Genomic DNA, 131,089 nt, shown 5'->3' with positions numbered 1-131,089 from the left:
GCGCGTTAATAGCTAACTTAGCTAGCTAACTAGTAAGGTGGCTAGCAATTAGCCAACGCCCCCCTACCTTACCAACCATGGCACTGTTTTACTCAAGGCGCTTGCAAGAGCTGCCAAAGATAACAGTGACGGATGTACATCGTCTGGCCAAGACAAGTAGCAAAGCACCGATCTCCAAGTTGGAAAAAGGATTCAAACTTTGTCTCCAGTTACCTTTTCAACTACGAAGGTAACTTAAGTATAGCCAAGTTGCTTATCAGACCAGACAAGGACGTTTACTGAAAGCTGTAACGTAGTTTAAGACATGCCTTTTACAGTAGCTAGCTAACATTATGATTGCTCATTATTTTTATTCCAAACATTTCGAACAGGGACAAAGTGACAGGAGAGGTCAGCGTAAGGGCTTCCTGCTACAGGTCCATGAGGAAAAATGGGAAACCACACAGTGAGTGTAGTGTGAAAAGTCAGCTGTTATATGCGGGTTACAGTCAGAGATGAAGCCTCGTCTTAGACTACGAAGTTTCTGTCAATGGAGATCTGCATTAAGAGGCATTGCTTAGTCTAGGACTAGGCATAACCCATGTTTATGAAGGCTAGTATGGCTACAAACAGGCGGACAGGACGAGATCGGATAGGAAGTTGAGCAGAAGTGGAGCGTTGCGACGTTGTTCAAAGAATGATTGCCATTTCTTCAAACAAACTCTCCCACTTGATTAGAATGTACCACCACAAGATTCACCTTCCAACAGGACAACAACCCTAAGGACACAGACAAGATAACGAAGGAGTGGATTCATGACAAGTTTCTGAATGTCCTGAGTGGCCCAGCCAGTCTGGACTTGAACCCATTTGAACATCTCTGGAGAGAACTGAAAATAGCTGTGCAGCAACGCTCCCCATCCAACCTGACAGAGCTTGAGAGGGTCTGCAGGGAAGAATGGGAAAAACTCCCCAAATACAGGTGTGCCAAGCTTGTAGCGTGATACCCAAGAAGACTCAAGGCTGTAATCGCTGCCAAAGTTGCTTCAACAAAGTACTGAGTAAAGGTTCTGAATACTTGTGTAAATGTTATTTAAGTTTTGTAATTTTACAACATTTGCAAAAAAAAATGTTAATCATGTTTTTGCTTTTCATTATGGGGTATTTGTGTGTAGATCGTTTTTTCCCTAAATTTAATTATTTTCAGAATAAGGCAATAATGTAACAAAATGTGGAAAGAGGGTTTGAATACTTTCCAAATGCACTGTACATGGGATCAGGCACAGCAGCCTTCCAGTGTCAATAATGGTTACTTTTTCCATGTAAGCTATAAGTCATGAAAATGTAATTAAGTCATAAAAAAATGTTTATGAAACCTTAACAATGAATTATCAAAGGTCTCTATAGCATAATGTAATTTGTGAATGTCGTGAATAACTGAGCCACATCATATTGTAATTACTTCGCTACTATGGCCTATATATTGCACATGGAGCTGTCGGCTGAGCAGCGGAGAGTACAAGATGGTTCCTCGCACTCGCCATGAGGAGCGTGTCTTCAGACTGCTGCCCCAGAAACCTCAAGATTATTTTTGGGGGGTCACATGGAGCTGGCGGCTGAGCAGAGGGAAGAGCCAGATACCACCAGGGAGGCGATGGAGAAGCTGGGAGAGAGAAATGTCATGTAGGTGTGTTCTGCACAGCATCTGACCTGAGAGCCTGTCAGCAGTCTGGTAAGTCCTGTGCCAGCTCTCTGCACCTTTCTGAAGTGCGTGTCAACAGTCCGGTGCCACCTGTACCGGCTCCACGCACCAGGCCTCGAGTGCGCCTCCCCAGTCCGGTACGTCCTGTGCTAGCTCCCCACACTCGCCCTGAAGTGCGTGTCACCAGTCCGGTGCCACCTGTGCCGGCTCCACTCACCAGGCCTCCAGTGCGCCTCCCAAGTCCGGTACATCCTGTGCCAGCTCCCCGCACTCGCCCTGAAGTGTCAACAGTCCAGTGCCACCTGTACCAGCTCCACTCACTAAGACTCCAGCGACGGTTCACAGTCCAGAGCTTCCAGTGACGGTCAACGGTCTGGAGCTTCCAGCGACGGTCAACGGCCCGGCCCGGAGCTTCCAGCGACGGTCAACGGCCCGGAGCTTGCTGCGCCGGTGCCAAGGCCAGAGCGTTTCTCTGCGGCAGTGCCCAGTCCAGGCACGGCGTCCAGCCACGCTCCATGGCAGGAGCCTTCCTCTGCGTTGGTGCCCAGTCCAGGCACAGCGTCCAGTCCCGCTCCATGGCAGGAGCCTTCCTCTGCGTCGGTGCCCAGTCCAGGCACGGCATCCAACCCAGCTCCATGGCCGCCATGGCCGGATCCGATGTCTGGACAGGGGCTACGACCTGCACCGGAGCCGCCACTGTTTTGCAGCCCGGAGTCCGCACCTTTGGAGGGAGTGTAATCATTGCCTCTAATTGGGGATCATATATATATAGGTAGCCATTTTTCCCACCTGTGATTGTGGGATATTGTTTTGTGTATGTGCATGTGGCACCACTACTTTCACGTTTTGTTGTTGGTTTATTGCTTTTGTTTATAGTTTCACCGTAATAAAGATGTGGAATTCAACACACGATGCGCCTTGATCCGTCTCTTATCACGAACGTGACAAATGTAATGTACATGAACATTAAAACTCGTTTTTCAACCACTCCACAAATTTCTTGTTAATAAACTATAGTTTTGGCAAGTTGGTTAGGACATCTACTTTGTGCATCACACAAGTAATTTTTTCAACAATTGTTTACAGGCAGATTATTTCACTTATAATTCATTGTATCACAAATCCAGTGGGTCAGAAGTTTACATACACTAAGTTGACTGTGCCTTTAAACAGCTTGGAAAATTTAAAAAATAATGGCATGGCTTTAGAAGCTTATGATAGGCTAATTGCCATCATTTGAGTCAATTGGAGGTGTACCTGTGGATGTATTTCAAGGCCTACATTCAAACTCAGTGCCTCTTCGCTTGACATCATGGGAAAATCAAAAGAAATCAGCCAAGACCTCAGAAAAAAAATTGTAGACCTCCACAAATCTGGTTCATCCTTGGGAGCAATTTACAAATGCCTGAAGGTACCACGTTCATCTGTAAAAACAATAGTATGCAAGTATAAACACCATAGGATAATGCAGTAGTACGCGTTCTGTCTCATACCACACAGGATCTGACTTTGGAGAAACTGGTCTGATGAAACAAAAATAGAACTGTTTCTCCTAGAGATGAAGCAGCATCACTTTGGTGCACTTCACAAAATCGAAAAGCACAATGGACATCAGGAAGTTAAAAGATCTGACAATTTTGGAGAAATGTCCTCTGGTCTGATGAAACAAAAATAGAACTGTTTGGCCATAATGACTATTGTTATGTTTAGACCGACAGTTTTTTTCTGAGAAGTACATTCAAAAGGGGAGGCTTGCACAGGAAAGCAGAGGAACACCATCCCAACCATGAAGCACGGGGATGGCAGCATCATGTTGTGGGGGTGCTTTGCTGCAGGAGGGATTGGTGCACTTCACAAAATCGATGGCATCATGAGGCAGGACAATTATGTGGATATAATGAAACATCTCAAGACATCAGGAAGTTAAAGCTTGGTCGCAAATGGGTCTTCCAAATGGACAATGACCCTTTGGAAGTATACTTCCAAAGTTGTGGCAAAATGGCTTAAGGACAACAAAGTCATTGGAGTGCCCATTACAAAGCCCTCCCTCCTAGGGACAGCATGGAAGAGGACCAGTCAGCCAGTGACTCAGCCCCTGTAATAGTGTTTGAGGCAGAGAATCTCCCCCCAGTGGCGCCGACCCGGACAGGAAGATCACGTCAGTGAACCGTACCCCTCCTAGGGACCAGGACCAGTCAGCCAGTGACAGCCCCTGTAAAGTGTTTGGGCAGGTTAGATGCTCCAGTGCCTTTCCATTCACCTTCACACTCCTGGGCCACACTACACTAAATCATAGGACCTACTGAAGAGATGAGTCTTCAATAAAGACTTGAAGGTCGAGACAGAGTCTGCATCTCTCACATGGATCGGCAGACCATTCCATAAAAATGGAGAGAAAGCCCTGCCGCCAGCTGTTTGCTTAGAAATTCTAAGGACAGTAAGGAGGCCTGCATCTTGTGTCCGTAGCGTACATGTAGGTATGTAAGGCAGGACCAAATTGTTAAGATAGGCAGGAGCAAGCATATGTAATGCTTTGTAGGTTAGCAGAAAAACCTGAAATCAGCCCTAGCCTTAACAGGAAACCAGTGTGGAGGGGCTGGCACTGGAGTAAAATGATCACAGTTTTTGGTTCAAGTCAAGATTCTAGCAGCTGTCTTTAGCACTAACTGAAGATTATTTAGTGCTTTATCCAGGTAGCAGGAAAGTAGAGCATTGCAGTAGTCTAATATAGAAGTGAAAAATGCATGGATACATTTTTCTGCATCATTTTTGGACAGAAAGTTTCAGAATTTTGCAATGCTACGAAGATGTAAATTGCTGTCCTTGAAACATTCTTGATATGTTCGTCAAAAGAGAGATCAGGGTCCAGAGTAACGCCGAGGTCTTTCACAGTTTTATTTGAGACGACTGTACAACCATCAAGATTAATTGTCAGATTTAAAAGATCTTTGTTTCTTCTGACCAAGAACTAGCATCTCTGTTTTGTCCGAGTTTTAAAGTAGAACATTTGCCACCACCCACTTACTTATGTCTGAAACACAGGCTCCTAGGCAGGACAATTTTGGGGCTTCGCTATGTTTCATCGGAATGTACAGCTGTGTATCGTCCGCAGAACAGTGAATGTTAACATTATGTTCCCGAATGACATCACCAAGAGGTAAATTATATAGTGAAAACAATAGTGGTCCTAAAATGGAACCTTGAGAAACACCAAAATGTACAGTTGACTTGTCAGAGGACAAACCATCACAGAGACAAACTGATATCTTGACAGATAAGATCTAAAGCAGGCCAGAACGGCAGACCATTTTGGGTTTCCGATCTCTCCAAAAGAATGTGGTGATCGATGGTATCAAAAGCAGCACTAAGGTTTTGGAGCACTAGGACAGATGCAGAGCCTCGGTCTGATGCCATTAAAAGGTAATTTACCATCTTCACAAGTGCAGTCTCAGTGCTATGATGGGGTCTAAAACCAGACTGAAGCGTTTCGTATACATTCTTTGCCTTCAAGGAGGCAGTGAGTTGCTGCACAAAATTTGAGAGGAGTGGGAGATTCGATATAGGCTGATAGTTTTTTATATTTTCTGGGTCAAGGTTTGGGCCAAGCACAGGAGCTCTTTCAGTAGTTTTGTTGGAATAGGGTCCAGTATGCAGCTTGAAAGTTTAGAGGCCAAGACTATTTTCAGCAATGTGTTAAGAGATAATAGTTTTTTTTTTTTTTACTTGAGTGTCTCCCTTGATCCGAGGTCCTGGCAGTGTTGTGCAGACTCAGGACAACGGAGCTTTGGAGGAATACGCAGATTTAAAGAGGAGTCTGTAATTTGCTTTCTAATGATCATGATCTTTTCGTCAAAGAAGTTAATGAATTTATCGCGGCTGAAGTGAAAGCCATCCTCTCTTGGGGAATGCTGCTTTTTAGTTTTGGATTGTTATTCTCCTCAATTAAGTTGTAAAGATAGGATAATTGAGCAGCCGGTGAGGTCTCTTCGATACTGCACTGTACTGTCTTTCCAAGCCAATCGGAAGACTTCCAGTTTGGTGTAGCGCTATTTACATTCCAATTTTCTGGAAAATTCTTGCTTCAGGGCTCGGGTATTTTCTGTATACCAGGGAGCTAGTTTCTCATGAAATGTTTTTTTTGTTTTTAGGGGTGTGACTGCATCTAGTGTATTACGCAATGTTAAATTGCATTCCTCTGTTAGGTGGTTAACTGATTTTTGTACTCTGACGTCCTTGGTTTGGTGGAGCTTTTGATTATCCTTGGTTGGGGTCTGAGCAGATTATTTGTTGCGATTGCAAACGTAATAAAATGGTGGTCCGATAGTCCAGGATTATGAGGAAAAACATTAAGATCCACAACATTTATTCCACGGGACAATAGTAGGTCCAGACTATGACTCTGGCAGTGAGTAGGTCCAAAACCCACTGAGTTGATGATGGCTCTGAAAGCCTTTTGGAGTGGGTCTGTGGACTTTTCCATGTGAATATTAAGGTCACCAAAAATGTGAATATTATCTGTGTTGATAATGGGATATGTAGATAGGGCGAGTCGGTCAAGGATCGATTCGGACAAGGTGGTAAATTGTATGACAAGCGACAGTTTATTCAGAGTAAAGATATCTGGTACAACGTATACGGGCTCATTCATTCGGCCCACAAGGAACCAGCAGAAAGAAGCCCCGATAACAGAGTGCAAGCATGTTATGTACAGTACAGAAAGTAGGTTGAGTCTGGAAGTCCCGGTCTTTTGGTTGGCCACAGTTGAGGTGTTGTCTTCTTGGATTGGTCCTGTTGAGCCGTCCGTCATTCCTCTCAGTCTCGTCGTGCCGTTCTCAGTCACACAATGTTCGGCTAGGAAAGAGATTATGTGTGTGTGCTTGTTTCTGTCTCACACTGTTCAGCTAAAAGGGAGGATTGGGTGTGTGTGCTTGTTCGTTCATGTTTCTCAAGGTCGGGAGTGTCAATGCAGCTGGTGTTTGTCACGAGATACTGTTATCAGTGCTCAGTAGTAAGCCAGAGTGTTATAACAGCTTCATTATTAATAAGGCTAATATATTGCCAGGCATGCATCAAGCTAGAATTTCATATTATCCTTACAAATCCCTCTCTTCACGTCTCCCCAGAGACGTGACACAACCTAACTAGATCCAGACACAAAAAGAAAACTTTTCCCAGAAGGAAAAGTTTTGTGATTCCCTCTCTTCATCTCCTAAGAGATGTGACAACTAATCAACAGCCAAATAGCTGCACTCAGCCAAATCTATAGGTTCCTCAATCCCGAGCAACGGATACATTTATTAGCTAAGTAATAAATGGCAAATGCAACTTTCGTATATACGGGCTCACTGTAATGCCACACAGGGCAGAACAGAGAACTGACAAGATGTATGTAAACAGTATTCTTTATACTGTGATAGACATAGTTCCAACCCGTCTGTTGGCCTATCACAGTAGAGGCTGGGCGTGGTTTAAACTTGCCCAGCCTATTGCAGGTGCTCAGGCGGGTCCCCGCCTCTTGGCGCTTCTTTGATAGATGTAACTTGCTTGTGAAGAACATCCAGGCTCTCATGCTCCATACCGTTATCCCACACCTGGCTCCTGTTATCTAACAAAAGACCGCTTGTTCTCGCAACACCCCGCTCTGAATGTGCCCCCCTCCCAACTCATTGAACAGTTCCTGTCTTCATGCTACTTTTCCATCATGAGAAAGGCCCATGGCCTTGAAACTTTTAACAATGTTTCAAGTCAGCTATGTTGCATAACACATACATACATCCACACAAGGCAACGGCAGATAATATTCAATCATATATATGGTAATGGCTATAATGTAAAATACAGGATCCAACATCTGCCATGACTACAAGATCCGATTGGAATTCAGGGAACTCCATTAGGAACGCTGTATACGGCCCAGGAGGCCTGTAAACAGTAGCTATAAAAAGTGATTGAGTAGGCTGCATAGATTTCATGACTAGAAATTCAAGACAGTCATTTTTTGGGGTAAATTGTAATTTGCTATCGTAAATGTTCACAACACCTCCGCCTATGCTGGATGTGCGGGGGATATGGCTAGGAGGAGAGGCCTCATTTAACACAGTAAATTCATCAGGCTTAAGCCATGTTTCAGTCAGGCCAATCACGTCAAGATTATGATCAGTGATTAGTTCATTGACAAAAACTGCCATGGAAGTGAGGGATCTAGCATTAAGTAGTCCTATTTTTTGTCTCTTTCAATAATGACAGGAATGGAGGAGGTCTTTATTCCAGTGAGATTGCTAAGGCGAACACTGCCATGTTTAGTTTTGCCCAGCCTAGATCGAGGCACAGACACAGTCTCAATGGGGATAGCTGAGCTGATTACACTGACTTTGCTAGTCGCAGACTCCACTAAGCTGGCAGTCTGGCTAACATCCTGCTGCCTGGCCTGCACCCTATCTCATTGTGGAGCTAGAGGAGTTAAAGCCCTGTCTATGTTCGTAGATAAAATGAGAGCACCCCTCCAGCTAGGATGGAGTCTGTCACTCCTCAGCAGGCCATGCTTGGTCCTGTTTGTGGGTGAGTCCCAGAAAGAGGGCCAATTATCTACAAATTCAATCTTTTCGGAGGGGCAGGAAACAGTTTTAAACCAGCGATTGAGTTGTGAGACTAATGTTTACATGATTAGTTTAATTACGTAATAATTAAACCTAGAGAATTTATTTGATAATATACAATCTTCACATTTAATGATAGGCCAGATACGACAACTGAGATAGGCCATGTCTCCCAATTGTGATTTCAAAAATTAATTTATTAATTTTAGTTTCCTGAAGGACAAAATCTGCGTCACTGCGTGTACAACATAAAAATAAGGCTTTCCTTTTTGTAAGATCTCTCAAATCCCTGAAATTCAGGCTAACAAGTTGCACAGCAGTCTAAGACACTGCATCTCAGTGCTAGAGGTGTCACTACAGACCCTGGTTCGATTCCAGGCTGTATCACAACCGGCCGTGATTGGAAGTCCCATTGGGCGGCGCACAATTGGCCCAGCGTCGTCCGGGTTAGGGTTTGGCCGGGGTAGGCCGTCATTGTAAATTAGATTTTTTTCTTAACTGACCTGCCAGTTAAATAAAGGTGAAATATTTTTCAATTTTTCTATTGTGAAGATTTCTGGTATTTACCATTTGTTATTTGAAGATTTTTTTCTTAACTGACTTGCCTAGTTAAATAAAGGTTAAATAAAAATAACGATATTTGTTGAGTTGAAAAGAAACTCTAAAAGAAACTCTTAAAAAAAGAAAGACTCAAACTAGACTAACAGTTTAACAAACCTTTTTTGGGGGTGGCAAGTGTACATAAGTTATAGTTTGAATGGTAAATGTAGTCTTTGCTGTACAGTGAATGTACTCTTGACAGTACTCACAGTTCAAGTACATTTACATTTACATTTAAGTCATTTAGCAGACGCTCTTATCCAGAGTGACTTACAAATTGGTGCATTCACCTTATGACATCCAGTGGAACAGTCACTTTACAATAGTGCATCTAAATCTTAAAGGGGGGGGGAATACTTATCCTATCCTAGGTATTCCTTAAAGAGGTGGGGTTTCAGGTGTCTCCGGAAGGTGGTGATTGACTCTGCTGTCCTGGCGTCGTGAGGGAGTTTGTTCCACCATTGGGGGGCCAGAGCAGCGAACAGTTTTGACTGGGCTGAGCGGGAGCTGTACTTCCTCAGTGGTAGGGAGGCGAGCAGGCCAGAGGTGGATGAACGCAGTGCCCTCGTTTGGGTGTAGGGCCTGATCAGAGCCTGGAGGTACTGAGGTGCCGTTCCCCTCACAGCTCCGTAGGCAAGCACCATGGTCTTGTAGCGGATGCGAGCTTCAACTGGAAGCCAGTGGAGAGAACGGAGGAGCGGGGTGACGTGAGAGAACTTGGGAAGGTTGAACACCAGACGGGCTGCGGCGTTCTGGATGAGTTGAAGGGGTTTAATGGCACAGGCAGGGAGCCCAGCCAACAGCGAGTTGCAGTAATCCAGACGGGAGATGACAAGTGCCTGGATTAGGACCTGCGCCGCTTCCTGTGTGAGGCAGGGTCTTACTCTGCGGATGTTGTAGAGCATGAACCTACAGGAACGGGCCACCGCCTTGATGTTGGTTGAGAACGACAGGGTGTTGTCCAGGATCACACCAAGGTTCTTAGCGCTCTGGGAGGAGGACACAATGGAGTTGTCAACCGTGATGGCGAGATCATGGAACGGGCAGTCCTTCCCGGGAGGAAGAGCAGCTCCGTCTTGCCGAGGTTCAGCTTGAGGTGGTGATCCGTCATCCACACTGATATGTCTGCCAGACATGCAGAGATGCGATTCGCCACCTGGTCATCAGAAGGGGGAAAGGAGAAGATTAGTTGTGTGTCGTCTGCATAGCAATGATAGGAGAGACCATGTGAGGTTATGACAGAGCCAAGTGACTTGGTGTATAGCGAGAATAGGAGAGGGCCTAGAACAGAGCCCTGGGGGACACCAGTGGTGAGAGCGCGTGGTGAGGAGACAGATTCTCGCCACGCCACCTGGTAGGAGCGACCTGTCAGGTAGGATGCAATCCAAGCGTCGGCCGCGCCGGAGATGCCCAACTCGGAGAGGGTGGAGAGGAGGATCTGATGGTTCACAGTATCGAAGGCAGCCGATAGATCTAGAAGGATGAGAGCAGAGGAGAGAGAGTTAGCTTTAGCAGTGCGGAGCGCCTCCGTGATACAGAGGAGAGCAGTCTCAGTTGAATGACTAGTCTTGAAACCTGACTGATTTGGATCAAGAAGGTCATTCAGAGAGAGATAGCGGGAGAGCTGGCCAAGGACGGCACGTTCAAGAGTTTTGGAGAGAAAAGAAAGAAGGGATACTGGTCTGTAATTGTTGACATCGGAGGGATCGAGTGTAGGTTTTTTCAGAAGGGGTGCAACTCTCGCTCTCTTGAAGACGGAAGGGACGTAGCCAGCGGTCAGTGATGAGTTGATGAGCGAGGTGAGGTAAGGGAGAAGGTCTCCGGAAATGGTCTGGAGAAGAGGGGAGGGGATAGGGTCAAGCGGGCAGGTTGTTGGGCGGCCGGCCGTCACAAGACGCGAGAGTGGTTCATGTTATGTTGTCATGTCACCAGAGATAACCAGTAATATTTCTTCCTTTGATGAACGCATATGGGCCCTGCTACTGTTAGTCTAGCTTTCTTTCCCTCTTGTCGAGCCTTCTGTTTAAATGGCCACAGTTTCTCGTTGGCAGTCTGATCCTGTGGTATCAGAGCCACTCTGATGCGGAGATTCTTCTCATTCAGAAACTTGTTCCTCTTGGCCATTTTCCAAATGATGTCTCTGTAAATGGTGCATAGTGATGCGCAGGATGACATTGCGAGGGGGTCCATCAGATATTCATTAATTTCCCAAGTCGAGGTACCACGTCGATCACATCTCTTAGCTTATCTTTGATATCTCTGGTCGGCTGGCCCTCACTACATATTCGTCGCCAGACCCACTGGCTCCAGGTCATCTATAAGTCTATGCTAGGTAAAGCTCCGCCTTATCTCAGCTCACTGGTCACGATAACAACACCCACCCCCGTAAGCTCCAGCAGGTATATCTCACTAGTCATCCCCAAAGCCAACACCTCCTTTGGCCGCCTTTCCTTCCAGTTCTCTGCTGCCAGTGACTGGAACGAATTGCAAAAAATCGCTGAAGCTGGAAACTTACATTTCCCTCACTAACTTTAAACATCAGCTATCTGAGCAGGTAACCGATCACAGCAATTACAGCTGCAAGTCTCTTGGGGTATGTCTCTATAAGCTTGGCTCATCAAGCCACTGGGATTCTTGCCCATTCTTCAAGGCAAAACTGCTCCAACTCCTTCAAGTTGGATGGGTTCTGCTGGTGTACAGCAATCTTTAAGTTCAGCTACATTATCACACAGCTCATTATTTTGGGATTGCAGTTTCTTCAGCTCGTTCTCTAGAAACGTTACACTTTCCTTGTTCCCCGCTCACAACTGTGTGAAGCTGACGGACAGACTGCCGTCTTCTGTGAGGATTGGATATTCCGTCTTCTGTTTTCTTTCTGTTGTGTTCTTCCCATTCAACTTGACAAAAAGTAACTCTAAACTTGCCGTATGTAGCTAAAACCAGTTATAGTTTGTTTCTAGCTACATTCATAGCCAAAATTAAACTTGTTAACCACCTAACCCTCAAAGTTGCTTGTACAAGTGAGAAATCACTCCCTCTCACAGCGACGCCATCTTGGCATAGAGACCCTGAGGGATGACTGCTCTGAGAGACGACGTCGCAGCTGGACCCTATTGCCTCCTCCTGGATATAGAAATCCTTCGACACTGCCTCTTCAATGGTAAGGTTCCTTGGACCATAGGGACACTTGACCTCCACCACTGCTCTGGTGCCCACCAGACCATCCGGTGAGGCACCCAGGATCCCAGACCCAAAGCCCTGACTCCTGCACACCATCCCTGTAGCCATTTTGAATGCCTTGATGCCCTGCTCTTCATTATCTGTGCCCCACTCAGACAACACCCCATCCAACGACTGAACACCTTGAAATGCATTTGTTGTAAGAAATGTTCAAAATAAATCAAGTTTGATATGATTGATGACATTACAGCTGTAGAATATTTAATGAACTGTAATTTTCAGAAGTGCAGTTTTTCCATAAACTTTTAATTGATAACTTGGGATTTATCACTCGACATATCAACAGCAAAACCAAAAAAGCACTTCCTAAAAGTGTGTATAGCCAGACACATGGAAGCAGAAATTGGTCCCTTATTCCCTTGTAATGTAGGCTGACCTTCACTCAGACCAGCTATACTGAAATAATGATACTGAGATGGTCATTCATATCATTTAAATCTGTCAATGGTTTAAACTAATAAAACATGGTCCCCCTCTTTTTACCACCCAAAACAGAAAAAAAAGTTTCATGAATCGAATTAAACACCAAACGCAGTTGTCTGTGACATACCACCATTTTTATGGCTGTTGATGGCCTGCACCGAGGGGAGACATAAGAAAAACGGTCTGCAGTTAAATCGCAGACTTAACGAACGGATTCTATAAATCAAGACTGTGTGAATGCCTGCACTACTCCGAATAAATAAATACTGTGCCTTTGAAGATTTGTCTCTGGTTATGAAACTACAATACAGGCTGGATATTTACACAGTCAATTTTGAATGTAAATACATTTTTTTGACTCATTCTCATCAATGACAACATTCTAGATCTGAGTAATCACTCATCGAAGTCTGGTATCCGTGGTAATGTGGTTAGTGATTATATAATTGATTAAGTGGCTCTTTCCTTGTAGATTGTTGACAGCGGTATAGACAACATTGTTTTGCCAAGATGCTTAAACTTAACTTAATAGCTACACTCACAGACACAGGATAAACTTTATCTGTCATGGTGGCACTGACCAAGCCGGTAAGTTTCCCCTCACTATAGCTGCACTTCTTATAGTGGTCTTCTCCCCTTTTAATGCTCTTATGCTCATCCTTAAAAAATGCCATAAAGTCTGAAATAGACACCAAAAGCAACATATTGTACAAACAATTATCTAAGCTAAGTAATAAAAAAAAGTTTTGGGGATCTACTGATCTGCTATGTTGCGTAGGCAGTGCCTAGCTAAGACAGAGAAAGGGGAGAAAATGCATGGATTGTGCACAAAGGTCTCTCTGATCGCGCTGGTGAATGGTAGTTGACCGTGACGGCAAGAGATAACTTGCAGGAGCTTCATGCAGGAATTTGTAGGCTTGCTGAGGTCTTCTCTGTTGCAAATTAGAGTTTTGATTTTTTTCTCAGAGAGAGAATTACATGGCTATCAAAACGTCAAGCCAGGGTAAGCCTACACTAAACCCATATGAAGTAGTTCTAAAATCCAGTACAAAAAAATGAATGGAGAAAAAAACTATTGGAACCATTACCGGGTTTTACCGCTAGCTTTTATGGGTATTATGATCCGTCCACTGTGCGGTCTAATGGCCATTCGCGCCACTTGTTCTCAGAAGCCACACAGCACAGGGATAACTTTCAAGAAGTTAAGAACAAGCAAGAGTGGGGACTGTAAGTACACATTTTTATCAGAATATTATTTTAAATATTTTATCTGTTCAGGTTGCAAATGCTTGTTTTCTCTAGACTTTTCTCTAGATTGCAGATGCTAGCTAGCAAGCTAGCTAACTAACTAGATAATTTTGCAACAGAAAGAAGTGGATAGCTAAATATCTTTGGCTAGCAACAAGGCGGGAAAGCATAGCTAACTGATTTGCTGTATGGATTAACTAGCTATCTAACTAGCTATCATGGTGAATGAGAGAGGGGCATTAATAAGCAAGTGACTAAGAAGGGGAGATGAGGACAATAAGTTGGCCAAATCTAGCTAGCCTAGTTAACTACTGCTGGTGACTAGCTTGTCATTGGTGTGTGCGCATGTAGCCTAGTGGTTAGAGCATTAGACTAGTAACCGGAAGGTTGCAAGTTCAAATCCCCGAGCTGACAAGGTACAAATCTGTCGTTCTGCCCCTGAACAGGCAGTTAACCCACTGTTCCTAGGCCGTCATTGAAAATAGGAATTTGTTCTTAACTGACTTGCCTAGTTAAATAAAGGTCAAATTAAAATTAAATAAGCACAAAAAGCTTATTTCTCTCAAATTGTGTGCACAAATTTGCTTATATCCCTGTTAGTGAGCGTTTCTCCTTTGCTAAAATAATACATCCACCTGACAGGTGTGGCATATCATGAAGCTGATTAAACAGCATGATCATTACACAGCTAGCTAGCACCTTGTGCTGAGGACAATAAAAGGCCACTAAAATGCGCAGTTTTGCCACACACTGATATCTCAAGAATTTATGCCCACCCCTCCTGAAGAAGCTGGTGTAACATAGTCAGGTTTGTTGGCCTCCTTGCTCGCACACGATCTTTCAGTCCAGCAACCAAGCTGTAACTTCCTGACTGATGTCTTGAGATGTTGCATCAATATATCCACATAATTTTCCACCCTCATGATGCCATCTATTTTGTGAAGTGCACCAGTCCCTCCTGCAGCAATGCACCCCCACAACACGATGCTGCCACCCCCCGTGCTTTACAGTTGGGATGGTGTTCTTCGGCTTGCAAGCCTCACACTTTTTCCTCCAAACATAACGATGGTTATTATGGCCAAACAGTTCTATTTTTGTTTCATCAGACCAGAGGACATTTCTCCATGTGTAGTCTGGATTTTTTATGGAGGGTTTGGAGCAGTGGCTTCTTCCTTGCTGAGTGGCCATTCAGGTTATGTCGATATAGGACTCGTTTTACTGTGGATACTTTTGTACCCGTTTCCTCCAGCATCTTCGCAAGGTCCTTTGTTTTTGTTCTGGGATTGATTTGCACTTTTTGCTCCAAAGTACATTCATCTCTAGGAGACGGAATGCATCTCCTTCCTGAGCAGTTTGACGGCTGCGTGGTCCTGTAGGGGGTGGGTCCCAAAGACCCTCCCCCATTATTGATTAAGGGCGCCTTAAGATTCATATGTTTTGCTGCAGGCCTTATAATAAGAAACTGTTGCTATGTGTCTAAAAACTCTGCACAATCTATCTCTATTAGTCTTTGTGGTTAAGCTCTGGCTGTTGCGAGAGTGTGCATGCAGGCTAGGTCTGAGTCCGATCGAAACTAGATAAAGAGAAGTAACTACTGTCTGGTGTTTATACAGTGGGAAGAACAAGTATTTGATAACCTGCAAAATCAGCGGTGTTTCCTATTTCCAAAGCATGTAGAGGTCTGTAATTTTTATCTAGGTACACTTCAACTGTGAGAGACGGAATCTAAAACAAAAATCCAGAAAATCAGATTGTATGATTTTTAAGTAATTCATTTGCATTTTATTGCATGACAAGTAGTTGATCACCTACCAACCAGTAAGAATTCCGGCTCTCACAGACCTGTTAGTTTTTCTTTAAGAAGCCCTCCTGTTTTCCACTCATTACCTGTATTAACTGCACCTGTTTGAACTCGTTACCTGTATAAAAGACACCTGTCCACACACTCAATCAAACAGACTCCAACCTCTCCACAATGGCGAAGACCAGGGGGCTGGGTAAGGACATCAGGGATAAAATTGTAGACCTGCACAAGGCTGGGATGGGCTACAGGACAATAGGCAAGCAGCTTGGTGAGAAGGCAACAACTGTTGGCGGAATTATTAGAAACTGGAAGAAGTTCAAGACGGTCAATCACCCTCGTTCTGGGGCTCCATGCAAGATCTCACCTGGTGGGGCATCAATGATCATGAGGAAGGTGAGCGATCAGCCCAGAACTACACGGTGGGACCTGGTCAATGACCTGAAGAGAGCTGGGACCACAGTCTCAAAGAAAACCATTAGTAACACACTACGCCGTCATGGATTAAAGTCCTGCAGCGCACGCAAGGTCCCCCTGCTCAAGCCAATTTATGTCCAGTCCCGTCTGAAGTTTCCCAATGACCATCTGGATGATCCAGAGGCGGAATGGGAGAAGGTCATGTGGTTTGATGAGACAAAAATAGAGCTTTTTGGTCTAAACTCCACTCGCCGTGTTTGGAGGAAGAAGAAGGATGAGTACAACCCCAAGAACACCATCCCACCCGTGAAGCATGGAGGTGGAAACCTCATTCTTTGGGGGATGCTTTTCTGTAAAGGGGACAGGACGACTGCACCGTATTGAAGGGAGGATGGATGGGGCCATGTATCGCGAGATCTTGGCCAACAACCTCATTCCCTCAGTAAGAGCATTGAAGATGGGTCGTGGCTGGGTCTCCCAGCATGACAACGACCTGAAACACACAGCCAGGGCAACTAAGGAGTGGCTCCGTAAGAAGCATCTCAAGGTCCTGGAGTGGCCTAGCTAGTCTTACAGTTAACTAGTCCAACGCAATAACGACCTGCCTCTCTCTCGTTGCACTCCACAAGGAGACTGCCTGTTATGCGAATGCAGTAAGCCAAGGTAAGTTGCTAGCTAGCATTAAACTTATTTTATGAAAAACAATCATTCATAACCACTAGTTAACTACACATGGTTGATGATATTACTAGATATTATCTAGCATGTCCTGCGTTTCATATAATCTGACTGAGCATACAAGTATCTAAGTATCTGACTGAGCGGTGGTAGGCAGAAGCAGGTGTGTAAACATTCATTCAAACAGCACTTTCGTGCGTTTTGCCATCAGCTCTTCGTTATGAGTCAAGCATTGTAACTTCCCTCTGGGCAGGTGCCTGGGAGCCTTGCACTGGGCGCACACCGAGCAGGAGGAAACATAAACCCTCACGTCCTTGGCCAAGGTGGACCACCAGTACTTCCCACTAAGGCAACGCACCGTCTGACCGATGACAGTATGACGGTGACGTGTGGGCCCAATAGATCAAACGGTCGAAACATACAGGCACCCAGCTGGACACTGAGGGGGAGTGTCCCCTGTGCGTAACACCTGCTCGATGTCCGCGTCCAGCTCCCACACCACCGGTGTCACCAAGCAAGAGGCCGGAATTATGGGAGAGTGATCCATGGACCGCTCCTCTGTGTCATACATTCAGGACAGTGCGTCTGCCTTAGCGTTCTGGGAACCTGGTCTGTAGGACAGAGTGAAAACAAAACAGGTAAAGAACATGGCCCACCTTGCCTGGCGAGAGATCAGTCTCCTCCCCGCCCGGATGTACTCCAGATTGCGGTGGTCAGTCCAGATGGGAAAAGGGTGTTTAGCCCCCTCAAGCCAATGTCTCCACGTCTTCAGAGCCTTGACAACAGCCAACAGCTCCCGGTCCCCCACATCATAGTTTCGCTCCGCCGGGCTGAGCTTCTTCAAAAAGAAAGCACAGGGGAGGAGCGTTGGTGGCGTGCCCAAGCACTGAGAGAGCTCGGCTCCTATCCCAGCCTCGGACGTGTCCACCTCCACTATGGACGCCAAAGAGGGATCCGCTGCACTTCCTTTACCGTGGTGGGAGTCGGCCAATTACGCACGGCTGAAATGCAGTCACTCTCCATCTCCTTTCCATCGTAGCCGCACCGATGGAAACCCCCACACACCTCCCTGAGCACTCTCGTGACCACCCCTTGAGAGCACTCTGTTGCCACGAAATAGTGGGGTCATGACAGGCCAACCAGGGTAAGCCCAGCACCACTGGAAACGCAGGAGAATCAATAAGGAAGAGTGGTGCTGGGGGATGGAACTGACATGTCCCGATCCGGACGTCCGCGGGCAGTCATCAGGTTGTCCAGCTGGATGGACATGTCCACCAGCTGGTCTAATGTGAGGGTGGTGTCCCGGCAGGCGAAATCCCGACGGACATCCTCTCACAGACTGCACCTGTAGTGATTGATCAGGGCCCTGTCGTTCAATCCCGCGCTGGCAGCCAGGGTCCGGAAGTCCAAGACGAAATCCTGCGCTCTCCTCTTCCCCTGCCTCATGTGGAACTGATGTCCACTCGCAAAATGTTAATGGCATCAGACCGAGGCTCTGCATCTGTCCTAGTGCTCCTAGACCATTGTGCTGCTTTTGATACCATCAATCACCACATTCTTTTGGAGAGATCGGGAACCCAAAATGGTCTGCAGTTCTGGCCTGGTTTAGATCTTATCTGTCGGAAAGATATCAGTTTGTCTCTGTGGATGGTTTGTCCTCTGACAAATCAACTGTAAATTTCGGTGTTCCTCAAGGTTCTGTTTTAGGACCACTATGTTCTCACTATATATTTGACCTCTTGTTGATGTCATTCGGAAACATCATTTTAACTTTCACTATTATGCAGACGATATACAGCTGTACATTTCGATGAAACATGGTGAAGCCTCAAAATTGCTCACCCTGGAAGCCTGTGTTTCAGACATAAGGAAGTGGATGGCGGCAAATGTTTTACTTTTAAACTCAGACAAAACAGAGATGCTAGTTCTAGGTCCCAAGAAACAAAGAGATCTTCTGTTGGATCTGTCTCAAATTAAATTGTGAAGGACCTCAGCGTTACTCTGGACCCTGATCTCTCTTTTGATGAACATATCAAGAATTTTTAAAAGGACTGCTTTTTTCCATCTATGTAACATTGCAAAAAATCTGAAACATTCTGTCCAAAAATGATGCAGAAAAGTTCATCCATTCTTTGGTCACTTTTAGATTGCTCTGCATTCCGGCTATCCAGATAAAGCACTAAATAAACTTCAGTTAGTGCTAAACACGGCTGCTAGAATCTTGACTAGAACCCCAACATTTGATCATATTACTCCAGTGCTAGCCTCTCTACACTGGCTTCCTGTTAAGGTTAGGACTGATTTCAAGGTTTTATTGCTAACCAACAAAGTATTAAATGGGCTTGCTCCTACCCATCTTTCCGATTTGGGCCTGCCGTACATACCTACACGTACGCTACGGTCACAAGACGCAGACCTCCTTACAGTCCCTAGAATCTCTAAGCAAACAGCTGGAGGCAGGGCTTTCTCCTATAGAGCTACTGTAACGACGTTCGTCTGTTGTAAGACGAGAGTCAGACCGAAATGCAGCGTGTAGGTTACTCATGACTTTAATGAATGACAACGGTACATGAAATAACTGAATTACGAAAACAACAAACGAAAACTAATTACAGCCTATCTGGTGACAAACACAGAGACAGGAACAAACACCCACAAAATACAACGCGAACTCAGGCTACCTAAATACGGTTCCCAATCAGAGACAACGAGAATCACCTGACTCCAATTGAGAATCGCCTCAGGCAGCCAAGCCTAACTAGACACACCCCTAATCATACACAATCCCAATTAATACAAACCCCAATGTGAAACACAACATATAAACCCATGTCACACCCTGGCCTACCCAAACATATACCAAAAACACAAAATACAATGACCAAGGCGTGACAGCTACAATTTTTATGGAACGGTCTGCCTTTCCATGTGAGAGACGCAGACTCTGTCTCAACCTATAAGTCTTTATTGAAGACTCATCTCTTCAGTAGGTCCGATGATTGAGTAGTCTGACCAGGGGTGTGAAGGTGAACGGAAAGGCACTGAAGGGACAAACCGCCCTTGCTGTCTCTGCCTGGTTGAACCAGTTTGAACCAGACCTGTGGAGGTCTTGGCTGATTTCTTTTGATTTTTCCATGATGTCAAGGAAAGAGGCACTGAGTTTGAAGGTAGGCCTTGAAATACATCCACAGGTACACCTCCAATTGACTCAAATGATGTCAATTAGCCTATCAGAAGCTTCTAAAGCCATGACACAATTTTCTGGAATTTTCCCATTTGTTTAAAAGTTACAGTCAACTTAGTGTATGTAAACTTCTGACCCACTGGAACTGTGATACAGTGAATTATAAGTGAAATAATCTGTAAACAATTGTTGGAAAAATTACTTGTGATGCACAATGTAGATGTCCTAACCGACTTGACAAAACTATAGTTTGTTAACAAGATATTTGTGGTGGTTGAAAAATGAGTGACTCCAACCTAAGTGTATGTAATCTGTTGACTTCAACTGTAGTTTACCAGTTTGCAAGCAAATCTGCTTCAGAAAGCTCACAAGTCTAGTAGATCTCCAGCATCAAAGACAACAAATTAAACAAATGTTCTATCATTCTCCTCCTCCCTTTTATAATTAAGTTGAGCTGTATTCTATGGAAAACCCCTACTGCAATAACTGCACAAGTTGCTTAATTTGGAAGCTTTCAAGTATGATTACTTCTCAACCACCCTCAAATCGCGTCTCCTTACCCTGAAGTGATTGGCTGTGGTTAAAGTAACACAAAAATGCAAGGTCAAAAGTTTGCAAAAGCGATAAGTTGTATTTTTTTATGAACTTACCAAAGCGATCAGCAGAAGCTCAAACATGCAACAGACAAAATATGCAATGATCTGATAACTACCGGTGACTGACAAGACACCTGTTAATGTAGTTCAAATTTCACTTTTGGTTCGGTCTCTTACCAAAGTTCAGCATCGAGAGAGTAAGACTCACGTAGCAGTGTAGCTCGCTTCAACAGGAAGCTGTACACTAGAGCCCTGCACAGGCATTCATTTCAAGTCCGAGCTCTAGCCATGACCGAGACGTTCACGCCCTTAACTACCTCCGGCCCAATTGCTTCTGCCAAATATAAGGCTCGACCCTGCTCTAAATAACTTCAGTTAGTAAATCCATTAAGTCGCTCTGGATAAGAGCGTCTGCTAAATGACTTAAATGTAAATGTAAATGCATTAGCTGCTCCTTTCGGTCTGTCACTCGCTCCTGCACGTTGCTCGCTCTCTCCATAAACAATTCTCATTCTCTGGGCAGCAGGCAACCATAGGCCCCACCCGACTAGGTTACTACTTTAGGTGGTGCTGTAGTTTTACAGGATCTTGACAGAGTGGAGAGATTAGGAGAAAAACTTGCGAAAAATAAATAAAACGGAGACTGGCATCACGCTAACATTTTTATTAAAAGGACTGACATAAAATAACTTTACAGAAATTATAGAAGAGTTACATGAATCTAATCTTAAATAATTGTTCACAATGGAGTTTAGAGTGCAGAAGTCAACATTCAACAACTTTTGTTTTTATTGCTTCAAAAGAGGTCACCAAATCCCTAGACACACATTTCAACTTTGCTTCTCGTGTTCACGCCCCCCACCCCCAATTAATTCCCGCCCTCAAACGCGGATAAAACTCAAAAAGTGATACACAACATGGAGGAAAACAAAAAATAAAGTGTTCTGAAAACAATCTCCAATAAACAAATGAAAAACAGTCACAAAAAATGGCTCCAGATCAGCTCCAGTCTGGTTCTTTATCATGACCAAAACATTAATCCGATTCTGATTCAAACCCAAATCTGCAAGTTCTGCATACGCTCCCCTCTCACTCGCCCATGGGTGTTCCCATCTTCCCACCACCATCTTTTGACCTGAGTGTTCAGTATTGCAGTAATCTCCTCCCCATTCCAAACGGCGTGTTCTGATTCAGAATGAGGAATTCCGGAACCTCATCAAGAGAACTGGATTTGCTGCACTCCAGGAATCTGGAGGAACGAGAGCAGAACTTACATGTAGAGATCTGTGTTTCTCACTTCTTTATGGTTAGCTGCAAGCCATGGGTTACCCAGATGTTTCTTCTATTACATATTCATTAATCCTGATTTAACATTTTCCAGGGTGCACAAATTGTGCATGGGTGTGTACTTTTGTGGTGGTGGTGAGTCAGATGGCCCCTGTGCACATGGGTGTGTCCCCAGAGAGGTGCGGGACGGGACGCCTGTGCCACTGCAACCAGCGCCCCGACTGATGGTGCAACTCATCACTCTCACGTGTTTGGTCTTTAATGAGTACTAGCAGCGTGCATGGAGACTCAGGAGCAACCGTACCTGTTGGTACGAGGTGGTGTAAACCATGACATTCTGTTGTTGTCCATCAGCAGTTATTATTCCAGCAGGCAACTGGTTCGCTGCAAGAGGAAACAGATCAATTGAAATATGGATAGCATATGCAAAAGTATGGAGAAGAGTTTGGAGATTAAGGGAAAACTATTAGACCAAAGATGAGGACGACAGTTAACCTGACAACGGAATCCAAAACATTACTGTTGATTTGATATGCATTTTACATTTACTGTACTTTGCCGCATTTATTGATAACAAAATCAGAAAATACTCTGGATAAATTCAGTAACATGATGAGAATATTCCTGGAAAATGTGGGGTAGGTGTAACATTTGACAAAAAAATGGCAAGGGTTTGAGTGAGAGGACTAACTGGTGTCTCCAAGTGGCTACACACCTCTCCAACATATGCACAGTTCGTTCCTAAGTCATTTCAACGTACTTGTATGACTCACTTGTAGTTTATTTGTTTGGAACATAACGCTAAATCCCCACCATCACACAATTACTGTTGTTTACACAATCCAAAAACATCCGATTATAAATCGCCAGCTGGGCATAATTTGAAAGCTTGTTATATTGTCAACATGGCTAGCTAAGTTATAAAATATGACCTTACAGTATTAGGCTTTCACAAGGGTATTCAGTGAAACAGATCGTAATTTTGGTGCGCATAGCAAGGAGTCATGAGTGCATAGAGGTGCGTGTTCTGCAGCGAATTGTCTTAAACAAACATAGGCTCATTCTATTCAGAACAACCCAGGGTATGACGCCATGTCATCTTGTAACTGTACATCAAGCATCGTGATCATAAACGTTGACACTGTATATGACATGAGATTTATGATATGGAAATGTGATGGGCAAATTTGGACTCACGGGTTTTTGGCTTGGTTCTATGACATCAAAGCGGTATTTATTAGAATCCTCAATGTGTTATCTTTCAACATACATCGAGCCCTCTTCATTTACAGCATTTGTCACTCAGAAAACAACAAAACATTTGCAAAAGTTGCCCAATTAGTGGGAGGGATGGGGGCAACTTCTTGTTACGTGCAGTGCTCAAGTTCAGAGCGGTTGTCAGTCAAAACCCATACAACGCAGTGCTTGAACTCTGATGTCATTTATAGCACAGATAGCGTGCTGGTCCATGTTCTTACTATCTGTATTTGGGCAGTAAAGAGAGAGTGTCGGTTTCAGAAGATTTTCAATTAATGAATTACTTTTAGCAACATTTAAGTGCTTTATATGGTGTGTACTGTTTTTGACAGTTTTCAGAAGATTTTCATACGATTTACAATTAAACATTAACACATGAACCAGGGTCACCCTTCCTGCCCTTGAGTGGGTTACCAGAGTCACCAGAATGTGCTTCATTATATGACGGGCCATTAAGGACATCAGGGACCATTCCTTAAGTGCTAAACCTCAGCTGAATCTGTTAATGAATTGTGTGGCGGTTGAACAAGTTGAGACTAAATTACTTGGCGTTACCTTAGATTGTAAACTGTCATGGTCAAAACATAGATTAAACGGTTGCAAAGATGGGGAGAGGTCTAGCCATAATAAAGAGATGCTCTGCTTTTTTGGCACCACACTCCAAAAAGCAAGGTCTGCAGGCTCTAGTTTTGCCTAATCTTAATTATTGTCCAGTCATGGGGTCCTATGCTGCAAAGAACGACCTAGTTAAGCTGCAGCTGGCCTAGAATGGAGCGGCACGTTTTGCTCTTAATTGTAATCAGAGGGCTGATATAAATACTTTGCATGCCAGTCTCTCTTAGCTAAGAGTTGAGGGGAGACTGTTTCTTATAAAAATAAGTGATACAGTCAATGTGTTGAAAATCCCAAATAGTTTGCATTGTCAACTTTCACACAGCTCTGACACACACTTATCCCACCAGACATGCCACCAAGGGTCTTTTCATAGTCCCCAAATCCAGAACAAATTCAAGAAAACATACAGTATTATATAGAGCCCTTATTGCATGGAACTTCCTTCCATCTCATATTTCTCAAATAAACAGTAAACCTGGTTTCAAAAATCAGATAAAGCAACACCTCTCCCCTATTGGACCGAGATAGTTTGTGTGTATGCATTGATATTTTCGGTAACGTGTGCCTTTTTAAAAATGTATGTAGTTCCTTTCTTGTCTAATGATGTTCTGTATTATGTTTCATGTATTGTGTGGACCCCAGGAAGAGGAGCTGCTGCTTTTACAACAGCTAACAGGGATCCTAATAAAATACCAAATCTCATCTGTTTCCCCCCATTTCTTTCCGACCCCGAGTGCCACCTGCAGTCAAAAATATATCTTTGTGAACAAAGAGCAAAAAAGGGTGCTAACGCCAGAACATTACCAATGTATTAAACAGAAAAACTCACGTTTTGGTATGAACCCAATTATACATTGATATTTTTCCTATGTTATTAAAAGTATAATATGCATTTTACTATAAACATATAATGTATGCAACTTATTCAAGTCATGTTTAGAATTATGAATAGCCTATTTCCTTTTAAGATAGAAATTGTCCTCTGAACAGAAAAAAAACCTGAACTCTTATGAGGAAATCTCAGCTTTATCTCATATGAACATTAAACAGGTTGAGTTCTCTGAATCAACAGGTCGTTCCTAATGTCACACTGTCCGGCCATTAGAGCCCGCCTTCTGTCAGTCTCCCTATAAATCAGAGGACTTACTAAACATATAATAGAATAAAGGAGAATCAAGTTTTGTGTAATTGGCCTACACACAATACTGCATAATGTCAAAGTGGAATTATTATTATTTATTTTTTATGTTTACAAAATTGAAAAGCTGAAATGTCTTGAGTCAATAAGTATTCTTCCCCTTTGTTATGGCAAGCCTAAAAAAGTTCAGGAGTAGACATTTCCTTAACAAGTCTCATAATAAGTTGCATGGACTACCTCATCTCTGTACCCCGCACATACAAGTATCCGTCCCTCAGTCGAGCAGTGAATTTCAAACACAGATTCAACCACATAGACCAGGGAGGTTTTCCAATGCCTCGCAAAGGGCACCTATTGGTAGATGGATACAAATAAAAAAGCAGACATCGCATATCACTGAGCATGGTGAAGTTATTCATTGAAATTTGGAAGTTGTATCAATACACCCAGTCACTACAAAGACACAGGCGTCCTTCCTAACTTAGTTGCTGAAGAGGAAGGAAACCTCTCAGGGATTTCACCATGAGGCCAATGATGACTTTAAAACAGTTAATTCTCTCTTATTACAGTCATTAAACTAAGGATGGATCAACAACATTGTAGTTACTCCACAATACTAACCTAAATGACCGATGGAAAAGAAGGAAGCCTGTACAGAACACAAATATTCCAAAACATATATCCTGCTTGCAATAAAGCACTAAAGTAAAACTGAAAATAATCTGTCATAGAAATTAACTTCATGTCTTGAATACAAAGCACTATGTTAGGGGCAAATCCAACAAAACATTACCGAGTACCACTCTTCATATTTTCAACATGATGCAGCCACCACCATGCTTATGTTTTATCATTCTTTCATAAAAAGAAACGTAGAGCTACACACAGGCAAAATCCAAGAGGAAAACCTGGTTTAATCTGCTTTCCAACAGACACTGGGAGACAAATTCACCTTTCAGCAGGACCATAACCTAAAACACAATAGGTTTCTGATTTAGGCCCCGGGCCACTAATCTCTAGGTTACTGCCTAATAATCTATTGTCCTAGGGAGACCAGGATGAAAAGCCTATCTCTTATCTGTTGATCTTCAGGGGAGGATTATGACTGGGTCCAGGGGGGGAAGAACTGCAGTAAATAAGGCCATGAAAGTCAACTGGACCATAAACTAGCTGATGACCCTGTCACATAAATAACAAAGGAGTATATTTATACATACAGCACTTCTCATCCTTTCATCTAGGCCTAATCATTGAGCTTTTAACAGAGTGCTGGAGGAAGATAACGACAGTTGATACTTTCTATGAGGATTGAGGCCCCACTTACCGAAGCTGTCGTCCGTGAGTTCTTCTCCGAGTCCCTCCGTTACAGATACGCCTCCGATTCCCTTCTCCCCTTTCATCGCCTATAGATACACATTAAGAACGTGTTAGTATTTAACATTGAGCTGTATTTCCACAGCATCAACCGTGTGATATGTTAAAGGGGAATGGAAACACTACGATTTACAACGCCAGCTGTAAACCGTCATATTGGCATTGTTTCGTCAATGGCAGGAGAGCATTTTGGAACTCCCCAAAATGGCTGAATTTACAGAGTAGCTCCAAGTCTGCGAATTAGTTTATTACAGAGAATTAAATAATTGTTAGTTAGGGAGCCAATAAACCTACTGAAGCCGTTCATGTTTGAGCCAATCATTGCCCAAGATCAAAGAGTCTATTCTCGTAGCAATAACAACACAGATATATGCCGCCTGAAACACCTCAGCTAAAGGGTTGGAATAGGCAAACAAACTGGTGTGAGTGGGGATGCTGCCAGGTAATGGCTAGAGTATGAGTGTGTGTGTTGTAGAGAGATGGTGGCGATACAGCACAAAATCCCAGCGGATGGTGGCTGGGTTCCTGTCAGTCTGTCTGGATGACGATGTAGTTGTTGAACGCGTCACTAATCCTTACGAAGGACTTCCTGGCTGAAGAGTTTACTCGGCCAGTCAGCAGTCGATATGCCAGTTAAATAATTTGTGAAATTTTGCTTGATTATCAATTGTTTAAGGTTATTATCATTAGTGGGTAGGTGTCCAATATATGTAGTATTCGTTATAGTATTCTATAACTCTGTTTATCATCAGTGCTGTTTGGCGCGTAGGTAACACATTTACCTTTCGATTAGACGACCAGAGTTCGAATCGTAGACATCATGATTCATGAAATCTCATTCTAACCAATAATGGGGCGTGCTCATTATAAATACATTGTGATTTAGTTTAGGTATCAGACTAACTTTTCTTATGATTTTGTTTGCAGAGCATACAGCCTGGCAGATTATCACCAGTTCACCCTATGGAGGGACACAAGGGAGAATAGCCAGAAGCAAAGGCATTGATTAAAATTAATTTAGTAAATCTAGCCTAAGACATATACCTAATGCCTGGGTCTTATGTAAAAAATAGTATGAGTTAGCTTGTCCACTATAACAGGTTCAAGTGTAACCAGATAAACTTGCTTTGAAGATAAAACTACTTTCAATGCGCACTAACCCGGTGTCCCTGTCGCTAGAGTAGTGACTTCAACTAGCTTTGGCTGCCTTCTATTGGAAAGGAATGGTACCTACACTGGAAACTAGTAGGCAGAGTCAAAGTAGACTTCAATAATATATGCCATTTAGCAGACACCTTTATCCAAAGCAAACTGGGTACATGGTAGTGGAAACAGATCATAGAAAGAGATTTACAATTTTGATATCATGGATGGTCAGTCCTTGCATCTATAACTCTGTCTATGAATTTGAGAGTGCTTACATTTCTCCGGCCCTATCCCTCAGCTTTTTACCAAAAGAAGAGCAGGGGGCCTCTTTGTTATGGTTTCTACTGCTGAATGCCACATTAAGAAGTTAAAATGCAGATTAAATACACACCAAAATATGCTACAGATACTATAAAAATGTCCCATCACTCAGACAGTGAATACACAGCATCCAGCACAGCAAACAATCAATTGTATTTTTACAAAAGCCCCTTTTACATCAAAATAATAACCAGAGTGGTAAGAGGGTGCAACAGTTCAACACTTCAGAAGCAAATGTCAGTTGGCTTTTCATAGCTGAGCATTCATAGGTTGAGAGAGTTGAAACAGCAGAACCGGGACAAGGTAGGTAGCACATCCATTGAAAAAGAGTAAAAAATAACATAAGCGGGAAAACTATTCCACTCGGATTCCCTTTATGGATGGGTGTATCTTTGAATTGGCTGTTGAATGGCCTGCTCCTTCTCCATTTTCGGAACACCATCCCGCTTCCCCAAAGTGATTGATAGTATATCTTGGCTCGCACTGAGATTGTGATTCTGAGCTCTCAGGTCCATACAGCGAGTTATGGTCTTCACTGATCTCACTCTCCGTCAACTCCATCTGTGGCGTATAGGGGCAGGACTCGATTGTATACTGATGGTCGTGGGCGCAATCTAGCTGGGCCCAGAGCTCTTTAGTGATGGTCCCGCTGGACCTCTTCTCCACCGCACAGGAACACTCTGGCACCAGGTGGTCAGTTTGGCATGCTGCAATAACCTTTCCTTCCTGTTGGAAGAAAACAATTAAGGCATCTATTAGGCTAGTTAAATAGAATTACTGCATATACTTGAAATAAACAATAGCCTTAGAAATAACACAGATTTGCAAGTACCACCTCTGCCTCCTGCACAGGCTCCTCCAGGATGAAAACATTTCAGGGATGAAGATGTCATCCTGAAAACAAACAAAATGTTTTGTTAAGACAACTGAACCCAAATATATCAGTTGGCATTAACAAGCTACCTGTCCTGTGTGCCTTGTCAACACACACACACAATAGAAGGACATTTATTTTTCAGCAAACATTAGCTATGTCAACTTCAGTCTCGCTAAATGAGGTGGAGCTAACAAAAGATCACAAAAATAAATCTGTCAACAAAATGTATTACAGTACTTGACTATCTGAGATGGAAGCTTGCTACAGTAACTAACGTTACCTAATATCAGGGGTACACAGATAAACTGTATTGCAATTTTAGTTGCAGTTGAGTTGCTTGCTAACGTTATTTGTTGGGGGGGGTGTTACACAAAACACTTCAGATGCAATTAGCTTGTTACCTTCATCTCGTGTCAAACGCTAGCCTGGCCCTTCATCGTGAAGTCTCCCTCCTAAGTGCTGTCTGCAGATCCTGCAAGCGCGAGCTGGCACGTCCTTTCTCTTCAGGACATGGAGCCACTTCTTCAAAAGTTGTAGATCCTTGGGCAGCCGATGGAAGTTTAGAGGGATTTTTTGGAGCCAATTCATACAGCCGGGGGCTGTTTGAATTGCCACTTGTTGTCGCCATCTTCATTGTCAACGCCTATCCTCACTCTCTTCGATTCACTCCGAGCGCAAATTCAATACCACAAACAATTTGCTGATTCCTGCCACACTGGCGTCAGTCGTTTCTATGGCAATTTAAAATGGTGCTGATCATTGCTCAAATAAACCTGGTCGACCATCAAAACACTAAATATAGAGATGTTTTTATGTTAAATGCACGTTTAGTATTAGTGGATTGAATATATATATATCAGGATATATATATTTGCTTAGATCTACTCCTGAAGTGTTTGCATTCCCCTTTAATGGCCAGGTAAGGGAAGGACACAGCAACATCAAGCCCTTTGTGTTTGAGTCAAGGCCATACATAGAGACTTCCTGAGAACTCGAGAACGCACCAGTCCACAGGCAAATGTCTTAGGTCGAGAAATTGCACGCACACACACCCAGGCTCTCTCTCCCTTCTCCCTCTCACCTCTCTGAACTTCTGAAGGTAGAGTTTCAGGGGCTCCACGTACATGTCGAAGCCCAGGGTGGACATGGCAAACAGGATGTCCTCGCCGTTGATGGTCTTCCTCTTCTCCTGGTGGCAGCGCTCACTGGCCTCCGACGTGATGAAGCTGATGAACTCGCTGACACACTCCTGCACACACTCCTTGGCATCTTTTGCTATCTGGACAGAATGAATAGGAAAAGGTGGATGTGTCAAAATGGTGCCTAAAAAGTTTGATTATGTGGAAATTACATTCAGGGCCAGTTTCCAGGACACAGATTAACAAGTAGTGATGGGGGGGGGTGATATGATATTTTGGGATGATATTTCAATATTTGAATATATATTTTTTATTTTCCAGCATTAGTTTGAGCTAGTCAGCACGAACATGATGATATTTGTCATCCTATAGCTTCTCTTTTTAAGTGATCCAACATGTTTTCAGCACTTGTATTATCAAAACTCATTTTCTCAACCTCTCTCGTCTCTCTGCAGCTGACATATAATGACCAATGTGTGGAACATCAAATTGCAATAAATATCAACTCAGCAAAAAAATAAACATCCTCACTGTCAAGTGAGTATATTAGGGGGGGGGGGGTCCAAATCAAAAGTACTGCATTGCATCTCCACCTCATGGACTGCACCAGATTTACCAGTTCTTGCTATGAGATGTTAACCCACTCTTCCACCAAAGCACCTGCAAGTTCCCAGACTTTTCTGGGGGGAATAGCCCTAGCCCTCTCCCTCTGATTAAACAGGTCCCAAACATGCTCAATGGGATTGATACGGGCTTTTCGCTGGCCATGGTAGAACACTAACATTCCTGTCTTGCAGGAAATCACGCACAGAACGAGCAGCGCGGCTGGTGGCATTGTCATGCTGGAGGGGCATGTCAGGATGAGCCTGCAGGAAGGGTGAGGGAGGAGGATCTCAATCCCATTGCGCACGTCTGGGGAGGATGTCTTCCCTGTAACACACAGCGTTGAGATTGCCTCCAATGACCACAAGCTCAGTCCGATGATGCTGTGACACACCGCCCAAGACCACGACGGACCCTCAATCACCAAATCAATCCCACTCCAGAGTACAGGCCTCGGTGTAACGCGAATCCGACCATCCCCCCTGGTGAGACAAACCATGACTCGTCAGTGAAGAGCACTTTTTGCTGATCCTGGCTGGTCCAGCGATGGTGGGTTGGTGCCCATAGGCAACATTGTTGCCGGTGATGTCTGGTGAGGACCTGCCGTACAACAGGCCTACAAGCCCTCAGTCCAGCCTCTCTCAGCCTATTGCAGACAGTCTGAGCACTGATGGAGGGATTGTGCATTCCTGGTGTAACTCGGGCAGTTGTTGTTGCCATCCTGTACCTGTCCCACAGGTGTGATGTTCGGATGTACAGATCCTGTTACCGTGGTATGCCACTGCGAGGACGATCAGCTGTCCATCCTGTCTCCCTGTAGCGCTGTCTTAGGCATCTCACAGGTCGGACATTGCAATTTATTGCCCTGGCCACATCTGCAGTCCTCATGCCTCCTTGCAGCATGCCTAAGGCATTGTTCACGCAGATGAGCAGGGAACCTAGCCATCTTTAATTTGGTGTCTTTCAGAGTCAGTAGAAAGGCCTCTTTAGTGTCCTAAGTTTTCAGAACTGTGACCTTAATTGCCTACCGCCTGTTGGTGTCTTAACGACCGTTCCACAGGTGCATGTTCATAAATTTTTTATGGTTCATTGAACAAGCATGGGAAACAGCGTTTAAACCCTTTACAGTGAAGATATTTTGATTTTTACAAATTATCTTGAAAAGGGGACGTTTCTTTTTTTTGCTGAGTTTAGAATCTAGAAAATCGCAAAATATATTGTATCGGCACCCAAGTATTGTGATATCGTATTGTGAGGTACGTGAGGCAATTCCCAGCCTTAATAAAATGCACGGTTATTGGAGAATCTTTGGAAAGTGTGTCCGGGAAACCACCCATCAGTGTTCAAATTTGATGTGTTGTTATCCTCTCTAGGCTCTCTAGACATGAGCGTCCCACCTGGCTAACATCCGGTGTAATTGCAGAGCGCAAAAATTCTAAATACACCATTCGTAACATTAAACATTCTTGTAAATACATGTATCTTACATCATTTAAAAGATACATTTCTTGATAATCCAACCGAAGTGTCAGATTTCAAAAAGGCTTTACGGCGAAAGCATACCATGCGATAATCTGAGGACAGCGCCCGGCACACACAAGTATTACTAGCATTTTTCAACCAAATATTAGCATCACGAAAGTCAGAAAAGGCAATCAAATAATCATTTACATTTGAAGATTTTATTTTGGCAATACAAAAGGTCCAATCTTCACAATAAATGGTTGTTTTGTTCGAAAAATCCATTTTTATAGCATCATTTTGTAAACGGCTTGTGTCATGGAATTCTGTCTCCTTCAACTTTCAACAAACCATTGCAAGTATTACGCACACTAAATTTATGTTTATCTAGTCATGTTTGGTTTCATTGCAATCCTCTTTTTGTTAGTAACACAACCATCCATGATGGTTCTTTTTGCGGGACGTATTGACCGAAAGGAACTGATTTGAACACACCAAACAATGACCTCATTGCGCGCCAATGATATGGCCAGTGCTTCGTTGATTGACTGTATTTCGGCCCAATGACCACTGATGGTCTTGAAATCTAGCTTGGTAGATAGCCAATGAGCTGAGGTAAATGGCAATATCTAATGGTTATGTCTGGGAAGACCAGCTCTTGAACCGAAAGTTGAGCTTAACACAGCCATTCGCCATTGAAATTTCTACCTGAAGGAGCCACGTTGTTTGCGCTTAGCAGTATTTGAGTCGAGATCATTTTCCGCTATTTTATCGAAAGAATTATGGCGAGTAAATCTGGAAAATCAAAAGGCAAAGTCCAGGTATACAGATCTACACGATATTATTGACAAATTGATAGAGAAAGTGACACAAAGTTACTTGATGAGTCAGATTGTGAGACAAGTTTGGACTCACAATTTGAGGAAATGTTTTTGCACGGAGAGGATACAATTTTAGACTGGTAAGTACCTCATGGCGTTGTTTGAAATGAATAATATCAAATATTATTCATTTGAGTTGTTGGAGATATTTTTATTTTATTTGACATATATACATATATAATCACTAATGAAATGTGTGAAATACACATGGCTCTACATTGTGGGTAGGGGGTATGTATGTCTGTGTCAGTATATATTAGATATTTTTTTACATGTATTTTTATCTAAACATGGAATGGAACAGCACCTCACCATAGTGATTGGGTTCCCTACTCTATAAAGAACCTGTGTGTCTGTGTCTTTATTTCACAGTCCCTCAGATTCTGATTGGGAGCCCCCACTGCCAAGTTGCCCATCCCACATAGGAGCTGGCTCATCTAACCAGACCCCTACTGTCTCCGGCTCCACACCTACCCCCGCCCGGCCAGGTGTGAAGTCAGTGATAAAGAAGTGGAGGTGGGAAAGAGATAAACCTGCAATCAGAGAGGAGAGTCGTTGGCACTCTGTGCTGGAGGAGGATGTGGCGCCACCACCTCCAATATTCAGACCGAAAAGGCCACCAGGACCTCAGCTGGACATGACCTCAAAAGTACAGCCCCATGCAACTTTTTCAGCTGTTTTTCACCTCGTCAGTTGTTGATTCCCTTGTGTTGAACACTAATAAGTATGGTGCTAAGAAGCAGGCAGGCAAGAAAGAGGGATGGAAGCCCATTTCCATGTCAGATCTTTTTTGTTACCTGTCAATGGTAATTTACATGGGTCTTGTGATGCTGAAAACCCTGAAAGACTACTGGAAAACTGCTCCCCTCTATCAACTGCCTTTCCCCTCCACTGTCATGTCATGCAAAAGGTTTCTGACAATCTCACGGGCGCTTCATATCAGTGACCCAGAAGTTGATGAGGACAATGAGTAGAGGCGAGGTTTGATAGGCTCTGCAAAATAAAACCTCTACCACTGTGTGGTTGAGGCCGGCAAGACCTATTTTCAGTCCGCCCAGAACCTTTCCATCGATGAGAGGATGGTAGCCTCAAAGGCCTGAATTGGCCTAAAACAATACATGCATAACAAACCAACTAAATGGGGTTACAAAAATGTGTTTTTGATGATTCTGCGTGTGCATATACATGCCATTTTTTTTTGCTGTTTTGAGCAGTTTTGCGACCGGTAAGGGCCACAGTTATGATTCCGTTAGTTATTCGATTTCCAACTGCTGGGGAAGGGCTACAAACTTTTTGTGGACAACTTCTACACAAGCCCTATCCTGTTCGCAGACCTGAGGAAGCTGGATGTGTGAGCTTGTGGCACCATTCGGACCAACAGAGCAGGCTTTCCGAAAACCAAGGTGAATGACACGCCTAAGCGGGCTGAGCGGGGTACCATGAGATGGATTCGCCAAGATGGCCTGCTCTTTGTGAAGTGGACGGATACCAGAGAGGTGGTCATGTGCTCCAGTATCCACAAGTCCTTCAGTGGAGATCACATTGTCAGGCGTGTGAAAGGCGCTACTGGGGCATGGACCACCAAAAATGTCCCCATTCCTGCAGCTATCAAGGACTACAACAAGAGCATGGGAGGTGTGGAGCTGTCAGATGCGCCGATAGGCTACTAAAATGTTCTCCACAAGACAATGAAATGGTACAAGACATTTTTCTATCATTTCATCGACATTGTTGTGGTGAATTCCTTCATCCTCCAGAAGCAAATGGCTAAGAGCTGTGGACAGCCCCCCCATCTCACAGCTAGCCTTCAGAGAGCTGCTCCTCCAGGAGCTTGCTACAACAAGTCCACTGCAGCAGCTTCTGTCCCTTCTGCTCCAACCAGTGGTGTTCACCTGCCCAGATTAATCTCTGCAGGCATGAGTGTGCCTCGGGGCAAAAAGGGCACAGTGGGGAGGCGTTGTGCACTTTGTCACAGGAAATGCCCCATCACCTGCACCACATGTTCAGCAACCCTCTGCTTTACAGAAGAAAGAGACTGCTATTGGGCATGGCATCAGTAGCACAATATTGTTTAGAGAACTAAGGGTCTTCACAATAGTGTACATTATACATTGAATGTGTGTCTATAGTTACCCTTGTTATTTTACATTTTTTTCAAATGTATTTTTTTTGTGGGGGTGTGCTAGAATATATTTTAGTACTTTGTATATAGCTATTTACTTCTAAATGTATCACTGTACCAATTCGGCCACTTGGGTACATTTGGGCAACTTGTGTGGGACACCTGGGTGTCTACATGCTCAATGTCATGTAGCTCACTCATTCCTGTAGATATCTTTCTGAAACTTTTTTCAAATACTGTTGCCCTCTTATGTTCTTCATCGAAATTATCCCCAGCATCATATCTGAATGTTTGGCTGTTCTTGTTCAGTTGAAAGATGCAACAACAATAAATAAAAACTGAACATTTATGTTTATTTCCTTGTATTTTCTTCTACCATATCTATGGTGTTATTCTCCTACATTCAATTCACATTTCCAGAAACTTCAGAGTGTTTCCTTTCAAATGATACCAAGAATATGCATATCCTTGCTTCTCGGCATGAGCTACAGTTAAATTAGGGCATGTCTACAGGCGGAAATTGAGAGAAGGGGGAGTATCCCAAAGAAGTTAATGGATCTGGTGAAAAATAAACACGGCCAGGTCAACCTGACATGTGCGACTTATTCACATCTATCACATCTGTTGTTAATCAGTCATGGAAGCCATGCTGGGTTGGAAAACAAGGAACAAAAGTCAGTCAGGCAGCAAACAAGCAACCTTTGAGAGCTTTACCACCTGTAGCTGGAACGAGGGAGTACCAGGAGGCTCAAGGACTATGGTGGAAATGACAAGATTATGTTATAATGCTGTTATTGCACCAGATGGTTGTTTTATGGAACATAATAAAAGGTTGTTAGAATTCTCATCTGTGTGTGTTCTACTGAGGATGGGCCTCTGAAAGATTTACGATGGCTTTGTGGATTCTGCATTCCAGGGCAAGAGTTAATGTATCTGTTCTATACGGTACCAAGGAGATATGGCTCTAGTATGGAGTTGGGGGGCCAGACACTGGTATCCACACAATGGGTTCTCATGTTTTTACAGCAGATACTGTGTGCTGTGAATTATAAGTATCTTTTATACAAATCTTAACCTTGTGACCCATTCCATACATCTATTGTGTGTCGTGTAGACTGAAGGAGGATGGACTTGGCTATAAAATGCTGTGGCTCAAACCAGCTGGTTGAGTTCTCAATGATTACTGTTGGATCCTGTGTTTTACATTATAGCCATTAGTATATATATATGATTAAATATTATCTGATGTTGGTTGTGTGAGGTGTCTGCATTTGTGCACTGGAGCATCATTATGAGATTAAACAACTGCTTGCTACTTGCCTGTTTGTGTGTGACAAGAACTGAGTAACATGGTGTAACCTGCATGTTGCAAAACTGTAGATAACAGCCCAGCAGAAGCTTTTGTCCTTGTGTTTGTATGTAACAATATTGAGCACATGGTGTGACTTGCTGTATCTTACAAAGTTGTGATAGGGAGGGGTGGCCATCACGAGGTTTAACTGAGATGGAAAATACAGAAGACGCAATGAGTTGGGGGGCACATTCAGAGCGTGGGGTTGCAGAACAAGCGGTCTTTTGTTAGATAACAGGAGCCAGGTGCGAGATAACGGTATGGAGCATGAGCGCATGGATGTTCTTCACAGCAACAGAAGCACCAAGAGGCGGGGACCCGCCTGAGCGCCTGCAATAGGCTGAGCAAGTTTAAACCACGCCCAGTCTCTACTGTAATAGGCCAACAGATGGGTTGGAACTGTCTATCACAGTATAAAGAATACTGTTCGCATACATCTTGTCAGTTCTCTGTTTTGCCCTGTGTGGTATTACAGTGAGCCCGTATATACGAAAGTTGCATTTGCCATATATTACTTAGCTAATAAAAAATACATAGTATAAAAATCAGTGACTCATTGTTATATTTATCCTGATACCAGATTCGAATTTACGCAACTCTGACATTACCACCAGTGGTGATTACCGACCAGCTCCATTACTGCAGTAATTCAATAAATAAAGTTAGATTGCATCATCAGTAGGTTAAAACTAACCTGTCTCACGACCTGTCTCAGCCTCCAGTATTTATGCTGCAGTAGTTTGTGTCGGGGGGCTAGGGTTAGTTTGTTATATCTGGAGTACTTCTCCTGTCCTATTCGGTGTCCTGTGTGAATCTAAGTGTGCGTTCTCTAATTCTCTCCTTTCTTTCTCTCTCTCTCTCTCTCAGAGGAACTGAGCCCTAGGACCATGCCCCAGGACTACCTGACATGATGACTCCTTGCTGTCCCCAGTCCACCTGGCCATGCTGCTGCTCCAGTTTCAACTGTTCTGCCTTACTATTATTTGACCATGCTGGTCATTTATGAACATTTGAACATCTTGGCCATGTTCTGTTATAATCTCCACCCGGCACAGCCAGACGAGGATTGGCCACCCCACATAGCCTGGTTCCTCTCTAGGTTTCTTCCTAGGTTTTGGCCTTTCTAGGGAGTTTTTCCTAGCCACTGTGCTTCTACACCTGCATTGCTTGCTGTTTGGGGTTTTAGGCTGGGATTCTGTACAGCACTTTGAGATATCAGCTGATGTACGAAGGGCTATATAAATAAATTTGATTTGATTGTTTTGAAGAAATCTTAAAAGTCCCTCCTTTTGATTACAATAATTTCCCCACAGGACATGTAGCCTGCTGTATGTTTGGGCCATGGCAGAGAAACACACCAACAATATGAATATTTAGTCTTGCCAAATTATATATGTATTCTTTTAAATGTAGTGTGTCCTTGGGTGACCTGAAAGGCGCTCCTGGGTACTCAGTCTCAGTGTTTCCTCTACCACTATGAGTCCAGCTTTCTTTAAAATACATGGCCTCAAATTGGTTATGACAATAATATAGGGGTTGTTGGAAGCCCTATATGATGATTATGTGGTCTATGTAGGGCTGGGCGGTATACCGTATTTTATGACATACCGGTATTGATGCAGGGACCGGTTTGGGTTTATACTTTACCTCCTATACCGGTATTTTAATGTTTTTGTGTTTTTCTTAAATGTATAGTTTATTCCCTACTTGAGTCATCTCTCCGCTCTTTCTCTCTGTGCCACGCCCCCTGTCACTCAAGGAGCGCATGTGATGTTCCTCAACCATGAGACACTTGCATTCAGTCTGCATAGTCAATGCAACACATGCTACAATGTTGATGACAACAATGCTGTTTTCACTTTGCTTCTTAATATAAATCCACTAGCGTTCAATAATGACACTATTAGTTTGTGTTTCGTACATCAGCTAACAGCTAGTTTGTCTTTTCTTAGCAAGTTGCCCTAAACATTGAGACACTAATTGTTAGCCGCTAATGCTAATAACGTACTGAGTAAGAGCAAACGTAGCTAGCTAATACAGCCTGAAAATGCCAGTGATGGTGTAGACCTAAATCAGCATGTTTGTGCAACAGTATCTAGCTTCAAAGAGGAATATGCAAAGCAAGAATATGTTAGCTACATGAAGTAGCTAAGAGAAATCAAGCAATGTAGCCAAAGCTTATAAGGTCCCCTAGGAAACACTTATCTACACTTTAGTTCCTAACCTGTCCCAATAACTCATCGCTGGAATTTTAATTCGTTGTCATCTCAAACAACACTGGATTCAAAGTGCCCACTATTATATTCTAACTATAGAATTAGAATAGTCATTCTATTTCCATGATTCCAACAGTTTTGCTCTAATTCGCAAGTCAAATCACAATTGCAACATTTGGTTAGAAATATCGTGCAGCCCTACGTGGAAGTGTGGAAATGATCTCAATTGAGCACTGCTGTAAAGTACTAAAGTAAAAATACTTTCAAGTACTACTTAAGTCATTTTTTTGGTATCTGTATTTTACTTCTTTTCCCCGACAACTTTTACTGCACTACATTACTAAAGAAAATACTGTACTTTTTACTCCAAACATTTTCCCTGACATATATAAGTACTCATTACATTTTCAATGCATAGCAGGACAGGAAAATGGTCCAATTCACACACTTGTCAAGAGAACATCCCTGGTCATCTATTGCCTCTGATCTGGAGGACTCACTAAATACAAATGTTTTGTTTGTAAATTTTGACTGTGTTCGTTAGAGTGTGCCCCTGGCTATCCGTAAATTTTAAAAACAAGAAAATGGTGCCATCTGGTTTGCTTAATAGGAAGGAATTTGAAATTATTTACACTTTTATTTTTGATAGTTAACTTCTTGGTGACAGGGGGGCAGTATTGAGTAGCTTGGATGAATAAGGTGCCCAGAGTAAACTGCCTGCTACTCTGTCCCGGATGCTAATATATGCATATGATTAGTAGAATTGGATAGAAAACACTGAAGATTCTAAAACTGTTTGAATGATGTCTAAGTATAACAGAACTCATGGCAGGAGAAAACCTGAGACAAATCCAGCCAGGAAGGGGGAAATCTGAGGTTTGTAGTTTCATTTAAGTGATTGCCTTACCAATATGCTATGTCTATGGGGCCAGAATGCACTTCCCAAGGCTTCCAGCAGATGTCAACAGTCTTTAGAAAGTTGTTTTAGGCTTCTATTGCGGAAATGGGTCAAACAAGAGCTTTTTCAAAAAGTGGACTAGGCTGTGGCCAATCAGTTGTTTACTACGCGGGCGTGCCGTTCCTTCTTTTTCCTCTGTAATGAATACGCTATTGTCCGGTTGGAATATTATTGAAGATTTATTATAAAAAAAGACCCTAAGGCTTGATTGTAAACATCGTTTGACATGTTTCTTCAAACTGTAATGGAACTCTTGACTTTTCGTCTGGATTGTGCCTTTGGAATAGTGAACTAATAGAGAACTAAAGGAGTGAACAAAACGAGGTATTTGGATATAAATATTGACGTAATCAAACATTTCTTGTGGAAGTGGGAGTCCTGGGAGTGCATTCCGACGAAGATCAGCAAAGGTAAATGAAGATTTGTGCTTCGCCCCACGGACCTCCCGGTCGCGGCCGGCTGCGACAGAGCCTGGGAGCGAACCCAGAGTCTCTGGTGGCACAGCTAGCACTACTATGCAGTGCCCTAGACCACTGCACAACCCGGGAGGCCCTCACTGTGGTTGGATTAACGAAAAGTGCAAAGTAAAATACTTGTATAGTTGAGGAATTTAAATGAGATTACTGTTGTTTGGAATTTGGCGCCGTGCACTTTCACTGGCTGTTGGCGTGGTGGGACGCTAGCGTCCTGAACGATCCCAGAGAGGTTAAGTACATTATCAATTACATCTATCATCTTTTGATACTTAAGTATATTTCAAATAAAAACCCTTTAGACTTTTACACAAGTAGTATTTTACTGGGTAACTTTCACTATGTAAATAATACTTTGATAACCATACATATGCTTGAAGGCCGTGACAGGCCTCTATACCTAATGCTTCAGACCTTAGTAACAAAGGGCATAAACAAACGGAGATTACTAATATGTTTGCTATAATGTTGCTGTAAACTGTTTTGGGTGCGCCTCTGCAAATGTTTCCACACATAGTCACGAAAACAGGAAGAGGGCCAAACCACAAGACTGGAGAAGCTGCATCTCGTGAGGACATAACTGCTGATGACAGGAACACACACACACACACACACTAACTGCCGAGGACACACAGATAAGACATACACCCACACATTGGGAGGAAGAGACACAGCCTTGACTTGCAGACACAAGCACACACACCCCACCCAGATACATTCACATTTAGAACCACACACCCAGCATTAAGCCTCAAGGGATCTTTTAGAACCACACACCCAGCATTAAGCCTCAAGGGATCTTGGGCGTATCTGCTTTTTGACACATGCAAACTATTGAGCAACACAAAACAGACATTAAGCAGGAACATTCTGAGACAATGGCAACAACAACCTTGGACCAATAAGGAGAGACAAGGCCCGGGTTTGGACCAATCCGAGGACCAGACCTTCCAGAATCAACCTACTTTCTGTACTGTATAAAACATGTATGCTGTCTAAATTAGGGGCTCTCTTTTTCTGACTCCCTCTGAGTTCAAGGAACAGAGCCCGTATACGCTGTACACAATACTTTTACTCTGAATAAACTGCAGATTGTTAAACTTTAGCTCCTCGTCTGAACTGATCCTTGACCGACTCGCTCACCTAAACATCTCACCTTTTATCAACAACTACCGATGCCAAAGCTACCGTGCATTCCTAAATAACGTAGGTACATGACGTAATAACGCCACGTAAACATTTTCACTACATTGTGCAACACAGCCTTCCTAACCTAGCCCAAACAATGTTTGCTGTATGCAGTGTTGGCAACGTCGTCGCTATATTTGGCGAGTATTCAGACCCCTCTAGCGACACATTTTCAAAAAAGTGACTAGCGACAAATATAGCGACTTTTTCTGGTGTTATTGGAGACTTTTGGAGCCTCTGACGTGAAAGCATGTATCGTTCTAACTGTCCTTAACGAGCAGCGGGTGCTGTCGTGGGCCCCACCCCCGTCCCAGTCCTCATGCAGCAGTCCCTCCCAGCTGCAGTCAGAGCAGGAGATGTTCACCCCTCTGCGTCAGACTGCAAATGAATCGCGCATGCGGGAAGCCGCCGCTGGCCGATCCCGCCCTGGCTTACATTTTAAAAATAATAAATGAATTATTATTCATTTATTAGGGCCAGACTAGTTACTATAATTTTCTCACATTGCCATTGAAAGTTTTTTCTATTTGGTTCATTTAGATTGTTATTGTAGATTTTTGTATACAAAATGTAAAAAAATGTTATGGTTAAAAATGTTAATGTTTTATTGTGACTTGTTGTAGGCTCCTAAGTGGACCATAAGGTTAAAAACCAAAACAAATTAAGAAAAATACAATTAAAAAATAAAACAAAAATAAAATTAAAAACGAAGTAACTCCGCCAGTGTCTATTTTGGGTCACTTTTGCAGGTCCCAAGCCCGGATAAAGGAGGGTTGGAATTGTGACGTAAAAAACATGAATCAAAATAAGAAAGTTAATTTGTAGATCTAAACATATTTAGTGTGTTTTTTACAAACTTTTGTCTCTCCCACGACGTTATTTCTCTCTCCTACAGTGTCCATCAATTACATGGCCAATTATGCAAATTAGGTGATGACGTCACTTAGCGACTTCTAACGACTTTTACGACAGCCAATAGCTACTTTCATTACTGAGGAGTTGGCAACACTGTCTGTGTGGATCGAGCAATCATTTGAAAGAGTAAGAACATTTCAGCGAGACAACTCAAAGTGAAATCCATTAAAGCCAAGATAATGGATTCATTGCCCTTGACAATCAACCGTTCTCTGTCGTGGGTGATGTTGGCTTTCACCTACTGGTTGAGCACCGGAACACACTACCAAGTGCGCCATTTTCTGATGTTGCCCTACCAGAGTTACACAGTAATAGAGTCACTGATATTAGCTTCACGACATACAAACTATGGAATGCTGTTTGGGTCTTTGCATGTCAAAAAAGATACAGCAGCACTGTCAAAGCTGTACAAAAGTCTGCAAACAAGCAAACACCGGCCACGAATGATGTATTTACAATACCGCTTTGGTAATATAGCGGGTTTTTTTACTTCTGGGGTAAACAATGACCAGTAGAAACTGCAGTCATTTTCATTATTCCCTAGCAATGATTTAGGAATACTTGTGAGTAAGTATTAGCTAGGTTGCAACTTGTTGTTCATCTTTTGAAATCAAACTTCAGTTCATGAAAATAAATAGCTAACTTAAAACTCACTCACTTTTGTTCATCGCCTTGGTCCGTACAATTGACCTTATTATAGCCCCCCAAAAATGTAATACTTCCAGATCAACTATAATGTCAATACCATTGTAAAGCACAATTTCTCCCCTTTCCAACAGAATCAATCAGTTTTTTCAACTTTTCTCCAATACTATAGAGCCATTACCATGTCGATCAACGCTTGAATAGAAACCTAGTTCACACCCTGATTTTGAAGTCAACACAGTCGCTACAATCTCATTAGTTTTCTTTGTAGCCTCGTTTGAGTGTTGCAGTTGCGCACATTTGTACGGAATGGGGTGAGTTTATGTTAACCAGCTACTTAACCCTGTTGCCCAAAGCTAACGTTATAAGAGGTAAGCTAGCTTCATCTGGCTAGTGAGGCTCGACCGGACTGGGTTATGTGTTGTGAAGCTAGCCACAATAAGGATTAGGCACAATAATGGAATTTGAGGGTTGCCTTCAAAATAAAAGTACGTCATTGACAGTGATGCAAATGAATACAAATAGTAGAATTATGCCATACTTTTATTTTGAAGGCTAACCACAAAGTCCTCTATTGTGGCTAATCCTTATTGTGGCTAGCTTCACATAGATGGATCTGACCACCATTATAAATTAGGGTTATTTTAGATGACACCTAGCTATATAGTTAATTAGCTAACTATAGCTACTGAAACAGATTGTGTTATTTGACATGTCAAATAGTGGTATTTGATGTGCATCTTTTTTGACAAGCAAACACCGTTCCACAGAAATCCTGGTTGAGAATGAAACGACTGAACAAATGAACAACGAAACAGCAAGTAAGTGAAAGAAATAGGTTTTGATTGTGTTTGACTGGTAATGGGGACATACGTAAATGCCAACAAAATAACTTTTTGGTCAGTATGGTGTGTAACCTATATTTAACTAGGCAAGTAAGTTAAGAACAAATTCTTATTTACAATGACGGCCCAGATGACCCTGGGCCAATTGTGTGCTGCCCTATTGGACTCCCAATCACGGCCGGATGTGATACAGTCTGGATTCGAACCAGTGACTGTAGTGACGCCTCTTGCACTGAGATGCAATGCCTTAGACCGCTGCGTCCATGTGTGTGTTAACTGTACTATAATGCTTAAATGGCAGCTAAAATGTAAAAAATAATACAAAATCGGTATTGGTAACGTTTTTTGGAAGCAAGAAAAATATTGGATATCGGTATCGGCCAAAAATGTAAAATCAGTGCATCACAAAAAATGTTTATTACTTTAAGCATACACCATCATCAAGTCTGCTGACAACACGACGGTGGTAGGCCTGATCATCGACGACGACGAGTCAGCCTACAGGAAAGGAAGTCAGAGACTTAGTAGTGTGGTGCCAAGACAACTACCTCAACTCAGTAAGCCCAAGGAGCTGATTGTGGACTATAGGAGAAAGAGGGGAGAGCACGCCCCATCCACATCAATGGGGCTGTATTGAAACGGGTTGAGAGTTTCCAGTTCCTTGGAGTCCTACATCACTAAGGACTTAACATGGTCCACACACACCCGCACAGTCGTGAAGAGGGCACGGTAGTGCCTCGTCCCCAAGAGAGAATCTTGACTGGCAGCATGACCGCAAGCGCCACAAAGAGTGATGTGGACAGCCCATTACGTCACTGGGGCTGAGCTCTCTGCCATCAGAATCTCTATATCAGGCGGTGTCAGAGGAAGGCCTGAAGAATTGCCAAAGACTCCAGTCACCCAAGCCATAGACTGTTCACTTTGCTACCGTCCGGCAAACGGTAACGGAGCATTGGCTCTCTGACCAACAAGCTCAGAGACACCTTCTACCCCCAAGCCATGCGACTGCTAAATAGCCAGACTGCAGTCAATTAAATGGTACCATAACTATCTTGCACTGACCCTATGCACTCACTAGACTTTATATACACACACACTATACACTACTGTCACTTCCACACAAATCCCTCACACATTCAAACACTACTTCCACACACACACATTCAAAACCTAAAACCTCATTAAATAGTTTCCCCCCCTCGTCAATCAACACACAATACCCCATAATGAAAAACAGCTTTTTAGAAATTGTACATATCTATTCAGACGCTTTACTCAGTACTTTGTTGAAGAACTTTGGCAGCTATTACAGCCTCGAGTCTTCTTGGGTATGATGCTACAAGCTTCACACACCTATATTTGAGGAGATTCTCCCATTCTTCTCTGCAGATCTTCTCAAGCTCTGTCAGGTCTGTGTTCTTAGGGACATCTGTGATAGAAAAAGTACATATGTACCTGGTTTACTTGATATTAATGGTTAACAATTAATATTTCACTAATAATAAGACATTTCTGTCCCATTAGTGTCTGTGTTTCCATGGGCTCCACTAGTTCCCTGCAGCTAATCTGGGGGTATGGTCACTGGAGATGGCTTGGGCTAACAAATGGGTTAAAGACTGCATTACATAGACAAAAATGTGTTTTACTAAGGGATAGCTTAGGAGTAGAACAATCACTCATCGTCTCAAAACCATCATTGCATCTGGGAAACTAAGCCAGGGTGGGGTTAAGACAACAACCCACTTGCAGATAACGACAAGACGAAGCCAGAGTGGTTTATGATGCTCCTTGGTCTGCATAAGGGGGGGTTGTGGTTAGGTTACTTACTTAACACTCAAAGGGGGTGTTAATCAACATTAAATAAATACATTTTTTGAAGAAAGGACCAAATCTCTCTCAGTACTGAATTTCCACAACACTTTCAATGCTGCAGAAATGTTTAGGTACCCTTCCCCAGATCTGTGCTTCAACACAATCCTGTCTCGGAGCTCTACAGACAATTTATTCGACCTCATGGCTTGGTTTTTGCTCTGACATGCACTGTCAACTGTGAGACCTTATATAAACAGGTGTGTTCTTTTCCAAATCATGTCCAATCAATTGAATTTACCACAATCAAGTTGTAGAAACATCAATGATGATCAATGGAAACAGGATGCACCTGATCTCAATTTCGAGTCTCAGAGCAAAGGGTCTGAATACTTATGTAAATAAGATATTTCAAATAACAAAACAAAAATTAACACACACAAAAAAATAACTGTTTTCGCTTTGTCATTATGGGGTATTGTGTGTAGATTGATGAGGAAAAACATTATTTTAATACATTTTAGAATAAAGCTGTAACGTAACAAAATGTGGAAAAAGTCAAAGGGTCTGAATACTTTCCCGAAGGCACTTGTAACACACACACACACAATTTTTTGTTTTTTTCTCTCTGCACAGACCATACAAACGCTCCTCACCGCGTGGCCGCGGCCACCCTACTCTGGTGGTCCCAGCGCGCACGACCCACGTGGAGTTCCAGGTCTCCGGTAGCCTCTGGAACTGCCAATCTGCGGTCAACAAGGCAGAGTTCATCTCAGCCTATGCCTCCCTCCAGTCCCTCGACTTCTTGGCACTGACGGAAACATGGATCACCACAGACAACACTGCTACTCCTACTGCTCTCTCTTCGTCCGCCCACGTGTTCTCGCACACCCCGAGAGCGTCTGGTCAGCGGGGTGGTGGCACCGGGATCCTCATCTCTCCCAAGTGGTCATTCTCTCTTTCTCCCCTTACCCATCTGTCTATCGCCTCCTTTGAATTCCATGCTGTCACAGTTACTAGCCCTTTCAAGCTTAACATCCTTATCATTTATCGCCCTCCAGGTTCCCTCGGAGAGTTCATCAATGAGCTTGATGCCTTGATAAGCTCCTTTCCTGAGGACGGCTCACCTCTCACAGTTCTGGGCGACTTTAACCTCCCCACGTCTACCTTTGACTCTTTCCTCTCTGCCTCCTTCTTTCCACTCCTCTCCTCTTTTGACCTCACCCTCTCACCTTCCCCCTACTCACAAGGCAGGCAATACGCCCGACCTCATCTTTACTAGATGCTGTTCTTCCACTAACCTCATTGCAACTCCCCTCCAAGTCTCCGACCACTGCCTTGTATCCTTTTCCCTCTCGCTCTCATCCAACACCTCCCACACTGCCCCTACTCGGATGGTATCGCGCCGTCCCAACCTTCGCTCTCTCTCCCCCGCTACTCTCTCCTCTTCCATCCTATCATCTCTTCCCTCCGCTCAAACCTTCTCCCACCTATCTCCTGATTCTGCCTCCTCAACCCTCCTCTCTTCCCTCTCTGCATCCCTTGACTCTCTATGTCCCCTATCCTCCAGGCCGGCTCGGTCCTCCCCTCTCGCTCCGTGGCTCGATGACTCATTGCGAGCTCACAGAACAGGACTCCGGGCAGCCGAGCAGAAATGGAGGAAAACTCGCCTCCCTGCGGACCTGGCATCCTTTCACTCCCTCCTCTCTACATTTTCCTCCTCTGTCTCTGCTGCTAAAGCCACTTTCTACCACGCTAAATTCCAAGCATCTGCCTCTAACCCTAGGAAGCTCTTTGCCACCTTCTCCTCCCTCCTGAATTCTCCTCCCCTCCCCCCCCTCCTCCCTCTCTGCAGATGACTTCGTCAACCATTTTGAAAAGAAGGTCGACGACATCCGATCCTCGTTTGCTAAGTCAAACGACACCGCTGGTTCTGCTCACACTGCCCTACCCTGTGCTCTGACCTCTTTCTCCCCTCTCTCTCCAGATGAAATCTCGCGTCTTATGACGGCCGGCCGCCCAACAACCTGCCCGCTTGACCCTATCCCCTCCTCTCTTCTCCAGACCATTTCCGGAGACCTTCTCCCTTACCTCACCTCGCTCATCAACTCATCCCTGACCGCTGGCTACATCCCTTCCGTCTTCAAGAGAGCGAGAGTTGCACCCCTTCTGAAAAAACCTACACTCGATCCCTCCGATGTCAACAATTACAGACCAGTATCCCTTCTTTCTTTTCTCTCCAAAACTCTTGAACGTGCCGTCCTTGGCCAGCTCTCCCGCTATCTCTCTCTGAATGACCTTCTTGATCCAAATCAGTCAGGTTTCAAGACTAGTCATTCAACTGAGACTGCTCTCCTCTGTATCACGGAGGCGCTCCGCACTGCTAAAGCTAACTCTCTCTCCTCTGCTATCATCCTTCTAGATCTATCGGCTGCCTTCGATACTGTGAACCATCAGATCCTCCTCTCCACCCTCTCAGAGTTGGGTATCTCCGGCACGGCCCACGCTTGGATTGCGTCCTACCTGACAGGTCGCTCCTACCAGGTGGCGTGGCGAGAATCTGTCTCCTCACCACGCGCTCTCACCACTGGTGTCCCCCAGGGCTCTGTTCTTGGCCCTCTCCTATTCTCGCTATACACCAAGTCACTTGGCTCTGTCATAACCTCACATGGTCTCTCTTATCATTGCTATGCAGACGACACACAATTAATCTTCTCCTTTCCCCCTTCTGATGACCAGGTGGCGAATCACATCTCTGCATGTCTGGCAGACATCAGTGTGGATGACGGATCACCACCTCAAGCTGAACCTCGGCAAGACGGAGCTGCTCTTCCTCCCGGGGAAGGACTGCCCTTTCCATGATCTCGCCATCACGGTTGACAACTCCATTGTGTCCTCCTCCCAGAGCGCCAAGAACCTTGGCATGATCCTGGACAACACCCTGTCGTTCTCAACCAACATCAAGGCGGTGGCCCGTTCCTGTAGGTTCATGCTCTACAACATCCGCAGAGTACGACCCTGCCTCACACAGGAAGCGGCGCAGGTCCTAATCCAGGCACTTGTCATCTCCCGTCTGGATTACTGCAACTCGCTGTTGGCTGGGCTCCCTGCCTGTGCCATTAAACCCCTTCAACTCATCCAGAACGCCGCAGCCCGTCTGGTGTTCAACCTTCCCAAGTTCTCTCACGTCACCCCGCTCCTCCGTTCTCTCCACTGGCTCCACCGCTACAAGACCATGGTGCTTGCCTACGGAGCTGTGAGGGGAACGGCACCTCAGTACCTCCAGGCTCTGATCAGGCCCTACACCCAAACAAGGGCACTGCGTTCATCCACCTCTGGCCTGCTCGCCTCCCTACCACTGAGGAAGTACAGCTCCCGCTCAGCCCAGTCAAAACTGTTCGCTGCCCTGGCCCCCCAATGGTGGAACAAACTCCCTCACGACGCCAGGACAGCGGAGTCAATCACCACCTTCCGGAGACACCTGAAACCCCACCTCTTTAAGGAATACCTAGGATAGGATAAGTAATCCCTCTCACCCCCCTTAAGTTTTAGATGCACTATTGTTAAGTGACTGTCCCACTGGATGTCATAAGGTGAATGCACCAATTTGTAAGTCGCTCTGGATAAGAGCGTCTGCTAAATGACTTAAATGTAATGTAAACAATATGGCTGGGCGATATGGCCAAAATATAATTTCACAAAAAATTAAAAATAAATAACCCTGGGCTGGTATGGTGCTATTTTATGTTTTTGAATAATAAAGGACTCTAGCTTGAAATATATACTTATTCATGTTACTTTAACTACTTTACATCTATTATGTAATTGTTAAATCTCATGGATCCTATGGAGAAGGCCAAAGGGTAACAGTCTGGTTTCAGTCACTGATAAGGTTGGATAGCCATGGATTAGGGAGGAAGGAGGAATGTGGGCGGAGGTCAGGTTCTATTGCACACATTCTATTACACACATACACTATTGTTCCTTCAAATACGTTATCGGCATTTACAGACACAACTTGTAGACATTAGACATTATCTACAACTTGTTCTGGGACTTTCCCACAAACAGGACCAAGCCTGGCCTGATGAGGAGTGACTGACTCCATCCTACCTGGAGGGGTGCTCTCATCTTATCTATGAACATAGACAGGGCTCTAACTCCTCTAGCTCCACAATGAGATAGGGTGCAGGCCAGGCAGCAGGCTGTTAGCTACCCTGCCAACTTAGTGGAGTCTGCCACTAGCATAGTCAGTGTAGTCAGCTCAGCTATCCCCATTGAGACAGTGTCTGTGCCTCGATCTAGGCTGGGCAAAACATGGCGGTGTTCGCCTTAGCAATCTCACTGTAAAAAAGACCTCCTCCATTCCATTATTGAAAGCGATTGTGATCTCACATCTCAAAATAGGGATACTTAATGTTTAGATCCCTCACTTCCATGGTAGTTAGTCAATGAACTAATCGCTGATCATAATCTTAAATCCTGATGAATTTACTGTATTAAATGAGGCCTTTCCTCCTGTTTACACTAGTGACCATATCCCCTGCGCGTCCCGCATAGGCAGAGGTGTTGCTAACATTTACAATAGCAAATTTCAATTTAAAACAAAATGACTGCGTTTTCTTCTTTTGAGCTTTTAGTCATAAAACCTATGCAGCCTCCTACTAAAGCACTTTTTATAGCTACTGTTTACAGGCCTCCTGGGCCATATACAGTGTTCCTCACTGAGTTCCCTGAATTCCTATCGGATCTTGTAGTCCTGGCAGATAATATTCAAATTTTTGGTGACTTTAATATTCACATGGAAAATTCCACAGGCCCACTCCATAAGGCTTTCGGAGCCATCATCGACTTAGTGGGTTTTGTCCAACATGTCTCCGGACCTACTCACTGCCACAATCATACTCTGGACCATGTTTTCTCCTGTGGAATAAATGTTGTGGATCTTAATGTTTTTCCTCATAATCCTGGACTATCAGACCACCATTTTATTACGTTTGCAATCGAAACAAATAATCTGCTCAGACCCTAACCAAGGATCATCAAAAGCCAGGCTATAAATTCTCAGACAACCCAAAGATTCCTAGATGCCCTTCCAAACTCCCTCCACCTACCCAAGGACGTCAGAGTACAAAAAACAGAGGAACTCAATTTAACCTTGCATAATACACTAGACGCAGTCACACCCCTAAAAACAAAAAACATTTGTCATAAGAAACAAGCTCCCCGGTATGAAGAAAATACCCGAGCCCTGAAGCAAGCAAGCTTCCAGAAAATTGGAACGGAAATGGTGCTCCACCAAACTGGAAGTCTTCCAACTAGCTTGGAAAGACATGTGCAGTATCAAAGAGCCCTCACTGCTTTTCGATCATCCTATTTTTTTTTCAACTTAATTGAGAGGAATAAGAACAAACCAAAATGTATTTTTGATACTGTCGCAAAGCTAACTATTAAGCACCATTTCCCAAGAGACGATGGCTTTCACTTCAGCAGTGATAAATTCATAAACTTCTTTGACGAAAAGATTATGATCATGAGAAAGCAAATGACGGACTCCTCTTTAAATCTGCGTATTTCTCCAAAGTTCAGTTGTCCTGAGTCTGCACAACACTGCCAGGACCGAGGATCAAGGGAGACACTCAAGTTCCTTAATACTATTATCTATTAAGACATTGATGAAAATAGTCATGGCCTCTAAACCTTCAAGCTGCATACTGCACCCTATTCCAACTAAAATACTGAAAGAGCTGCTTGCTGTGCTTAGCCCGCCTATGTTGAATATAATAAACGTCTCCCTATTGTTAGTTTCTAATTTTTCAGAGTAAATAACTCACGGACACTAGAGAAGCTTAACTTCTTTGGGAACGGGGAGCAGTATTGAGTAGCTTGGATGAATAAGGTGCCCAGAGTAAAGTGCCTGCTACTCAGTCCCATAAGCTAGAATATGTATATAATTAGTAGATTTGGATAGAAAACTCTAAAAGTTTCCAAAACTGCTAAAATAATGTCTGAGTAAACAGAACTCATATGGCAGGCAAAAACCTGAGAAAAATGCAACCAGGAAGTGGGAAATCTGAGTTTTGTGGTTTAAGTGATTGCCTATCCAATATACTATGTCTATGGGGTCAGATTGCAATTCCTAAGGCTTCCACTAGATGTCAACAGAACCTTTTTTCAGGCTTCTACTGTGAAAGGCGAGCGAATAAGAGCTGTTTCAACCAGTGGTCTAGCTGAAAGCCTCGAGTTGTTTATCGCGTGCGGCCATGAGTGCGAGCTCCGTTCTCTTTCCTTTCTAAAGACAAAGGAATTGTCCGGTTGGAATATTATTGAAGATTTATGATAAAAACATCCTAAAGGTAGATTATATACATCGTTTGACATGTTTCTACGAACTACAATTTCTGGTTCGACAGGAAGAGGGTAATAGGGTAATGAATCATAATTTCTCCCTTCAGGGGATCTGACCTGACCTCCTGACCTCAACCTAATCCACAGATGTTCATCCACTTGCCCTATTGCAATTCTGACTTCCTCCCGTCCACCCAACACATTCCAAAGCCATCGGTCTTTCTACAGAGAACCATTAACTTCTTATGTAAAACCAGTCTTACACTCCTTAATATACTATGCTTCTGATCTATCATGTCTCCAGTATGTCAATGTTCAAAGTTTACCCCGAATCCAACACTATCCACCGGATGTGTACCAAACTTACTAAAAGTGGCAGTAATAAAGCCTCTCATGAAAAGCAAAACCTTGACCCGGAAAATATAAAAACTATCGGCCTATATCGAGTCTCCCATTCCTTTAAAAAAAAAATTGAAAAAGCTGTTGTGCAGCAACTCACTACCTTACCAAAGACAAACAATGGAAACTAAATGCTTCAGTCTGGTTTTAGACCCCATCATAGCACTGTGACTGCACTCGTGAAGGTGGTAAATGACCTTGTAATGGCGTCAGACCAAGGCTCAGCATTTGTCCTAGTGCTCCTAGACTTTAGTGCTGCTTTTGATGCCATCGATCAGCACATTCTTTTGGAGGGATTGGAAACACATATTGATCCACACGGACAAGTTCTGGCATTGTTTAGATCTTATCTGTCGGAAAGATATCAGTTTGTCTCTGTGGATGGTTTGTCCTCTGACAAATCAACTGTAAATGTTGGTTTTCCTCAAGGCTCCGTTTTAGGACCACTATTGTTTTCACTATATATTTTACCTTTTGGGGATGTCATTCGGAAACATAATGTTAACATTCACTGTTATGCGCACGATACACAGCTTTACATTTCAATGAAACATGGTGAAGCCCCAAAATTGCCCTCCCTGGAAGACTGTGTTTCAGACATAAGGCAGTGGATGGCGGCAAATGTTTTACTTTTCAACTCTGACAAAACAGAGATGCTAGTTCTAGGTCGCAAGAAACAAAGAGATCTTCTGTTGGATCTGACAATTAATTGATGGTTGTACAGTCATCTCAAATAGAACTGTGAAGGACCTCAGCGTTACTCTGGACCCTGATCTATCTTTTGACGAACATATCAAGAATGTTTCAAGGACAGCGTTTACATCTTCGTAACATTGCAGAAATCAGAAACTTTATGTCCAAAAATGATGCAGAAAAACTTAACCATGCTCTTGTCACTTCTAGATTAGAATACTGCAATTCTCTACTTTCCTGCTACCTCGATAAAGCACTAAATAAACTTCAGTTAGTGCTAAACACGGCAGCTAGAATCTTGATTATAACCCAAAAATGTGATCATATTACTCCAGTGCTAGCCGCTCTACACTGGCTTCCTGTTAAGGCTAGGGCTGATTTCAAGGTTTTACTGCTAACCTACAAAGCATTACATGTGCTTGCTCCTACCTATCTTCTGATTTGGTCCTGCCGTACATACCTACACATACGCTACGGTCACAAGACGCAGGGCTCCTAATTGTCCCTAGAATTTCTAAGCAAACAGCTGGAGGCAGGGTCTTTCTCCTATAGAGCTCCATTTTTATGGAATGGTCTGCCTATCCATGTGATAGATGCAGACTCAGTCTCAACCTTTAAGTCTTTACTGAAGACTCAAGGGGTGTGAAGGCTTGCCGTCTCTGCCTGGCCGGTTCCCCTCTCTCCACTGGGATGCTCTGCCTCTAACCCTATTAAGGGGGCTGGGTCACTGGATTACTGGTGCTCTTCCATGCCGTCCCTAGGAGGGGTGCATGACTTGAGTGGGTTGAGTCACTGACGTGATTTTCCTGTCCGGGTTGGCGCCCCCCTCGGGTTCGTGCCACCCTCAGGTTCGTGCCATGGGGGAGATCTTTGTGGGTTACACTCGTCTCAGGGTAGTAGGTTTAAAATATCCCTCTCATGGTGTGGGGGCTGTTCTTGGCAAAGTGGATGGGGTTAAATCCTGCCTGTTTGGCCCTGTCCGGGGGTATCGTCGGACAGGGCCACAGTGTCTCCCGACCCCTCCTGTCTCAGCCTCCAGTATTTATGCTGCAATAATTGAATGTGTCTGTGAGCTAGGGTCAGTCTGTGATATCTGGAGTATTTCTTTCTTATCCAGTGACCTGTGTAAAATGAAGTGTGCTTCCCTCTACCGCACCTGCAGTCTCTAACTCTGAATGATCGAATACGAAAAGCCTATTTACTCCTGAGGTGCTGACCTGTTGAACCCTCGACAACCACTGATTATTATTTTCTGGCCCTGCTGGTCATCTATGAACATGTTCTGTTATAATCTCTACCCGGCACAGCCAGAAGAGGACTGGCCACCCCTCATAGCCTGGTTCCTCTTGAGATTTCTTCCTAGGCTACGGTCTTTCTAGGGAGTTTTTCCTTGCCACTGTGCTTAATAATATAATGCTTCTACAGCTGCATTGCTTGCTGTTTGGGGTTTTAGGCTGGGTTTCTGTACAGCACTTTGTGACATCGGCTGATGTAAAAGGGCTTTATAAATAAATTTGATTGATTGACACACACCACCTGAGTTCCTGCCTAGCAACAGCGATGTATTGGATGTCTCGATGTGCAAGGACGAAACCGCCTAACAGGAGGGTATAAATCTTTCAGCTGTTTGATCTCGATTTTCCTAGTCATCCGTTCGAGTTTACAGAATTATCATTCTATTTCCATGATTCTAAGTTCACCCAAGTTTTTGCTCTAAATCGGAAGTCGATTCCCAACTGCAACATTTTATTAAAAATAAGCCCTAGATTGTTTGCCCATATGGTGCGTAGTGTGGAAATGGACTCAAATGAGTGCAGAAATTGAAAATGAACATTTTGTTTTGTTCTTTAGTATGAAACAATCAGAATGGAGAAAGACACATTGAAATCACTTAGAATGTATGCGTTGCAACAGTGGCAACACATATTTCAATGGGTCTTTCTCCATTCTGATTGTTTCATACTAAAGAACAAAACAATATTTTCAGTTTCATCAATTTGGAGCAAAAAACTTGGGTGAACTGTTGGAATCATGGAAATATAATGATTATTCTAATTCTAGTTAGAATATAATAGTAGGCACTTTGAATACAGTGTTGTTTGACATGAGAATGAATGAAAATGCCAGGGAAGAGTTATTGTGACAGGGTAGGAACCAAATTGTGTTTCCAAGGGGACCCTATAATCTTCTGCTACATTGAATGTTTTCTCGTAGCTAATATATTCATGCTTCATGTATTCCGATTTGATTTAGAAGATACTGTTGCACAAACATGCTGATTTAGGTCTACACCACCACTGGCATTTTCAGGCTGTATTAGCAAGCTACGTTTGCTCTCAGTACATTTATTAGCTAGCTAGCTATTAGCATTAGCGGCTAACAATTAGCATCTCAAAATATTTAGGGCAATTTGCTAAGACAGACTAGCTGTTTGCTGATGTAAGAAACACAAACTAAGTGTCATTATAGAACGCTAGTGGATTTATATTAAGAAGCTAAATAAAAACAACATTGTTGTAATAGGTTCTGACTTCTAAACTTAAAATATGAAATATCCTTGTTCATGGTACTGAGGGAGAGAGGGGAACGTTTACATTCTGTCAGAACATGTTATTCTTAGACATCAGGTATCCTATGGAAAGGAGAAGGGTACAGTCTGATACAAGTCAACATGACAGCTGTGAGTTGGGGAGAAGTGAGGAATTTGGGCTGAGGTCAGGTCAGCGAGAGAGCTATTGTTCTGTTTGGAGCCTGTTTCTGGGCGAAAGATTCATGTTTTGTGTGTGTGTGACCAGTACGACCATACATCATCGACAGTCAAAGGTGCTTGCTTGCCCAACTTGGGGGAACCGTTGAGCTACCGTTAGAGGAACCATGTCTGGAGTGACTTCCTGTCATTTTGCCCCCCATTAGCCTCACTCAGTTGCGACAGACTGAGGTAACCATTTCACCCAGTTGACTGAGCCTGACGTCTGACTGAGCCTGACGTCTGACTGAGCCTGACGTCTGACTGAGCCTGACGTCTGACTGAGCCTGACGTCTGACTGAGCCTGACGCCTGACTGAGCCTGACGCCTGACTGAGCCTGACTGAGCCTGACGTCTGACTGAGCGTCTGACTGAGCCTGACGTCTGACTGAGCCTGACGTCTGACTGTCAGGCGCCAGGCTGAGGCGTCTGACTGAGCCTGTCAGGCGTCTGACTGAGGCCAGTCAGGCGTCTGAGGCGTCAGGCTCAGTCAGGCGTCAGGCTCAGTCAGGCGTCAGGCTCAGTCAGGCGTCAGGCTCAGTCAGGCGTCAGGCTCAGTCAGGCTCAGTCAGGCTCAGTCAGGCTCAGTCAGGCTCAGTCAGGCTCAGTCAGGCTCAGTCAGGCTCAGTCAGGCTCAGTCAGGCTCAGTCAGGCTCAGTCAGGCTCAGTCAGGCAGTCAGGCTCAGTCAGGCGTCAGGCTCAGTCAGGCGTCAGGCTCAGTCAGGCAGGCTCAGGCTCAGTCAGGCAGTCAGGCAGTCAGTCAGGCGTCAGGCTCAGTCAGGCGTCAGGCAGTCAGTCAGGCTCAGTCAGGCTCAGTCAGGCTCAGTCAGGCTCAGTCAGGCGTCAGGCTCAGTCAGGCGTCAGGCTCAGTCAGGCTCAGTCAGGCTCAGTCAGGCGTCAGGCTCAGTCAGGCGTCAGGCTCAGTCAGTCAGGCGTCGCTCAGGCTCAGTCAGTCAGGCGTCAGGCTCAGGCGTCAGGCTCAGTCAGACGTCAGGCTCAGTCAGACGTCAGGCTCAGTCAGGCTCAGTTTCCAAATATTTTTACAGTTCGTCTGTGATTATAACAGAACTGATGTTGCAGGCGAAAGCCTGAGAAAAATCCAATCCGGAAGTGACTCATCTTTTGAAAGCTCTGCGTTCCAATGCGTCCCTATTGAGCAGTGAATGGGCTATCAACCAGATTTCTTTTTCTCCGTATTCCCCAAGGTGTCTACAGCATTGTGACGTAGTTTTACGCATTTATGTTGAAGAATACCCGTAAGCGGCCACATTGCGCAACTGGTCACCTAATGGCTCCCAGAGTGATTCTCGCGTAAAATACAGAGGCAGCCATTATTCCAATCGGTCCTACTGAAAAACCAATTGTCCCGGTGGATATATTATCGAATAGATATTTGAAAAACACCTTGAGGATTGATTATAAACAACGTTTGCCATGTTTCTGTCGATATTATGAAGTTAATCTGGAATATTTTTCGCTGTTTTCGTGACTGCAATTTCCAGGCGATTTCTCAGCCAAACGTGAAGAACAAACGGAGCTATTTCGCCAACAAAAATTATATTTTTGGAAAAAAGGAACATTGGCTATCTAACTGGGAGTCTCGTGATTGAAAACATCCGAAGCGCATCAAAGGTACACGATTTAATTGGATTGCTTTTCTGATTTCCGTGACCAAGTTACCTGCTGCTAGCTGGACATAATGCTATGCTAGGCTATCGATAAACTTACACAAATGCTTGTCTAGCTTTGGCTGTAAAGTATATTTTGAAAATCTGAGAATACAGGGTGATTAACAAAAGGCTAAACTAGGAATATTTATGTCCGTCGCGTTATGCTAATTAGTGTCAGTCGATGATTACGCTCCCGGACCCGGGATGGGGAGTCACTAGAGGTTGACAAAGATGATTGTTTGAAGAAATGACAAAGTCTCTCACACTTGATTAGAATATTCCACCACACCGGGCCGTGCATCAATACCATTAGATCATAAAATACGGTATACCGCCCAACCCTAAGACACAACACAAACATACATACATACTCACACACATAATTTGCTGCTGCTACTGTTTCCATTTTACTCTTATTATCTATCTGAATGCCTAGTCACTACCTTGCCTTCATGTGCATATCTACCTCAAGTACCTCTGCACATTGATCTGGTACTGGTACTTCCTCCATTCCTCTGTATTTTATTCCTCGTGTTAGTTACTATTTTATTTTGTAACCTCTGCATCGTTGGGAAAGGTTCGTAAGCAAGCATTTCACTGTAAAGTCTACACCAGCTGTATTCGCCACGTGATAAATAACATTTGATTTGAATCCATACCTTTCCTGTCTGTGGGACGGCGTTCTTCATGATGCGAGCCACGTTAGCGATGGGGAGGTAGATGTCCTGCTCACGGAAGTTTTCCTTGCTGCCATTGCCTTCCTCATGGTCATGCAGGCTCTCATCCCCATCATCTGTCAGGGAGAGGGGCATGTTAGATCCCTATTCAACACCACATTGTGCCTATACAAATCTTCTCTACTTGCATCTCGATAAAATCTACATGTGACTTGGTTCATGTCAAGCCTGATAATTTATGATTACTACAGTATGTAAGCCTGGTTATTTGTAAAGCATCTTTGGGCTTGTGAAAGGTGATAGTGCCATGTCAGTATCTTTATGTTTATATAGGGGTGCTCTGATTGTGTCCAGCATCATTGGGCACCCAAGTTATTATGACCAAGGGATTGTAGATGTCAGAAAAGAGGATGTTGCTGATTAGGGGTGCTTAGTCTGTGAGGTGAGTTCCACCACCTACCGTCATGTGATTGAATAACGTAGTGGCTTCCTGCCATGTACTCCCCTGACATTCCCAACTGAGAGGCGTCGGTGGTTGAACTGTCGCCATCCATCTGTAAACAGACAGAAGTTATAACTTAGTTATATATATAACTACAAGTATTGGGAACTTTTCAGTACATGTGTGACATCTTAGAGTAGTAAGAATAAGTGCACTCTGTGTGTGTGTGTGTGTCTAGGTCATTAGGCACCATTAGACATGCACCTGTCTTGGGAGTCTGCATGTCTGTTTATTTTAAAACCATTGCTATGGCCTAATGTTTACGGTCGCTGTGGTTACGCCACCAATGGAATCTATGACCTAATGTGAAACCAAGCTAAAATTAGTGCAAGGCAAGAAGATAATGGTGGCTAAATGCCAGAGGGGATGAATCATTAACATGAAGAGGAGTTACTATGTGTGTGACGTAAGGATGAAAACCGTATAAAAACGTGTGTGCCAAGGCTGGAAAGGCAGTTGCTTCATGAACCAGCTCGGCTTGTGTTACTTTGTAATAAAGTCTATTTGAACTCACTGGCTCTGGTATTTGAGAAACATTATTGACTGAATATTTCCACGACACATGCCGTGTCCACTGCCATTGAGGCTGCGAGCTCTGTCTCTGCGCCACACTCCAGCACAGTAGCTTGCAGTATTGCACCAATGCCAACCACAAAAAAAAACACAAAGGAAGCTTCTAGCTAGCGAGGCTAGGGGACACCGGTACAGTTTCTTTCGCCCCCACCTGCTAAGCACTGCTTTCCCGCAGTTCTGTTAACGTTGCGATGGGGGAAGTAACTAGCTAATATCGACAACTCAACTCCAGCGTGGCACTACCGGGTTGTGATTACCCTCGTCGTAATGTTAAAATAACTGTGGCAAAGGACAGTGTGTGCAAGTGTCCTAGCTAGATAACAGCCTCAATAGCAGTGGGCGTGACATGTAGTAAGTGACACGTAGTGGGCACAGCATGTAGAAAATGCAGTCTGCAGATAGACCCTAATCCATTCATGGGAAATACAACAATATGGGTTGACTGTGTATTCTAACCTGTTTCTGTTTTAGCTACATTAACCAATCACTGGCTGGATGAACTATCCAAATAGCCAATCAAAAACTGAAAGCACATGTTAGTCGCCTGGGAAGCATTTTTTTTCAGACGAAGAGGACATCTTGCGGTTGTTAGATGGCATGAAACAAGTGGTCTTGAGCAGAATGGTGCTACATGGGAATCATGGAACAAGATCAGGAATATTGGGGCATGGACACAGAAACATGAATTTCTGAGGAGGAATGGAGGCATAAAAAGAGGAAGAGAATGAAGAACGCAGAGGTTGGATTTGAATCTGAGGAAGACGGCGATAACAATGAATGGGCTGTCGAAGAAGAGTGGTGTTGTGAAGTGCAAACAGAATGAGCCGTGTGCCAGACCGAGTTCTGTAGGGGCAATAGAAGTACATGAGGTTAAGTTAAGTGAGGTGGAAGGTGTTCTGAAGGGCTTGGAACCCGAGCTTAGCATCTTTGGACATGATAAAGAAGAATCTGGTCCAGCAGGAGTGAGGTTTTTGGAGAAAGTGGACCTTTCCCTTGGGCTGATCCATGTGGCTTCAGGGTGGGTGAGAAACTAGTTTTGTGCAGTTGAATCAGTGAACGTAAACTGTAGTGGACTTGTGATATTTGTTTGTTTCTTCTAATCAGAGGGAGCAGGCGCTCCGTGTCACACAACTTGGGTCAAGATCTGTTTCTTACTTTGATCTTAGGAACAGGGTATCGAAAGCAGGGATTACTGGGGTAGTGTTAAGTGTGAAGGTGGAGCAATTGAAGTACAAGATCCTTGGAATTTACCCACTGTTTGGTAAATTCCGGGGGCGCCCATGTGCGGGTGGGGCCCGGTAAATTGCCACCCTGGGCAGCTGCCCATGTCACTCCAACCTAAATCTGCCACTGATTTGTATTAGTCTAGAATTAAATCTCTTTGCCAAAATGTGTCATGTCTCCCATGTCTGACTCGAGTAGTATTTTTGAAAGTGTAAGGATAATTATTCAGCCATTTATTGCTTGCCAACATTTCACTCCCTCCTCTGTTTAATATAACACACGTACATGTATTATTCATTTCGGTTGCCTTTCCTGACGTGAAGTTTGTTCTATATATAAAGTATTTTACTCTAGCCACAAAAATAAGAAAATTAGAAAGGGGGGCCTGGTAGGGTGGTGATTTTCGGCACAACACCGGCCATCCCCCCGCTACTGGAGTGGAAACGCCAAGCGGATGCTTCACATTTATACATCCGGTGAAATATCTGTCTCATTCTATCTGTAAGCACCGCTGTCTAGTCGCGGCTAAAACAGAGTACATTCACATTAGCATGGAATGGAGAATCTAACATACAGTTGCATAAAATTACGATTTGTTACTAGTTCAGGCATGGATGGTCATGAATCTATAAGCCGCTTTTACTACCCAGCTAGAGTCTAGCTAACACTAGTTTTTCCAGAGCCCTGCAGAGCTCTGCAACATTCGCTTTGTCCCCGCGTTGACTGACAACTAGCCAGAGGGGAATACAATGGCTAACTGGTTGGCTAGTAGTAGCGAGTATAACGTTAACTGGCTTATGTCGACGAAGCGAACTTGCCAAAAACCCAGAGACGGCATTGAGGTCGAGGTAAATACGCGGAGTCAGAACATTTATCATGTATACTTAAGATAACATTAGATACCTAGCTAACGTTAGCTAGCATTTATAACAAGATACGTTAGCTAGATGGGAAGGAGAGCTAACGTTAATGTTAGCTCGTACTAGCCAACTCACATTCATACTAAATCAAAAAGCGCACCATTTAATGGCCATTGTTAAATCGATTAGTAACTCACGATTTGGAAAAATTCTTCATGTTTAAACAATATTCAAGATGTCCCGTCGACTTCACCTGTTCGACCACCATGCCTAACATAGCCAATTACCATAGCTACATTTGACAGATGATTTTAGGAATTGTCTGAGCTCGTCTTTGTTTGGAAGGCCTGTGCTTGAGAAACCATTAACTAGCGAGTCCTGTAATTTAACAACTCGCAGTCTTAATTTCTACTTTCCCGCTGCTAATTCCCATTCACACTACCATCAAATAAAAAGAAACAGTCAAATGCGGAGATTTCGATTCGAGGTAAAGCGAAATCGGATAGCAATCATTGGCCGGAGCCAGCCACAAACCTCCGATACAGCCCTGGTTGGTTAGCTTCTCTAAACGGCCGTGTGGTTGGACAGAAAATGGCTGCGAGAGAACCAGTCCCAGCGCGAAGCTCTGCGTCCCAAAATCTCTATCTCACTCTGCCGCTAGGGGAGCAATGTTTTCACTGTCCAATAGACCTACCTGTCTTCTACTACCGGTACCTGGAAATTAGGCTACTCGTCATATAGATGCAGAACAAGTTTTTTAATATTTTATTTTTATTCACTAGACGGTTTGTTGGACTCATTCTCAACTCACAAAACATGTCACACATATAACCCTTAACAAAAAAAGATTGACTGTAATATTTTGGACAATCTTTTTTCATAAGGGAAGGAAGTAACTGCAATATTATTGTCTCACATTGTCAGAACTAGGGTATGGTAATTTAGGTAATTTAGACTTTTTTTCTTTAAAAAAATGTATACATATATGGTATTTATATATATATCTGTGTCAATGAGTTTATAGGGGATAAAACATATGGTTCAAGAGAAAATAGCATCTAATCAACAATGACATTCTTTTCAGTTAACTGCAACTCTTCCAACTATTCACTTTTTTTCACAACTGCCACCAGTTTGGTGCCAAAACATTTACAACAAAGACATTTAGACATAGTAAAATAAATAAGTGTGTAAAAAAATAGATATTTCATGCTGAAACTTGAGGCCTCATATTAAACACCAATGTTTTTTATTTAACTAGGCAAGTCAGTTAAGAACAATTTCTTATTTTTAATGACAGCCTAGGAACAGTGGGTTAACTGCCTGTTCAGGGGCAGAACCACAGATGTTTACCTTGTCTGCTCTGGGATATGAACTTGCAACCTTTCGGTTACTAGTCCAACGCTCTAACCACTAGGCTAAGTTGATGGTCTTTATTTAGGATAATGTTTTACAGCTTGGTCAATAAACGTTTTATTTTAAAATCATCTTCTTTCATTATTTTATATATTTTACATGTGAGAAGGCCACAGGGCCAGAAATAATTACAGACCTTTGATAATCTGCAGTACCCAAAAAGACCACTAGATGCCATTTTATAAAATAATACAAATATACATGTATACAAAACATTAGGAATGCCCGTTTTTCCATGACGTAGACTGACCAGGTGAAAGCAATGATTCCTTAAGATAACAATAGTGAGGCTATATACAGGGGTTACTGGTTAATTGATGTATTTGATGTAATATGTACATGTAGGTAGAGTTATTAAAGTGACTATGTATAGATAATAACAGAGAGTAGCAGCAGCGTAGAACGGGGGGCAATGCAAATAGTCTGGGTAGCCATTTGATTAGATGTTCAGGAGTCTTATGGCTTGGGGGTAGAAGCTGTTTAGAAGCCTCTTGGATCTAGACTTGGTGCTCCAGTACTGCTTGCCGTGTGGTAGCAGAGAGAGCAGTCTATGACTAGGGTAGCTGGAGTCTTAGACCATTTTTAGGGCCTTCCTCTGACACCGCCTGGTATAGAGGCCCTGGATGGCAAGAAGCCACCCAGGAGCCAATCAACAGCCTGATCAACTCTATACAAAGGAGATGTCACACTGCATGAGGCAAATGGTGATCACTCCAGATACAGATACCTGTGACCAAAAGCACATCTGTATTCCCAGTTGTGAAATCCATAGATTAGGACCTAATGAATTTATTTAAATTGACTTATTTCCTTATATGAACTAACTCAGTAAAATATTTTAAATTTGCATTGTATGTTGCGCTTATATTTTTGTTCAGTATTTGAACTTTACCAGTTGTCTGTGCAGTTGGTCCTTCAGCCAGTCGAAACAAAGAGACAAAATCTCCACAAAAAAAGTATTGTTTATCTGACTTTTTAGAGCGCCTGTACTGCCGTTTAAATTTATATAACCTGGCACATGAGAAAAACCATGTAAACACCTGCAGACTTCGGTTACTTTCGTCATGTGCACGAGCAAACAAATCTTGATTGTTAATGGCAGAGAACTGCATTATGAAGTCGGATTAATAACACTCTCCTGTGGATATTGTCTCAAATTTCAACCAACTGAAGGACCAACACCACAAAGCAATCGTCTGAATAAATTCAAATAAATGTATTAAACATTTGACTTGTAAAGGGAATGTTTAGAATTTCTCAACTGTGTGTGGAGTTGCCTACATAATTTGAAGGCATTGCTACGTTTCGTGCCTACTTTTACCCAGGCAGAATCAAAGGAGAATAGTATAAGATGAAGCACCCAGGGTGTCAGTCTCCAGTGGGAACCTGCTCCCCTATGAGCCCTATGAGCCAGAGCAAGAAGAAGGCCGTGCCCAATAGATCCCCAGAGCGGTGAGGTAGGGGATGGAGTAACTGTCTGGGTCCTTGCCCGTCCACCACAGGCAATGGACCATCCGGTCAGCAAGACAGCAGAGTGAAGACCTGAGAGAAGAGAACACAGAGGAAGATATACGGAAGGGGGGAAAAGGGCTGTTTGTCATGGTTCGGGCCAGGCCCCTTAGTTCCTGTGAAGGGAAATCTTAATGCTACAGCATACAATTACATTATAGATGATTCTGAGCTTCCAACTTTGTGGCAACAGTTTGGGGAAGGCCCTTTCCTGTTTCAGCATGACAATGCCCCTGTGCACAAAGCGAGGTCCATACAGAAATGGTTTGTCGAGATCGGTGTGGAAGAACTTGACTGGCCAGCACAGAGCCCCAGCCTCAACCCAAACAAACACCTTTGGGATGAATTGGAATGCTGACTGCGAGCCAGGCCTAATCACCCAACATCAGTGCCCGACATCACTAATGTTTTTGTGGCAGAATGGAAGCAAGTCCCTTGCCTAGTGGAAAGCCTTCCCAGAAGAGTGGAGGCTGTTATTCCACAGCAACTGACACCAGGATGAAGATCTCCCAATGAACACCTCCCAATGCTGCCGCAACAACACACCCACAGTTGAACACACCAACATAACATGCATTAGACCAGGGTTCTTCAATCCTGTTCCTGGAGAGCTACCCTCCTGTCACTCCAACTCCAGATGTAACTAACCTGATTCATATTTTAAACCAACTAATTATTAGAAATAGGTGCACTAGATTAGGGTTAGGGATTCGGGTTGGAATGAAAACCTACAGGATGGTGGCTCTCCAGCAAATGCGGGACTTCCATCGCCCAAAGCGCGGGATTTCTGCTATAAACAAAGAACAATGTCTTCTTTCTGTTTGTTAGCTTAGCTTCTAATGCAAAGCTAGCCATTCTTGTACAAGCATGTTCACTTCAAGCACAAAAAGGTCCCCTTCAATTTGGGACAGGGGGTTTACAAACAAAATGAAATGAATAATTCACCATACACACTGACCTTTTGTCAGATATACACAGGAGAAACTTTGTACATGTAGTGTGTATACTTTCCAAGTTACAGTATTTTCTTCATAACATTTTTAATGACATCACAAAATAACAAACAAAATTACATTTGTGTTCTATAGATCGTCTCTGACCATTCCCCCTGTTCTATGTTAGAAATATTGTTCCAGTATTTGCTTTGAACTTATTAGAGTTTCGGCGGGAAAAGTCTCTTGAAACAAAGGTCATAGGAAAAAGACGTTTCGATACCTCTTGGTGCAGTATCTGACTCAAGCGGATATTGACATGCACAACTGGACATTTAATGGCAATTTATACTAGGATCACTTTAGGGTCTAAGCAAAATACCAGTCTTGGTAAAGTTGTAAATAGACCCTGAGGCCCCTTTGACTCTACAGCTACATGAATCACCAGTTTCTCACCAGAGCAACACACCACTAAGTAGTATGACATTAGACTAAATGTCATGATAGAGTAATTTAGCCAAGACCATGGATGTATGTAGAATAGAGTCCAATTAGATTATTAAGGTGTTGTAACTATATCATGTATATTGTTTATTTTATTTAAATTGGGTAATTTAGAAAGTAATATGGCTCTTAACAAGTTCCCCGTTCAACCACCAGTTGATGCCACAACGCCGCTCATTTGGGGAAGAAATGTAAGGATGTATTGTGTGAGTGTGGTGCGTTATTAACAAGTTACTGCCTAGATCAACCGGGCGACGGGTCCAGAACGATGATCCACAACCAGCACATCCCATGGTCATTCTTGTGGTGGTCTGCAGCTTGCAGAAATCCTACCAGGTTAAACCACCAGAGGGGAACTGTCACGACAATCCACAACCAAGACATCCCGTGGTCATTCTTGTTGGGGGTTGAAACTTGCACAATCCTTACAAAATGTAACGCACCAGAGGGGGGCTGTCATGACTGTCCACGAGAATCCAAATAAGTCAGATCAGGTTTACTATGAATAATTTCTATCAGACCCCTCAACCCCGTAGAGGGGGAAGGAAATAACTAGTAGGGTTTAACAACTCACATCCTGTTGTAAATCAAGGGAGAAGATCCAGGCCTGTGCTCTCAAGATTCACCAAAGGAATGTGCTTAGTCTCAATAGACTTTTCCCCACTGAAACTCTAATACATTTAAAAGCAAATACTGGAGCAATATTTCCAATGTAGAATGTGGGGAATGGTCAGAGTGTCACGGCCGTTAAAGGAAGAGGACCAAGGTACAGCGTGGTGAGCGTACATTTTCTTTTATTAATAAAAACGCCCTAAACAAACTCAACTTCACACAAAGACAGGTGGGAAAGGGCTACCTAAGTATGGTTCTCAATCAGAGACAACGATAGACAGCTGTCCCTGATTGAGAACCATACCCAGCCAAAACATAGACATACAAAATAATAGATAACAAAACATAGAATGCAAGGTCGGGGTGTGACACAGAGGTGATCTATAGGACACTAATATAATTTTATTTGTTCTTTTGTGATGTCATTCAAAATGTTATAAAGGAAATACAGTAACTTGGAAAGTATACCCACTACATATACTGTATGAAGTTTCCATACTATGCATTGTCCATACTATATGTAATATATATATTACCAATATGAAAAATTATTAAAGTGATTTTGTTAAGAGACGGATGTGATTTGAGAAGTTATAAGAGATAATTGTATTCCAGAACTTTTCACAGTGAGTAGTCACCACTCCGGAGTGAGGTCAGGGAGCGTGCCAGCCTGCCAGCCTGCCAGAGCCGCCCCTTTTGAGCCAAAGATATAAAAGATGGGTGAAGAAGTTAACACATTAGACCAGAAAAGCGTGAAGCTGCAGCTGCACGTTGAAAATGGTTTGAACTTTGAATCTTAACACGAGGTGGAGGCGATAAATTCACCTCCCGGTCAATCACTGGTACGGCTGATTAGCTGTAAAGTATCTTCGAAAGCAAATTTAAGTAAGACCATCCTGTTACTCTGCTCAAACCATCATATTACACTACTCTCATCACACCACTGGGAAACCATCGATGCGTCCGACGATGCCCCGGCATTTCATGTAAATACATTCATGATTTCTTTCTCAAAGCGTATATAGTTACTGTAGGTGAGAGTAGTTTCTGAATGTGGAAATGTTAAATGCCTCCATCCCTCTCTCTCCCCCTCTTCTTTAACAAGCATCCATGTTGTTGTCATTCCGCGAGGGACCTGTTTTCAGCGTATTAAGTCTCCAGTCAATAACCGGTTCAGTGTGTATGTTTATCCTGTGTTCCCATTTAATTAGCTAGTAAATAAATAAATCAATCAATTTGTGTAGTCTTGAATCACAAGTAAGGCTCAGGTGTTTGCAGATGCAAGGAAGTTACGACTGTTCAGAGTGATGATATGATACGAGGTTATGATTAATAAGTTAACTGTTTATATGTAAGTCATGGCAAAATGTCTAGAATTGCAGGGAATTAGAGGATCTGATCTTTTTTTAAATTTTCACCTGAAGTGACATACCCAAATCTAACTGTCTGTAACTCAGGACCTGAAGCAAGGATATGCATATTCTTGGTATCAATTGAAAGGAAACACTTTGAAGTTTGTGGAAATGTGAAATTAATGCCGGAGAATATAACACATTAGATCTGGTAAAAGATAATACAAACAAAAACATGTATTTATTTTTTCCATTATCTTTGAAATGGAGAGAAAGGCCATAAAATGACATAGGAGTGTAGGTGTAATTTCGATTTTGGCCACCAGATGGTAACAGTGTGTGCAAAGTTTCAGACTGACCCAGTGAAGCATTTCATTACTGCACAACATTTTGAATTAAGTCTGCACAAATGTGCCAAATTTGTCAATTGATACATAATAATATATAATAATAATATTTAAGTACATAACTGTAGAGAACATACCAAATAATATGGTAATAAAAAAAAATGTTTACACACTCCCAGGATGGTCATACAAGATGGATAATTAGCATTCGGACAGAAAAGACACATCTAGATGTCCGGGCAGCATGGGTGTGGGGCCAGAAACATCAGGGGTTCAAACTGTAGAACCCAGTTCCTACATTTGAGTATAAAGATGGATTTTATCAAACAAAACCATGCTACATTTTATCTCTAGGACCCTCATGATGACAAATCAGAGCAAGATTACTGAATGTAAGTAAAAGATTTACCTTCAGAGGTGAATGTATCAAACCAGTTGCCGTGATAAAAGTTTTTTGTTGTTGTGCACTCAAACAATACCATGGCATTTTTTCACTGTAATAGCAACTGTAAATTGGACAGTGCAGTTACAGCAGATTAACAAGAATTTTCGCTTTCTGCACATATAAAACATATGTCCTGGAAAGTTGGCTGTTACTTACAACGTCATTCTAGTCACATTAGCGCACGTTAGCAACAAGCGTCCCGGTATAGGGACACCGATCCCGTAGAGGTTTTAAGATTATTTTGAGAAACCGGTCCCAGGTTGGTTCATTTCAGCCATCAGCTTGTCACATCCTAATTTGGATGTCTTTTTTGTTTTATTAACCTTTTGTAAATCCAAGGCATTTGTGTACATTAACCATATACTTACAGATACAAGGTCATAGTAATAAAATTGATTTCTAAAGAAATGTATTGTATAATTCCTCATTAGGCACAGGCTGTCACACCCTGATCCACCCCCCTCCAGGTGTCGCCCATTTTCCCCATTATCCTGTGTATTTATACCTGTGTTCTCTGTTTGTCTGTAAGCCAGTTCGTCTTGTCTCGTCAAGCCTACCAGCGTATTTCCCGTACTCCTGTTATCGCTCTAGTCCCTGCTTTCTTGTTTTCCCAGTTTTGACCATTCTGCCTGTCCTGACCCTGACTGCCGTTCTGTACCTTTCGGACTCTGCTCTGGATTACTGACCGCTGCCTGCCCTTGACCTGTCATTTGCCTGCCCCCTGTTTTTGTAATAAACTTTTGTTACTTCGAACTGTCTGCATCTTATCCTGAGGTCTGATACAGGCACTAATCACAAAACAATGAAAACCTATTTTTTGTGATAATCACATCTCCATTACAAGGATGATAAATTATCAGCCAAGGGATGGGAAATGCCAGTCTTCGGGCAGCCTGATTGGTGTCACACTTTCCCCCAAGCCCAATAGCTCAATAGGGTGTAATTGCAGACCGTAATTCGGGGTGTTTCTTAATGTGGTTGTTCCTTTATATCAGAAAACGCCCATTGGTGCCTGGCATTGGTCAGTTCCGGTGTTTTGAGACAGATGGTTTCTCAACACAGATTATTTGTTTAAATAACAGGTTGGAAGAATAAGGTTAAGGTTAGGAAAGGGGTTAGGATTCAGCTTAGCTACAATGCTACAGTTGTCCCTGACACGAAATAAAGACACAGAACATAGCGAGCATCGTATACCGATATCAGAAAATGCCCTTTTCATATAGCTAACACACCTGATTAAACAAATTGCATTCTAAACTGGAGACCATAATATGAGGTTGATTATTGGAGGTGTGTTAGCTGGGGCTTGGGCAAAAAGTGTATCACCAATCAGGCCCCAGATGACTGGAGTTGCCCATCGCTGGCCTAGCCCTTATATACTGAACGAAAATATAAGTGCAACATGCAACAATTTCAAAGATTTTATTGAGTTACAGTTCATAGAAGGAAATCAATTAATTCGGCCCTAATCTATGGATTTCACATAACTTGGCAGGGTTGCAGCCATGGGTGGGCTTTTTTCTCCCATGAAAGGGCTTTATTACAGACAGAAATACTCCTCAGCACACCCCCCTCCCTCCCCAGATGATCCCGCAGGTGAAACAAACAGATGTGGAGGTCTGGGGCTGGCATGGTTACTTACACGTGGTCTGCAGCTGTGAGGCTGGTTGGATGTACTGTCAAATTCTCTAAAACAACATTGGAGGAGAAATTAACATTGAATTCTCTGGCAACAGCTCTGTCAGACATTCTTGCAGTCAGCATGCCAATGTGGCATTGTGTTGTGTAACATAACATTTTAGAGTGGTCGTTTAGTGTTCCCAGCACAAGGTGCACCTGTATAATGATTTTGTGGTTTAATCAGCTTCTTGATAGGCCACACTTGTTAGGTAGATGGATTATCTTGGCAAAGGAGAAATGCTCAGTAACAGGGATATAACCACATTTGTGCACAGAATTTGAGAGAAATACATTTTTGCTAGTTTATATATATATATATAAAAAGAAATATCGCATTTACATAAGTATTCATACTCAGTACTTTGTTGAAGCACCTTTGGCAGCGATTACAAACGAGTCTTGTTGGGTATGACACTACAAGCTTGGCACACCTGTATTTGGGGATTTTCTCCCATTCTTCTCTGCATATCCTCTCAAGCTCTGTCAGGTTGGATGGGGAGCGTTGCTGCACAGATATTTTAAGGTCTCTCCAGAGATCGGTTTCAAGTACGGGCTCTGGCTGGGCTACCCAAGGAAATTCAGAGACTTGCCCCGAAGCCACTCCTGCGTTGTCTTGCCTGTGTCGTTCTCCTGTTGATAGATTAATCAATTAATTGATAGATTCCTTAATTAATTGATAGATAATTAATGTTTTCATCAAGGATCTCTCTGTACTTTCCTCCGTTCATCTTTGCCTCAATCCTGACTAGTCTCCCAGTCCCTGCTACTGAAAAACATCCCCACAGCCTGATGCTGCCACCACCATGCATCACCTTAGGGATGGTGCCAGGTTTCCTCCAGATGTGACATTCAGGCCAAATTACAATCTTGGTTTCATCAGATCAGAGAATCTTGTTTCTCATGGTCTGAGTCTTTTGGCTAACTCCAAGCGGGCTGTCATGTTCCTTTTAATGAGGAGTGGCTTCCATCTGGCCACTCTACCAAAAAGGCCTGATTGGTGGATTACTGCAGAGATGGTTGTTCTTCTGGAAGGTCCTCCATCTCCACAGAGGAACTCTAGAGCTCTGTCTAGAGTGACCATCGGATTCTTGGTCACCTCCCTGACCAAGTGCCTTCTCCCCCGATTGCTCAGTTTGGCTGGGCGGCCAGCTCTTAGAAGTCTTGGTGTTTCTAAACATCTTCCATTTGAGAATGATGGAGGCCACTGTGTTCTTGGGGACCTTCAATGCTGCAGAATCTTTTTGGTACCCTTCCTCAGATCTGTGCCTCAACACAATCCTGTCTCAGAGCTCTACAGACAATTCCTTCTACCTCATGGCTTGGTTTTTGCTCTGACATGCACTGTCAACTATGGGACCTTATATAGACAGTTGTGTGCCTTTCCAAACCATGTCCAATCAATTAAATTTACACAGGTGGACTCAAAACAAGTTGTAGAAACATCTCAAGGATGATCAATGGAAAGATGCACCTGATCTAAATTTCTCATAGCAAAGTGTCTGAATGCTTGTGTGAATAAATGCATTTGCAAAAATGTCAGTCCAACCCTAATTTAACACACCCGATTCTACTAATTAGCTGCTCAACAAGACGTTACCTAGCTGAATCAGATATGCTAAATTAGGGATGGACTGAAAACCTACAGTAGATCTGCAGGAAGAGGGTTGGGCAGCCCTGCTGTAAAGTAACATTTGTAAAATAAAAAGTCAAGGGGTCTGAATACCTTCTGAAGGCACTGTATTAGCCCTACACATTATATCCCTTCCTACTCCTTCTGTCATTCAATACCACTGGACCGGAGATGGATGGTCCTGTCTGTGACTGTCCCTTGAATTATGTGTATCAGTAGGTCAGTAATACATATACAACTGGAAGGGGGATATAATTTCATATAAATTGTGTCAAATTTGTTTGGTTTTCATCAAGACTCGTGAAGATTTCAAATGTCAGAAATGTCTCCTTCCCTCAGAAACCAGACGCCACACAATTGTAGTTCAGGAAAGCCTTTTCCGCTTTATTACAAAGAAAAGAGGCTTTGAACGTCAGAAAATACAAGATTGATCTGTATTCATTATTCTTAAAATTATTCACTTTTCCATTTCCTATGAAATGCTGCTGTTTAAACAGCTTTAAGTGAAATGTGTCAGTCTGTCCTCTTGCTTTAGACTGATTAGTTGGTTTGTTTGGGGGGGTGGATTTCCTTGTTTTAGCTCAGAAGAATCAGGTATTTCCTTGTTTGTCTTTTTTATTTGTAATTCTTCGTCGTAAGTGCTCACGGCTCCGAGTGCGACGCCCTGTCCAGCAGATACAGAAATGTCCAATTTTATCCACATATTGCATCCACGCTGACCTCCTAAAAACAAGGTACAAGGCAGAGCAATTTTTTTCTCCAAAATATATATATATATACACACATACACATTATATATATATATATATATATAATGTATATGTATATACACACACACACACACACACATATATATATAATATATACAGATTCATACATACATATCAGTATTCATGTGATGTTCAAACATAAAAATACTTTTTTTTTTTACACGTTTATTACAAAATCGTAACAAAGACTGGAAAGTGTTTTGCTTGCTCTGGAACAATGAAGCTGGGTAGGTTTTCTAACAACCCTTGTACGGGTTGTCCACAGGTTGTGAGAACATTCACTAAAAAAGTATCCGATCTGTGTCTATTTTGAAGCCAGACAGAAAATACCCGTCAAAAGGAAAGAAAGATGTGGGGCCGGTTGAGGAGAAAAGAGGGAATTTACAAGAGGAGAGATGGAAAGAGAGAGGTGTAGACAGGCTGCTGATCTTTACAAAACAAAACAGGAGGAAGTGTTTTCACATAAAAAAGCACAAACAATCTTTGTGTTCTTTTATTACTAAATAGTGCAACAACGAACATTGCATTTCTTCCGGACCCTTTCGTTCTCACGTGTGGGATGGTACTTGTTGGTTTAGCCTTCCCCGCCTTTGTCACTTTTTTGTTGATGAAAAAATGTGTCATAATAACCCTTGTTTTGTCACTGTAAAGTGTGCCGGTATAGTCAGTCTTCTGATTCAGAGGTAAACAAAACACAGACCCTGCTCAACTCCCACCTCAAAAAACAAGGACATTAAAGGAATAAAAACAGAACAAGTGTGGGTGTTTGGGCAGCACATAATTTGGGAAAGGCAGGGCTCAGTTTTCCCCACCCTTATGCAGTGGTGAGGACCTCCTCTGCAGTCATTTTAACCAGATCCTCAAGGAATAAAAACCAGGATGGATGCCTGGGCCACAGCACCCTCCTCAGGCTGGGAGGGAGGGGTGCAGGGACAGCAGTACTCCTGGGACTATACTGTACTTGGGCCTCAGAAGGCCTGCTGGGCTGGGTTGTAGTTGAAGGTAGACGGGACGTGGGGCCTCTCTTCTAGCTTGTCGTACTCCAGGTGGAACTCCTAAAGGGATTGAGAACACACAATCAGTAATGGAAGACTCCTGCTGAGTTTATATGGCCCGAGTGAGACTACTGATAAAACTACTGAACTACTGGACTAAAAACCCAGTGTGACATCACCAGTAACCGAGAGATACTGAAGGCCTACCTTGAGCCCTTTTACAAGCCTTTCTTGAGGGTCACAACCAACGTTAAAAACTCTTAAAAGTTCCCAAAACAAAACTAGTACGTAAAGCACGTAACTCCATCAAAGGAGATACACAACTCATGGCATACATCTAAATCGAAAAAGGCACACACAGATAATGCTCTCTCTTAAAGGGATAGTTCGACATTTTAGAAAAGAAGCCCTTTATCTACTTCCCCAGAGTCAGATGAACTCAAGGATACCATTTTTATGTTTCTGCATGCAGTTTGAAGACGTCTATGAAAGCAGGTAGCCTGCTAACTCTGGTTAGCATTGCACTAACTGTAGTTTGCATTGGCTCACAAAAATAAATTTAACTTATTTCATACTGGACGCTGAGACATACAAATTGTATACTAGAGGTTAATCTGACTTTTGGGAAGTAGATTGCCAAAATCTCGGACTATCCCTTTAATGTTTAGTGTATTGATTTAGGGTAGTGGATACTAAAGCCAATACCTTTACCTTGGCTACCTTCCTCCAGTTAAGACAATCAAAGAAATAGTAGGTTCCCCTCTCGTAGGTGTTGGTCTTTAGTGTGGGCTCCATACCCGGCGCCCGCGTGATCCACACCCGCTCCTCCTTGTGGTACCGCCAGTCCCGGTTGAAGCTGCACCAACACCAGGCAGGAAAGAAAGAAATCCCATTACTGCACAGTCAAGTCAAAGAAAATACGCACAAATCGCTTATTGATAACAACCTATGGAAAGAACTGTGGTACTTTGGACAACTATTGGAAGAAAACCAAAAAGTGATGCTGGGAGTTAAGGTGATGTAAAATCTCTAAAACAAAATCACTTTTGAGAGGAGTCTAATCATTTATAAATAAAAGATTAGCAAGGCACTAAATACTACAAACTAAGTTAAATGCCTTCAGTAGTAGTTTGGATGTGCTACTTACAGCTCTACTGCTGCCAGGAGCTGTAGCAGGTCTCCTCCGTTCATGTAGTACAGATAGAACAACAGATCTTCACCGTAACGAGCCAGTTTAATAGCTGCCAGCTGAGGAGAGACATCTTTATCAACACCATCATTCATTTATCCGATGATGACATTGTGCTTTCTTCAAGAGCATAAGATCAATACATCATGAAAGAGGGTGTTACACAAACTGATTAGATGACTGATTCATCACCTACCTTGTCCCGTATGTGAATGTTGGTTAAGTACTCAGACGGGACGTGGAAGTCTGAAAGAGAGGCGGCACCAGGGTCACTAAAAGGCTAGGTGCGGAGTGCGGGTGTGTGTGCGTGCGTCTTGGTGGAAAACAGTGGCAATTGTGGCAAATGAGTGGACTATCCTGGTCAAATCAAACTGTGTCACATGCGCCGAATACAACAAGTGCAGATTTTACAGTGAAATGCTTACTTACAAGCCCTTAACCAACAGTGCAGTTCAAGAAGAAGAAATTTACCAAGAAGACTAAAATAAAAAAGTAACACAATAAGAATGACGAGGCTATATACAGGGGGCATCGGTACCGAGTCAGTGTGCGGGGGTACTTGCTAGTTGAGATAATCCGTACATGTAGGTGGGGGCGAAATTACTGCATAGGTAACAAAACAACCAGCAGTGCAAAAAAAAGGGTGTGGGGGGGGGGGGGGGGGGGGGGGACTGGGGGGTCAAAATAAATTGTCCGGTGGCAATTTTATGAATTGTTCAGCAGTCTTATGGCTTGGGGGTAGAAGATGTCGAGGAGCCTTTTGGTCCTAGACTTGGTGCTCCGGTACCGCTTGTCGTGCAGTAGCAGGGGAAGAAATTCTACAACTTGGGTGACTGAATTTTATGGGCTTCCCTCCGACACCGCCTAGGTCATGGATGGCAGGAAGCTTGGACCCAGTGATGTACTGGGCCGCCGTTCGCACTACCCTCTGTAGCGCCTTGCAGTCAGGTGCCCGAGCAGTTGCCATACCAGGCGGTGATGCAACCGGTCAAGATGCTCTCAATGGCGCAGCTGTAGAACTTGAGGATCTGGGGGCCAATGCCAAATCTTTTCAGTCTCCTGAGTGGTAAAATGTTTTGTCATGCCCTCTTCACGACTGTCTTGGTATGTTTGAAACTCTCGAACAGCTCCACTATAACCCGTCGATGCTAATGGGGGCCGGTTCGGGCCGGCTTTTCCACGATCAGCTCCTTAGTCTTGCTCACACTGAGGGAGAGGTTGTTGTCCTGGCACAACACTGCCAGTTCTCTGACCTCCTCCCTATAGTCCGTCTCATCGTTGTCGGTTATCAGGCCTACCACTGTTGTGTCGTCAGCAAACTTAATGATGGTGTTGGAGTCGTATTTGGCCACGCAGTCGTGGGTGAACAGGGAATACAGGAGGGGACTAAGTACACATCCCTGAGGGGCCCTAGTGTTAAGGACCAGCATGGCAGATGTATTGTTGCCTACTCTTACCACCTGGGAGTGGCACTTCAGCAAGTCCAGAGGGAGGTGTTTAGTCCCAGAGTCCTTAACTTAGTGATGAGCTTTGTGGGCATTATGGTGTTGAACGCTGAGCTGTAGTCAATGAACAGCATTCTCACGTAGATGTTATTTTTGTCCAGGTGAGAAAGGGCAGTGTGGAGTACAATTGGGATTGCATCATCTGTGTATCTGTTGGGGTTATATGCTAATTGGAGTGGGTCTAGGGTGTCCAGGAGGATGCTGTTGATGTGAGCCATGACCAGCCTTTCAAAGCACTTAATGGCTACCAACTTGAGTGCCACAGGGCAGAGGATAGAATTATGGTCAGATTTGCCAAACGGAGGGTGGGGGAGAGCTTTGTATGCATCTCTGTGTGTGGAGTAAAGGTGGTCTAGGGTTTTTAACCCCCTGGTTGTACATGCAACATGCTGGTAAAAATTTGGTAAAACTGAATTAAGTTTGTCTGCATTAAATTCCTTGGCCACTAGGAGCGTAATTCCTTCTTTGCTTATGACCTTATAGAGTTGGTTGAGAGCGGTCTTAGTGCCAGCTTCGCTTTGTGGTGGTAAATAGACGCCTATGAATAATACAGATGAGACCTCTCTTGGTAGATAGTGTGGTCTACAGCTTATCATCAGGCACTCTACCTCAGGTGAGCAATACCTCGAGACTTCTTTAATATTAGACATTCTGCACCAGATGTTATTGACAAAAAGACACACCCCCACCCCTCGTCTTACCAGCGGTAGCATCTCTGTTCTGCTGGTGCATGGAAAATCCTGCCAGCTCTATATTGTCAGTATCTTCGTTCAGCCACGTCTCGGTGAAACATAAGATGTTACAGTTTTTAATGTCCCGTTGGTAGGATAATCTTAATCGTAGGTCATCAGTTTTATTTTCCAATGATTGCCTTCCATTGTTCTTGCTAACGTGCAATGGGAGTTACTTGCTTGCCTCCGGATTCTCAGAAGGGTGCCCGATCTGCGACCTCTTCTCCGGCATCTTTTCTTCGCGCAAAAGGCGTAGATCTGGGCCTGTTCCACTGAAAGCAGGATATCCTTCTAGTCGGACTCATTAAAGGAAAAAAAGTTTCCTACAGTCTGCGGTGAGTAATCGCTTTTCTGATGTCCAGAAGTTAGCAGTAACATTATGAACACAATAAGTTAAAAAATAAGTTACACAAAACACACAAAAATTAACAAAATAGCACAATTGGTTGGGAGAATGTAAAACGTCAGCCATGTTCTTCGGCGCCTTCTTTGTGTCTGCACAGGTGTATGTGTCTTGGTGTGTGTGGTCAGGATAATATCTTACCAATGTCTTGAGGTCGACACGGTGCTGATGCCCAGGGGGAAGCAAACTTGGGGTACAGGTTTCTGTCAGGAGAGGAAGGGACATGTTACTCTCAAAATGGACTTAACCACTTTGACGATAAAGAACATCTGACAAAACTTAAATTTTTGAATGATGTATCCCCTCAACCTAATATTGAGACAGGGCAGCCATCTTACTCTGGAGAGTTGAGGTTGAGTCCCAATGTTGTGAGGTCACTTCCCAGTGCCAGGTGCACCATGCCTGGGTCCGTCTCCGCCGCTCTAATAAATGTCAGCAAGCCGATCATTCCAAACTGGTCCGTCACCATTCCCCTGGGAATGTTCGTCACCCGCCCTACAGATGAAGGAAAATCAACACAAAATTATAATCAACAAGTACAGCTTTCCACTGGCCAACAGTCACGTAGAAACCATCTCAAAACCCACCCAGGTCGAGACCGAGAGGTGTGATTGGTTGAGAAGGCTCACCGTCAGGTAACACCTGGATCCCTTTCTTCTGGTTGTTGTTCTGTGCTGAGGTCGTCTTGTCTCCGGGGAACATAGGCCCATCTGCACTGGATGTGCTCTTGCCTGTAGAATTTAGGTTCTGAACAAAGCAACAAAAAAAACATGGAATGCTTACTTACAAGCCCTTAACCAAAAATGCAGTTCAAGAATTTAGAAAATATTTACTGAGGTGAGGTAGCAGAGAGAACAGTCTATGACTTAGGTGACTGGAGTCGTTGACAATTTTATGGGCCTTCCTTTGACACCGCCTAGTATACAGGTCTTGGATGGCCGGAAGCTTGGCCCCAGTGATATTGGGCCGTACGCACTACCCTCTGTAGTGCCTTGCGGTCAGATGCCGAGCAGTTGCCATACCAGGCGGTGATGCAACCGGTCAGGATGCTCTCAATGGTGCATCTGTATAACTTTTTGAGGATCTGGGGACCCATGTCAAATCTTTTCAGTCTCCAGAGGGGGAAAGGTGTTGTCGTGCCCTCTTCACGACTTCCTTGGTGTGTTTGGACCATGATAGTTTTTTGGTAATGTGGATACCAAGGAACTTGAAACTCTCGACTCGCTCCACCACAGCTCTGTTGATGTTAATGGGGGCCTGTTCGGCCATCCTTTTCCTGTAGTCACATTGAGGGAGAGGAAGTTGTCCTGGCACCAGGTCTGTCTCATGTGGGTATTACAGACTCAATCAGGGAGAGGTTGAAAATGTCAGTGAAAACACTTCCCACTCCTTGAAAGCGGCAGCTCTAGCCTTTAGTTTGGTACGAATGTTGCCTGTAACCCATGGCTTCTGGTTGGGATATGTACATACGGCCACTGTGGGGACGACGTCATCAATGCACTTATTGAAGAAGCTGGTGACTGAGGTGGTATAGGTATGGTATTAGGTAAAACGGATTTAAGGTAAAAAACGGATTTAAAGTATGCCTGCATTAAAGTCCCCGGCCACTGTGGGCGCCGCTTCTGAATGAGCATTTACAGCTCGTTGAATGCGGCCTTAGCGCCAGTATTGGTTTGTGGAGGTAAATAGACGGCCACGAATAATATAGATGAGAACTCTTGGTAGATAGTGTGGTCTACAGCTTATCATGAGGTACTCTACCTCAGGCGAGCAATACCTTGAGACTTCTTTAATAGTAGACATCGCTCACCAGTTGTTATTGACAAATAGACACACACCCCCGCCCCTCGTCTTACCAGACGTAGCTGCTCTGTCCTGCCAATGCACAGAAAACCCAGCCAGCTCTATATTATCCGTGCCTCCCTACCACTGAGGAAGTACAGTTCCCGCTCAGCCCAGTCAAAACTGTTCGCTGCTCTGGCCCCCCCAATGGTGGAACAAACTCCCTCACGACGCCAGGACAGCGGAGTCAATCACCACCTTCCGGAGACACCTGAAACCCCACCTCTTTAAGGAATACCTAGGATAGGATAAGTAATCCCTCTCACCCCCCCCCTCCCCCTTTAAGATTTAGATGCACTATTGTAAAGTGACTGTTCCACTGGATGTCATAAGGTGAATGCACCAATTTGTAAGTCGCTCTGGATAAGAGCGTCTGCTAACTGACTTAAATGTAAATGTAAATGTCATCGTTCAGTCACGACTCAGTGAAACATAAGATATTACTGTTTTTAATGTCCCGCTGATAGGATAGTCGCGACGGTAGATCATCGAGACTGTTTTCCTAACAAGGCACCCCGACCTTCTCCCTCTGTATCTCCGCCTTTTCTTCATGCAAATGACGGGGTCTGGGCTCGTTCTCCGGAGAGCAGTATATCCTTTGCGTCAGACTCATTAAAAGACAAAAATCTTTGTCCAGTTCGAGGTGAGTAATTGCTGTTCTGATGCCCAGAAGCTCTTTTCGGTCATAAGAGACGGTAGTAGCAACTTTATGTACAAAATAAGTTATAAACAATGCGAAAAAACAAACCAAATAGCACAGTTGGTTAGGAGCCCGTAAAAAGGCGGACATCCCCCCCCCGGCGCCATTATATTAGACATATATACATGGTGAAACACTTGAATATGCAGTAGCTGTTGCTGCTTAATATAAGGAGGCCTTGCCTGGTTGCCTGTCCATTTCAGCTTTAACCATGTTTGGCATGACAACGACCAAGGAAAACAGACTGACTACCAGGCTAAAGTAAGCCTGTGTCTGCATTACTCACTGTCTTGCTGTCATCATTGCTCAACGTGGGGTCCTTGTAGTTGGGACCAGGCAGTGCAGGGAAGTCCTCATTGTGGATGGAGAAATCCTGCGTCGGCTCATTCGATGGCTTCGTCACCATGCCAACTGATGAGGTCATGAGATGAAGAGAAGAGGCTTCTTAAATAAATCACCACAATGAGAAAGAAGTTTAGCCTTGGGAGAGATACACACACACACACACACACACACACACACACACACACACACACACACACACACACACACACACACACACACACACACACACACACACACACACACACACACACACACACATATATACACTGCTCAAAAAAAATAAAGGGAACACTTAAACAACACAATGTAACTCCAAGTCAATCACACTTCTGTGAAATCAAACTGTCCACTTAGGAAGCAACACTGATTGACAATAAACTTCACATGCTGTTGTGCAAATGGAATAGACAACAGGTGGAAATTATAGGCAATTAGCAAGACACCCCCAATAAAGGAGTGGTTCTGCAGGTGGGGACCACAGACCACTTCTCAGTTCCTATGCTTCCTGGCTAAGGTTTTGGTCACTTTTGAATGCTGGCGGTGCTTTCACTCTAGTGGTAGCATGAGACGGAGTGGAGTCTACAACCCACACAAGCTCAGGTAGTGCAGCTCATCCAGCATGGCACATCAATGCGAGCTGTGGCAAGAAGGTTTGCTATGTCTGTCAGCGTAGTGTCCAGAGCATGGAGGCGCTACCAGGAGACAGGCCAGTACATCAGGAGACGTGGAGGAGGCCGTAGGAGGGCAACAACCAAGCAGCAGGACCGCAACCTCCGCCTTTGTGCAAGGAGGAGCAGGAGGAGCACTGCCAGAGCCCTGCAAAATGACCTCAAGCAGGCCACAAATGTGCATGTGTCTACTCAAACGGTCAGAAACAGACTCAATGAGGGTGGTATGAGGGCCCGACATCCACAGTTGGGGGTTGTGTTTACAGCCCAACACCGTGCAGGACGTTTTTCATTTGCCAGAGAACACCAAGATAGGCAAATTCGCCACTGGCGCCCTGTGCTCTTCACAGATGAAAGCAGGTTCACACTGAGCACATGTGACAAACGTGACAGTCTGGAGACGCCGTGGAGAACGTTCTGCTGCCTGCAACATCCTCCAGCATGACCGGTTTGGCGGTGGGTCAGTCATGGTGTGGGGTGGCATTTCTTTGGGGGACCACACAGCCCTCCATGTGCTCGCCAGAGGTAGCCTGACTGCCATTAGGTACCGAGATGAGATCCTCAGACCGCTTGTGAGACCATATGCTGGTGCGGTTGGCCCTGGGTTCCTCCTAATGCAAGACAATGCTAGACCTCATGTGGCTGGAGTGTGTCAGCAGTTCTTGCAAGAGGAAGGCATTGATGCTATGGACTGGCCCGCCAGTTCCCCAGACCTGATTCCAATTGAGCACATCTGGGACATCATGTCTCGCTCCATCCACCACAGACTGTCCAGGAGTTGGCGGATGCTTTAGTCCAAGTCTGGGAGGAGATCCCTCAGGAGATCCCTCAGGAGACCATCTGCCACCTCATCAGGAGCATGCCCAGGCATTGTAGGGATGTCATACAGGCACGTGGAGGCCACACACACTACTGAGCCCCATTTTGACTTGTTTTAAGGACATTACATCAAAGTTGGATCAGCCTGTAGTGTGGTTTTTCCACTTTAATTTTGAGTGTGACTCCAAATCCAGACCTCCATGGGTTGATACATTTGATTTCCATTGATCATTTTGATGTGATTTTGTTGTCAGCACATTCAACCATGTAAATAAAAAAGTATTTAATGACAATATTTCATTCATTTGGATCTGGGATGTGTTATTTTAGTGTTCCCTTTATTTTTTTTAGCAGTATATATATATGCAAAAAAGTATTTAGTCAGCCACCAATTGTGCAAGTTCTCCCACTTAAAAAGATGAGGACTGTAATTTTCATCAAAGGTACACTTCAACTATGACAGACAAAATAAGGAAAAAAATGATTTATAAGGATTTTTTATGAATTTATTTGCAAATTATGGTGGAAAATAAGTATTTGGTTAATAACAAAAGTTTATCTCAATACTTTGTTATATACCCTTTGTTGGCAATGACAGAGGTCAAACGTTTTCTGTAAGTCTTCACAAGGTTTTCACACACTGTTGCTGGTATTTTGGCCCATTCCTCCATGCAGATCTCCTCTAGAGCAGTGATGTTTTGGGGCTGTTGCTGGGCAACACGGACTTTCAACTCCCTCCAAAGATTTTCTATGGGGTTGAGATCTGGAGACTGGCTAGGCCACTCCAGGACCTTGAAATGCTTCCTACGAAGCAACTCCTTTGTTGCCCGGGCAGTGTGTTTGGGATCATTGTCATGCTGAAAGACCCAGCCACGTTTCATCTTCAATGCCCTTGCTGATCAAAGCAGGTTTTTACTCAAAATCTCACGATACATGGCCCCATTCATTTTTTGCTTTACACGGATCAGTCGTCCTGGTCCCTTTGCAGAAACACAGCCCCAAAGCATGATGTTTCCACCCCCATGCTTCACAGTAGGTATGGTGTTCTTTGGATGCAACTCAGCATTCCTTGTCCTCCAAACACGACGAGTTGAGTTTTTACCAAAAAGTTCTAATTTGGTTTCATCTGACCATATGACATTCTCCCAATCTTCTTCTGGATCATCCAAATGCTCTCCAGCAAACTTCAGACGGGCCTGGACATGTACTGGCTTAAGCAGGGGGACACGTCTGGCACTGCAGGATTTGAGTCCCTGGCGGCGTAGTGTGTTACTGATGGTAGGCTTTGTTACTTTGGTCCCAGCTCCCTGCAGGTCATTCACTAGGTCCCCCCGTGTGTTTCTGCAGGTCTACAATTTTGTTTCTGGTGTCCTTTGACAGCTCTTTGGTCTTGGCCATTGTGGAGTTTGGAGTGTGACTGTTTGAGGTTGTGGACAGGTGTCTTTTATACTGATAACAAGTTCAAACAGGTGCCATTAATACAGGTAATGAGTGGAGGACAGAGGAGCCTCCTAAAGAAGAAGTTACAGGTCTGTGAGAGCCAGAAATCTTGCTTGTTTGTAGGTGACCAAATACTTATTTTCCATCATAATTTGCAAATAAATTCATTAAAAATCCTACAATGTGATTTTCTGGATTTTTCCCCTCATTTTGTCTGTCATAGTTGAAGTGTACCTATGATGAAAATTACAGGCCTCATCTTTTTAAGTGGGAGAACTTGCCCAATTGGTGGCTACACACACACACACACACACACACACACACACACACACACACACACACACACACACACACACACACACACACACACACACACACACACACACACACACACACACACACACACACACACACACCCCATTGGACAAGGCCTTTTCCCTTTCTTCATCACATGACTCGCCACTGTTTTGAAGAGAGACAAGTGAACTGAGTATTTACAATGAGAATATGTCGAGCAGTACTGACTGGCCCACAGTAACGTGATGAGTCCGATGCTTTTTACACATGCACTGCCAAGTGCCTTTAGCATCCAAGCCTAGTGCATTAACAATGAGTCCTTTCTAGTGCACTACGTTGAGCCCTTACTATAGGTAGCACCACTAGATTAGCCCACAAATATAATTCCTTACTAGTGTGCTACAAAGACGTCTTACCATAAGGGGCCCTTCCAGCTAGTGGGTTGAGTAGCGGCGTTGGGTTTCCGCTTCCTTCCCTCCGGCTCCTGTCTGCTAAAGCAGGGAAGTCGGACAGGTCTAGCCCCGTCACGTTTTCACTACCGTCTGTGAGAGGGAGGGTTAAAGACTTGTAAGAAAGCCATATGGGTAGGTAAATGTACGTTACTATTCATGCTGACTGTGTGTCTTATAGATTGTGTGAATGGATAGGAAAGTGAACGTTACAAATACTGATGAAATCAATCAATGGCCAGACTGAGCATCAGATAGTTGGTTATTATGAAGTGACACACTACTAACCTGTGCCATTGAAGATGTTGCTTGATAACGAGTTGTTCATCCCAAACGCCTGGTTCCGGTTCATCCCGAATCCTGACATGCTACAGAAATACAGAGGACAACTTTAGCCTCCAACTGGAGCACCTTAATATCTATTTCCAATCATCACAAAAAACGATTGATTTATACTTTTATACAGAGTTGAGAACAGCAGATCTTTCAATTGTATGGCCAGCCAGACCGTGTCACTGTGTACCTGTTGATGGTGAAGGGCTGCCGTGCAGGCTGCTGTTTGGGCATACAGATGATACTGGGGGAGTTGCGGTTGGGGCTGCCCAGCCCTGAGCTGCCCATGCTGTTGGTCCTGCTGCTGACCATCCCGATGCCCTGGCCCACCTGGGAGTGGTTCAGCATGTTCCTCGAGTTCATCGGCAGGATCCCCCTGCGGAGGACACATCATGGGTTGGAGATAGATGGGAGGACAGAATGGGTTGATATGAAGCCAGATGATGATTTTACTAATAAATGTCCTGTCCTGCTCTGCAACCACTGAACTGAACTGACTGGCTAACTAATTAGCAGCAGAATAATGATTCCATGGCACACTGGCTTATGTGTTATATGTCTGTCTCCAGAATATCTCAATTCAATGGGCTTTATTGGCATGGGAAACGTATGTTTACATTGCCAAAGCTATATCTCTCTCTCCAGCATCTCTGTCTCACGTCTCATCTCTTAAACACACCTGCTTGGCGAGGGCGGGGTATGGAGGGACATGGTGGGCACCCCCGTGGTGGGGGTGATATGGCTCGGTAGCTGGGTGCCTTGCGTTAAGCTGCGGTTTAACTGAGTGTTGTTTCCCATGCCCCTTATCGAGAAGCCTAGTGCACCTGCAACGCGAGAAATAGAAACAGTAAACATGGGTCTCTCTTACCAACTTCCAAAGTGACCAATAGATTGGATATCTCTTAAAGTAATCTTTTGAGATCAACAAGAAGTGTCTAAGGGAATAGTGCTGAAGTCTGATTTAAATATACCCAATCCTAAACAGGTATATCGGGTAATTATTTGTAATGATCAAATTGCTCCAGGTATGACTTGACTACCAAATTGTTACAGACATAAATGTATTATGGACTTAGTAGGAAAGACCCTGAAAACAGATGCAGTCAGCTTACTCTGTGGGCCGTATAAACTGGCACCAAGCTGGGACAGTTGACCTGATGACGACGGTGAGGGAGACGAGAGCATCTGGAAGAAGAGAAGAGATAAACCACATAATGAGAGGAGGGAGGACTGGAAACAAGAACAGCCAGAGATGACAATGCCTTTATCAATAACACAACTGCACATTCAGGCTGTTCATATATCATGTTTTACAAATCACACAGGAATTTGGGTATTCAATTTCAAGGATAATAATAACACCATCAATGCTAAGGCACAGATATAAAGTTAGGCATATACACTTCCCTATGTATTTATTTGAGCGGTGAAGCTAATACGTTTAATTTGGCTCTATATTCCAGCATTTTTTAGATCAAACATTTCATATGAGGCGACAGCACAGAATATCACCTTTTATTTCAGGTTATTTTCATGCATATCTGTCTTACCATTTAGAAAGTAATGTCTCCTCATTTGAAGGTGTCATAAGTATTTTGACAAATTCACTTGTGTGTATTAAAGTAGTCAAAAGTATAGTATTTGGTCCCATATTCGTATCACGCAATGAACTTGTTTATCTGCATTTGCAGTTTGTTTTGGTTGTGTTTCAGATTACAGTGCCTTCAGAAAGTATTCACACTGCCTGACTTTTGTGTTACAAAAAATGGTTGTTGATCATTGCTAGACAACCATGTTCAGGTCTTGCCATAGATTTTCAAGCATATTTAAGTTGCGACTGAGGAACATTCACTGTCTTCTTGGTAAGCAACTCCAGTGTAGATTTGGTCTTGTGTTTTAGGTTTCAACTCCAAGTGTCAGTGTCTGGTGGAAAGCAGACTGAACCAGGTTTTCCTCTAGGATTTTGCCTGTACTTAGCTCCATTCCGTTTCTTTTTTATCCTGAAAAACTCCCCCAAACCTTAACGATTACAAGCACACCCATGACATGATGCAGCTACAACTATGCTTGAAAATCTGGAGCGTGGTACTTTACTGTGTTGTATTTGCCCCAAATATAACACTTTCTATTCAGGACAAAAAGTGAGTCAATTACCTTTAGGGCTGACCCCATTTAGTTGTCGGGTCGATAGGCTGTTTGTCGACTAAGATTTCTTTAGTCAAGCAGTCGCAAAAATATTTTTTCTTCTTCATGGTGCACAAGACACCTGTCTGATTCACACCTGTTTCAGTGGAGTAATTCATTATGGAGGCCATGGGGATGGCACACTCAATCACTTTAAAACATGTGATACTTCAATTGTACATGGTTATATTATGCAAAAATAATGGTGCAACATTAATAAATATATTATTTTATAACATGCGCTTTCTCCAGCATTGGATAGCGGTCACTGTCCGCGGCTCTGAAACAATCTTCGGTGCGCCGTAGAGTTGCTGCCTTTCCCTATGTTGCTATGTGAATAATAGAAAAGTTAACCAGCATATTGGTGTTGAGTACAATGCGGCAGACGACGCAGCGGGGTAAGCAGAAGAGGAAAAAGCCCTTGCCTTAATTGTCTGATAAAATTGAGGAGAGCGGAAACACCAATTTAATTAGGTCTATAATCAATAGCCCAACTGTTAAATGTGCCTGGCTTTATAAATCATCCATATATACAGTCCATCTGGAAAGTATTCAGACCCCTTGACTTATTCCACATTTTGTTACATTACAGCCTTGTTCTAAAATTGATTAAATATTTTTTTCCCCTCATCAACCTACAGACAATACTTTTATTTATTTAACTAGGCAAGCCAGTTAAGAACAAATTATTATTTACAATGACGGCCTACCAAAAGGCAAAAGGCCTCATGCGGGGACGGGGACCTGGGATTAAAAACAAATACAATATAAATATAGGAAAAAACACACATCACAACAAGAGAGACAACACAACACTACATTAAGAGAGACCTAAGACGACAACATAGCAAGGCAGCAAAACATGACAACACAGCATGGTAGCAACACAGCATGGTAGCAACACAAAACATGGTACAAACATTATTGGGCACAGTCGACAGCACAAAGGTCAAGAAGATAGAGACAATACATCACACAAAGCAGCCACAACTGTCAGTAAGAGTGTCCATAATCATCTTTGAATGAAGAGATTGAGATAAAACGGTCCAGTTTGAGTGTTTGTTGCAGCTCGTTCCAGTCGCTAGCTGCAGCGAACTGAAAAGAGGAGCGAACCAGGGATGTGTGTGCTTTGGGGACTTTTAACAGAATGTGACTGGCAGAACGGGTGTTGTATGTGGAGGATGAGGGCTGCAGTAGATATCTCAGATAGGGGGGAGTGAGGCCGAAGAGGGTTTTATAAATAAGCATCAACCAGTGGGTCTTGCAATAGGTATACAGAGTTGACAAGTTTACAGAGGAGTAGAGTGCAGTGATGTGTCCTATAAGGAGCATTGGTAGCTAATGTGATTGCCGAATGGTAAAGAACATCTAGCCAGTTGAGTGCACCCTTACCTACCGATCTATAAAATGTGTCTCCGTAATCTAGCATGGGTAGGATGGTCATCTGGATCAGGATTAGTTTGGCAGCTGGGGTGAAAGAGGAGCGATTACGATAGAGGGAACCAAGTCTAGATTTAACTTTAGCCTGCAGCTTTGATATGTGCTGAGAGAAGGACAGTGCACAGCCTAGCCATACTCCCAAGTAAATGTATGAGGTGACTACCTCAAGCTCTAAACCCTCAGAGGTAGTAATCACAATAGTGGGGAGAGGGGCATTCAGGGCCATCTGTGTATAAGACTGTATCATCTGCATATATATGGGTGAGAGAGCTTCCTACTGCCTGAGCTATGTTGTTGATGTAAATTGAGAAGAGCGTGGGGCCTAGGATTGAGCCTTGGGGTACCCGGTGACAGGCCGTGGCTGAGACAGCAGATTTTCTGACTTTATATACTGCACTCTTTGAGAGGTAGTTAGCAAACCAGGCCAAAGACCCCTCAGAGACACCAATAGTCCTTAGCCAGCCCACAAGAATGGAATGGTCTACCATATCAAAAGCTTTGGCAAAGTCAATAAAAATAGCAGCACAATATTGCTTAGAATCAAGGGCAATTGTGACATCATTGAGGACCTTTAAGGTTGCAGTGACACATCCATAACCTGACCGGAAATCCGATTGCATACCAGAGAGAATACTACAAATATCAAGAAAGCCAGTCAGTTAATTATTGACCAGATTTTCCAACACTTTTGATAAACAGCGCGAAATAGAAATAGGCCTATAACCGTTAGGATCAGCTTGATCTCCCCCTTCAAATGCAAGACAAACTGTGGCTGCCGTCCAAGCAATGGGAACATCCCCAGAAAGGAGAGACAGGTTAAAAAGGTTGGCGATAGGCATGGCGATGATAGGGGCAGCTACCTTAAAGAAGAAAGGGTCTAAACCATATGACCCAGATGTTTTTTGGGGTCAAGTTTAAGGAGCTCCTTTAGCACCTCAGACTCAGTGACTGCCTGCAGGGAGGAACTTTGTAGCGGGACAGGGGAAAAAGAGGGAGGAGCATCGGGATAGTTGCATTAGAAGGGGTGGGAGATGAGGAAATGTTGGACGGGCAAGGAGGCATGGCTGAGTCAAATAGGAATCCTGACTCAATGAAGTGGTGATTAAAGAGCTCAGCCATGTGCTTCTTGTCAGTAACAACCACATCATCAATATTAAGGGACATGGGCAGCTGTGAGGAGGGTTTATTCTTCAGGTCTTTAACTGTTTTCCAGAACTTCTTGGGGTTTGACCCACAGAGAGAGAACTGCTCCTTAAAGTAACTAACTTTGGCCTTCCGGATAGCCTGAGAGCACCTATTTCTCATTTGCCCGAATGATTCCCAGTCAGCCTGAGTATGCATGTGCCGAGCCTTTGGCCAAATGCAAAGTTACTCCACCTCAAGAATTGTAAGACCACAGTCGAACCAGGGGCTGAACCTGTTTTAATTCTAATTTTCTTTATGGGGGCGTGTTTGTTAACAGTACCACTGAAAATATTTTTTAAAAAGGTCCAAGCGTCTTCGACAGAATGGATCAAGCTGATTCTATACCATATTACAGAGGCCAGTTCACGAAGGAAGGCTTGCTCATTAAAGACAAATCAGGACAGGTTGTTTCACTGACCAGCTATTACAAACACAGGCTGTAAAACAGTGATCACTAAGGTCATACCCCATAATGACAAAGAAAAAACGGGTTTTCAGACATTTTTGCATACGCTGACCGTATTACTGCCAGTCACGAGTCATGACCACAGTCAAATTCCACATTGATTCAATGTAACTAGGCTACTCGAAAACTGTGCACTTTCTAACAGTCATCAAGTCGCTAATGGTCTGGTACTCAGCACTCTATTGTCCTTCTAATCACTCTGACATCAATGCAAATGCAATCAAAAATCAAACACTTCATGATTGAATTTGAGATGCCGACACCGAGAAGACTCCTACAGTTGAAGTCGGAAATTTACAAACACCTAAGCCAAATACATTCAACCTCAGTTTTTCACAATTCTTGACATTTAATCGTAGTGAAATTTCCCTGTCTTAGGTCAGTTAGGATCACCACTTTATTTTAAGAATGTGAAATGTCAGAATAATAGTGGAGAGAATTATTTATTTCAGCTTTTATTTATTTCATCACATTCCCAGTAGGTCAGAAGTTTACATACACTCAATTAGTATTTGGTAGCATTGCCTTGAAATTGTTTAACTTGGGTCAAACGTTTTGGGTAGCCTTCCACAAGCTTCCCACAATAAGTTGGGTGAATTTTGGCCCATTCCTCCTGAAAGAGCTGGTGTAACTGAGTCAGGTTAGTAGGCCTCGCACACACTTTTTCAGTTCTGTCAACAAATTTTCTATGGGATTGAGGTCAGGGTTTTGTGATGATCACTTTAATACCTTGAGGTTGTTGTCCTTACGCCATTTTGCCACAACATTGGAAGTATGCTTGGATTCAATGTCCATTTGGAAGACCCATTTGCAAGCTTTAACATCCTGGCTGATGTCTTGAGATGTTGCTTCAATATATCCACAATTTTCTTTCCTCATCATGCCATCAATGTTGTGAAGTGCACCAGTCCCTCCGTCAGCAAAGCACCCCCACAACATGATGCTGCCACCCCCGTTCTTCACGGTTGGGATGGTGTTCTTCGGCTTTCAAGCCTCCCTGTTTTCCCTATAAACATAACGATCGTCATTATGGCCAAACAGTTCTATTTTCTTTCTTCATCAGACCACAGGACATTTCTCCAAAAAGTACCATCTTTGTCCCCATGTGCAGTTGCAAACCGTAGTCCGGCTTTTTTATGGTGGTTTTGGAGCAGTGGCTTCTTCCTTGCTGAGCGACCTTACAGGTTATGTCGATATATAGGACTCGTTTTACTGTGGCTATAGATACTTTTGTGCCGGTTTCTTCCAGCATCTTCACAAGGTCCTTTGCTGTTGTTCTGGGATTGATTTGCACTTTTCACACCAAAGTACATTCATCTCTAGGAGACAGAACACGTCTCCTTCCTGAGCGGTATGACAGCTGCGTGGTCCCATGGTGTTTATACTTGCATACTGTTGTTTGTACAGATGAACGTGGTACCTTCAGGCGTTTGGAAATTGCTCCCAAGGGTCAACCAGACTTGTGGAGGACTACAATTTTTTTCTGGGGTCTTAGCTGATTTCTTTTGATTTTCCCATGATGTCATGCAAAGAGGCACAGGTACACCCCCAATTGACTAAAATGATGTACATTCGCCTAGCAGAAGCTTCTAAAGCCATGACAATTTTCTGGAATTTTCCAAGCTGTTTAACCTCTTGCTCCTACCTGGCACTCAAGCGTCAGAGGTCTGGAAATGCAAATGTGCTACGCTAAATGCTAATAGTATTAGTTAAAACTCAAACGTTCATTAAAATACACATGCAGGGTATTGAATTAAAGCTACACTCGTTGTGAATCCAGGCAACAAGTCACATTTTTAAATGCTTTTCGGCGAAAGCATGAGAAGCTATTATCTGATAGCACCCCAAAAGACCCGCAGGGGACGTAAACAAAATAATTAGCATAGTCGGCGCTACACAAACCGCACAATGAAATATAAAACATTCATTACCTTTGACCATCTTCTTTGTTGGCACTCCTAGATGTCCCATAATCACTATTGGGTCTTTTTTTTTATTAAATCGGTCCATATATAGCCTAGATACCGATCTATGAAGACTGTGTGATAAATGAAAAAAATTGCATTTCATAACGTAACGTCATTTTTTTAAATTAAGAAAGTCGACGATAAACTTTCACAAAACACTTCGAAATACTTTTGTAATGCACCTTTAGGTATTAGTACACGTTAATAAGCGATAAAATTCATCAGGAGGCGATGTAAATTCTATTGGTGTCCGTCTGGAAAAAATGTCAAATCAAATTTATTTGTCACATACACATGGTTAGCAGATGTTAATGCGAGTGTAGCGAAATGCTTGTGCTTCTAGTTCCGACAATGCAGTGATAACCAACAAGTAATCTAACTAACAATTCCAAAAACTACTGTCTTATACACAGTGTAAGGGGATAAAGAATATGTACATAAGGATATATGAATGAGTGATGGTACAGAGCAGCATACAGTAGATGGTACCGAGTACAGTATATGCATGTGAGATGAGTATGTAGACAAAGTAAACAAAGTGGCATAGTTAAAGTGGCTAGTGATACATGTATTACATAAGGATGCAGTCGATGATGTAGAGTACAGTATATACATATGCATATGAGATGAATAATGTAGGGTAAGTAATATTATAAGGTAGCATTGTTTAAAGTGGCTAGTGATATATTTACATAATTTCCCATCAATTCCCATTATTAAAGTGGCTGGAGTTGGGTCAGTGTCGATGACAGTGTGTTGGCAGCAGCCACTCAGGAGAAATCTCCGGTCGGAGACCGGAGGGAATCGGTTCCCTTGATTCGGTTTGACCAAGAATCAAAGCCGAAGCAAATGACAAGACTCTAGACATCGTGTGGAAGCTGTAGGTACTGCAACCTCGGCCTCATTTAATTCGGTTCACCTTTAACAATTCCTGGACGTGGCGCATGGATATTTATTTCCATTTTCAGTGATCAGATTTTCCTGCACCTTTCGATGAAACGCACGTTCTGTTATAGTCACAGCAGTGATTTAACCAGTTTTATAAACGTCTGAGTGTTTTCTACCCACACATACTAATCATATGCATATACTATATTCCTGCCATGAGCAGCAGGGCGCTGAAATGTTGCGCGGTTTTTAACAGAATATTCGAAAAAGTAGGGGGTAGGGGTAACAGGTTAAAGGCACAGTCAACTTAGTGTATGTAAACTTCTGACCCACTGGAATTGTGATACAGTGAATTATGTGATAATGATAGCATGAAGTGAAATAATCTGCCTGTAAACAATTGTTGGAAAAATGACTTGTCATTCACAAAGTAGATGTCCTAAACACCTTGCCAAAACTATAATTTGCTAACAAGAAATTTGTGGAGTGGTTGAAAAACGAGTTTTAATAACTCCAACCGAAGTGTTTGTAAACAGAAGAGAAGGAACCGGACACATCTGCTGACCCCGTCATGGTGGTGGGATAACCACTGTCGCTGTCCTTTATTGGCTCTGCTTGCTAAAAAGTAGATGTGCATTTGTGCTACCAGCACTGCGTCAGAGAGGGTGTTCAGCACAGCAGGGAACATAGCTACCTCTCTACGGTCTTCACTGAAGCCCGACATAGTAAACATGCTGGTGTTTCTTAATCAGAACCTTAGACTATAGCACTCGCCAAAGTTAGGCTCTATGATACTGAACTGAAACAATAGCCGTTATCAGCAACAAGCACCTTAAACTTTGAGCCCAATACTTTTATTATTTTCCATTGTGCTTATTTTTATTTACATAATTAGAAGTGTCTTATTTATTCCTCATGCGTGTTCCCCATTCAAACGAGGAAAAAAAGAGAATATACGAACATTGCAATATGAAAGCCTAAGTAGCCTACAGGCACTATTTGTCACAATGCTGGTTTTTGTTGCCTTCAGAAAAAATAAAAACCATAAACAAAATTGTGTGTACGCTAAGTCATAATAGATTAATCATTATATAATGGTGATGTTTAGCCTGCCCAATTTCACACATACAGTGGGGCAAAAAAGTATTCAGCCACCAATTGTGCAAGTTCTCCCACTTAAAAAGACGAGAGAGGCCTGTAATTTTCATCATAGGTACACTTCAATTATGACAGACAAAATGAGAAAATAAAAATCCAGAAAATTACATTGTAGGATTTTGAATGATTTGTTTTGCAAATTATGGTGGAAAATAAGTATTTGGTCAATAACAAAAGTTTCTCAATACTTTGTTATATACCCTTTGTTGGCAATGACAGAGGTCAAACATTTTCTGTATGTCTTCACAAGGTTTTCACACACTGTTGCTGGTATTTTGGCCCATTTCTCCATGCAGATCTCCTCTAGAGCAGTGACGTTTTGGGGCTGTTGCTGGACAACACGGACTTTCAACTCCCTCCAAAGATTTTCTATGGGGTTGAGATCTGGAGACTGGCTAGGCCACTCCAGGACCTTGAAATGCTTCTTACGAAGCCACTCCGTTGCCCGGGCCGTGTGTTTGGGATCATTGTCATACTGAAAGACCCAGCCACGTTTCATCTTCAATGCCCTTGCTGATGGAAGGAGGTTTTCACTCAAAATCTCACGATACATGGCCCCATTCATTCTTTCCTTTACACTGTAACGGTTTTGACTTGAGGTTATTATTTATAGGGGTGCCAGGTAGGTTGTGCCTACCAGAGAAAACATTGGTTTCTCCTTTTAGTTTGGGTGGGAATGAGTCCCATCTGGTCCGTCAAGTCTACACCAATACAAAGGACTTATGTAAAAGTCAGGATGGAAATAAACTTTTCATAAACCCTTAAAACATTGGAAAGAACTTCAAAAACAACTATATTCTGTTGCGTGGGTTGTATTAGCAACAACAATGATTACACACACACATATAATAATATCACAATGAGTTCTGGTTCCTCCAGAAATGTCCTGTACCTCGGGCCTAAAAAGAGTCCAGCCCGGTAAAGGAGTTCAGTGAACTCAAGTGACTTTTGTCACGCAATGTTTGTCCGTTCATTCAGTGTAGCGTAAAACCAGTACTAAACATACCATCAATAGAACAATAAGTTTACCACAGAACTTTAAAGCGTATCAACTCTTAATCAGTCCTTAACTACAACTAACTACATAAATCACAGTATACATCACATCAAAACAAATGAAATACCGTATACAAAAAGGTGGTAGTCAGTCGGTCAGTCAGACAATCCAATCCGCCAATAGATCTCCCGCGGAGAAAGGCCACGAAGAACGGAGATGTGTAGGACAGGGACGCAAAGAGTGGATCCAATCCTGGGTAAACTCTATTAGGCAACAAAACACACGTTTAACGGCAACAAAACAACGGAATAGAGAAGCTCCGGGAACTGAGGGTTGAACACATCCTCAGTCACGTCTCCATCACAACCCCACTTTTGCGCAGCTGATGCTGGCTATTTAATTGGGAATTAAAGGGAAAGCGCCCTATTGGAAGGAGCTGCACTGAGACGGTTCAGAAAAATTCAGGGCCGTCACAACACGGATCAGTCGTCCTGGTCCCTTTGCAGAAAAACAGCCCCAAAGCATGATGTTTCCACCCCCATGCTTCAGTAGGTATGGTGTTCTTTGGATGCAACTCAGCATTCTTTGTCCTCCAAACACGACGAGTTGAGTTTTTACCAAAAAGTTCTAATTTGGTTTCATCTGACCATATGACATTCTCCCAATCTTCTTCTGGATAATCCAAATGCTCTCCAGCAAACTTCAGACGGGCCTGGACATGTACTGGCTTAAGCAGGGGGACACGTCTGACACTGCAGGATTTGAGTCCCTGGCGGCGTAGTGTGTTACTGATGGCAGGCTTTGTTACTTTGGTCCCAGCTCTCTGCAGGTCATTCACTAGATCCCCCCCGTGTGATTCTGGGATTTTTGCTCACCGTTCTTGTGATCATTTTGACCCCACGGGGTGAGATCTTGCATGGAGCCCCAGAAGGAGGGAGATTTTGGGGGAGATTTGAGGGAGATTTCTTGTATGACTTCCATTTCCTAATAATTGCTCCCACAGTTGATTTATTCAAACCAAGCTGCTTACCTATTGCAGATTCAGTCTTCCCAGCCTGGTGCAGGTCTACAATTTTGTTTCTGGTGTCCTTTGACAGCTCTTTGGTCTTGGCCATTGTGGAGTTTGGAGTGTGACTGTTTGAGGTTGTGGACAGGTGTCTTTTATACTGATAACAAGTTCAAACAGGTGCCATTAATACAGGTAATGAGTGGAGGACAGAGGAGCCTCCTAAAGAAGAAGTTACAGGTCTGTGAGAGCCAGAAATCTTGCTTGTTTGTTGGTGACCAAATACTTATTTTCCACAATAATTTGCAGATAAATTCATTAAAAATCCTACAATGTCTGTCATAGTTGAAGTGTACCTATGATGAAAATTACAGGCCTCTCATCTTTTTAAGTGGAAGAACTTGCACAATTGGTGGCTGACTAAATACTTTTTTTGCCCCACTGTATAGGCAATTACACTGCGACAAGAAATGGTGTATGCCTTTTTCACACCAATTTTTTTTTTACATCATTAATATAGTGGAATCATGCAGCCCATATATGTTGATTTCATAAGACATTCTAAGGTTTGTATCATTCACAACTAAAGTTGCCAAATAACTCAAAGTCAAGCATATAACCAGTTTCAAACTATCACTTTTAAAGCTTAACACAGAATAACCTCTCCATGTGCACACTAGCACAGAAAAAATCCTTAATTTTGAATTTCTTTCAGCGAGTTTCAATTATATACTTACAATAAAATCATATAAATATGAAAAAGTGCCATTATTTTGGATTATAATGTTTCATAGGAAACACCTGCCTAAAATATTGTGGTGTTATTGTGCTGTACAGGCAATTAAGTGGATTTATTACACTTTAGAATGTAGATATTTCAAAGGCACGCATCAGCAGCTTGCATGTGTGGATCCCCTTTATGTTAATTTAACAGTCAATTACCATGAGACCGACAGTTATTTGCTTGACAATCACATGACTGCCACAGCCCTGGACGCGTCGCTTTGCACGTCACTGTAAATAAGAATGTGCTCTTAACTTCTTGATGCACCCGTCCCGTTAGCGGGATCATTTTCGTCAACATCTGCTGAATTGCAGAGCGTCAAATTCCAATTATATTACAAAAAATATTTAATTTTCATGAAATCACAAGTGCAATATAGCAAAACACAGCGTAGCTTGTTGTTAATCCACCTGACATGTCAGATTTCAAAAAAGTTTTTCGGCGACAGCATACCAAGCGTTCGTTAGGACATATCTCTCAGCAAACAAAACATTACAAACAGCTAGCAGCAAAGTAGATTGGTCACGAAAGTCAGAAAAGCAATAAAATTAATCGCTTACCTTTGATGATCTTCGGATGTTTGCACTCACGAGACTCCCAGTTACACAACAAATGTTCCTTTTGATCCATAAAGATTATTTTTATATCCAAAATAACACCATTTGGTTGGCGCGTTATGTTCAGAAATCCACAGGCTCGAGCGGTCACGACGGGGCATACGAAAATTCCAAATAGTATCCGTAAAGTTCGTAGAAACATGTCAAACATTTTTTTATAGTCAAACCTCAGGTTGTTTTTACAATATATAAATCGATAATATTTCAACCGGACCTTAGCTTTTTCAATAGAAGTGAGAGAGAAAATGTCTGCTCCACTCTGTTGGCGCATGCAAAACGCTGCTGGCACCCAGCCATTCACTGATGCGATGTGATCTTTCTCGCTCATTTTTCAGAATAAAAGCCTGAAACTATGTCTAAAGACTGTTCAGACCATGTGGAAGCCATAGGAAAAGGAATCTGGTTGATATCCCTTTAAATGGAGGGAAGGTGTGCAATGGAACAAGGAGCTTTCAAAATAAGAGGCACTTCCCAGTTGGATTTTCCGCAGGTTTTCGCCTGCAATATCAGTTCTGTTATACTCACAGACAATATTTTGACAGTTTCGGAAACTTTAGAGTGCTACAGGGATGGTTGTTCTTCTGGAAGGTTCTCCCACCTCAACGGAGGAACTCTAGAGCTCTGTCATAGTGACCATCGGGTTCTTGGCCACCTCCCTGACCAAGGCCATTCTCCCCCGATTGCTCAGTTTGGCTGGCCAGCCAGCTCCAGGAAGAGTCTTGGTGGTTCCAAAATTCTTCCATTTAAGAATGATGGAGGCCACTGTGTTCTTGGGGACCTTCAATGCTGCAGAAATATTTTGGCACCCTTCCCTTGCCACAATCCTGTCTCAGAGCTCTACAGACACTTCCTTTCGACCTCAAGGCATGGTTTTTGCTTTGACATGCAGTGTCAACTGTGGGACCTTATATAGACAAGTGTGTGCCTCGTCTATAAAAATGTCTAAACACTTGTTTTCGCTTTGTCATTATGTGGTCTTGTAACTTAGTTAGGCTTATACTTCAATATATATGCTAATGTATTAATCAATCATTCATTTGTTAATGTCATCATAGTTATTCATCGTCAGTAAAAATAATATTGTAATCTAACAGCACCTGTTTGTCACTCATAATACTCACAAAATGATTGCTCCTATACCCTCCTTTTTTCTGAACATAAATATAAATGCAACATGTAAAGTGTTGGTCCCATCATGAGCTGAAATAAAAGATCCCAGAAATGATCCATACACGCAAAAATTGTATTTATCTTTGTTCGTGAGCATTTCTCCTTTCCAAAATAATCCATCCACCTGACTGGTGTGGCATATCAAGAACCCGATTAAACAGCAAGATCATTACACAGCTACACCTTGTGCTGGGGAAAATAATTGGCCATCCTAAAATGTTCAGCTGTGTCACACAACACAATGTCACAGATGTCTCAGGTTGAGGCAGCGTGCAATTGACTACCTGCCACCCCAGTTTCACGTAAAGACTGCAAGGGTTGAGGGAATAGGTGATGTTTTTCCTCAACAAATTAGTGATTTCAATTAAAATACATTTTCAGTCAGATAAACAAGAAATAAACGAAATGGCTAAAAAGATGTTGCTGCCTCAGCACAAAGTGTGATAAACATAGCTGTGCTGTGGTGCCTTTTCAATGAATCAGGGAGGAGAGAGACAACATATGCCAGTCACTCACTATAAAAAAATATATGTTTTTTTATTTTTTATTACACAGCGTGGCCATCAGATTCCCTCGAGTCACTTGTGTCATAATTATTTAATCAAACAGTGCACTTAAAGCGTCAGACAATCTCAAGGCATATAGTTGATTTTATTCAAACACATAGGGTGTGTCTATATATTGAAAAATACACGTTTAAAAATTGACAAACAGACGACCAATATTTTTTTGATCATTAGGAACAACCCTATTTGCATTGTCACATTTTTGCAGTATTACTTTAGTGCCTTGTTGCAAACAGGATGCATGTTTTGGAATATTTTTTAATTCTGTACAGGTTTCCTTCTTTTCACACTGTCGATTAGGTTAGTATTGTTGAGTAACTACAATGTTGTTGATCCATCCTCAGTTCTCTCCTATCACAGCCATTAAACTCTGTAACTGTTTTAAAATCACTACTGGCCTCATGGTGAAATATCTGAGCAGTTTCTTTCTTCTCCCGTAACGGAGTTAGGAATGACACCTGTATCTTTGTAGTGACCGGATGTTTTGATACACGACCTAAAGTGTAATGAATAACTCCACTATGCTCAAAGGGATATTCAATATCTGCTTTAACTGCGATGCAGTTACATATCAGGATATTATTTTTGACGGCATAGCGTTTCGTATCATTGTCACAATATCGCAATATTATGTTTTGCGCTAGTTGGCTGTACCTGCACCAAAACTCCAGGATCTTTCCTTCACAGCTTGTTCTCCATCTTTTTAAATAGGGAGACTATTTGTTTTCAGCCCTTTTATTTCCATGACTGATCAAAACTTGTTTTTCTCATGGCTCTTTTGTCCCTCTGCAGCAGACATACAGTGTGGTGAGCAATATGCTTGGAACATTTAAAAAAAACAAATCACAGTATTGAATCGCAATACATCTAGAATCATAACACATATCGTACCGGCACCTAGGTGACAATATCATATAATCAGGGCCCTGGCCAAACAGTCATGTGTGAAAATACCCTCAAATCAAAGGTGACATCTGTCCTGTCTCCACATATGAAACATTTGATCTCAATTCCAAAACGCTAGAGTATAGAGCCACATTAAATGTTTTAGCTTCGCAGTCCAAATAAACACAGAGGGTAGTGTAGGATAATGGAGTAACCTAAATCGCACTAAATATGACAAATATGCATAAACAGATTGAAATTATAGAAGAAACGTGTGAAAATGTTTTGTACTTACTTCAAGTTCAAAGGGAGCTGTACTAGGGACGTGTGATCGAGCAGACAGAGCGCTTAAGTCTTTGTCCGACCTATGTGAGAACGGCAACGGCTGGCTGTAGTACATGCCCTCATCAGGGTAGTCACTTTCGACCCCCTCTACAAACTTCTTTCTCGTAGCACTGAACATTCCGTTTGTCACCTGCAGAAGTGAGATGAAGAGGTTTTACTATTTCAACTCCAAAAAGGCTTTCTGAACCAGCATGCCTGCATCCATTTATTGACAAAACATTGTTCATATCAGATTTTTTTAAACTATCATGGACAGGACTGGAGTGAAAACACAACAGTTATGCAGGAGCCTACAGTTAGTCCGATGACCTACTAGACTTTCAGTTTCAACTACTCCAACCTCACCACCAGACAACTACACGCCCACACACATTGCACAATGTGCTCATACAGTGTGCCTTACAGCAAAACAATTATAGTCACTTTTAAAAAGTGTTGATTTTCCACTGTTTCATTGCATTGGTCAACATACAAAAACTGTGTGCATCTGTGCAACATTGCCTCAGCACAATTCAACAAGCTTCTGCTCAGGTGCCTCTTAAGTTCACAACCGATTCCAGTTATTCTCCACACCAAATTTTCCTTCAATCTAAGAACCCTCTGACACTCTCTCACCTTGTGAACATGGAGACATAGCTATTGATATTTAAATGACCCTACACACATTCATTATTTCCACATTGAATGGAGTCATCTCTGACACTGGTGCCAAAACTAGGAAGATGCTTGTTGTGCTAGCAAGATGCTTGCTGCCAGTTTAGTAGTGGAGCCTCAGGGGGAAGAGTATCAACATGAACATGCCACATTATATTTAGTGTAGTTGGCTAACTAGCTAAACAGCCACCCACTCTCGCGTGACTCGATACATTGGTTGTTTATCCTTTGGCTTCAGCATGTTGTGGCTAACAAAGTTAGGTAGCTAATCAAGACAGAAATATCTAAATAGCTATCTAACCTATCAAGTTAAGCGAGCAGAATCGAGGGACGCAAAAAATATGTACCGGTTGCAGGACCCCGGAAGGGGTCCGGCAAGGTGGCTTGGTGTGCCGGTGTAATGCAATGGAATTTGAGTCATGCATGTGGGTCACAGGACTCAGACAAGCGAGCTAGCTAACGCTATAGCTATTAACTAGCTAACGTTAGTAACGCCAGTTGATTGTTTATGTCCTAGCTAGCTACATTGAGCTAACTAGCTACCAATACAGCGTGAGTCTGATTATAAGTTTGCTTCAACAACTAGCCGTGACAGCCCTTGTCTGTTTGCCCATAGGTAGTGATGTGCAGGTTGGGCCTACTTTGCCTCCTATCCACTTCCCAATCCCAGTAGCTACCTCTCGGTCTCAATTCACGCTAGCGGCCACACAGACAAAAACAGAAGACCATTCGAATTGAAATCCACGAACCGGTCCAAAACATACCGAACGGCAAGGACTACAAAGATGAATGTGTTGTGATGTAACGATTTGATTCGGACCAAACGGGTTTATATTTGGGTGGGGGGGAGGGTGGAAATTTTAAAAAATAAATTAAAAAAAAACTCACCACATTAATTTCCCTTCTGCTCGTAGATCCAAGATGGCTGTGTATTCTACAATCGAGAGTCCTGGGTGAATAGCCTTTACCCTCTGACCTCTCTGTAACCTAATCATTTCCGCACACAAATTATGAACGTTCTACTAATGTGGGTACAACGTGGCTAATACTCAGAATGTATTTGAATAGTCAGCAATGTTGTTTTTGTAGTTACATATATTGTTGTGGGAACTCACCTCACTAATCTGTAGTAGACAATGATCAGTGCATCAACAAACTCAGTAGGTAAACAAAAGCCACTCCCACTTCGGTCATTTTCAAAACATAGAGGTTTGGCAATGAACCCTCGGAATGATATCACAGTAGTAGTAGCCTAGATATATGGTATCACCATATCATATTGATATGTGTCACTCACTAGCTACGAATCACCGTCACCTATGCCATTAAAGGATTTAAAAAGTGTTGCCACTTATTTGTATTTATAACATTTTAAAGCAGGCTAGACAACAAAATTCAGCCACAAGGCAGATTTTTGTCCGAGCCTGGGTGCCAGAACATAATTTGTTTTTTTATATATATTTTTAATGTAAGTAGGCAAGTAAGTTAAGAACAAACGCTTATTTACAATGACGGTCTACCGTGGCCAAACCCAGACGACACTGAGCCAATTGTGCACCACCCTATGGGACTCACAATCACAGCCGGATGTGATGCAGTCTGGATTCAAACCAGGGACTGTAGTGACACCTCTTGCACTGAGATGCAGTGCCTTAGACCGCTGCGCCACTCGGGAGCCCAATGATAATTTGTACACCTATCGGTTAAGAGCATATTAGATAACAAATGTTGTCCTCTCCAATATATCTAAAGTATTACATTCTATGGAGGGACCACCATATTGCCCACATTTTCTCCTTCATCAGTCAGTACTGCATTTCTGCCTGTCAGAAGCCACCAGATGAAGAGTAATGTGCTGCATAGAGGAGGGCTGGAGATCTTCAGTGTACAACATAAAACAAAATCCAGAATAGAGCCGTTCTACATCCACCTAAAAGGAAGCGATTCCCAAACCTTCTATAACAAAGCCATCACCTACAGAGAGATTAACCTGGAGAAGAGTCCCCTAAGCAAGCTGGTCCTGGGGCTCTGTTCACAAACACAACCAGACCCCACAGAGCCCCAGGACAGCAACACAATTAGACCCAACCAAATCATGAGAAAACTAAAAGATAATTACTTGATACATTGGAAAGAATTAACAAAAAAAACTGAGAAAACTAGAATGCTATTTGACACTAAACAGAGAGTACACAGTGGCAGAATACCTGACCACTGTGACTGATCGAAACTTAAGGAAAGCTTTAACTATGTACAGACTCAGTGAACATAGCCTTGCTAATGAGAAAGTGTCACGCGCTGGTCTTAGTATTCTGTGTTCTCTTTATTATTTTGGTTAGGCCAGGGTGTGACATGGGTGATTTATGTGGTTTGTTTTGTCTAGGGGTTTTGTAGTTTATGGGATTGTGTTTAGTTAAGTAGTCTAGGAAAGTCTATGGTTGCCTAGAGTGGTTCTCAATCAGAGGCAGGTGTTTATCGTTGTCTCTGATTGGGAACCATATTTAGGCAGCCATATTCTTTGGGTATTTTGTGGGTGATTGTTCCTGTCTCTGTGTTTTGCACCAGTTAGGACTGTTTTTGGTTTTTCACGTTTTTGTATAAGTATATTGTTGTCACGCCTTGGTCATAGTATTTTGTGTTTTTGTTATATGTTTGGGTAGGCCAGGGTGTGACATGGGTTTATATGTTGTGTTTCGTATTGGGGTTTGTATTATTTGGGATTGCGGCTGATTAGGGGTGTGGTATAGGTTTGGCTGCCTGAGGCGATTCTCAATTAGAGTCAGGTGCTTATCGTTGTCTCCGATTGGGAACCGTATTTAGGCAGCCTCATTTTCGCTTTGTATTTTGTGGGTGTTTGTTCCTGTCTTTGTGATGTTTTCACCAGATGGGCTGTAATTAATTTCACGTTTCGTTTGTTTTCGTATTTCAGTTATTTCTTGTACCGTCATATCTTTCATTAAAGTCATGAGTAACCTACACGCTGCGCTTCGGTCCGACTTTCTTCATTTAACAGACGAACGCCGTTACAATTGTTCTGTTATCTTTATTAAAGATGTGTTTTGGTCCGCCTCTCTTTCACCAGAAAACCATAACAGAAAGGCCGCCGTAGGCAGACCTGGCTCTCAAGAGAAAACAGACTGTACCTACTGCCCACAAAATTAGGTAAAAAATGAGCTGCACTTCCTAAGCTCCTGCCAAATGTATGACTATATTAGAGACACATATTTCCCTCAGATCACACAGATCCACAAAGAATTTGAAAAATGAACTCTCATATCTATTGGGTGAAATACCATAGTGTGCCATCACAGTAGCAAGATTTGTGACCTGTTGCCACAAGAAAAGGTCAACCAGTGAAGAACAAACACCGTTGTAGATACAACCAATATTTATGTTTATTTATTTTCCCTTTTGTACTTAACTATTTGCACATCATTACAACACTGTATATACCCATAATATCACATTTGAAATGTCTTTATTCTTATGGAACTTCTGTAATGTTTACTGTTCATTTTTAGTGTTTATTTCACTTATCTACTCTTTTTTTTGGCAATGTTAACATTTGTTTACCGTGCCAATAACGCCGTTAAATTGAATTAAATTGATAGAGCATGCCCTGACCAGCTGGCAAGTGTCTTCACTGACACTTATCCCTGACCCGTTTTGTAATGCCAACTTGTTTCAAACAGACCAGCATAGTCCCTGTGCCTAAGAACAGCAAGGTAACCTGCTTTGAAAGGCTGCACTGACATCTGTAGCCATGAAATGCTTTGAAAGGCTGGTCATGGCTTACATCAACGCCATCATCCAAGATACCCTGGGCTGACTCCAATTCACATATTGCCCCAACAGATCCATAGATGACGCAATGTCTATTGCAATCCACACTGCCCTCAACCACTTGGACTAAAGGAATACCTACAAATGAATGCAGTTCATTGACTACAGCTCAACATTCAACACCATAGTCCCCTCCAAGCGCATCACCAAGATCAAGGACCCTGGGACTGAACACCTTTTGCAACTGGATCCTGGACTTCCTGATGGTTGCCCCGAGGCGGTGAGGGAAGGCAACAACACATCCGCCACAGTGACCCTCAACACGGGGGCCCATCAGGGGTGTGTGATTAATCGCTTCCTGTACTCCCTGTTCAGCCACAACTGTGTGGCCACGCACAACTCCAACACCATCTTCAATTGTTAGGACTGATCAATGATGATGATGAGTCAGCCTATAGGGAGGAGGTCCTGGCACCACACTGCCAGGATATTAACCTCTCCCTCAACGTCAGCAAGACAAACAAGCACGCCTTCACGCACATCAATGAGTCTGTAGTGGAGCGGGTCGAGAGCTTCAAGTTCCTCGGTGTCCACTTCACTAAGGAATTAACATGGTCCACAGACAACCACACAGATTTGAAGAGGGCACAACAGTGTCTCTTCCCCCTCGGGAGTCTGAAAAGATTTGACATGGGCTCTCGGATCCTCAAAAAGATCTAGAGCTGCTCCATTGAGATTATCTTGACTGGCTGCATCACCACTTAGTATAGCAACTGCAAGGTTTACACCTTTATTTAATCTTTATTTAACTAGGAAAGTCAGTTAAGAACACATTCTTATTTTCAATGAAGGCCTAGGAACGGTGGGTTAACTGCCTTGTTCAGGGGTAGAACGACAGATTTTTACCTTGTCAGCTCGGGGATTCAACCTTGCAACCTTGCAGTTAGCTAGTCCAACGCTCTAACCAGCTGCCTCTAATTACACTTACTGCGAATGCAGTAAGCCAAGGTAAGTTGCTCGCTAGCATTAACCTTATCTTATAAAAAACTATTCATCAATCAATCATAATCACTAGTTAACTACACATGGTTGATGATATTACTAGTTTATCTAGCGTGTCCTGCGTTGCATATAATCGATGCAGTGCGTATTCGTGAAAAAGGACTGTTGCTCCGATGTGTACTTAACCATAAACATCAATGCCTTTCTTAAAATCAATACACAGAAGTATATATTTTTAAACCTGCATACTTAGCTAAAAGAAATCCAGGTTAGCAGGCAATATTAACCAGGTGGAATTGTGTCACTTCTCTTGCGTTCATTGCATGCAGAGTCAGGGTATATGCAACAGTTTGGCCCACCTAATTTGCCAGAATTTTACGTAATTATGACATAACATTGAAGGTTGTGAAATGTAACAGGAATATTTAGACTTATGGATGCCACCCGTTAGATAAAATATGTAATGGTTCCGTATTTCACTGAAAGAATAAACGTCTTGTTTTCGAGATAATAGTTTCCGGATTTGACCATATTAATGACCTAAGGCTCGTATTTCTGTGTGTTATTATGTTATAATTAAGTCTATGATTTGATAGAGCAGTCTGACTGAGCGATGGTAGGCACCAGCAGGCCTGTAAGCATTCATTCAAACAGCACTTTCTTGCGTTTTGCCAGCAGCTCTTCGTTGTGCTTCAAGCATTGCGCTGTTTATGACTTCAAGCCTATCAACTCCCGAGATTAGGCTAGTGTAACCGATGTGAAATGGCTAGCTAGTTAGCAGGGTGCGCACTAATATCATTTCAAATGTCACTCGTTCTGAGACTTGGAATAGTTCCCCGCGGATTTTGTGGAGTGATGGGTAACGCTGCTTCGAGGGTGGCTGTTGTCGATGTGTTCCTGGTTCGAGCCCAGGTAGGAGCGAGGAGAGGGACGTAAGCTATACTGTTACACTGGCAATACTAAAGTGCCTACAAGAACATCCAATAGTCAAAGGTATATGAAATACAAATGGTATAGAGAGAAATAGTCCTATAACTCCTATAATAACTACAACCTAAAACCACCCGCGGACCAAATAAAACCACCCGCGGACCAAATTCAGCCAGCGAGCCACCAGTAGGGGAACTCAGCCATATACTGTTCTGTCTGCTATCGCATGGCAAGCAGTACCAGTGTGCCAAGTCTAAAACCAACAGGACTCTGAACAGTTTCTACTCCCAAGCCATAAGACTGCTAAACAAGGCTGCTAAATAGCTAATCAAATGGCTACCCGGAATGCCTGCATCGACCCTATTCTGAACTAACTCTCTTGCACTGACTCTATGCACACATACTGGATTCTACCCACACACATACTACATACACACACACACACACACACACACACACACACACACACACACACACACACACACACACACACACACACACACACACACACACACACACACACACACACACACACACACACACACACACACACACACACACACACACACACACACACACACAGCTGCTACAGCTCAATCTATTATCTGTTCTGTTGCCAAGTCACTTTAACCCTACCTATGTGTACATAGCTACCTCAATTACCTCGTACCCCTGCACATCGACTCAGTACTGGTACTTCCAGTATATAGCCATGTCATTTTGAATCTTTATTGTCATTCATTATTGGACTGTGTATTCATTCCTGGTGTCAATATTTCTATTTTTATTTGACATTTATTTATCTCCATCTTTAACTCTGTATTCTTGGATATGGACATGTAAGTAAGCATTTTACTGTTAGTCTACACCTGTTGCTTTCCAAGCATGTAACAAATTACATTTGATTTGATTTGATTGATTTGATAAGGGACATTATATTCCTGCCCTTTATCTGGTTGGAAAATATACCCTAATAAAGGTACAGGAGAATACGTAGAAAAGTCACACTTCAGATTGTACTATCGAGACAGCAGATGATACCACCTTCCAGCTCGCAGAGAATTACGTGACATGGTTATGTAACTGAATGTGGTTCCCATGCACATGGTGCAGTAAGTACAAATGAAATCACATATGTGACCAAAAGCAAGCTCAAACTCACACTACAGTACGAAATCCGGCTCTGATTAAATCCCACCTTAATCGTCTTAAAAAAGGAAATTAAACAGAATCAAAGAACATTTCCTAGAAGCTCATTTTAGCACCAGCCACCAGCTGTGGCTTGGTTCCACAGTATGTATCCATAGCCCCTGCTGGATAAAAACAGCGTTAGGTTTTTGCTGGTGAGCAGCCTTCATTGTGTTTTCGCTGGTGAGCAGCCTTCATTGTGTTTTTGCTGTTGAGCAGTCTTCATTGTGTTTTGATGGTCACCAGTGTACCAGCATACAGTGCATTCGGAAACATTTTGTTATGTTACAGCCTTATTCTAAAATGGATAAAAACGTTTTTCCCCTTATCAATCTACACACAATAGCCCATAATGACAAAGCAAAAACATTATTTTTTAAACATTTTGCAAATAAAAAATAAAAAAACAGAAATATTACATTTACTTAAGAATTCAGACCCTTTACTGAGTACTTTGTTGAAGCACCTTTGGCAGCAATTACCGAATTGAGTATTCTTGGGTATTACACTACATGCTTGGCACACCTGTATTTGGGGAGTTTCTTACATTCTTCTCTGCAGATCCTCTCAAGCTCTGTCAAGTTAGATAGGGAGTGGAACTATTTTCAAGTGTCTTCAGAGATGTTTGATCGGGTTCAAGTCTGGGCTCTAGCTGGGCCACTCAAGGACATTCAGAGACTTGTCCCGAAGCCACTCCTGCGTTGTCTTGGCTGTGTGCTTAGGGTCGTTGTCCTGTTGGAAGGTGAACCTTCGCCCCAGTCTAATGTCATGAGGACTCTGGAGCAGGTTTTCATCAAGGATCTCACTGTACTTTGCTCCATTCATCTTTCCCTCGATCCTGTCGATCCTGACGAGTCTCCCAGTCCCTGTTGCTGAAAAACATCCCCACAGGATGATGCTGCAACCACCATACTTCACCGTAGGGATGGTGCCAGGTTTTCTCCAGATGTGACGTTTGGCATTCAGGTCAATCTTGGTTTCATCAGACCAGAGAATCTTGTTTTGCATGGTCTGAGAGTCCTTTAGGTGCCTTTTGGCAAACTCCAAGAGGGCTGTCATGTTCCTTTTACTGAGGAGTGGCTTCAGTCTGGCCACTCTACAATAAAGGCCTGATTTGTGGAGTGCCGCAGAGATGGTTGTCCTTCTGGAAGGTTCTTCCACCTCCACAGAGGACCTCTGGAGCTCTGTCAATGTGACCATCGGGTTCTTGGTCTCCTCCCTGACCAAGGCCCTTTTCACCCGATTGCTCAGTTTGGCCGGGCGCCAAGCTCTAGGAAGAGTCTTGGTGGTTCCATACTTCTTCTATTTATGAATGATGGAGGCCACTGTGTTCCTAAGGACCTTCAATGCTGCATACATTTTTTTGAACCCTTACCCAGATCTGTGCCTTGACACACGGTCAATTCCTTCGACCTCATGGCCTGGTTTCTGCTCTGACATGCACTGTCAACATATAGACAGGTGTGTGCCTTTCCAAATCATCTCCAATCAATTGAATTTACCACAGCTGGAATCCAATAAAGTTGTAGAAACATCTCAAGGATGATCAATGGAAACAGCAAAGGGTCTGAATACTTATGTATAACAGGAATTTCAGTTGTTTTATTTTAATACATTTGCAAAAATGTCTAAAAACCTGTTTTTGCTTTCTCATTATGGGGTATGGTGTGTAGACTGATGAGTAAACAAATAATAAAACCAGCACCAAGTCGCATTATGCTGGCTTGCAAAGTGATGTCTAATTCCTATTGGAATCCAGCCTGAGTGTGGATATTCAACAACTTTTATTCACCAACAATCTGCATTCAGTATAACTGCCAGGGTTAGAACGATGAACAATACGTCACGCCAAGCAGCCACAACAGTCAGTAAGAGTGTCCTTGATTGAGTCTTTGAATGAAGAGATTCAGATTGCCCATCCCTGACCTAAACTATCTAAATTGGAAAAACCATTTCAAGCATACACTACAGGCTACATATTGTAGTGAAAATAAGTTAAACAACAATAAGTTACTGCCGAATGCTGGTTACTTGAGACTATACCTCACTTGGGATTTGAACTCACAAATTCTTGGGTGCTAATGACCTGCATTTCCTGTTACGCCACCAGGTCTGTGGGCATGACAGAGGTTGGCCACAGATTTAATGGCAGGAATACAGTTCTGCAATTTGCTGAATGTTGCCCAGAATCAAGTCAATAATTGTCCGACAAAACCACTTTACTTGATGTAAACAATTATAAAACACAATACTTGATTAAAAATCGAATTTGGGTCTTACTGTTAGTAGCCCATGAAAACGCACTAAAAAACATATTCATACATGGCAAACAGATAGTCAAAAAATAAACAAAAGAAGTTTGTTTTGAAATGTTTGACATATTGTCACACCCTGACCATAGATATCTCTGTTTTTCTATATATTTTGGTTAGGTCGGGGTGTGACTAGGGTGGGTACTCTAGTTTTTGTATGTCTAGGATTTTTGTATGTCTAGGGGGTTTTGTATGTCTATGTTGGCCTTATATGGTTCCCAATCAGAGACAGCTGTTTATCGTTGTCTCTGATTGTGGATCATATTTAGGTAGCCATTTTCCTCATTTGTGTTGTGGGATCTTGTCTACATTTAGTTGCCTGAGTGCACAACAGTAGCGGTTTGGTCGTGCTTTTGTTGTTTTGTTCAGTGAGTTTCGGATTATTAAAATTATGTGGAACTCTACTCACGCTGCGCCTTGGTCTCATCATTATGACGACCGTGACACATATCTTAGAGATATAAGAAGGATTAATGTGTATATATACACAGTACCCATCAAAAGTTTGGACACACATACTCATTGAAGTGTTTTTCTTTATTGGTACTATTACTATATTGTAGAATAATAGTGAAGATATCAAAACTATAAGAACACATGGAATCATGTAGTAACCAAAAAAGTGTTAAATTTTTTCATATTTGAGATTCTTCAAAGTAGCCAACCTTCGCCTTGACAGTTTTGCAGACTCTTGGCATTCTCTCAACTAACTTCACCTGGAATGCTTTTCCAACAGTCTTGAAGGAGTTCCCACATATGCTGAGCAATTGTTGGCTGCTTTTCCTTCACTCTGCGGTCCATCTCATCCCAAACCATCTCAGCTGGGTTGAGGTCAGGTGATTGTGGAGGCCAGGTCATCTGATGCAGCACTCCATCACTCTCCTTCTTAGTCAAATAGCCCTTACACAGCCTCGAGGTGTGTTGGGTCATTGTCCTGTTGAAAAACAAATGATAGTCCCACTAAGGACAAACCAGATGGGAAGTGTTTAGTCCCACAGTCCTTAGCTTAGTGATGAGCTTCGTGGGCACTATGATGGTGAACGTGGAACTGTAGTTGATGAACAGTATTCTGACATAGGTGTTCCTTTTGTCCAGGTGAGAAAGGGCAGTGTGGAGTGCGATTGAGATTGCGTCATCTGTGGATCTGTTGGGGCGGTATGCGAATTGGAGTGAGTCTATTGTGTCTGGGAGGATGCTGTTAATGTGAGCCATGACCAGCCTTTCAAAGCACTTCATGGCTACAGACTTGATGGATTTTGCGACAGCATTTGAAGAAACCTTCAAAGTTCTTGACATTTTCTGGATTAACTGACTCCCATGTCTTAAAGTAGTGATCGGCTGTCGTTTCTCTTTGCTTAATTGAGCTGTTCTTGTCATAATATGGACTTGGTCTTCCACCAAACAGGGCTATCTTCTGTATACCACCCCTACCTTGTAACAACACAACTGATTGGCTCAAACTCATTGAGAAGGACATAAATTCCAGTAATGAACTTTTAATAAGGCACATCTGGTAATTGAAATGCATTTCAGGTGACTACCTCGTGAAGCTGGTTGAGAGAATGCCAAGCGTTTGCAAAGTTGTTATCAACATAAGTGTATTTAAACTTCCGACCTCAACTGTGTACACTACCGTGCAAACGTTTGGGGTCACTTAGAAATGTCTTTGTTTTTCATGAAAACATACATGAAATTAGTTGAAAAATGAATAGGAAATATAGTCAAGACGTTGACAATAATGATTTTTAATTGAAATAATAAGTGTCCTTCAAATCTTGCTTTCGTCAAAGAATCCTCCATTTACAGCAATTACAGCCTTGCAGACCTTTGGCATTCTAGTTGTCAATTTGTTGAGGTAATCTGATGCTTCCATGATTCCTGAAGCACCCCCCACAAGTTGGATTGGCTTGATGGGCAGTTCGTACGTACCATACGGTCAAGCTGCTCCCACAACAGCTCAATAGGGTTGAGATCCGGTGATAGGCTGGCCACTCCATTATAGACAGAATACCAGCTGACTGCTTCTACCCTAAATCATTCTTGTTTAGTTTGGTGCTGTGCTTCGGGTCATTGCCATGTTGCAGGAGGAAATTGGCTCCAATTAAGCACCGTTCGGGTATGGCTTGGCATTGCAAAATGGATTGATAGCCTTCCTTCTTCAAGATGCCTTTTACCCTGTACAAATCTCCCACTTTACCACCACCAAAGCACCCCCAAACGATCACATTGCCTCCACCATGCTTGACAGATAGCGTCAAGCACTCCTCTAGCATCTTTTCATTTTTTTCTGCGTCACATGAATGTTCTTCTTTGTGATCCGAACACCTCAAACTTAGATTTGTCTGTCCATAGCACTTTTTTTCCAATCTTCCTCTGTCCAGTGTCTGTGTTAGTTTGCCCATCTTAATCTTTTAATTTTATTGGCCAGTCTGAGATATGGCTTTCTCTTTGCAACTTTGCCTAGAAGGCCAGCATCCCGGAGTCGCCTCTTCACTGTTGGCGTTGAGACTGGTGTTTTGTGGGTACTATTTAATGAAGCTGCCAGTTGAGGACTTGTGAGGTTTCTGTTTCTCATACTTGACGCTTTAATGTTCTTGTCCTCTTGCTCAGTTGTGTACTGGGGCCCCCCACTCCTCTTTCTATTCTGGTTAAAGACAGTTTGCCCTGTTCTGTGAAGGGAGTAGTACACAGCATTGTACGAGATCTTCAGTTTCTTGGCAATGTATCGCATGGAATAGCCTCCATTTCTCAGTACAAGAGTAGACTGATGACTTTCAGAAGAAAGTTATTTGTTTCTGGCCATTTTGAGCCTGTAAACAAACCCATAAATGCTGATGCTCCAGATAATAATCTGGAGAAGGACTAAAGAAGGACAGTTTTATTGCTTCTTTAATTAGCACAACAGTTTTCAGCTGTGCTAACATAATTGCAAAAGGCTTTTCTAATGATCAATTAGCCTTTTAAAAGGATACACTTGGATTAGCTAACACAACATGCCATTGGAACACAGGAGTGATGGTTGCTGATAACGGGCCTCTGTACCCCTATGTAGATATTCATTCAAAATCAGCCGTTTCCAGGTACAATAGTCATTTACAACATTAACAATGTCTACACTGTATTTCTGATACATTTGATGTTATTGTAATGGACAAAAAAGGTGCTTCTCTTTCAAAAACAAGGACATTTCTAAGTGACTACAAACTTTTGAACGGTAGTGTATATATATATATATATATATATATATATATATATATATATATATATATTTAACCTCTACTTCCATATATACTCCCATACATTTTTTAAACTGGTACCGGGCTACCTTCATATGAGTCTTGTGATGCTTCTGGGTATCCTAGAGTAAATCCGGCATGTACGTGTTTGTGAGATTCTCATCTTTCGGTGGTGGGGTCATATCAGTGTGTAGTCCAAACCGTTTCGATGCTACAGACGTTTTCGTGAGAAGACCGATTTTTGGGGTGACTCCTATTCTGATAATAACCAGCTGTAGTTCTGCCACCTTCAACCGCAGTTGCGGAAAGCTGATGTCTGCTTGATGTGGTAGATTGATATCTCTAGCTTAATCAGATGTATATTGATCGGGATGTTTTTATTATACTAATTAGTTTGTATTATGCTAATTGTATTGTGCTAATTAAAAACTCCAGGGGGTTCATTATCGTACTCACAGATCGTGTGGTGCAGCAGGAATGTCAGGTTGCTGGCAACCGAGAGGTTGTGAGTTTAAATCCCAAGTGATGTTGACTCCCAAGTAATGCACACTTTGCTGGTCTGCGAAACCATGTCCAGCATTATCATATTTCCCAGCATGCTCTTTTGCAGTTACATTTTTTGAATTGTTTGTTTCAATATCTGTTTTGGCATGTAGATTGAGTGATTAATCTTGTGCTACACAAAGATAAATAATTGACATTTTTCTAAACAAATTCAATCTGTTAGTTGGATATATTGCACCTGTTATTGAAATGGTTAATCTAGTTTAGATTGTTTAGCTAGTCTCATATATTTCTATTTCTAACCATAGCAGTCATTTTGAATGCTGATTGTGGGAATTCACTCTGCCTGGATTCCAAAATAAATTAAACATCACTTTGCAAACCACTATAATGGGACTTGATGCTGGCCTTCCTTTAGCTTATGCTGGTCACCAATGTCCAAAACACAACGAAGGCTAGTCACCAGCAAAAACACAACGAAGGCTAGTCACCAGCAAAAACACAATGAAGGCTGGTCACCAGCAAAAACACATCAATGGCTGGTCACCTGCAAAATACAACAAAGGCTGGTCTGCCAGTGAAAAACACAAGGAAGGCTGGTCTGCCAGCATAACCAGCTGGACCATGCTGGTCAGACCAGCTTGACCTGCTAGACCATGCTGGTCAGCTAGACCATGCTGGTGTGAGCTGTGAGTGGGACCTCACACACTCACAGCTCACACCAAGTCAATGTGAACGAAGCAGACAGGACTCCCTAACCTGGGCTTGACGAAGCCCAGACCACTCTGGCATTTACACCCCCGTCATACGCTGCTTTACTTTTTTTGGGAGGCTGTTACTTCATTTTCCACTCCCTACAGCAAACATTTCAAACCACCCGATGATTTACTGGTTTTCCAGTTTGGCCAAAACACTCTCTGGCTCTCTCACATGGCTGCCTGCAACACTGTGCCATAGCTCAGAAACATGACAGGCAGCCTCTGCTAACAGTCACAAATTCTGCACATCATAGTGAAGGGCAAATGGCCACTTGTGTGGCGATGTTAAAGGTATGAATCACAGGCTGTGTGAGGGCTTGTATACGGATGGAATGTAGATGACCTCCCATGCTTTCTTTATTTAACACTTCTTACACTTATCAACTGACTACATTCTGTTCTGTAGACCATAGCCCACCCCCCGCTCTCTCCCGTTATGAAGACGGGAAAAGTCATTAAGCACAAATGGGGAGGAGTGAGCAGCTCGTCATTTGCTTTTGCTTGAGAGGCAAAGCTCAGAACCATAGACAGACAGAGAGAGAGCCAACAGAGGTCTGTGCAAGGGTATGGGAATATCAGCAACACTTTCACTATGTGGGATACAACAATGGCATACCACTATTTGGGGGAACGCTGGCAAACATAATTTGGAAGTCTGTGTTTTTTGAGAGACCGTCAAGTATAATCTCCAGTTTTGTGGGGGTCACAACAGAATTGGCTGATGCATGGACCGGTAGCTTGACATTGGAATTGCCTTTCAGGGTTTCAATCAAGTCGTAAGTTATTCACTCATATAGTGTGATATTTCATGTTTTATTCTTGTTTTTTTCTATAAAGTAGCAACAGACTTGACAGCTTATATTGCTAAGTAATCATGAAAGATAAGGAATGGACATTCCTGGACTTTCTTCCATGAGCCCCTCACTCCTCCCTCACCTCTGCGGCTAAATCAGAGGTGAGTGAGGGGCAGCATCAGGTTGAGGACAGGGTGTTCATGATGGGGAACGTCATGCGTGGCGCTGTGGCCTTCATTCCCTCCGAGCGCTGCCAGCGTTTCCTGGTGGGCGACCTAAAGGAGATGCCTCTTGATCGGACACTAGACCTGAGCAATTTCCAGCTGCGTCGGCTTCCTATGGCTGCCTGCCTGTTCAATGAGCTGGTCAAGCTCTACCTGAGTGGCAACAACCTGAACACCCTACCTGCAGACCTGCAGGACCTGAGGAAGCTGCAGCTCCTAGCTTTAGACTTCAACAGTTTCGAAGAGCTGCCTGCGGCGGTGTGTCAGCTACCCCAGCTTAACATCCTGTATCTGGGCAACAACAAGCTCTGGAGCCTCCCCCGGGAGCTGCGTGAGTTGAAAGAACTTAATACCCTTTGGTTGGAGACAAACCGCTTCATTGAGTTCCCTAATGTGGTCTGTGACCTCTCCAACCTCAAGACCCTCCATCTGGGGTACAACCAGATAAGCAAACTGCCCATGGAGCTCAGTGGGCTGAAGGAGCTGAGGAGTATCTGGCTAGCCGGGAACCAGCTGTTTGAGTTCCCGCCAGTGTTGCTTGCCATGCACTTTCTGACTGTGATTGATGTGGACAGCAACAACATCTGCCGTTTTCCCGGTCTCTCCCACTTGCAGGGGTTAAAACTGGTAATCTACGACCACAACCCCTGTGTGAACGCACCTGTGGTCGGGGAGGGAGTCAGGAGGGTTGGACGCTGGGCGGACAGCTCAGATGATGAAGAGGATGGTGAGGATGGGTCGAAAGTGTGTGAGACGCTGACTGCGGTGAAGGAGCTTGCCACAAAGCTTGCCTCAGAGGGAGAATTGGACACACTACTTGAAAAGGGTCGTGGAAGAATCTGACCTTCAGCCGTGGATAGGCTGGAGAACAGGATGCCAGTCAGGTGGAGCACTTACTGGAGAGCGGCCATTTGTCTCGGCATGTTACACAAGCAGACAGGCCTGATGGTGTTGGCTTCCAAATATGGTAAAGCCAATAATATGGACCTAAACACAGATGACAAATAATAAGCTATTACAATTGGTTTTCCATCATGATGAAACATGGACCTCATGAAAAGCTCCAGGAGAAATCTCACATGAAGTTCTCTATTACATAACTGTCTGCAGACTTGAATGAAATTGTGGCTAGTTTTTAGTTAATTTAACAGGTGACTATCCAATTTAAATAATTTATGGAGACATGAAGAAATTCTACCAGGTGTCCCTATTCAATAACTTTTGCTGGGGGCAGTATACTGTTTGTATAGCATTGAGTACAGAGCAAATTCTCCTGTGTTAAATCAATACTGACTGTGTAAATTTAACACTGGCCATGGCTACACAGGTCCACACTTTTGAGTGTTAAATGAACACTGTGCTTAGTGCTGACACTATTACACTTTGTCAGTGTTAAGGAATTAAAACTTTCAGTGTTGTGCAATAACACCGTATATTGTATTTTTACCCATTGCACCAACAGTTCAGTATCTCTTGACAAGGTCACACAGTTGGGTTAAGGACATTACAATAATGTTTTAAGTCTTTATTGTAACATGCTCTTATGTAAGAGTTTATAAAAACTTCAGAACTGGAAGCAGACATGCTCAAATGTTTATTAACATAACTATAGACCACTTAAACTAGTACAACGCTTCCACTCACAGGTGGCCAAAAATACCTAATTGAAAGCCACGTCCCAATAAACCACACCTCAAATATAAATTCCCAGTGTGCCTTGCCTTTTCGAGTAAATTGTATCCTTAACGCCCATGACTGTAGTAGTTAGTGACAGAGGCATCGTTGTTAAATTAATTCCTTTTCAGTCCTGTGGACTTCAAGTGGGTTCCTACTGTAGGCAAATGTTATCATTAAAATTAAACTGTTTATGACAATACATTACATATATCATAAAGACCTTACTTTGACAGCCAAGTTTTACCCTAACACAGAGGTGTTAGGAACCTCCTGGTTTACAAGCCACATCAGGCCTGCAAGTCATATTATGCTGGTTTGCTAAATTATGTGTAATTTCTATTGGAATCCAGCCAGAGTTAGAACAGCCAACAATTAAACATTTTTATTCACCCGCATCCTGAGTTAATAATGATTATCAGGGTTAGGAACATTGATAAAAGAGACTACCTAAACCATTTAAACTGGAACAATGGGCGCAATAAATCTACATTGAACAAAAATATAAACGCAACATGCAACAATTTCAAAGATTTTACTGAGTTACAGTTCCTATAAGGAAATCATTCAATCGAAATCATTGAATTAGGCCCTAATCTATGGATTTCACATGACTGGGTATACAGATATGCATCTGTTGGTCACAGATACTGTAAAAAAAAGGTAGGGGCATGGATCAGAAAACCCATCAATATCTGGTGTGACTACCATTTGCCTCATGCAGTGACATCTCCTTCGCATAGAGTTGATCAGGCTGGAATGTTGTCCCAAACCTCTCTAATGGCTGTGCAAAGTTGCTGGATATTGGTGGGAACTGGAACACGCTGCAGTACACGTCGTTCCACAGCATCCCAAACATGCTCAATGAGTGACATGTCTGGTGACTATGGAGGCCATGGAAGAACTGGGACATTTTCAGCTTTCAGGAAAAGTGTACAGATCCTTGCGACATGGGGCCATGCATTATCATGCTGAAACATGAGGTGATGGCGGCAGATGAATGGCACGATAATGGGTCTCAGGATCTTGTTACGGTATCCCTGTGCATTCAAATTGCCATCGACAAAATGCAATTGTGTTCATTGTCTGTAGCTTATGCCTGCCCATACCATAACCCCACCGCCACCATGGAGCACTGTGTTCACAACATTGACATTAGCAAACCGCACACCCACAAGACGCCATACCTGCTGTCTGCCATCTGCCTGGTACAGTTCATGGATTCATCCATGAAGAGCACACTGCTCCAGTGTGCCAGTGGCCATCGAAAAGGAGCATTTGCCCACTGAAGTCAGTTAAGATTCCGAACTGCAGTCAGGTCAAGACTCTGGTGACTACAACGAGCACGCAGATGAGCTTCCCTGAGACAGTTTCTGACAGTTTGTGATGAAATTATTCTGTTGTTCAAACCCACTGTTTCATCAGCTGTCCAGGTGGCTGGTCTCAGATGATCCCGCAGGTGACAAAGCCAGGTGTTAAGGTCATGGGCTGGCGTGTTTATACATGGTCTGTGGTTGTGAAGCCAATTCGACATACTGCCAAATTCTCTAAAACAACGTTGAGAAATCAACTTTCAATTCTCTGGCAACAGCTCTGGTGGACATTCTTGCAGTCAGCCTGCTAATTGCAACTGTGCAAAACTTGAACGATCTGGGGCATTGTGTCGTGTGACAAAACTGCACATTTTAGAGTAGACTTTTATTGTCACCAGCACAAGGTACACCTCTGTAAAGATCATGCTGTTTAATCAGCTTCTTGATATGCCACCCCGGTCAGGTGGATGGATTCATTTAGATTTTTTAAATGTTATTTATCTTTATGTAGCATAAGATGAATCAATCAAGGTACATGCAAAAACACAGATATTAAAAACAATTGTGAGAAAATCTAACTGCAGTAGAGTAAGCATGAAAATATTATAATGATGGGCATGGTTTTGAAGGGAATGTTTTACTCTCCACAGAGTAAAACTGACACAATCACACTCTCATATTCAACACTTTTTATTAACACCACCACCGGGGGTTCTGTTACACCAATGAGTGTTAAATTCACTCTTAGAACGTTAAATGAACTCCTGAATCAACACTAGAAATGTTACACTGAAAAATCAACACTTGGTAACACTGGTCAATTTGCTGTGTAGATATTATTTTCACGAAAGTATTGTATACAGATATTGTCGTCATAGGCTCTTACAGAGCAGTGTTGACACTTCTTAGTTATCAGAATTTACATAGACCTACTTCATTTTCCAAATTTCCTGAGAATATGAAATACTGTCTCAACCTGCCAAGCCTTATTTTGGTGAGGTGATTAACATCTTTGATATATGTTTCAAGTCAAGTTACATCTTTCATCCAGAATGATGCATAATTTAGGTTATATGACAGGTAGGGCCGTAGATTTGATTTAAAGGTGTTTAATGGGTTTTTAATATTATCACAGGAGCTTCTTACCTACAATAAAAACACAGCTGTATCAGACTAGCTAAAGAAATGACACACAGGTTAAATATTGTGCTACCTGAGAGAACACTATAAACCCCAATGTGCTGTCGTTACTCAAAACATTGGAGGAAACCTCTTGCACTTAATATTTCTCAGTACAGTTACTTAAAGTGATTTTGTAGTCGTTACTCAAACCAATAGAGTCACTGTGACCCTGTAGGCGGTCCAGATTTGGAGATTTATCAGCTTGAACATTTTGAGCCCACTGTGCACAGATGTCAATTCAACATCTATTCCACTTTGGTTCAATGTAATTTTGTTGAAATTACGTGGAAACAACATTGATTCAACCAGTGTGTTCCCAGTGGTAGATTTCTACTTTTCAATTCACATTACATCCTTGCCTTACCTTTTGTTGTGGCTGGCAATGCAACATTCTTGGTCACAGTACCCACTATAGCCAGTAAACACAATTATTCAACAATGACAGAAACCTTTCTTCTAAAACACATTACACTATTCAATAATGCAGAAATTCTGAAGCATGTGGAGACACAGTTGTGTTTGTTTTCTGGTCTGTAGGCTACACATGACATTTTAGCTTCAAGACAAAAGCACAGAGTTGCTAACAGAATGTCTTCAAGTAACATTAGTTAATCAAAAATGAACAATTAACCTTCTCATACGAATATAAAACTACACTGGGTCTACCTGAGGTTAACACAAGTTTAGGAGATCGTATCTATTTTGTTCTATGAGATAATAGCAGTCAGTTAACCCTACAAAACAACTATACATTTTCCCATTGGTGAAAAATATATCTTCTAACCTTCAATTCAGCACCTAGAATGCACGTGATGTCAACGTCTGGAATCAACATAATTTCGCTTACTGGGATGTTTGACTTATTAGCTATGGATTTGGAGTTAATGTATCCCAATTTGCCAAGACAAAAAATTATGGGACGCCGTTTGGACACTATTTGACATGTCAAATAAGCTTGTTGACCAATCGGGACCTGAATATGACTTCACATCACAATAATTTAACACGTTCATACATTTTTTACGTAACTCTTACACATTGATTACACCATCACTCGTATTTCTTACGTCACAACGATTCATTGATACGTATCGATGCTGGTAAAAGTTGTCTCGCGCATCTACAGTGCTGGTCATAAAAAAGCTAGCAAGCTCAATTACAATCTGTTTCAGTAGCTATAGTTAGCTAGCTAGGTGGCATCGTCTAAAATAACCCTCATTCAAAATAAAAGTATGGAATTGACAGTGATGCAAATGAATACAAACAGCAGAATTATACCATAATTGAACAGATCAAGCTAAACGAGGCTGGAATGTTGCTATATAACATTTTAAAAAGACAATAATTTGTTAATTTGACAAAAATCTGTTGAAATCATACTGGATGTATAATACTTCAGAATTCAGCCTTACCTATGGATTGTGGATCAATGACATGGGGTATCAGTCTACTCAGTGACACCCAGAGAACATTAGCGTTGTAGCTCTTATTGCGTGAATTGAGCCACATTTATTGTCAACCTATGTATTGAACACTAGTTCACAGGAAAAACAATAGTGCGTGAATGAATGATTTGGAGTCTGATAACTCTCAGGAGGATGCTGGGAAAAATATATATTGGGTAATGAGTAGACTGATACCCCATTTCATTTATCCCCAATCCTTAGGTAAAGCTGTACAGTGCAATATGAATGTCAATACAGACAATAGGCTGACTGGGGAGGTGATTTCACAGTCACAGGCCCGCGATAAGAGCTACAACGCTAATATTTGCGTAAACCCTTCACAGTTGTGTTCTGTGGGTGTCACAGTAGATTGATACCCCAATTTCACTGCTTCACATACCATCATTGTTTAACATTATCTAGTCTAAATATGGCATCATTCCACCAATTGCATCACTTTCAAATAGGTACTTTTATATTGAAGGCAAAATAGATTCCACTTTTGTGCCTAATCCTTATTGTGGCTAGCTTCACAACACATAACCCAGTCGAGCGTCACTAGCCAGATGAAGCTAGCTATCTGCTTATAACGTTAGCTTTGGGCAACAGGGTTAAGTAGCTGGCTAGCTATTTATTTTCATGAACTGAAGTTCAATTTCAATAGGCGAACAACAAGTGGCAACCTAGCTAATACTTACTCACAAGGATTCCTAAATCATTGCTAAGAATAATGAAAATGACTGGAGTTTCTAATTGTCATTGTTTTCAGGCTGGTTGTATTGGTGCTAGCTAGGTACCAAGCTAAAGCTAGCTACCACAGAAGTTGCGGTTGAACAAATAATGCCTTATTACCAAAGCGGTATTGTAAATATCGTTCTTTGCCGGTGTTTGCAGACTTTTATGTACAGTTTTGACAGTGCTACTAGTAGTGGTTGCGCTTGGCTTTCACGTGCAAATTCAGAACATACATCATTCTATAATAGAACTGTGTTATTTGACGTGTCAAATTAAAAGCTTATTTGACTCGTCAAATAGTGTTATTTGACGTGTATCTTTTTTTGACATACAAAGACCCAAACGGTGTTCCATAATTTTTTGAAATACTGATATTTCAGTAGAGGATATACCCTTATTTGTTTTTTACATAGCTGAGTGTCCACTCAGCTGTCTATGTAGCTGCTGTGCTGAGTGCCCCGCTTCCCCCTCTTTGATGCCTCTGTCTGGTCACTGGTCTAGCCTACAAACTTCATGCTGTACACAAAACTGTTAGAACTATTGCATTCCCTCAGTAGGCTATTTAGCATAAGCACATTTTCCTACAAGCTTTGTTGTTCACAAATCTGTTCGAACTATTGTATTCCTCAGTAAGCATACCCTTACAAAGAAAATGGCTGTTTTTAAACTGCAGTATCTGCAGTCAATTTTGGACACAGTAATTGCAGAATAACTGCAGTTATACTGCACTGTGACTGCAGTTACGCTTCGAACACACCGACAGTGCCTTACATTTCGGTACACCAGAATTACATTAATTTCCAAATAAACGCTGCCTTTGCCTTGCAGCATTGGTTGCAGAGGCAGTTTCAGTGCGTTCGGTGTGGTGCATACATTGGATTTATCGAACACATGCGTCAAACTGTACGTGTAGACGGCTTGACATAAATGTTAGCAGAAGGTGAATGTTGAACTTTTATTGCATACATATCAAGATGATGCTGCATATTATTTTGCGCAAAAATGCTGTCAGTGTGTTCGAAGTGTTAGACTGCAAAATTACTATACAGTTTGAGGCATACCTTTGTTAAATCCAACATATGCACCACACAGAATGTACTGCAACTCTGTCTGCCTCTGCAACACAGCAAGGCAAATACAGCGTTCCATTAGAAATTAATGTACTTCTTGTGTACCAAAATGTACACTATCAGTGTGATCAAGGTAATGGGCTACACATAATGGTTCAGAAGAGGGTGGTAAAATATCGAAACGTGAAGGGACAGCAGCATCAGAAAAACGAATGTGTTTGTAACATGTACAGAACGTGAGCCAGATCCTCATGCCAAATTTTAGAGCTTTGACATAAACACTAATTAAAAGTGCTATACAAATTAAATGTATTATTATGTATTATTATTTTAGCCTCAAAAAAGAGGAATGGAACTCACACTTGAATGCGCTCATGACTCCATTCAATGCTCACCAAAATTACAATCTGTTTTGCTTTTGAAAGCCAAACACTGTAAAATCATATTTTATAACTTAGCCATGTTGGCAATTGAATAAGCTGTCAAATGATGCCCACCTGTCCTTGCGATTTATAATTGAACTTTTTTGGAATGCGTAAACACAAAAAGTAATTGTGTGGTGGTGGGGATTCAGGGCTGTGTTCCAAACAAAAAATTACAAACTGCTTGCTTCAGAGCTAGAAGAGCTAAAAAAAAAAGCAGCTTACTTGTACCATTTTGTTATTGTGGATATTGTTACGCGCATAACTTTTTGTCTATGTTCCGTGTTTAGAGCACATTTTATGTTATTTTGTGCTGTCATTTTGACCGGAATAAAAAGTGGGCCTGTTCACTACACTCTGCTCTCCTGCACCTGACTTCGCCCCCAATACACACTCCTAACAACCGGTTTATGTGTGGATTAATTGGCGGAGTAGAGGACTTTGTGCATTTCAGGTCAAATAACAACTCAGCAAGCTAGCTAAATAGGACAAATTACCTAGAAAGTGCAAGCTAACTAGCTAAATTGCCATACATGTTTAATGCTTTTAGACCTGTCCCCAAATTAATATTATTGGTTCAGAGTTTTTATTTTATTTTAACCTGCGAGTTGTGATTGTGTTTGGTGTGGGGGGACAAAATACATTTATGCACTATGGCGCACAATGGAGCACGTGCACAGACGGTTTGGTTCCCGTGTTAGGCACTTTGCACAGTTTGGAGAGGTATGTGGCCACTTGGAGACACCAGTTAGACCTCTCACTCAAACCCTTGTAATCATTTATTTTCTCATCTTGCACCTACTCTAAAAAATGTCTGAATGTTATTATTATGTTACTGAATGTATCCTGTGTATTTTCAAATGTAGTTATTTACAAATGCTGTGAAAAGTACAGTAAATGTAAAATGCACATAAAATCAACTGTGTAATGTTTGAATTCAGTCTTGTGTCAGGTGAACTGTTGTGTCCTCACCTTTGGTCTGATAATTTCCCCATCATCTCGAAAGTGTTTTATGGTTATAGGGTGAATTCAGAAAGATTGGGACATCATATAAACTGGGACAGCTTAATCCTGATGTGTTTATTTCTGACAAGAGAAAATATATTGTTACTAAACCCATGAAGAGAAACCACATCTCAAAATCACATCACTTCATTGGTGCTGAGCAAGCTTCAAACAGGAAGCTAACCACCCAAGCCCACAGTAAGATCTGTGACATAGCTGTTTTTCAGTTTTGATGTTTAGGTTATAGAGCGTCTGCTAAATGACTTAAATGTAAATGTAGGTTATACAATGTATAAATAATGCACTGTGCCACATTGTGATGTAAATGTGAAACATCTGTACTGCTGCATCAAAATACATTTAAAAATGTGCCAATATTATCTTAAAATGTTGGAAATCAGTCATGTTTTTTGTTTTCCCACTTTACCAACCATAGCTAGCTAAAGTAGGACAGCATGGAGTAGCTAAAGTGTGACAGTCTTATAGGAAAGAGATCCAGTTTACATTAGGGATCCCATGTACTTAGGTTAGGCAGGGCTCTGGTTCTTGTAGTACTTTTTCTTGTTAGTAACTGTCATGCAGGTGAATGAGGACCCAAAAGCGACTTGGCGAAAACAGAGTATTTAATCCAGAATAAACTTTACAAAACAAAAAGCATAATACTACACGTAAAGACGAGAACAGACTGGAGACTTGATCGAGAACTGCAGGTTGCCTCGGGAAGGCACTTGAACCTAGCAGACTCAGACACCTGCTCACCACGCAGCATCTGAGGGAAACACGACACGACAGGGCAAAACATAGACACAGCACGGTGAATTATATATGAGGATCCGACAGGGCAGGTACGGGAAACAAGGAGAGAAATAGGGACTCTAATCAGGGAAAAGGATCGGGAACAGGTGTGGGAAGACTAAATGATGATTAGGGGAATAGGAACAGCTGGGAGCAGGAACGGAACGATAGAGAGAAGAGAGAGCGAGAGAGTGAGAGAGGGAGGGGGAGAGAGAGGGATAGAAAGAGGGAAAGAACCTAATAAGACCAGCAGAGGGAAACTAATAGAATGGGAAGCACAGGGACAAGACATGATAATTAATGACAAAACATGACAGTACCCCCCCACTCACCGAGCGCCTCCTGGCGCACTCGAGGAGGAATCCTGGCGGCAACGGAGGAAATCATCAATGAGTGAACGGTCCAGCACGTCCCGAGACGGAACCCAACTCCTCTCCTCAGGACCGTAACCCTCCCAATCCACTAAGTATTGGTGACCCCGTCCCCGAGAACGCATGTCCATGATCTTATGTACCTTGTAAATAGGTGCGCTCTCGACAAGGACGGGAGGGGGGAGGGAAGACGAACGGGGTGCGAAGAAAGGGCTTAACACAGGAGACATGGAAGACAGGATGGACGCGACGAAGATGTCGCGGAAGAAGCAGTCGCACAGCGACAGGATTGACGACCTGGGAGACACGGAACGGACCAATGAACCGCGGAGTCAACTTACGAGAAGCTGTCGTAAGAGGAAGGTTGCGAGTGGAAAGCCACACTCTCTGGCCGCAACAATACCTTGGACTCTTAATCCTGCGTTTATTGGCGGCTCTCACAGTCTTCCCCGCAGACAAAGGCAGACCGGTAATGAAGTCTAGGGCGATGTGAGACCATGGTCGAGAAGGAATGGGGAGCGGTCTGAGACGACCGGCAGGAGGAGAGTTACCCGACTTAGTCTGCGCGCAGTCCGAACAAGCAGCCACAAACCGCGCGTGTCACGCTCCTGAGTCGGCCACCAAAAGCGCTGGCGAATAGACGCAAGAGTGCCTCGAACACCGGGATGACCAGCTAACTTGGCAGAGTGAGCCCACTGAAGAACAGCCAGACGAGTGGAAACAGGAACGAAAAGGAGGTTACTAGGACAAGCGCGCGGCGACGCAGTGTGCGTGAGTGCTTGCTTAACCTGTCTTTCAATTCCCCAGACTGTCAACCCGACAACACGCCCATAAGGAAGAATCCCCTCGGGATCAGTAGAAGCCACAGAAGAACTAAACAGACGGGATAAAGCATCAGGCTTGGTGTTCTTGCTACCCGGACGGTAAGAAATCACAAACTCGAAACGAGCGAAAAACAACGCCCAACGAGCTTGACGGGCATTAAGTCGTTTGGCAGAACGGATGTACTCAAGGTTCTTATGGTCTGTCCAAACGACAAAAGGAACGGTCGCCCCCTCCAACCACTGTCGCCATTCGCCTAGGGCTAAGCGGATGGCGAGCAGTTCACGGTTACCCACATCATAGTTGCGCTCAGATGGCGACAGGCGATGAGAAAAATAAGCGCAAGGATGAACCTTATCGTCAGACTGGAAGCGCTGGGATAGAATGGCTCCCACGCCTACCTCTGAAGCGTCAACCTCGACAATGAATTGTCTAGTGACGTCAGGAGTAACGAGGATAGGAGCGGACGTAAAACGTTCTTTTAGAAGATCAAAAGCTCCCTGGGCGGAACCGGACCACTTAAAACACGTCTTGACAGAAGTAAGAGCTGTGAGAGGGGCAGCAACTTGACCGAAATTACGAATGAAACGCCGATAGAAATTAGCAAAACCTAAAAAAGCGCTGCAACTCGACACGTGACCTTGGAACGGGCCAATCACTGACAGCTTGGACCTTAGCGGAATCCATCTGAATGCCTTCAGCGGAAATAACGGAACCGAGAAAAGTAACGGAGGAGACATGAAAAGAGCACTTCTCAGCCTTTACGTAGAGACAATTCTCTAAAAGGCGCTGTAGAACACGTCGAACGTGCTGAACATGAATCTCGAGTGACGGTGAAAAAATCAGGATATCGTCAAGATAGACAAAAACAAAGATGTTCAGCATGTCTCTCAGAACATCATTAACTAATGCCTGAAAAACAGCTGGCGCATTGGCGAGACCAAACGGCAGAACCCGGTACTCAAAATGCCCTAACGGAGTGTTAAACGCCGTTTTCCACTCGTCCCCCTCTCTGATGCGCACGAGATGGTAAGCGTTACGAAGGTCCAACTTAGTAAAGCACCTGGCTCCCTGCAGAATCTCGAAGGCTGATGACATAAGGGGAAGCGGATAACGATTCTTAACCGTTATGTCATTCAGCCCTCGATAATCCACGCAGGGGCGCAGAGTACCGTCCTTCTTCTTAACAAAAAGAACCCCGCCCGGCCGGAGAGGAAGAAGGCACTATGGTACCGGCGTCAAGAGACACAGATAAATAATCCTCGAGAGCCTTACGTTCGGGAGCCGACAGAGAGTATAGTCTACCCCGAGGAGGAGTGGTCCCCGGAAGGAGATCAATACTACAATCATACGACCGGTGAGGAGGAAGGGAGTTGGCTCGGGACCGACTGAAGACCATGCGCAGATCATGATATTCCTCCGGCACTCCTGTCAAATCGCCAGGTTCCTCCTGAGAAGTGGGGACAGAAGAAATGGGAGGGATGGCAGACATTAAGCACTTCACATGACAAGATACGTTCCAGGATAGGATAGAATTACAAGACCAATTAATAGAAGGATTATGACATACTAGCCAGGGATGACCCAAAACAACAGGTGTGAAAGGTGAACGAAAAATCAAAAAAGAAATAGTCTGACTGTGGTTACCAGATACTGTGAGAGTTAAAGGTAGTGTCTCAAATCTGATACTGGGAAGATGACTACCATCTAAGGCAAACATGGGCGTAGGCTTGTCTAACTGTCTGAAAGGAATGTTATGTTTCCGAACCCATGCTTCGTCCATGAAACAACCCTCAGCCCCAGAGTCAATCAAGGCACTGCATGTAGCACCCGAACCGGTCCAGCGTAGATGGACCGACATAGTAGTACAAGATCTAGATGAAGAGACCTGAGTAGTAGCGCTCACCAGTAGCCCTCCGCTTACTGATGGGCTCTGGCCTCTTACTGGACATGCATTAACAAAATGTCCATCAAATCCGCAATAGAGGCACAGGCGGTTGGTGATCCTCCGTTCCCTCTCCTTAGTCGAGATGCGAATCCCTCCCAGCTGCATGGGCTCAGTCTCAGAGCCAGAGGAGGGAGATGGTTGCGATGCGGAGCAGGGAAACACCGTTGATGCGAGCTCTCTTCCACGAGCCTGGTGACGAAGATCTACCCGTCGTTCTATGCGGATGGCGAGAGCAATCAAAGAGTCCACACTGGAAGGAACCTCCCGAGAGAGAATCTCATCTTTGACCACTGTGTGGAGTCCCTCCAGAAAACGAGCGAGCAGCGCCGGCTCGTTCCAGTCACTAGAGGCAGCAAGAGTACGAAACTCTATAGAGTAATCCGTTATGGATCGATCACCTTGGCATAGGGAAGCCAGGACCCTAGAAGCCTCCCCACCAAAAACTGAACGGTCAAAAACCCGAATCATCTCCTCTTTATAGTTCTGGTAATTGTTAGAACAATCAGCCCTTGCCTCCCAGATAGCTGTGCCCCACTCTCGGGCCCGGCCAGTAAGGAGTGAAATGACGTAAGCAACCCGAGCTCTCTCTCTAGAGTATGTGTTGGGTTGGAGAGAGAACACAATCTCACACTGGGTGAGAAAGGAGCGGCACTCAGTGGGCTGCCCGGAGTAGCAAGGTGGGTTATTAACCCTAGGTTCTGGAGACTCGGCAGGCCAGGAAGTAACAGGTGGCACGAGATGAAGACTCTGGAACTGTCCAGAGAGGTCGGAAACCTGAGCGGCCAGGCTCTCCACGGCATGGCGAGCAGCAGACAATTCCTGCTCGTGTCTGCCGAGCATGGCTCCTTGGATCTCGACGGCAGTGTTACGAGCGTCTGTAGTCGCTGGGTCCATTCCTCGGTCGGATCCTTCTGTCATGCAGGTGAATGAGGACCCAAAAGCGACTTGGCGAAAACAGAGTATTTAATCCAGAATAAACTTTACAAAACAAAAAGCATAATACTACACGTAAAGACGAGAACAGACTGGAGACTTGATCGAGAACTGCAGGTTGCCTCGGGAAGGCACTTGAACCTAGCAGACTCAGACACCTGCTCACCACGCAGCATCTGAGGGAAACACGACACGACAGGGCAAAACATAGACACAGCACGGTGAATTATATATGAGGATCCGACAGGGCAGGTACGGGAAACAAGGAGAGAAATAGGGACTCTAATCAGGGAAAAGGATCGGGAACAGGTGTGGGAAGACTAAATGATGATTAGGGGAATAGGAACAGCTGGGAGCAGGAACGGAACGATAGAGAGAAGAGAGAGCGAGAGAGTGAGAGAGGGAGGGGGAGAGAGAGGGATAGAAAGAGGGAAAGAACCTAATAAGACCAGCAGAGGGAAACTAATAGAATGGGAAGCACAGGGACAAGACATGATAATTAATGACAAAACATGACAGTAACGTTCTTGTACTTCGTTTATTAGTACTGTTTATTTGAGTGAATTCAGAAAAAGTGGGACACTTTTTGCATTTCCGTCTCCTGGTAACCCTCTTCAGACATATCCAACATATTTGTCATGTTTGTCATTTATTATCATGTCTTGTCCCTGTGCTCCCCATTCTATTCGTTTCCCTCTGCTGGTCTTATTTGGTTCTTTCCCTCTTTCTATCCCTCTCTCTCCCCCTCCCTCTCTCACTCTCTCGCTCTCTCTTCTCTCTATCGTTCCGTTCCTGCTCCCAGCTGTTCCTATTCCCCTAATCATCATTTAGTCTTCCCACACCTGTTCCCGATCCTTTCCCCTGATTAGAGTCCCTATTTATTCCTTTGTGTTCCGTTCCTGTCCCGTCGGTTCCTTGTTTAGTATTCACCATGCTGTGATTGCGTATCGCCCTGTCCTGTCGTGTTTTTGCTGTGATTGTGTATCGCCCTGTCCTGTCGTGTTTTTTGCCTTCATCAGATGCTGCGTGTGAGCAGGTGTCTCTGTCAACTACGGCCTGCGCCTACCCGGCGACCTGCAGTCTGTGGCCGCTTCTCTTGTTATTCCCCTCTACAGACTAGAGGATTTCTGTTATTCCCTGTTTGGACTTGAATAAACTCTGTTTCTGTTAAGTCGCTTTTGGGTCCTCTTTCACCTGCATGACAGAAGGAACCGACCAAGGAATGGACCCAGCGACTTCAGACGCTCGTTACACTGCCGTCGAGATCCAAGGAGCCATGCTCGGCAGACACGAGCAGGAATTGTCTGCTGCTCGCCATGCCGTGGAGAACCTGGCCGCTCAGGTTTCCGACCTCTCTGGACAGTTCCAGAGTCTACGGCTCGTGCCACCTGTTACTTCCTGGCCTGCCGAGCCTCCAGAACCTAGGGTTAATAACCCACCTTGCTACTCCGGGCAGCCCACTGAGTGCCGCTCCTTTCTCACGCAGTGTGAGATTGTGTTCTCTCTCCAACCCAACACATACTCTAGAGAGAGAGCTCGGGTTGCTTACGTCATTTCACTCCTTACTGGCCGGGCTCGAGAATGGGGCACAGCTATCTGGGAGGCAAGGGCTGATTGCTCTAACAAGTTCCAGAACTTTAAAGAGGAGATGATTCGGGTTTTTGACCGTTCAGTTTTTGGTGGGGAGGCTTCTAGGGCCCTGGCTTCCTTATGCCAAGGTGAACGGTCCATAACGGATTATTCTATTGAGTTTCGCACTCTTGCTGCCTCTAGTGAGTGGAACGAGCCGGCGCTGCTCGCTCGTTTTCTGGAGGGACTCCACGCAGTGGTTAAGGATGAGATTCTCTCCCGGGAGGTTCCTTCAGATGTGGACTCTTTGATTGCTCTCGCCATCCGCATAGAACGACGGGTAGATCTTCGTCACCGGGCTCGTGGAAGAGAGCTCGCATCAACGGTGTTTCCCTGCTCCGCATCGCAACCATCTCCCTCCTCTGGCTTTGAGACTGAGCCCATGCAGCTGGGAGGGATTCGCATCTCGACTAAGGAGAGGGAACGGAGGATCACCAACCGCCTGTGCCTCTATTGCGGAGTTGCTGGACATTTTGTTAATGCATGTCCAGTAAAAGCCAGAGCTCATCTGTAAGCGGAGGGCTACAGGTGAGCGCAACTACTCAAGTCTCTCCATCAAAATCCTGTACTACTTTGTCGGTCCATCTACGCTGGACCGGTTCGGGTGCTACATGTAGTGCCTTGATAGACTCTGGGGCTGAGGGTTGTTTCATGGACGAAGCATGGGTTCGGAAACATGACATTCCTTTCAGAGAGTTAGAGAAGCCTACGCCCATGTTCGCCTTAGATGGTAGTCATCTTCCCAGTATCAGATTTGAGACACTACCTTTAACCCTCACAGTATCTGGTAACCACAGTGAGACTATTTCTTTTTTGATTTTCCGTTCACCGTTTACACCTGTTGTTTTGGGTCATCCCTGGCTAGTATGTCATAATCCTTCTATTAATTGGTCTAGTAATTCTATCCTATCCTGGAACGTTTCTTGTCATGTGAAGTGTTTAATGTCTGCCATCCCTCCCGTTTCTTCTGTCCCTACTTCTCAGGAGGAACCTGGCGATTTGACAGGAGTGC

At 43.2% G+C, this 131,089-nt stretch overlaps 3 protein-coding genes and 1 non-coding gene across 10 annotated transcripts; 1 reads left to right on the top strand and 3 right to left on the bottom strand.

Annotated features, from left to right (window-relative positions):
• Positions 1-21,113: 21,113 nt before the first annotated feature.
• Positions 21,114-61,462, bottom strand: LOC124038646 (nuclear transcription factor Y subunit beta). Of its 3 annotated transcripts, none has more exons than XM_046354749.1 (7): positions 61,312-61,458; positions 58,079-58,172; positions 57,601-57,734; positions 29,561-29,758; positions 26,086-26,164; positions 22,056-22,135; positions 21,114-21,713 (listed from the first exon to the last, which is right to left on the bottom strand). In XM_046354749.1, the coding sequence occupies exons 2-7, from the start codon at positions 58,170-58,172 to the stop codon at positions 21,681-21,683; spliced, it is 618 nt and encodes a 205-aa protein (XP_046210705.1). In that variant the 5' UTR covers positions 61,312-61,458; the 3' UTR covers positions 21,114-21,680. The 3 variants fall into 3 exon arrangements, with proteins under 3 accessions (XP_046210705.1, XP_046210713.1, XP_046210718.1); XM_046354757.1 differs by lacking the exon at positions 61,312-61,458 and adding an exon at positions 60,975-61,252; XM_046354762.1 differs by lacking the exons at positions 21,114-21,713; positions 22,056-22,135; positions 26,086-26,164 and adding exons at positions 27,737-28,328; positions 28,438-28,496 and having other exon boundaries at positions 61,312-61,462.
• LOC124048819 lies at positions 21,886-21,999 on the bottom strand. The gene has a single exon (XR_006841313.1). It is a non-coding gene; the product is annotated as a small nucleolar RNA SNORD67 (small nucleolar RNA).
• A 10,099-nt stretch (positions 61,463-71,561) lies between the features above and the next one.
• On the bottom strand, positions 71,562-101,037 carry LOC124038593 (CCR4-NOT transcription complex subunit 2-like). Of its 5 annotated transcripts, none has more exons than XM_046354646.1 (15): positions 100,891-101,037; positions 99,299-99,478; positions 84,803-84,875; positions 84,370-84,514; positions 83,881-84,066; positions 83,646-83,725; positions 83,325-83,450; positions 79,626-79,783; positions 77,427-77,544; positions 77,136-77,292; positions 76,939-77,000; positions 74,355-74,404; positions 74,117-74,217; positions 73,675-73,825; positions 71,562-73,029 (listed from the first exon to the last, which is right to left on the bottom strand). In XM_046354646.1, the coding sequence occupies exons 2-15, from the start codon at positions 99,464-99,466 to the stop codon at positions 72,943-72,945; spliced, it is 1,662 nt and encodes a 553-aa protein (XP_046210602.1). In that variant the 5' UTR covers positions 99,467-99,478; positions 100,891-101,037; the 3' UTR covers positions 71,562-72,942. The 5 variants fall into 5 exon arrangements, with proteins under 5 accessions (XP_046210602.1, XP_046210610.1, XP_046210626.1 ...); XM_046354654.1 differs by having other exon boundaries at positions 79,626-79,780; XM_046354670.1 differs by having other exon boundaries at positions 79,626-79,750.
• Positions 101,038-114,253: 13,216 nt separating this feature from the next.
• LOC124009307 (leucine-rich repeat-containing protein 10-like) lies at positions 114,254-116,179 on the top strand. The gene has a single exon (XM_046321008.1). The coding sequence runs from the start codon at positions 114,710-114,712 to the stop codon at positions 115,574-115,576; it is 867 nt and encodes a 288-aa protein (XP_046176964.1). The 5' UTR covers positions 114,254-114,709; the 3' UTR covers positions 115,577-116,179.
• Positions 116,180-131,089: the final 14,910 nt, after the last annotated feature.

This window comes from Oncorhynchus gorbuscha, linkage group LG01 (assembly GCF_021184085.1).
Source record: "Oncorhynchus gorbuscha isolate QuinsamMale2020 ecotype Even-year linkage group LG01, OgorEven_v1.0, whole genome shotgun sequence".
In the NCBI taxonomy this organism is placed as follows: Eukaryota; Metazoa; Chordata; class Actinopteri; order Salmoniformes; family Salmonidae; genus Oncorhynchus; species Oncorhynchus gorbuscha.
Note: the sequence above shows the minus strand (reverse complement) of the source record. Positions and strands in the feature narration are given on the sequence as shown.

Bases quoted from the DNA above. Each gene is read 5' to 3' on its own strand.
- LOC124038646 (XM_046354749.1), bottom strand. From the start codon at position 58,172: ATGGATGGCGACAGTTCAACCACCGACGCCTCTCAGTTGGGAATGTCA. The intron at 26,165-29,560 runs GTGAGAGGGAGA...GTGTATCTATAG, and splicing joins ACCTTCAGAAGTTCAGAGAG to GCGATGAAAGGGGAGAAGGG. The intron at 21,714-22,055 runs GTACGGTTGCTC...TCGTTCCTCCAG, and splicing joins ACACCACCTCGTACCAACAG to ATTCCTGGAGTGCAGCAAAT.
- LOC124038593 (XM_046354646.1), bottom strand. From the start codon at position 99,466: ATGTTCAGTGCTACGAGAAAGAAGTTTGTAGAGGGGGTCGAAAGTGAC. The intron at 84,515-84,802 runs GTAAGCTGACTG...CTCGCGTTGCAG, and splicing joins CAGTTTATACGGCCCACAGA to GTGCACTAGGCTTCTCGATA. The intron at 74,218-74,354 runs GTAGGTGATGAA...GTCTCTCCTCAG, and splicing joins ACATTCACATACGGGACAAG to CTGGCAGCTATTAAACTGGC.
- LOC124009307 (XM_046321008.1), top strand. From the start codon at position 114,710: ATGATGGGGAACGTCATGCGTGGCGCTGTGGCCTTCATTCCCTCCGAG.